The following is a 144,179-nucleotide window of genomic DNA, read 5'->3' on the forward strand; positions in this document are numbered from 1 at the left end:
AGCGAGCTGGGAAAAAAAAATAATTATGTGATAGATTTTTCCATTATATTCAGCAAATAACACACTTAATTGTTTCCCTTCGTTTCATTAATTTGTCTCCTATATTTCTTTTATTTCCCTTGGGTGTGGAACCAAGACCCCACGCCTGTACGCCAGTGATTGAACGAAAAGCTTAATGTAGGAAGGGTCCCTACAAGGGGGGGGGGGACGTTATAGAGCCATTTGAATGTTAGGCCTTTAGATGAGGAGCCCCTACTGCGTGGGGTCTGGGGCAAAGCTTTTTTGAATAAAATTTAGCAAGCTTATAGCAGAATGTTATATGCATGCAGTCCGTCTTTCTTCCCGCTCTTTATATTCAATCCTCGGCAGCCCGGTCGTGTTATAAAGTATTTTTTTTCTTGTTCTTTGTTTTCCAATTTAGCTTTTGACGAAATCTATCTTCATTTCCCGCTATTATTTGCCTCTTTGTCATCTTTAAATTTATTCCCATCATGCTATTGCTTTACTTAGGCCTATTTTGAAATGATTTGTTCTTTCTCGAATGTTCTTCTTTCGTTCCTTTTCCCGCTTTCCTTCCTTTTTCATAAAAAAATAATAAGTTCTTCGTTTTCTTTTGATTTTCCCTTTCCTCCTTTCCTTTTCCCTTTTCCTCCCCCTTCCCTTTCTTCCCCCTCCCTTTTTTATTTTTCCCGTTTTTTTTTTCCCGGTGAAATCCCCCTGCCCCCCGCCTGTTACGCCACTGCCACTGCCCCTGATACTTATTATCATAGGTTTTTCCGTTCAAATCATTTAGGAGTCACTTAAATTTATTAAAGTGCATTTAAATTCACGCGTTGTCGGTCATTGATAGTTTTTAATCAGACAATGGGATTAATTTGAAGACACTAGAATTCATCTATAATCATTTCAATTAATATTTGTTCAAGACTATATCAAATTTGACTGTTGAACAGTGTTTGTCACGTGCTTTTGTTTTCGCTCTAAGACAAAGAGGTTCGTCAATGGTATTACAAGTTTGCTCTGTATTAATACTCACGTGTTTTATGGAATATTGATGGTACCGTCGGGCATGGTGTCGATCGGTATTCTTGATTGGGGGGGATGATTGACACAAATATTCTTGTGGATGGGGATCTTATAATATTACCCCCACTAAAATCACAAGTTAGGACATTTAGGAGTGGTTGATATGCATGGTGTTCTTGGAAATCCCTTCATTGTTGCAGTGTATTGTATTTAAATAATTTTTTTTTAATTCAATTTGTGTTATACAAGTAAGCCCAGTGGCGTACCGTGGGTCATGGCATCGGGGGGCACCAGCAAAAAATTTGAGTCTGTGAGCACGCGAAGCGCGCTCAGTTGCCAGGTATACTGACCTAATAGACACATTTTAAGGACAGTGCCATATATTAAACAGATATGTATCTCACTGATGAAATAATGCGAGCGCGAAGCGCGAGCTTAAAATTTTTGATATTCGGACGTAAAAAGGGACATTATAATCAACTTTTTGTAATCATGATACGTACCTATCTCGCTAAACAGTGTGAGCGCGAAGCGCGAGCTGAAATTTTTGTATATATTGACCCCAAACAGGGAGATTTAAGGACTATATTTAAGGAATCCACTACATATCTCACCACAGTCATCTAATGCGAGTGCTAAGCGCTTGCTGATTTTGTTGAAATTACACATGAAGCACTTGAAGTCATTGTAATCATGATTATTAACATACGCATCGCAATAATCAAGTATTGCGAGCGCGAAGCGCGAGTTGAAAATTTAGGAAATTCAGACCTGAAAAGGGGCATTCTAAAGTTTGTTTGTAGGAATTCATTAAGACCATACGTATTTCATTAACCAAATGATGCGAGCGCGAAGCGCGACCTGAAAAGTTTTGATATTGAGATCAGAAAAAGGGGCATTTTAAGGACTGATTATAGGAATTCATGGAGAGCAGACATATCTCACTAATGCGAACATAAGCACGGACAAGAAATGTTTTATATTAAGACCTTAAAATGTGGCAATCACTTTAAGTAGTCATGAAAAGAAGCATACTATTGCACATAAAATAATAATTCGAAGTGCGAGGAAGTATATTGAAAACAGGAGGTTTTAGTACCACAGGATTATATATCTCGTCAAAATTAAACAGACAATGTGAGCACCAGGAACAATGAAGACATGGACCCTAATCAAATTATGTTTCATAAAGTTATGGAAAAAAATGCGTCTTATGTAATATAACAGAATTATAGTATAATATAACATCATAATGAACAATAATTTCTTCTTTCCCATTACATTTCCCTTCCTCTCTCCCTCTTTTTCTCCTTTTCCTCGTTTTTTTTTTGTCAGCCGATTGGGTGCATGGGCATGTGCCCCCCATGCCCCCCCCCCGTAGTTACCCCACTGAGTGAGCCTATTCTAAACTCATACGAAAGAAAAAATGACAAAAATTGTCTGGACCATGTACAAAGTGATCTGTTTATTGAGCATGATGTATACAACTTCTCTCTTAAATCTAACCCGACTGGCAATATCTTTTTTCTTCTTAATGCATGATGATAAAATGCAGATTCGGACAAATTAAGACTAACACAAATTACAAACTGTGTGGCTTCTCGTGCGCCATCGGGCTTACCGTCATTCCTTAGACAATTTTAACCCTGGATTTTAACACGTTTTAAATGTTTTATAAGTGCATGAAACAAAAACAAACATAAAAACAATCAAAACTCAACTGTCATCTTATGATATTTCTCCAACATCTTCTTGACTCATCAGTGTGTAATATCAGTTAATATATGTGTTAAAATGAAATTAACATACCGCATGAGTGTGCTCATATAGAATGCAAAACTGTCATCCCTTTCCAAACTCAAAAAAAGATTTCTTTTTGCCAAAATAAGAAAAAATCAACCAAGTTTGGTTATTCAAGTCCATGACAATAACAAGAATAACATGGCAAAAAACCCCTCCGATGTTCATATTCGAAGATACGCTTTAGAGAGAAATGAATGATTATTCTTTCTGAGACCATAAATTGATTTCACTTATTAAAAAATTGTAAAAATATGATCATATTATATTGAGCTCACTGAACCTCAATATTTTCATGAGAGGTATCTGATGGGGTCACATGATAAAATGTTTAATATTCAAAAGGGTTGTAGATTAAATGGGACAAACATCATGCACTTGGATGTGGGGAGGGGTAAATCTGAGAAAAGTTGTTTGTATTTTTTCAAGATCTACCCCTCTAGGATTTACGTCCATGGAGGTTTCCCTGTTTATCTTGCCACCCTTTTCCACCCGTTTATTTTTCCACCCTTTTGAATTAATTGATTTGTTTAAATCAATTTATTCACCACTGGTGGGATGGAACACCCTATCAACAAAAGTTTTTTTTCGTCGGGGTCCTTTTATGTCATGTGTTTAAAAAATATCATATACCGGTACATAAACATTTCATTCATTTTCATCTTGAACCTGCACCCATCTGTTTAAAAGTCCTGGAAAAGAATGTTTTTATTTAATAACAATATACACAAATTGCGAGGGAAACAAACTGATTGATGGCATACTATAATCATCACTATAATCATCATTATCAAACTTTTCATTTTTTCATCATCATTATTACAATTTTTCTACCCTGAATTATTTGGGGGGGGGGGGATGATAATACAGGCCATCCCCCCCCCACTTGAAATATTGGGGGGTATATCCCCCACCCCCCCCACCCCCCCCCCACCCCCCCCCCCCCCCCGTGATCGACACCCATGCCGTCGGGGTACTGTGTACTACTGAATTGAAGTGATTTTCTCGCACAAACTCCCCATTCAGTGGGCGCGCGTACATTATAATTGCAATGGAACACTTTATCGCGAACTTACCCGGCGAGTTACACGTTAAGCTCGGGTCGCCTTTAAGACCTTAACATACGTCGCTGAAACTAAGAAAAGTCTCGTAGTGTCTATAGGGAGACTTTGCAGCAACATCCACGTAACTGTCTTAAAGTGCAACTGCATTTTTCTCAAACTGTTGGAAAACGCTTTAAAAAAACGCTTAATAACAACACATATTTTTCCGTTTATATATATTTTTTGTATCATTTTTTTTATTTTTCTTTATTTTCTTGGTCGTGGAATTTTCTTTATTATTTTTTTTCAGGGGAGGGGCCCAGTGCCCCTAAGCCTACATCTCAGTACACCAGTGACTTTCCCTGTCCCTTGTATACAGACATACCAGAAGCAGGTTGATGAGAATTAACAATTCTGACAAACAGATCTTTTTAAATTTATTAATGAAACTGCTTATTTACTACTATTGCACTGAGATTCCAATATGTGAATTAATATACCATTGTCGATTCTACTAATGTCATATTCATTAATAATCCTCTTCCTCTCATCCCCGCCTAATTCACTCTCTCTCTCTCTCTCTCCCTCCCCTTTTATTTTTCTTCATCTTCTCTCTTTCTACCCCCAAACTAAAGTAACAATTTTCGCGAATGTAAATACTGCATATTACACGGTCTATGATTCTCGGTGTTAACCTGCCATCCACCCTTTAAAATAAATCATAGCTCACATCAACTTCTAAATCATACCTTGGACTTTGGACCATCAGATAATAAATCGTCGACATTTATTGTTGTGTGGGCTTAATAGTGTATTTATCGTCTCGTCGCACTTAAAACGGGTTTGCTGTATGTTTTGTATTTTGTGGGAATAAACTGACATGGTCTCTGAAGCAATGACCTTCGATTTGAACGTCATGTTGGTAAATGCGCCATCTATTAACATATCTGATTTTATAATACATATATATTTACTGATGTGTCCAGTGGCGTAACTACGGGGGGGGCATGGGGGGGCACGTGCCCCCCCCCCCCCCCCCAATCGGCTGGCCAAAAAAAAAAAAAAAAAAAAAAAACGGAGAAAAGGAGGGAGAAAGGGAAAGAAACGTAGTGGGGAAAGAAGAAATTATTGTTAATTATAATGTTATATTATATTATAATTATGTTATGTTATATTACATTAAAAAATCATAACTTTATGAAACATAATTTGCGCAGGGCCTATGTTTTCATTGTTCCTGGTGCTCGCATTGTCTGTTTAACAAGATTATGTAATCCTCTGTACTAAAATCTCCCGTTTTCAAGTCAATATACACCAAATATATTTCCTCGCACTTCGAATAATTATTGTTTAATGTAGTGCAATATGCTTCTTTTTCATGACTACTTAAAGCGATTGCCCCTTTTTAAGGTCTTAATATAAACCATTTCCTGTCCGTGCTTACGTTCGCTTTCGTGGATTGGTGAGATATGTCTGTTCTTCATGAATTCCTAAAATCAGTCCTTAAAATGTCCCTTTTTCTGATCTGAATATCAAAAATTTTCAGCTTGCGCTTTGCGCTCGCATCATTTGGTTAGTGAAATACGCATGGTCATCGTGAATTCCTACAAGCAGGCCTTAGAATGCCCCTCTTTAAGTCTGAATTTCCTAAATTTTCAGCTCGCGCTTCGCGCTCGCAACATTTGATTAGTGAGATGCGTATGATAATCATGATTACAATGACTACCAGTGCTTCATGTGTTTAGATTTATATTATTCTTACAAAATCAGCAAGCTCTTGGCACTCGCATTAGATGACTATGGTGAGATATGTATACTGGATTCCTAAAATATAGTCCTTAAGATGTCCCTGTTTGGGGTCAATATATACAAAAATTTCAGCTCGCGCTTCGCGCTCGCATTGTTTGTTTATCGAGACAGGTATGTATTATGATTGCAAAAATTTGCTTATAATGTCCTTTTTTAGGTCTGAATATCAAAAAAAATTTGCTCGCGCTTCGCGCTCGCATTATGTGATCAGTGAGATACATAACCGTTTAATGGCACTGTCCTTAAAATGTATCTATTATGTCAGTATACCTGGCAACTGAGCGCGCTTCGCACGCTCTCTAAGTGACTCTAAATTTTTGCTGGTGCCCCCCCAATGCTGTGACCCACGGTACGCCACTGGATGTGTCTACATAGGTCACATGTTAGCCTCATATTATTACGCAATAAACGTAGTCCTGATTAATTATATTTCAGGAAGTACGAAGAACCATACATTTTTCACGTTCCCATGCCTACTCATATTTTTGCTTATTACACCTTAGGGCTCCTATAGTCACTGATCTTGGCCCCGTAACTAAAGCTATTCATTGCATTGTTGAATTGAACTTTAGCTTGATTGCATTCATCATTATGAGCAATCAAGCGAACACGTCAACAATGCGATCACTCCCGGCGCTTTGTGTTAACGGACGATTTGATGACGTCACATGTTTCTTTGAATAAATGAATCTTTATTTCGTTTCAATTCCGATATCAAACAACAATAATAACAACAGTAAATTATTGGGATACAAGTAAATAGCAAAGAACAAAAGTAAATAATCACAGGATAATATACATAATACATGCACTACTTTTTATGGAACATAAACACCCATGAGAAGAGATGGAAATGAAACGTGGTGACCTACTAAGAAGCTTAGCTTGTGGGCCATAGGCCACCAGCATGTTAAAAACTTACATTAGCAATCATTTTAAAACATCATAGAACAAGTAAACAAAAAATTGGAGTAAATAACCAAAGTACAGATATACATATTTACAAAAGATACACTAAAAAGTAACAAAAAGGTGAAATGCAGAATGCAAGCATTCTATTACACCTAAAGTATAAGAATCTGAAATTCGAAAAGAAGAAAGAAAAGAGGAAAAATAAAGAAAATAGGCAGAGCTCTATTTTTGCATAGATAATTGTGGGAAGAATACAATTTATAAAGTTAGACGAGATATAACAAGCAGGCATTTGTTTACTGATTTAAGTATTTCTTCAGTAAATCGGTCTTTAACTTGTTTCTAAAAACACTAAGGCTAACTGATTGCTTCAATGAAGAAGGAAGGGAGTTCCATAATTTTGGCCCTGTATAAACAAATGTATTTAGCCGAAAACTAGTTTTGACCAATGGCAAGTGGAGAAAAGAAACTTGTCTTGTATAGTAAGAATGGATTTGGTCATTTCTAACACATAGTGAATCAAGGGCAAGTGGAAGTTCTCTTTTATTTAATTGATACATAATGCAACCAAGGTTGAGATCAAATATATCATGTAAATTAAGGAACTTGTTTTCATAAAACAAAATATTAGTGTGAGATCGTGAATTTACTCCACATACTAGTCTAAGTACCCTTTTCTGGACTTTAAATAACCCATCTAAATGAACTTTAGCAGCGTTACCCCAGGCAAGGAATATACTCTTCAATGAATTAATGACTCCTGAATTTCTGGAAAGAAGTTTACATAAATAGGATATGTGAACTTTCCAGTTCAGCTTACTATCAATGTGTACCCCAAGGAATTTTGTACTCAAGACTTCAGTAATCTGAACATCACTGATTGTAATATTATCTGGCAATGTTGCTAGGGTGTTGCTGAATAACATGTAGTTTGTTTTAACAAGATTTAAGGAAAGCCTGTTAGCAATGATCCATTCGTTAACAGAAATCAATTCTGAATTGATAGTTTGCAATAAATTGCAGGGGTTCTTTTCAGAAAAAAAATATGCTTGAGTCATCTGCAAACAGGATAAATGAAAGGATTTTTGATGACTGAGGGAAATCATTAATATATATGAGAAATAAGATAGGTCCAAGGAGTGAACCTTGTGGCACTCCACATGTAATTGACTGCATGGGAGACTTAACACCATTTAAAAATACAAACTGTTTTCTATCAGAGAGGTAGCTCTTGAACCACTCCAAAGCCTTACCCCGGAATCCATAGAGAGATAGTTTTATTATAAAAAAGGATGTCATGGTCAATCGTGTCGAAGGCTTTGGAGTAGTCTAGAAATATACCGACAGTATGTGGCCCATTATCTCTTGCGGAAGAAATTTTGTCGATAAAATGTAACAGAGCATGAGAGGTTGTATGTTTTTTCACGAAAACCAAATTGTTCAGGATATATTATATTATTAATTTTCAAAAATTTCATAACACGAACAGAAATTATCTTTTCAAGAATTTTAGATTAACATGTAAGAAGAGAGATGGGCCGGTAATTTCCAACTTCCTGAGGGTTTCCCTTTTTGTAAATCGGCACAACTTTGGCTATTTTCATACTCAAAGGAACGATTCCATGTACAATAGATAAATTGAATATATGAGTAATAGGAGAAACAATAACATCAATAACTTCTTTAATAAGCTTATTAGATAGGCCATCATACCCAGCAGCCTTATTTGTTTTCAAATTATGAACAATGTCAATCACTTCTTTTTCAACGTGGTGATCCTCGAATGCGTTCTCAATAAGACAACGGTGATGATCAGGATCACCAAAGAAACAAAGTGAAAAACACCAATGACCATGAAGACCTTAGTGAAGGACTGAGTTAGGTCGAACAGATATCCTGATAGAGGAAGAGAAAAAGATTTAAAAAAAAAAACAATGAAATTCGATAAATACCATCGGTACAAGTTGAATCAATCATCTTCTACCACCAATCGATCACGTGTTTGACATCACATACCATAAAACACTGCTGAAGAAACGTAGTACGTTATTGATCGAAATCATTTAATAGAATTAAATGCATAATTTTGTATAGATTTGCAAATCGTATCATGAGTTGAGACCCCTAGTCTACCGAGGGTTGATACGAAGGTTCATGGATTCGAATCCCAGCCACAGCATTATTTCCTTCAGCAAGCAATCGATCCACATTGTGCTTAACCCAACAGCACAAAATGGATACCTGGCAGGAATTCATTCCTTGAAATGGATGTGCGCTGTAGAAGACTTTCCAGGCTAACTCCAGGGTAACATAAAGTCCTTTGTAAGCGCATAGAGACGTTAGATGAAAACGGGAGATGCTTTTCTACAAGAATGAACATTATCATTACAATAACTGTACTAGAATATTGATGGAAATTATCATCGTCACTCAAATGTCATTGAGATGACATTTAGTCAATCCCGGGAGTCCTTTGTGAATGTATAACGTTAAAATCGAAATTAAGTATATAAATACAAGTACCTGTCATGTAACCTGCTGAGGTTGCTCCTAATCCAGTAAAGAAAAATAGCATTGCAGAAGCTCGCCTGAATTTGACTGGGTCTAATGAAGTCTTCTTTACCATGGCAAAGGGCATAGTGTCTTCAGTAAAGAAACAGATGCCTTGGACGAACGCCAAACCAGCCCGTACAGGATACCCTGATCCGACGAAGTCGAGGAGAAAAGTCAGGGTGCAGACAATACTGACGGGAATGTATATCAGGAAAGGATCGACGTTTTTAAAAATGAGAATAATGAATACTGTTCTTCCTAAGATACCACCAATACCTGCCAAAGAAGATAAAAATACCGCATGTGAGCTGATAATTCCAAGGGATTCGGCATGGGGTACCAAGAACAGCATCCAACTGTACAATGCATATGAGAATAGGTAAAACGACGGCATGTTCAACAAGACCAGCCAGTCATGAAACGTAAGACCTCTGCAACAGAACGTATACCAAGGTTCGGTATTGCCCTTCGATGTCCCTGCAGACGTCCCTGCCAGCTTGTCGTCGTCGTCTTCTTCGGTGATCAGTGGTAAGTGTTCAGTGGTCACAGCAGCATCAACGTCATCAAGCCAAATCTCTGAATGATCAGATCCTGCACTGCTTGACTGATGTTCCTGAGAAGGAATATCTTCACCCCTTGATCCCAGAGCGCTGTTATTTTTCGGTCGTATAAGCTTACTTGTCATCTCGCTATCTGTTCGGACCAGTCCCATTGTATTAGCTTCAGGACAATGACTTTTAATTTTCGTCATGATTGGTTTACGGATTATTGCAGCACACACCATGACGTGAAAACCAATACCGGCTAAGATCAGAAAACTTCCGTGGTACCCGTAAGCCTCTTCCGATCTTTCTACGATGAACGGTATGAAGGTTGCACCTGCAGTCAGACCATACAAGGAAAGCGTGTTCATCATAACAAAGTTATCAGGGAAATAGTCATTTATGATGAGCGCTGCGGGCAGGTAAATACAGGCAAAACCGGTCCCTAAAAATAAAATGGTGATAGAGAGAGGGGGATAGTAAACGACAGGTAAACTAAATAATAATAATAACATGTAATATTTGTGTACCACTAAATAGAATGATTTTAATTCCTGCATTACTCCTACTTTTACCTCGGCTTCAGCACGGCTACCCTGATCGCGCGCTCGAGCATTCAAGATTATTTTTCCTACGCGGTCACAACACTTGGGTGGAAAGTGGCAAAGTGTAGATAAATGACTTGCCAGAAAACTGCCGGGGGTTACATTTCTGAGAATTATCTAATGAGCAACACCTTTACATGTAGGCCTATAGCATCAGGTTTTATAAAAGAATGAAGAACAAACAGCTTGAATGAATTATTCAAATAAAGTGAAATTGATACACTAGAAATGAACTAGCCCTTACATCTTAACCAGGTACTATTCCACTATTGATCGAATGGCATATCTTAGACGATAGACACACAGATATTTCGAACTATCTTGATCTTGAAAGTGTGAACAATGATTCAAACTCTACATCAGTTCATATCTCGTCGTCCTATTGTCTCCTATACTCTCGCCAATCTATCGACATGGACTTCAAAAAAATCCTTGATATCTAGTATTTCACCAAGAACTCGGAGATCGCCATGGAATAATTTCCTCACTACTTGTTTATTTGCCGGCCAGATGGAACCGGACAGGATGATTCTTCCTGCAAGGGTCAAAACTGTGGTGTCCATCAGGGACCAAAATAGGCCCTCTTCATTTTCGCCCTCTTAACGATTTACGAGGATCAAGTGAGCTTTACTTTGAAATAGAGACGGGTCTGCATAAGGCAACCTTCTCCCTCAATCAATCGAAACAAACAAACCAGTTCGAACTCGTTTATAATAACATCTTTAACGCGCTTCCTATTTTTATGTCGTCCCGATGTAATAAGCGCTACATAAAAGCGGAATATCATTATCATAAGGAATTGTCACTTTAATTTTGTAATATCATGTTATCTGTACACTAGAACAATAAGTTCAGTGGTCACGTTTTGATATGTTGCTTTTTTAATGATGATAGTAAAATATTGTTAAAAATATATTCATCGCTCGTGATCTCCCTTACCTGTTAATGCAAGACCCACGCCCACAACTACAGTATTAGTTGAAAAGGCACATATGAGTAGGCAAGTCACGCTGAGTATTGCTCCTCCCCCGGCGACTAGTCGATCGTTCATCCTTTCCAGTATTAGAGATACTATTGGACCTGTCAAACAAAGGGAAATCGTTACACCATGATTTCGATCAGAATTTCATAACAGTTATAATCAACACTTCAATTTGAAATCTCCTGAACGTGCATGACATTATTGCAATCAATCATTCGATGATGAATATTATATATATTAGCCAGAAACAGTTATGATATTAAGGCTATGAAATACATAATGTGTGTTTTGGACACGTAATTTTTTCGTCTGCTTATATTTTATTTATTCGTTAATCGTTATATAAATCCTCTTCCCAAACATGGAATGGGCTGAACACTTCGGGATATAATATTTGTCAGTTTAAATTGCCCATTTCAAAGATTTATTTTCTTTTTAATTTTTTTAAAACCAGTATAAAAGAATCGACGCTTGAGAAAAAAAATGACGCCCACTTCAATTTTGAACATTGAAATTTTGATGTCATAATTATACTAAAGTAAGATTTACATTAATACCGAAGCTGGCTTGTGATTGTGTAACGTCATTTCGTCATCTCTGTCACGTCCGTGCTCAATGACCAGCCCTGAATCCAAACCTAGCACCTTTCCACTCAAAATTTGAACGCAACTCGATTGTCATGATGTATGATTTTGTTGTGGCAGGGATCAAGGGGGAATGGGGTCAAGCAGTGGCGTACCGTGGGTCACGGCATTGGGGGGCACCAGCAAAAATTTCGAGGCACTTAGGGAGCGCGCGAAGCGCGCTCAGTTGCCAGGTATACTGACCTAATAAAGATATTTTAAGGACATGCAGTGCCATTAATCGGATATGTATCTCACTGGTTAAATAATGCGAGCGCAAAGCGCGAGCTGAAAATTTTTGATATTCAGATCTAAAAAGGGACATTATAAGCAAATTTGTTTGTAATCATGATACGTAACTGTCTCGCTAAACAAACAATGCGAGCGCAAAGCGCGAGCTGAAATTTTTGTATATATTGACCCTAAAAAAAATTTAAGGACTATATTTTAGGAATCCATTAAAAGTATAAATATCTCACCATAGTCATCTAACACATAAGCACTTTTGTAGTCATTGTAATCATAATTATCATACGAACCTCACTAATCAAATACTGCGAGCGCGAAGCGCGAGCTGAAAATTTAGGAAATTCAGACCCGAAGAGGGGCATTCTAAGGCTTGTTTGTAGGAATTCACTAAGACCCTACGTCTTTCACTAAGCAAATGATGCGAGCGCGAGCGAGAGCTGAACATTTTTTATAAGATCAGAAAAATTGACAATTTAACGACTGATTTTAAGAATTCATGAAGAGCAGACATCTCACCAATCCACTAATGCGAACGTTAGCACGGACAGGAAATGTTTTATATTAAGACCTTAAAATAGGGCAATCACTTTTAGTAGTCATGAAAAAGAAGCATATGTCACTACATAAAACAATTATAACTCGAATTGCGAGGAAATATATTTGGTGTATATTGATTTGAACACGGGAGGTTTTAGTACAACAGGATTATATATCTCGTTAAACAGTCTATGCGAGCATTAGGAACAATGAAGACACAATGAAGCAAATAATGTTTCATAAAGTTATGAAAGAAATGCTTCTTATGTAATATAACATAACATAATATAATATAACGTTAGAATGAACGATAATTTCTTCTTTCCCCACTACTTTTCTCTTCCTTTCTTCCATTTTTTCTCTTTTTCCCCGATTTTTTTTTTTTGGCCAGCCGATTGGGGGGCACGTGCCCCCCCCCCCATGCCCCCCATGTCCCACCCCCCCCCCCCGTAGTTACGCCACTGGGGTCAAGGGACCTTGCTCTCTGTTGTGGTGGTCCTTGACTTCTTTATTGTTTTGGCAGAAAAAAATCAAAGCTGTGCATGCTCTCCCTCCCCCCCCCCCTCGACATGCTCGATAAATCCTGGATCCTCACTTGCCACTATGTTTTTGTGTTTGTGTGTGTGTGTGTGATTTTAGATCGGGGAGTGGTAGGGGGGTACCCGCGTTAACCCACCTTCTAAAAATATCCTAAACAGGTACGCTTTGCATTTAAATATTTTAGAACATTAACAGCGATTTGGCACCTTTGATCAAATTTCTCACCAAAAATTGGCAAATTATCGACAGTCGGCGAAAATGTCTCTACTTTATAGATTTTTTTAAATCCATGATATTATATTGAAACCCGTTGATTACATGAATATCAGAGCTACAACAGAAAATAATTTCCAATTAACGGGTTAGGTTGGGGTGCACACTTTATGTTGCACACGGGAGGAAAGGGTAATACATGTATTCAAATTGCACATGGGCGAAATCAACGTCAATATTATCATTCTGGTAAAAAAAATGTGAATACCTGAACAAATACAGGAACTTGCATATTGGTATTTTAGTGTGGGGCTCATCGTCATTCAAACATGAAAACCTACTTACTTGCGAGGTATGTGAGGGTGGATGGTAGGCTGCAGATGAACCCAACAATGGTGAAGCTTGAGTTTAATTTCACCACCATCTCATTGAGAAGAACACCAAACGATTTCGCGATGCCTCCAACAATGATCAGAATAACAAATTTACAAAATACGAGAACGTACCCCCGCCGCCAATTCAAAATAATTCCTTCCGATGGCGGCTTCATAGCTAAATTATTATTAAAAATATATATAAAGGAATTCAAAGTCAGCGGAGTTGGTGTAACACAGTTTGATCCGTCAGGCTTGGTGATTATTTTGCTTTACTAGGCCTATACCTCTTCAAAATCGAGATAGAGAGAGAAAAAAAAATATGGCTTCATAGCTAAATTATTATTGAAAATATATATAAAGGAATTCAAAGTCAGCGGAGTTGGTGTAACACAGTTTGATCCGTCAGGCTTGGTGATTGTTTTGCTTTACTAGGCCTATACCTCTTCAAAATCGAGAGAGAGAGAGAAAAAAAATATGGCATCGATTGATATTATCCAAAGGACATTTCAATAGACTATTCAATGGACCATTTAATAGACTTCAATTGACTTTAAACAGGTAGCATGGCCGTGGTCAGCTGGGGTGCTGGGGTACTGAAGCATCCCCGAGATTTGCCAGAGAGTGCTATTCACCATAAACAGCACCCCCTGGAAATCAAGTAGGCATGCTAAAACGTAGAACTTTACCCCCAAGCCCCCCCCCCCTCCCCCCCCCCCCCCCATACATAACAGGTACTTAAAAAACGCTTTACCAAAAATATGATCATAGCGCTTTACAATGAACAATTAATAATAATGATGAAATTACATCAAACATCACTTAAACATGTAGCTACCGCCCGTAGTCATGTGCTTTTTCACAGCTTTGAAGAGATATTGCTCCATATGGCGCATCTGCCCATTTTGTACGGCTCATTAGGCCAATGCTGAGACGTTTCCGCCAGCTGCAGTAGGTCCATGGTTGCAGAAACGTCATGGAGACTGCATGTTGAGAGAGTCCTGCGATGTCTCTGCAAAGTCTGTGCGAAGTCGCAGAGGCCTCTCAATGCAGAGGAGTCGCATTGATCTGCAGAAGACCAGAAAGACTGATAAGACTTACTTTAACGCCATATCAGACCAAACCAGAAGTTCCTTTGCCGATGCCTCAGATTCTACAGTCGCGGAGACATCTCCAACGTTTTGGTTGCTTCAGTCAACAAATGAAACGCCTCTACGAAATCTCAGAGATGGCTCTGTTATGTCTGCGATGTCTCCAGACAAGGGTCAAAGCAGTTTTCCGGACAGCCACGGGGATGGTGATACAATGTTTCCAAGTAGCCGTTGCGACGCCTGGAAAACATCCTTGAGACCTCGCCGCAACTAAGAAAAGTCTCACAGTGACTACTTGGAGACTTTACTTTACTATTTACCCCGTTTACATGGTTTATAGAGGTGCTGTGGCTCAAATTCCACCGCAGCACTCGCGTCCTTTGGCAAGGCGTTTACCTACATTGGCCACTCTCCACCCAGGTCAGGGGCGGATCCAGCTTTTTATAAAGGGGGGGGTTGGGGTGGTATGCGAGGGAGCGTAGCGACCGAGTCCAAGCGAGCGGAGCGAGCGAGGGGGGAGGGTGTGGGAGGGGGGTGTCCCCCCTCCCACAGTAGGGAAAATTTTTGAAAATCTGTGTGTGAAAAAGCTGATGGGGGGGGGGGGGGCAAGGGACTCTGTGACATTTGTTCGCCCAACCCCCCCCCCTCCCCCAAAAAGAAATAATAATAATAATAATAAATGAAATAAATACATAGAAATAGAATAAAATAAAATTACAAGTTAAAAAAAAAAGATAAGATTTAAAAAAATGGTCCCCGGATTTTTTTTTTTGGGGGGGGTTGCAACCCCCCCAACCCCCCCTCTAGATCCGCTTCTGCAGGTGTAATACATGGGTATCCTGTATTTCTTGAATGCTCGAGCGTCCGATCAGGATAGCCTTGCTAAAGCCTGGGTAATAGTATGCAGCGCTTACCAACATTGTATTAAGCGCTATTTATAATTATGTTGCCTATATCATTATTACTTACATCACATCAAAATCACCGAGGTAATTTAGAGTTTTTTGTTCTCTCTCTCTCTATCTCTCTTCCTCTCTCAATCAATATTTGTATGATATACCATGATGCTGAAGAACCTATAAGACCAATAATAATGACTGCAATCGCCTTTATTATCTGAGAGTATTTTCTCTCTCCTGGAGTGTATGAATGTGTAATGCCATTTTAAATTTCTTTAAATCCCATGCATGATGTAATGACTATTGAAATACTATTGCAAAAATTTGAGATCACTTGCAAATCCAGCTCAAGTTCCGAAATCGTGCGTAATTAATGGTAATGAGCTATCTCAAAGAAGTGAGTAACAATTTGCGTGAATCAACTACAAATTTGTGACTTTAATCAAAGGATTTACTCTTGATCGATTTGGGGGACTCCGCTTGATTTTGGTATTGAACGCAATTTTCTTGCAATGCTACTTATTTATGTTTATGTGTCGTAGCTTTTATGGGAGTTATCATAACCTTTTGGATGGATGGTTTGGTTTCAAACTTTTGCAAAATAAACATTTGTATAATAGATGATCAAAATGAAACATTGTAAAAGTAAATAAAAGTTCTATATTTCGCACAATCCTTACTTTCTGTCAGTGTTTTATTTCAATTATCTCTTGTTATCTGCTGTTTCAAAACACGAGTGCCACTTAAATTCTTTAAATACCAATCTATAGTTCTTTTAGTCCTTTTACGCTTTGCTTTTGGGAACTTTAGAGTATGAAATGGAAGACTAAACCAAGGTTTCAAAAAGAGGAATTACGAACAATTTAAGACGTGTAAGAAATGTTCATACTTCTAGGAACCAGGATCGTGCAGATCTTTCATTGAGACAGGGAGTGGTAACAGAACAGACATGACAGAGATGCAAAAAAAAACTTACAGCCGATTCTGTTTTATTGCGATGGAAATAATAAATTATCTGAAGTCCTAACAGATTGGTTTACAGCATTATTTCATGCGAGACTATTGAATGACGGAGCTTTGATGTGCATTAAACCAATTGTATTGATTATCCAGGCCTTGACCATTACCCTTTAGCAACTGAATTTATTAAACCAGGGTATCGATTTAGTGACGATTTTCTAATTAATCTACCCTCACATGCATGGAAATCCTTGACAAATAACCCCCCCCAAAAAAAAAAAAAAATAATAATAATAATAATCTCAGTAGATGGCGCTCAGTGGGTAAATTGTTCGTGAAACTATTATAACTATCGGATCAGGATTGACTGCACAGAAGAAAAGGAAGGAGACCCTTTTGTTATTGAGAGGTCAGTATTCTAAACTTCTTTGCTTGAGAAAAGTTGAGAGACCAAAGCTCTTTGTAGATTTATGTAAATCAAACCAGTGAGTTGATCAAACAGTGTCAATAGGGCTAGACACTAGAAGAGCAGTATCATTCGTGTTGGCGCTATGCTCTGTTGATTTCATTCTGTTTACATCGACAAAAAAGTTGTAGCCTTCTCATTGACAACTCCATGCACTTACATCGGGCTATATTAAATTATATTGCACTGGAAGCGATAGAGACTTGGTCTATATTACATGCTTATATCATGTAGAACGATGGATCTGTTCGTCGTAATTCTGACCACCTTGGTCGTAGCTACGGCTGCCAACAACGCCACACTGTACACGGTGGAGGAAGCATTGGAAGACCAGTATATTGTCGTGCTGAAGGTAAGATGCTATACGTTTGATATCACGAGAAAACATGGTCTGACTGTGATACTTGTTCGACTCAAAAGTACAAAACTAAAATCTGTAATGCACGCAGGTAATTGACCTGCTGCCCTTTAAAATAGTCTTAGTATATCAGACCTGGGAGTTGGGAGAGAAGCTGCTTGTTCCAACTACTAAATGCTGAATATATATCTAGGATATATATCTAGGATCTGTATTCTCCAAGTTGCATGGTTGTCGATAATGTCACATCCCCACTTGTTCTTTTGTATTTTATTATATGAAATTAGGTTTATTCAAATGTTTTCCTCCAAGAACTAGAAAAATTGGATTGACAACTGATTTAGTACATTAGATATTTATTGCTACAACTTATTTCATTATAAGGGAGACATATTATTCACACAAGTATGAAATAATGACAAAATTATGATTTTATGTAATAACATAAGAAAACGAAAAGTGGGGATGTGACACCATCAGCCCACCTAATGAATATTCATGACGACTGTTTTCACAAAATATTGCTACATTTTAAACTTCAATAACTTTATCATTTGTTATCCGATTTTGATGAAATTTTCGGCATTTTGCTCAGTGAATTCTACTCTATGAATTAAGATATAAATATTTTCAGCTTGGACCATCCCTTTAATCATGGAGTACAATCGTGCGTAGGGATCGTATTCAGAACGTATAAGAGTAGGCATAAAGTATGTAGAGTATAGGCATAAAGAGGAGGCATAAAGAGTAGGCATAAAGGGGAGGGTGCTCTTTACCTGGGGACTGAGGGTTGGGAGGTAGAACATCACCTTTTTTATCATTGTTTTTTTCTCTTGTCATTTAATACATCTTGTTAATATTCCATTTTATAATTGTTGCAACGCATCAGTATTAATTTCAGGTATCTTTGAAGTTTGATGTATAATTTGTATAAGTATATGGGATATGGATTTATTGTATAACTTATAATCGTGTTTCAAATCATTTCTAAAACTTGTTTAGGAATGTGAATATGTATTTTGATTTGAGAGAATACAATAAAAACATCCTTTAAAAAATAATATCGTATCAGATCGATCGAGGCGATCGTTCCGATTGTAGAAATGTTCGAATGGTTCAAAAAAATTAGCGATCAGTGACGGAAGCCAAGGCCAATCGTGGCGTTCGTAACAGATCGCACAGAGGTGGGAACGGGGTATAAGCCAATTGTTATATGCTTCATCTGCCAAAGCTTTAATTATATTGTGATGTTTATAAAGACTTGGGCATCTGTAATATCCAGTTTTATGCAGGTCTTTCTCTTGGCCCTCCTTTGTTCGATTATCTAATCTATCTCGAATCATACCTAATCATGTCGACATTTTTCTTTATGAATATAGTTTTGAATCTAAGCATATCTACTTTCGAGATTTGTTTAAGTAATAAGATTTACATAAGGAAGGATTATTGTCTTCATGGTATTGATACTTTTCATCCTGATTTGGTGGCACATATACTGTACACATCACAGTAAATCTGAAATCGTGAAATAAGTGTCTTATGAAGAAAACGTTGATGCAGATAGAGGTTGGTGAATGTAAAAAACTGTCAAATTACAAATATGAAATAATCATATCAATTAAAAAAAAACTATTTACAATCGCTGTAACGGTAGTATTTAAAACACCAGTGTATTCATGATTCACGTCAATCTTTATCAAAACTTGTATATAATTATGAATGGGTACCTACTCCAGGCTGAAAATAATATGTGTTTAGGTGATGGAGAAAAATCAGACAAACAAAACACTGAAAATTTCATCAAAAAACGGACATAGCTTTGCATTATTTCGGTGAAACATGAATATGCAATGGGCTAGCTGATGATGCACATAATATATCCACACTTTTCATGCTTATTCTTTTGTAATTTATTACATGAAAATGATGAAATCATATATCTTTATTCAAATCTTGTCCCCCAAGATTGAAAATATCGGATTGACAAATGATTAAATGCATATAACATATTCATCGCTGCAACTTATTTTGTTTAAAAGTGAGACATGTCATACACACATGCATGGTAGCATCCAGGATTTTCCTTTAAAAAAAGGGGAGCACATTTCTTCAGAATTTTTTTTTTGACAAGCAAAAAAAGGGGGGCTTTCGCCGGCGTATGCACATCTTAATATATACAAATATTATTCTGAATCCACATAAATAAAAAAATATTTGAATATATTTTCACTCTCAGCCAATATATACTGATGAAAATGTTGAAGCAATCAAGCGAATGATCCTAGATGACGTTTCTGGAGTCTATTTTGGTTCTTCCATCAGGCATACCTACACCAACGCCATCAAGGGTTTCTCGGCTACGCTAACCCAAAGGGCTCTCGAAAAGGTAGGCCTTGATTATGGGGCAAAAATGATTGTAGACACTGTTGAGAACTTAAACAGGGAAAATCGTTAGAAATCATGATTTGAAAGTTGAAAAGGGGTAAACTGAGGAAAAGATGTTATCGAGAGAAAATGCATTAATGTTGACAATGATGACGTATGAACGGTATTGATAGTAATAATCACAATGAATGTCTGACGACGGCTATCATGACGATGATGTTGATGATGATGATGGTGATGATGATGATTATGATGCATGATGATGATGAGGAGAAGGATGATGATGATGATGATGATCGTGACGGTGGTGGTGGTGATGATGATGATGATGATGATGGTGGTATACTGGGGACACTTATTCAGATATGAAATTGGAAGTTATCAAGTTTGATACTATCTTTTTTCTATCTTTGCATTTCAAGTACTATACAGTACACAATCATTGCGAATTATGATCCCCTCGAATTAAAATATCATCATTGATTAACATAATTTCTTTAAACATATTTATATCTCTCTGCAAATATACTTCTCGTTGGTATATCTTGTCATAGCTACTATCGAGAGAAGAGATAGAATACATAACCCAAGATGGCGTCGTCCGTACCTCATCCGTTAAATCATGGGGCTTGGATCGTATTGATCAGCGATATCTACCTCTAGACGGGACAGCAGATTTTACAGGTATTAACATATTCACACTGCAAAAACACCGGTGTTGATTTAACACCAACTTGGTATCTATATCGGTCCACATCAGAGAGGTGTTGAAAAAACACCGGTTTGGTGTTAGGCTAACACGAATTCAGCATTTATGCAACACCAATTATTGTTAAACTAATATCGGTTTGATTCTTAGATACTTGGCTCGTGTTAAATCAACACCGGCGTTTTTGCAGTGCATCTATGATATCTGCAGAGGGTGTTGTATGATATTATTTAATATTTATGAGATTTGACCAATGAGATTTGATCAAACAAGAATATATACATATATGTTCAAAATAAATTATAAAAGCTGAATAGCGAGACGTATTATTCAGATCATGAAAGTTATATCCATGTCTTATGAAAAAGGTGCGCAATGTACGAAAGGCATTCTACGGGGTCGCATTAATATAACTTACGGGATGTGCCCTCATCTTTTTCTTTTTTTAATTCAGAGCCTTTAAATAAATTATGAATTAAGACTAATCATCTGGCACATGGGCCTATGGACATCCTGGGAGGGGTAATCAAGTAACTCTTTCTTTCTTATCCATCTTAACAGGTGACGGTACAGGTATCCATGCGTATATCATCGACACAGGGATCTATCCTGAAAGCGTATACTTTAATGGCAGAGCCAGTGTTGCCTTTGATGCGTACCGTGAAGAGGGGGCTGAAGATTACGTGAGTATTTATATGAGGGATTATTTTGAAACTAGTTAGTCCGACGATTGGTGTGACCAATGGACGTAGAGGGCGTCAATGGCACTTTATGCTCGTTAGGTGTGACGACGAAGTATACTTCGGATACAATTCAACCGACGACAATTAAGAGGGAGAAATTACCACATCAGATTGGGATGCAAAATGAACACCTTTATTCAACAAGGCCTAGGCTGAACATGCCGGCTAATATTTATACAATCATATGGTAGCTTCAAACAAACCAAACACAAACATTGGCGTAATACATTCTTCTTTCTTCCATCTTCATCTATGGAAAGCGAATTACCCAAACACTGTGCTGCACCGAATTACAAGCACTACATTCTAGACTAAACAACCCTACAAATCGCATGATTCGAGTATCTAAAATAGTTCAAGTATTTCACTAGAAATCTGCATAAAAAGCACAAACTAGTATGTAACAACACTGCATGTATGGCCATGAACATGTTAAACAACAAACCTACACAATCAAGTAAAAAAAATACAATACACGTATCTGCATAACTCTAGTTAGACTAGTATACTACAAAAGGCAATAGCTAATATAAATATGCAAGTTTAAAGGCATGTAAACTGTTCATTAACGTTAAATGAACAAACAATACCTACAACAACCAATATACAAATGCTTCTTCGTCCATCAACTTCTTACCGTGCATGACCACAAAAAAAATTACACAAAGGCCAAACATATGCTTAAAAAAAATACATCTATAAGGTATTTCTAAATTGACCAATATCTACTCACATTTCCATAACAGCGTGCCATTACAGGTAAACACAATAGTCAACCAATAAATCCGAATCAAAAGTTATTCCTTCCAATAGTTAAAAAAATGATGATCCATATTACTATCCCTCTTAATAAAAACAAATTATACACAGTAACCATAAACCAAAATTCAAAACCGTAAAATTCAGGCATGTCGTGAAAAACAGTTCTCTCTTCCACTTGACCTACACTGATAAACCGTGTAAACAAGCTGAAACACATCTTAACTATGATATGCACTGTTGTGCCACCTGTATATCATAATTGTAAGGAACAATACAAAACAGGTACCTGTAACAGGGCGTATACAAGCTAAAAAACAAGTAAAACCAAATCTAAAAGGCATAAACACAAATTATGCACATGAAAACAGCTACACCATGGAGCGAAAAGGTGCGATCAAATATACTGGAAATATCACAAATGAGGCCTTCATGTACATAAACCTGTCAACAATAAAAATCAAGAGTTCAAATCTAAACTATCAGTATTAAACAAAACAATAGCATAAAATTCCATTATGTAATAAGCTTACGGCTTACATCAGTATCCCAAAATAACAATAGCACAATCATAACAAACAAAAATATCTCACTCAAGGAATATTTACAATTTTTTTTACACAACTTCACTGGTCAGTGTTAAGTCCAATAAAAACTTACATGAGTACCCTTGGCTATTGTTAAAAAAAAATAACAAAATGTATGACAAAAATAACCAACATAAATAACTGTACAGAAATTAAACTATATGTGTACAACTGGAGGCCCACTGCACCACCAACTGGTAAAAATAAAAAAACGATATCAAACTGGACAAGATTAAAACATGTCTAAAATACTAACAGATCATGTGGTTATGGCATTAACATTAAAATGATAAAGAAACCAACAAAAACACTGTCATAAATATACAAAGACAAAGATTACAAATCGACAAGGAATAAATCACCATCAATATAGTCAATAACTGCGAATGTTCGAAAAAAGAGTAACAGCGGTCAAGTGAAAACAGTAAAAATAGTCCAACAATTCTTGCGGCGTAGAATGCGACGTGACCGGCTGCTGCTAACTAAAAACACTGATGCAGGGGACAGGCTGGGGGTGTGGAGGGGCCGGGGGAGGTGGGGTAATATCCGGCGCATAGCTAGCAAAGCGACCTATGTCTGGGCCTATGTCTGGACCTATGGACAACAGGTGTTGTTCCGAAGCAGACCAAGTAGCGATGAGGGGTTACCTCGAGGATCATATAGAGCAGCGGCCATGGGGACCCAAGGTCGCGAAAGTCCATAGGCAAGTCGTAGTGAGGCCATCAAAATTCCTGTAGTAGGGCCCATCTTGAGGGTGGTGTGATGACAATCTCGGGCAGTTCCACTGGTACATGAAGTGGAGACATCGCGAACACGTTGGACGTCGGGGGGTCGACCCATGGGAACCGAGATGTTGGTACTCATAAGAACTGTACCCAGGCTGGGGATCACATCAGAGGCGGTATCCCTCACAGGCTGGTAGGTGGAGTCATCATGGTATCGGTCTAGAGGACATTGGAATTCCTCATCCTGGACAGTGGTGGCTATGGCATCAACCACAAAAGAGCTGGAGTGAACAACACCATGCTGGTAAATATGGACATCTGGGGGGTGTCCTTGGGGGACCAGGGCATCCTCAAGCTGAAGAGAATGTGGTGGATCCTGACGTAGATCAGGGATGGTACTTTGCTCAAAGCAGTCCATGGTGAACTTCCGATCAGCACCTGGATCAATGGCTCTAGTTGGGTTAACTGGAGATAACTGAATGTGAGACGATGGCTCGAGCATATACAGGCGCAGTTGATGTGTTGTCATGTCAACGGAGGTACTGCTCGCTTGGCTGATAGCGAGACCGGCTATTCTATCATTCGTACATGCGAACTGAACGGAGGTATTGTTAGTTTGGCCGATAGCGAGATCGAGAACGGCTATTCTATCATTAGAACATGCGAACCGAACAGAGGTATTGTTAGTTTGGCCGATAGCGAGATCGAGAACGGCTAGCCTATCGTTCGAATGTGTGAATCGAAAACGAGTGCCTGTATGTGAATGGTGCATGCACTGTTCGGGCGTGTGATGAGTGAACAGTGTATCAGAGCGCAAGAGCCTATCAGCCCCGTCAATGCAGGTAGAAGTTGGCACAATCTGGAAACCAGGAGTACTGCCAGGGATAACTGACAAGTCTTTGCACGTTTCATCTCTCTCTGATGAACCAACTTAGCGAACATTGCTATCAACAACATCACAGAAATTCAACTGATCTTTACTCGCACCAAGTGTGCAAGTGCCTGATAACATGTCAAGTGAAGGGGGATCACATCCCAGTCCAACAGTGAGTTCATGACCTTGGAAACGATCAGGCTCCGATAAACAATCATCATCGGTAGGAATACCCGGATTACATACCACATCATTGTGAGAACCATGATCATCATTAGCTACATGCATTGCCGACAACTCAGCAGCGCAACCATCAAGATTAACAGAATGTGTTACAAGGTCGGTTAAATCTAAATCTCCGGACGATATAGCTCTAGACCCATCTAACTCAACGCTAAACCTCGAAGAATCGCTAGTGTGAACAGGCCTACTCCAATCACCTGTCACTCCAATGTTACGACCATAATGAAACACGTCATGACTACTTCTTCCATCTTCTCGCAAAGCAACGTCATCAACATCACGACTGGGGATACCACCTTCGTCTGCATGTACAAAGCTAAACTCCTTGGCATTGTCTTTACGTTTATTTTCATCACTTCCTTCATCAGATCTCAACTCATCATTAACATTGTCTTCATGTTTATTTTCATCACTTCCTACATCACATCTCAACTCATTATCATTGACATTGTCTTCATGTTTATTTACATCACTTCCTTCATCACATCTCAACTCAATATCATTGTCTTCGTGTTTATTTTCATCACATCTTTCAACGAATCTCAACTCATTATCATTGACATTGTCTTCAAGTTTATTTTCAACACTTCTTTCATCACATCTGAACACATTGACTTCATATTTATTCTGATCACTTCTAATTCGATCATTACATCTGAACTCATTATCATTGACGTTGTCTTCGTGTTTATTTTCATCACTTCCTTCATCACATCTCAACTCACTGACATTATTTTTCTCACGTCCTGCATGTCTCAATTCATTGTCATTCAACTCATCTTCACAACAATCAAGACTTTGAGTGTGACTGACATGATATTGGTAATTGTCATTAGCTAGCATTTGTCTGTCAAAACCAAAATGTATGCAAACAAGATCCCATATGTCTGCAAGGGAAGTGGACTTATTTACAATAGAACCTCTGGCGATAATCGGGCAAGAAGCTGAAATTTGCCCCAGCATGAGTTCCAAAACCACAACTTTCTGAGCGGCTGTCTTACCGCCAGCAACGTCAAAGGAATCGTCAACAAAACCCCGTACGGTATTTGCCTTCGACTTCCTTTGCCATGAAATACTCTCCGATAGAAAAGGCAAAAAATCAGTGTATGAACACAAATTCATCATTAAACTACGCTTCCACTCTAGGAAGGATTCGGGAGTCTCGTACCGACTCAACCTGCGCAACTGTGCGGGCGCTTCCGCTGACTGCGTCATCGTATCGTACTATACGTGAGGCTATCAAAGCGTTACCTGTGTGTCGCTAACGCTGATGGAGCGATGAATCAGCCAGTTCAAATTGCAAAAATCACTACAGCTATAGTCCTAAACTGTCGATGCGTGACCCAGTTTTGGCCTAAAAATTCCTATGTGGCAGGGAACGAACCTAGCGCTGACACCACGACAATTAAGAGGGAGAAATTACCACATCAGATTGGGATGCAAAATGAACACCTTTATTCAACAAGGCCTAGGCTGAACATGCCGGCTAATATTTATACAATCATATGGTAGCTTCAAACAAACCAAACACAAACATTGGCGCGAAAGTTATGTCTGGTATAGACCTAGTTTCGGTACGTGTGGCTGCTGGTCACTGATTTCCCTATTTCAGATTTGCATGACATTACTGAGACAAATTACTAGTATACGAACAAGAGAAGGTTATTCCATAAATTATGTGTAAGATTATTCATAATGTGTGCACGGTATTTGTGGGGTCAGGGAATTAATATTGTTCTAAGATTGGTAGCTTGTTTCGGTTTTGCTTTGGTTGGTCGGGGTTTTTATGGGTGCCAAAACATCTAAGAAATATCAGTTATAATCACATTATTTATTTCATTATTTGAGGCAACATATAACTGATTTGATCCTTACAGGGCATTGATTGCAACGGCCATGGAACGCACTGTGCGGGAATCATAGGCGGCGATGAATACGGAGTGGCCAGGGGTGCCAAGCTCTTTGGAGTGAGGGTGCTGAACTGCAAGGGGTCCGGTCCAACTAGTGACGTCATAGCAGGTATTAATATCCCGTCACATATAATATAAAAAGCACTAACACATGATGGTGTAATGGTTCCTCAGGACTAGACCATTGTGATTATTAATGGTCACCCGGTGCAGTCCTGTGGTGTTAGTGTTTGTGCTGAGGGTTGGAATAAGGTAACATAACCTATAGCTCGAACACCGAGTGTTGGTGTATATAGGCCTACAAAAACGATAAGCCTCTTTCATTGATGCCTCAAAGCTTCGACTGGCATCCATTGCAGCAAGGCCTTATGCAGATTTGTTTTAGGGGGGGCAGGACACGTAGCATTTTTTGAAGAAACTCAAAAGCAAGGAAGAGAAGCGACCGAGCTTGTGATAGGGGCGTTTCTGCATATGGAGGATTCCCTTCTTTTGATTAATTTTGTGAAAATTTTTTTTAAACAAATGTAGGTTGTCTAAATTTGTTGCTTTCGACGCTGAAATTGAATTTAACAATAATGTATTCTCGATGTTTTAATCATTTTGCCAGGTATTGATTATGTGACTGAGAACGGAAAGAAACCCGCCGTAGCATCCATGTCACTCGGCGGATTTTCCAATAAGGCTATGGACAATGCCGTGGAAGGTTTGATTGCAGCCGGTGTCACCGTGGTCGTGGCGGCTGGAAATTTTGATATGAAAGCATGTTCATTCTCACCTGCTCGAGTCAACGAGGTATAGGTACCAATTATGCGGTGTCCTTAAAAAGCCCACCTTAATGCAATATATCCATTATTATAGTAGAGCATATTCTTTAACAACCTGAAAAAAGGGATCTGAGATAGAAATGTTTAACCCTAATAGGCCCGGGGCGGATTCCACCCCCAGGTACGCAATCAAGAAAATACATAACATTGTGTATCATTTACTAACTGCACGTCAGACCAAAAATTGCACAACTTGAATTCATGTACAAATCCAATGCAAATTGTACTTTTAGCCAAAATTCATAAAACAAACACAAACAACCGTATCTTTTTTCCCCCTATGACCTTACAAGCTCAGAAAGGATAAAGGCTTGTCTACAAAAATCTCTGTAGTTGGCACGAAAGTCGTTTTGCTATGGAAAGAGAAAAACACTAGAGAATGGAAAAGCTTCACTGAGTGAGTTTTTGTCTAGCTACATCATCTACTTACTATTTCAATCTCTTGTCTTCTTGAAGCAACTTGCAACTTCCATTGAAAACCACGTATAATTAATAACTGTTGCCTGATGTTAATTAACAATACTCTTGTTTTTCTATATACATCCAACCAGAAGCTACTTATAACTCACCTTGAATTATTGATATACTTTGTTCATTTAAAACATGAACGCTGTTCATGTTTGTCACTATGTCAATGATCGTTAATCTGTTTAAATACTACAGTGTAATAATTTTGAGTGCCTATAATGCATTTTGTTTGTGTACAATATAGACATATAGACGTTTTGATAGCAGAGATAAATTTTTTTCTATCTGATGCTATCAACATAAAAATTCTGATCTATCTTTGGCCAGAAAATAACTCATATATCTCTATCAATGGCTTTGCAATTACAATCTATATGCTTTTGGAACATTTGTTCTGGAGTGAAAGGTTCAATCCTATTATTAATATTTTAGCTATTCAACTCCTATGGTTATATCTGCCATTCTCCCGATACATTTTCGGGCAAATCCTTAAATACCGATCATTCGGCTTGTTGTTTTTGGGCTTGTCATCTTTTCTAGCTGAGGCTATTTATCACATGTAACATTTATTCACAAAATTATGTAACTTATATACATGTTATTTGAGTATCTTAATTGCATTTTCTATATACAATATTGCTTGATTTGTTTCTAGCAAGAGATAGGTCTTCTTGCCGAAATTGTTCGGCTCTTCAAGTTGTCTTGCTTACAGATAGGCCTTGCTTGCCGAAATTCTTCGGCTCGCCAAGTTATCTTGTTTGGCCGTCTTAGCCTGTCATATGCTCATTGTTTACGCATCCCTCTTTTTTTCTTGTCTTATACGAAATATAGCTATATCTCATAAAGATGTTCATACGAAAATAAAATACTATTTTATCTTAATTGAGAAGCTTTTAGGATTTTGTACTTGCATGATTTTCCTAATACTTAGTTTATATTATTACCTGTATAATAGCTTCCTTCAGAATGATTCAATACTTCTAGTAAATTACAACAGTTTGACCATTTTGTTGCCTACAATGACTTGTAACCCTTACTTTGGCAATTATTGGTGAGTGATTGTTACACAGCGAATTTGGCATATTTCTTTTTAACATCAAGTTTTGCCTGTAAAATGGAACTTCAATTAATGCTCTTGAAGTGTTTAGACTAGGTATACATAACTACATAACGATTTTCTCACAATTAACAGTACTTATCCCTTCTTCATAGCTTGTTATAAGAAGCAATCATGAAAATTGTTATAGAATTTGGCTTCTAAACAAGAACTTCAATTTTATGTTGTGAGGTATATCTTCAGCTTTTGTATTTTCTGATTATCTGGTAATCATGAATCAAATGTTTTCATATAGTGTGATTATCACTTTAACGCGACAGCTGCATTTTTGTTGAAGTTTCATTTTTCCAAAATCACTTGTTTTATCCCATTCTTTTCCTCTCCCAAGTTTATTTGCAGAATTATCTCTTCTCCTAGATCTTATGACAATGACACCTTATAATTATGTCTTATGATCGAGGCGGTTTGAAACTTTTTGGGGAAAAAAAATCTCAACTAGCTATGACTTTGTTTCTTAGATTTCTGTGTTTTCAATTTTCTTTTTGACCGTACTCATACAATAATTTGGCTGCAAATCTGCTGATTTATTTGCAATACAATGCTCAGGACAACATTTTCTGTGCATGAATTGTTAATGTTGAATTTATCTAAATATATTTGTATTACTTTGGATGTTTCATCCAACATGATTGCCGTTTTTTCACGGCTTTACATGTATTTGGTATTATTGTTCAGTCAGTGCGTCTTACATTGTATTTTCTCTCTACATGTATTTTGTGTCTTAATGAAATTGCCATTCTTATTACATCTTGCTTTGAAATCAATTCAATTCTACAGCATTTATATGTTAATCACTTTTTATCGCATTTCGTTGTATTATTACTGCCTTACACAGTCTTTTCTTCTTGATGGTTGCTCAACAGTATTAAAGAGTTCGTCTTTTGATAGCCAATTTCAATCACCTCCACACATTCCTTTCTACATTTATTTAGTTGTATATGGGTAATGAGTATATTGATGTAAATAACCGTGGTGATCTCCCACGGTATTTAAACCTCCAAACACCTGATCTTTTATTTGACTTAGATTCCAACGATGTACGCTTGCACAAATTATCGTCCAGATACTTTTCAGTTGACAACGTCATCAGTAACTCATTGAAATCAAAGGACGAACTCTTTCTCATGCACCATAATGTGAGAAGTCTCAATAAGAATGTGGATCACTTTCATTCTCTTATTCATCAACTCAATTATGGTTACTGTGTTATTGGTTTATCTGAGACCTGGTTGAATGATTTTCAATACTCTCTTGTTTCTATTGATGGGTTTACCTTTTATTCTAATAACAGAGAACATAAAAGAGGGGGAGGGGTTGGGTTTTACGTGTCTAATAATTTAAATGTCAGAGAACTAAAGGAGCTAAATAAAATGTCTGATTTTATTGAATGTATTTTTATTCAAATTGAAATGCCTGACAAGAAGCAAATGGTTGTTGGTGAAATATACAGGCCTCCTAAAGGTAACACTCAAGACTTTTTGGATTGTCTCCAAAACTTACTGTCATCTCCTGTTCTTTACAACAAGAATGTCCTTCTTATGGGAGACTTCAATTTAGATTTATTGCATTGTAACACTGTTTCTTCTTGCCAGGAATTTCTTAATGTCATGTTATCTTGCTCTTTTATACCCTCTATTACCAAACCAACTAGAATTACAGACTCGTCGTCAACTTTGATAGATAATATTTTTGTAAATAGTTTATCTAGTACGTCATCTGGCATTTTGGTGTCTGATTTGTCAGACCATTTTCCTATTTTTGTTGAGGTGTTTTTCGGCAGAAATAACAATAAATCTGCATCAATTAGTGTTCGAGACATATCAGAAGAAAATTTAAATAGATTTAGGGAGAGATTAAATGAGATCGACTGGGATATCATTTATAACATTCAAGACCCGGACATTTGTTTTGACAAATTCTTGGATCTTTTTATGTCTACTTATAATGCTACAATCCCCCTTAAGAAGTTTTCCCGCTCCACATATAAAAAGACACCTAGACTCCCCTGGATCTCTCAATCTCTCCTTAAGTCTATCAACCGTAAAAATAAATTATTTTGCAAATATAAAAAACAACCTAGTAAAGATAAACTTAAAAGGAAATATATTCGATATCGTAATATACTGACAACTTCCCTACGTCTTGCCAAAAAAATGTATTTTTCTGATCAATTTAACAAGTACAAGAGCGATAGTTCGAGTACGTGGAAGGTGATAAACAAGGTTCTACGATCGAACAAAAAGTCCGAACCAACAAAAGAAATCTCACACAACGGGAGAATTATCGAAGATCCTACTGAAATAGCCGAGTTGTTCAACGATTACTTTGTTCAAATTGGTACTAACCTCTCAAGGAATATCCCTGAATCTGATAGAGAATTTACATCGTTTTTAAAGAATCCTAATCCGCAATCTATTTTCCTTACCCCTATAGTCGAATACGAAGTTAAAGATATTGTAAATAATTTAAAATGCAATAAGAGTCCTGGCAGTGATGGAATAACAAATTTTCTTCTAAAAAAGGTAATTAATGAAATACTCTCACCTTTGACATATATTTTTAATCTATCATTAGTAAATGGAGTTGTTCCTTGTAATATGAAAGTAGCAAAGGTTATACCCGTTTTTAAAAAAGATGATAAACGAGAAGTTTGCAACTATCGTCCAATTTCACTACTCACTTCCCTTTCAAAGCTACTAGAAAAGATAATATACTCACGCTTAATCAAATTTTTAACCGACTCTCAAATATTAAGTGACTCTCAGTTTGGTTTCAGGAAAAAACATTCAACTATTCATGCCTTACTTTCTTTTATTGACAAGGTGGCTTGTGCCGTCGATAAGTCATTACATACTGTTGGTATATTCCTGGACCTTTCCAAGGCCTTCGACACGATCAATCATGATATATTGTTATATAAATTATCACATTATGGTATTCGTGGGAAGGCCTTGGATTGGTTCAGGAGCTACCTCAGTTCTCGTAAACAATTTGTTTCTTATACAGGTATAAATTCTAGTTTGAAATCAATATCTTGCGGAGTACCCCAAGGATCACTCCTTGGTCCCTTACTTTTTATTCTTTACATTAATGATTTTAATAATTCTTCCAATATTTTGTCATTTATTTTGTTTGCTGATGATTCTAATCTTTTTCTGTCTCACCGTGACCCACATACGCTACTTAATACTTTGAATACAGAACTTCTATCAGTTCAGTCTTGGATTAGAGCTAACAAGTTGTCACTTAATGTTAAGAAAACTAATTTTATGATTTTCAGTAATTCTCTCAAAAGTTTACCTGGTCAAGTAGTCATGGATAATGTAAATTTATTACAGGTTGAATCCACCAAATTTCTTGGGCTTTATATTGATCAAGATTTGTCTTGGAAGTGTCACATTAATTACTTGAGTAAATTGACTTCTAGAAGTATTGGTATTCTAAGCAAGCTAAAATTCTTTTTCCCTGATTATATACTATTGAACTTATATATGACTCTCATTTCATCACGATTAAATTATGGTATATTGGCTTGGGGTAATACAAACAAGACTGTATTAGAAATGTTATTTAAATTACAAAAGCGGGCAATTAGGGTAATTAACCAATCTGACTTTTATGCACACACAAATCCATTATTAAAAAAAAATAAAATCCTGAAAATTCATGATCTTTACGAATTTCATTTGGGTACATTCATGTTTCAACTCTCAAAAGATGATCTACCGGAAATTTTCTCTTCCTTGTTTCAAAGAAACAACCTCATCCATTCTTATCCTACCCGCCAAAGTGACTCATTTCACCTTCCACGTACTCGTACGTTATTTGCTCAAAGAACAATTGTTTTCGAAGGACCAAGGCTTTGGAATAATCTTCCAAACGAAATAACTAGCTGTTTATCCCTAAGTATGTTTAAATGTAAACTGAAATCATTTCTTTTGTCCAGTTATGGACACCGTTAAGACGCACTGGCTGAATATATATAATGTATTTGATTTGTCCCTTTTTAAAGGTATACTGTGGTATAGTTTTTTATTTTTTTAATTTTCATTCTTCGCTCATCCCCCTCCTATATTTCACATTGTCCACTTTTCCTCAAATTCTTTACCCCGTGATTTTGCGCTAATCTTTGGCTTTTCCTTTGTAGTCTGATTTTTATTTAGTGTCCGATCTCCTTACGAACTTCATAATTACTTTAAGGAACCTGCAGACATTACAAGCTCTGCTTTTTATGCAGGTTCCTTCATATTTCACTTTATTTGCTGCCATTATCTTTGTATTTTCTATGTAATCAAATGTATTTCTTGTATTATGTTATTTTGTTATCTTGTGAAGTATGAGAATAAATTCAATTCAATTCAATGTTATAAGTAGCCTTTCTATTTTAAAACTTAAAAGTTTTAAAATAGAATACTGTGGTTACGGTTTTGTTCATTTGCTTTACAATATTGCAATTTATTGATCAATGTTTGCAAATTGACCCTTTTAGCATGTACTGCTGGTCAAAATTATGTATATAAAAACCAATAAATAAATAATAAATAAATAAATAGATGATAACATGACAAATACGATGTCAAGTTGTCACCTTGCAGAATAAATGTAGTGATTCTCCACAAGCTTTCTGTCAAGCTTTGTTGTTTAATCTTTCATTTTCAGTCGAGTTCAGTCAGGTAATAGGCCAATTATACCCTCTTTTCTTGCAGGCAATAACGGTTGGTGCTACGGACATCGATGACGTTAGGGCTGATTTTTCTAATTACGGAAAGTGTGTTGATATCTTTGCTCCTGGCGTTAATATCCCTAGTGCATGGATCGATGGGACGACTGAAACGCGCACTCTCAGTGGTACATCCATGGCTTGTCCATTCGTGGCCGGTAAATATGATGCATTATTGACTGCTTTGAGTCGCATTTAAATCTACAGTAAAGGATGATATAGATACTATTACATGCCCCGAGACGAAACGTCATCCTACGTACGTGGTTGACTCATGGAAGAGTTGTACATATATATGTATGTGCTTTTGCCCATGAAATAAACATTATAAAATGAAAAGGGGGCCTAACTGCACCACTGTTAAGGGATGCGCCGCATGCGCGTACCTACTTTGTGTCTTCATACATCATTGTTCATGTTGTTAGGCCCTGGTTATTCCTGATGTTTTGTGGCTCTAAATGTCGACTTACGTAAAACCAAAACATTAGTCCCCTGATTCTCTCTGTCAGTTACTCATTAACTATATCAACTAGCATCAGTGGCGTACCTAGGATTTTCCACAGGGGGGGCAAAATCGGCCGCCAAAAAAATTGACAAGCAAAAAAAAAAAAAAAAAAAAAAAAAAAAAAGGTCTTCAAGCTCGTCAGGGGGGCAATAAAGGTCTTCAAGCTCGTCAGGGGGGGCATAACAGGTCTTTCAAGTTCGTCAGGGGGGGCAGTGATATGTATTTTGTATGGGTTGTGGCTCGTCAGGGGGGGCCTTTTTGCCCAACCTTTTTAGGAGTGTAAGAAATTATTTATAAGCAAATGTAGAAAAGAAAACGACATGGGGAAGTGATTAAATAAAGATTTGACTCTGTCATCATTCGCATATAATTTATTTTTTCAAATACTTCAGGTGCTGTTGCTGTCGCCCTGGGAAACGCACGTGGGCAAACACCGGCTGAACTCAAACAGGAGATTATTGAAGACGCCACTGAAAATGTTATTAAGAGCGTCAAGGAGCGATCGCCGAATAAATTGCTTTATGTCCCATAGACTTTATTTATCATGAGATGGTTTCGTGTTAAGGACTGTAACTTCGAGAAAGAAAGCCCAGAGTAAGATGAGAATCCACACGAACCGTCCCTCTATTTGCATGAGTGAATTTAAACGCACTCCACCATCATTGTTTCCATGACATTATGCATCTACAGCGGTCTTTCATGACGGAACGGAATTGTTTGTCGCGATGCATTTGTATCGTAACATAATAAATTCAAATGTCAAATTAATATAACTATAATAACAATGATAAATTTAAAAAAAGGATACAACCATTCCCGCATACATTCGTAATTCCGAAGGTTCGTTATTCCGAAGGTTCGGATATTCCGAAGGTTCGTTATTCCGAAGGTTCGTAATTCCGAAGGTTCGTTAGTCCGAAAAAGAAATGAGGTTCGTAATTCCGAAGGTTCGTTAGTCCGAAAACGAAGTGAGGTTCGTAATTCCGAAGGTTCGTTAATCCGAAAACGAAATGAGGTTCGTAATTCCGAAGGTTCGTTGATCCTAAAACTAATGATTAACGAACCTTATTTCGTTTTCGGACTTACGAACCTTCGGAACAACGAACCTTATTTCGTTTTCGGATCAACGAACCTTCGGAACAACGAACCTTATTTCGTTTTCGGATTGACGAACCTTCGGAACATCGAACCTTATTTCGTTTTCGGATTATCGAACCTTCGGAATAACGCCACAAATGTTCGGATTAACGAACCCTTTTACGTTTTCGGATTAACGAACATCGAGGTATGGGCAATTTACGTGTTTCGGAATTACGAACCTTCGGAATTACGAAGTGTAAAAGGTATAAACAGTTAGTCCATAGAAAGGATCCAAATCAGAGTCCTACGTACTAATCCAAAATGGCGATGGTAAAGACTCCGTCAATTGTAGTCCACAATGCTGGCGATGATGAAAGTGATGTTGAATTGCGATGGGTGATCACAGTCACTGTACTGAGCTAAACTGTTACAGTACTAAAATGTATGCCTGAGGATTAAGTTGATGATAAACAGTTGATTTCAGCAACTCATTGGTTGATAAAAACGTTCTAAAGAGGTTGATGGTCATGTACTGTTAATTCCGGCCTCTCTTAAAAAATAGTTGCTAACAGTTAGGTTAAGAAATGAGAATAATTCCTCAGAAACTAAATAATACTTGATTCCACATGCATAAACATGATAACGGTAAACTATGCACGGAGATAAATTCTTGGCTCCTAAATTCTGAAATTCCAGAAGGATGTCTTAGCCTTTTTATATCAATTTCAAATTTTCTAGAAGCTTCTTCCAAATTCATCTAAAATAAGAGGAGGATTTGACAAAGGCCACTGCTAAAACAATCTCTCGAGTTATGAACAACCAAATGAATAAAATAATTCTCTTAAAATCCTTCTTTTGTGTCACACGAATTTTATAGAAGCTTTTAAATTTATCTAAAAGAACAACATTTTCTATTCTTCTTGACAAATCCACTGTTAAAACAATTTCTGGAGTTATGGACAACCAAAACTTTCTTACGACAGTTTGACACCTTGTGTCTAGATATACCTCAGTCACATTTCCCCTACGGCGGCCGTACGGCGAGTCGAAAACATTATTTTTTCAAACCACCTGTAAAATGTTAAAACGGCTGTTTTCGACTCGCCAAACGGCCGCCATGAGGAAATTGTGACTGCGCTATATAATTGTTAGCCAATATTCGGGGTGACGGTCCTTAATTGTGTGACTAGGCGCGTCTATAGGTCTAGTGGTTCTGACATTCGAATCCTAGCCATGGCGTGTTTTCCTTCAGCAAGAAATTTATCCACACTGCAGCTGCACTCGACCCAGATGAGGTGAATGGGTACCCGGCAGGATTAATTCCTTGCATGCACTGAGCACCGGTGATGGTAGCTCGAGCTAAAGCCGGGGTGCGGAATAAAGCACTTTGTATCCTCAGGCACAAAGCGCTATATAAATCCAGCTATTGTTATTATTATTATTTCTATCTCAATAGTATAGTATAATTTTCTAAATTATTCATTTCATATCTATGTCTTTTAAACTATTTCCTAAAAAATAAATGTCAATGTAAACCCCAATTGATTTGACATTGTAATCATTTGGCTTTATGTGTTGATATATTTACTCATTTATAAATATGAAGAATTGATATGAATGAAAGTATGTACGATGACAATGATTTTGGTGAAGAGTTTGCCTATTAGTTGAATGTTATTTGAATGTTAAACTCGCGTGTGGGGCATGTATCGAGATTTCCAGAAAAATAGGGGTCATACCCTAATGCGCCTAATTTATTGGGTTTTTTTTTTAAATCTATTTATTTCATTTTTTTTGGGAGGGACGAGTATGTGTGTCTCATCTGTGTTAATTGACACCAGTGGTCCAAAGGGCACGTACGTTTTATTGAATAAAACTCAATATTATATGTACATATATATGTAAATATATATATATATATATATATATATATATATATATATATATATATATATCAGAAATATATATACATCAGAAATGCGAAACAAATTCACGAGTAATGCAGTTTTTGAAGTGCCAACAATTAAGTTCTTTTATTCACTCTCCAAATTTTCGGTAGACATCTACCTTCTTCAGGGAAGATTCGTGAATTCTTCCCTGAAGAAGGTAGATGTCTACCGAAAATTTGGAGAGTGAATAAAAGAACTTAATTGTTGGCACTTCAAAAACTGCATTACTCGTGAATTTGTTTCGCATTTCTGATGTCTTATTATTATTATTGCCAATACGTGGAAAACCAAGATGCTTATATATATATATATAATTATATATACATACATATGTATACATTATATATATATATACGCCTGTAATCACCCCCATCAGTATAGGCATGGACCTGTAGTAGGTCCATGGTACAGGCGACTGAAGAACATGATCTCTAACTAATGAAGAAAAACCAAATCACAGTCTTCAAGGAATATGCAAACATAATTAGCCTAAAAAGATCTCAACAGATCTGCAGTTATATATTTTGATTACGAAATCAAAGTTTAGCAATTAAGGACGTTCCACAGTTATGTTTGTGCGCATTATGATCTGCGCATAGTTTACACTCTGCGCGCTGACGTCACAATGGATGAACAGGTGATTGATTAGCTGCGGGTATGAGCTGATTTTTCTCATATTCTGCACTTTAACTGCAGATCCGATGCGTTATTTCATGAAGCTAAAAATGGAATTATTCCATGGACCATTAAAAAAAAATTTCTACAATTTCAAAATACTTTACTCTGCATTGCTGCCAAGAATCAGGAATATTACCCCGAGTTTGAATAAATGGTAGAGTGGTTTTGATTTTTTCTTCACATAGATACAAAGCATTCGGCGCATTTTTGGTGTTTTAAAAAGCACATTTGCTCTAATAAAAATGCTAATAGTTTAAAAACAAGCACATGGACCCCTATTTTTTAAAGTTTGTACCTGTTAGGTATACCTTCCTCTACAACTCTGCAAATTTTGGTGAAAATGACATGGATTTTGAATAAAGTGCAGCATTTATTGTACGTTTGTAGTTTGTTACTAAAATTTTACATTTTTTAGATTGGGGTTTTGTTATAGTTTCCGCCTTTTTTTAAGAACTGCCAGCGCTGTTAAACTTAAAATTGAAAACAAATAGCACTTTAACTAGATTCTCCTTTCGAACGATACAATTATTAACTCTTTTGCGAAATTTGATGACTTTTTCATGTATTTTGACTGAGTAATAGAGGTTTAAACTCATTGTAGTAATCTTGGGCGGTCTAAAAATGCCAAATTCTTTTGAATGCGCAATTCTTAAGAACATCAATTTGGGTGAACTTTGAAGCTCTATAGCAAAAAATCAAGCACATGGACCTATGTTAATTTTTGCATATTTCGAATATTAAGGTTCTAAAGTATCTATGTGCAAAGTTTGGTGAAAATGACATGGATTTCACTTTAACTGTGGAACGTCCTTAAGCGAACTTTTGATAACACCCCCACCCGCAAAATATCAACAACAACAACAAAAGAGAACTGTAAAGATATCTGACGCCCATGTATTATCTCCTTTACTTTAGAGGGGGGAACTAGAGGTAGGATAGTCATGCACTGCGCCCTGGGCACAGATTTTTGTTTCAAGTTTTTTTTTTCTTTTTTTGTTAACATGACAAACGGGTTTCCCTATGTGAGCACGCGTAAAGCGTACTATATTATCCCGGGCACTTTCACAGGATAGGCCTACAAAAGGTTTCATAGGCGATTCAGACTGAATAAGGTCCCCCGGCCCCCCCCCCCCCCCCCCCCCACCCGTCAAGTTTCAAGCACACGTACTTTAAGCGTATTTCCCCGGGTATAGGCCCTACCTTAATCTGAGGATTCAAACGAGCCATTTATAGGGGGAGGGGGACATTGCTCCAGGAACAAGTTTCAGGGGGATAAAAAAAGTTTAGGCTGACAGACTACTATGTATAAGACACCGGCATATGGAAACCCCCATGCACCCTCCTCCCCCCCCCCCCCACCCCCATCTACAGCTAGTGACCACCTTCAAGGGCAACCTGAAAACATACCATGTATAAGAGTGTTTTTTGATAGATATTGACTTATTGTTCAGACATGTATTATATGTAAATAATTTTGTTGTTCTGCTCTGAAGCGCCTTGAGCATCTAATCAAGATGGAAAGTGCGCTATATAAATCTCATGTATTATTTATTATTATTACAATGCTGGATTCACCCCTATGCGTATAAGCCCACTCTGTATGCTGACAGTGATATACATGTAGATCGAGTGATTTCATCAACATGATGAAATATTTCCCAAAATCGGATAAATATCATATTGATATTTTACTTTATCAATAAATTTATGCAATGAGTATATGACGAGCTTTCTTCTTCTAGATCCGGCCTCTTAATCCTCCTTTTTTTTTTCTTTTTTTCCTCTTCATCTTCTCCTTCGTCTCTTTTCTTCGTCTCGATCCTTCGCTCTTCCTCTTTCTTCTTCTTCTTCTGAATTCTTCTTCTTCTCCTCCTCCTCCTCCTCCTCCTCCTCTTCCTCGATCATCCTCCTCCGTCTTCTTCTTCTTCTTAATTCTTCTTCTTCTTCTTAATTCTTCTTCTAATTCTTCTTCTTCTTCGATCTTCTTCTTCTTCTTCGATCTTCTTCGTCTTCTCCGATCATCTTCTTCTCCTTCTCTTCTTCCTCTTTTTGCAGACTATACAACTATTACTAAAAACCGTTTAAAAAAAATTAGTATCAATGCAAAAATAATCGTACGTGCAAAATTTAGCTACTTTTATGACGTCACTGGTTCCATGCAAGATTCGTCGCGTCGTCGCTCCCATCCCATTTTGTCTATTTAATGGAACAAAGTTGCCTTTTAGAAATGAGAAGTAAGTTTGCCGTAAGTTTCATTATTATATTTGAATAATCAAGTAGTCTGTTATTTGATGAAATATTTTCTATTCTGCTTTCCCTACATGATGATGATATTTTGGCACGTGAAGAGTGCAGTAATTGTTGTGTAGTCCCAGATGCTGAAATGTGAGTATGGTACTACCGGTACTTGTCTGTCGATGCTTCCTAATAATCCTATCCTCGCATGTTGTGTGAGTGGGCCTAGCCTAACGTCGTTAAGGCTAAGTAAAGGACTCCGTGATACATGTATTTCATCATATTTATATGTTATATAATTTATATATTGGCCATATAACCTTGTTCGTAGGATGAGTGGGTATAACATAATTTGTGCATGTGCATTGTCATTGATTGATTTTTAAAATGATCACAAAAGTAGAAAAGACCAATCTAACTCAATCAACAATTTCTCAGTTTTTTTTATGTGTGTGTGCATTGAAATTTGGGTCATGCGGGAACTGCTAAGGTATTCCACAATAATAATATAATCAAAATGTATGTAATTTTCACCAAGTTTTGCACAGAGTTACCATTGCATTGATTGGTTTTATAAAATAGGTGTATTACTATTATTTCAAATTCAAGCATCGCGATTGGCTAATACGCGTCACATAACATCCAACTTTTTGTGTGCAATGCACGGCAGTGCAAAAGGTGCGCAACGAAAATTGACATTGCACGCTCAAGCAGACCACTGCAGTACTGTACTGTGACTTTTTAAGGATTTGTTTCTGTGTTGCTATTTTATAAAACAAATAATGCACTTGCTCTGTCGTGCGTAATAAGTAAATGCAGAGAAAGCTCGGTTTCTTCAGATGGTGCACACTGGGCACTCGCCGCCAGCTGCTCGTGCACAGTGCGGCACCTATCTAAAGAAACCTTGCGTGCTCTGCATTTCCACTAACGCCCTCGGCTGCATGCATTATTTGTAAATTGTATAACGTTAGCATGCGCACCAGTCTTACTCTTAGGATACATGTATTTGCAAAAAATTGAAATGGGTTCATCTTGAGCTTGATTTTTTTGCTATCGAGCTTTTAACTCTACCCAATTGAAACGTCTCTATATTTTTATTGCGCATTCAAAAGAATTCGGCATTTTATCTATGTGAGGAAATGTTCTAAACCACTCCACCATTTATTCGAGGTCATATTCATCATACTTTGCAGCACTTGATATAAGAGTAAAGTGTTCAAAAATTATATTAAAAAACATTGTTCTGTAGATTATTTTCAGCTAATAATTAGCTACAAATCGGATCTGCAGTTAGATTGCAAAACATACAGTGAAAAATCAGCTGATACCTACATGTATAGCTGATTAGTCGTAATTGCATGTTCCTTTATTATGATGTCAAGTGTGCATAGCGAAGCATCTACATGTACTAGCGTACAATATGCGCACAAACACTATACAAGTTAATGCCAACTGCTTCTCGGGAATTGTGCGAAAAAGAGTTAATGTCAATTATGTTTCTGATGGATATCTTGATAGATATTTGAATTCATGAAACGAAAGGAAACTTTTAAAAGGTGATATGTAAAAACAAAAAAACAGGGGACAACATTTTTTAGTCAAAGCACTATGCTTCTCAGGCGACGATATATCAGAGTGTGACTTTAAAATTTCTTTGTTTTAAAGATAAAGGGGATGCAAATTACCATAAATGTTCTGTTTGCATGAAATTTGGCCCATTTTACTGTATAAAATCATGATAATTTGGTCAATTTGTAGTCCAAAACGATACTTGACATGTGTGTCACATTTTCAAATGGCAATCAACTCAAAACAAGTCAGGCATCAATTAATTTTTAACATGAGAATTTCCAGATGTTTCAAAATACTCTTCAGAAACTTTTATCAAAATCTGCCGAGTATCCTCTAAGGAAATTACAGACAAATATACAGTAATGTCAGGAATCTACAATAGTGTCGCGTCACGCGAATCACAACAAACAAATTGAAATATCTCCTACAAAAACACTGTAAATTCAAAATTTTTGTTGGACAATGTGTATTAATACTTTAATTGAAATGAATAGAAACAAGTTGATCTTGAGAAGTTGAAATTTTGTGTGAATGTCACGCGATTCACACTGGAATGGCTGTGTGACTCTTAGTTACTCCACATCCATTATGACTCTTATTCATCAGGGCTGTTAACATTAGAGGTTAGCGAAATGTAGAAGTAGATCACCACTTTTTGTTTGATACACTACTTTTCAATTGGTCACATGACACGTATGTCCCCCCTCAGACAGCAACATTCCATGTTCATGGAATATAAGGCAAAATCCCAGGGGGGGGGGCCACTTCCATTGACGGGTGTATACCACCTGTGACCAAAGAAACACCTAAAAAGGATCCCTTTTTCAAGATAAGGCATGTTACGTACATAACGTAATACATGTAAGGGTGTCAAAAATGCTTAAATATTAATGAAAAGTATATATTTCGCAAGGAAAGCTACGTGTTTACAGTCCAATTTGCGAGGGTATAAAAAGACTAAAATGCTTTTATAAAAGATGTACTTTTTGCACCAACACTACGTGTTAAGGGTCCTATTGGAGATGGGGTGTTCCCGGGGAAACTTGCACATAAGCTGTTTGTTTGTTTGCTTTTCTGATGTAATTGTAACTCAAATGTGCATGTACTAGAAAAAGGATTGCTGCTAATGCTGGGGCTGTTAAACTATAGCTGTACTTGTTTAGGGGGTCAAAGTAAGGGAATACTTGTCAAGGGTACCGTTTTGTTTCCAAAACCTGTTAAGGGTAGGGTTTCACATGCCAATACTTGTTAACCCTTTCCACGCGTACTTCGCACCAATGCACACTCGGTGCCGTGCGAACTTCACATTTCACACTCAACAAACAAAGCATTATTTCCCTCCCTGAAAATAATTCAGTACAGATGGGTTCATGGTCCAGCGCACAAAGAGTTAAGGGGTGCATTTTCAGAACATGGAAAATACGTGTTTAGGGTGCATTTTGAAACACCATGGTCATGTGTGGTATCCACTCGTCAGTGGAAATGTCCCCCTCCCCCCCCCCCCCCCCCCCCGGGGGATATACTGAGATGTAGTACATTGCTTTTTCATGATTCTTCTGATTCATCTATAGAATTGTGATGAAAAAAAAGTCCTCAAGGCTGAAGGGAATTCTGACGCATATGCTGTGGAGTGTGGACGCAACCAGCCTCTCCTCTGAACAACTTGTATTTTCAAGAAAGCCTGTGATCCTCCTTCACTCGGGTCCAGAGAAATGAAGCACTTCACTGCTGCTACTACCTTCAAACACTCATGGGACCAAGTCTCCTCAGCTTTCTGGCAAAAATACCCTGGACCATACAGGTAAATACATTGGCCTGTATTCTAAAATCAGGTCCAACTTAGGCCATGGTCTTAGTCTGGGCTAAACTTATGGAAAGCCACAAGTGCCAAGAATTTGTTTACACTGTAATGCTTCTTGTGTTTACTGGGGTCCTTATTGGTTTAATGGGGAAGGAAACTATTTCATTTATCATTTCAAGAATTTGTCAATGATTTGAATGCGTAATAATGTGATGATCACCTAATTCTAGAGATTGATACCACTTTGGGCTTTTCATAGTAAACCGCAACCAACTGGTTGAAGTTAAAGCAGAGTTCAGAATACGGGTCATTGATGATTACCACTAAGAGCAACCCTAACCTTTCAAAATTCAAAACATGGATAAACTTGAATAATTACCCATGCTGGCACCATGTGCTGATTGGTTTGCTCACCGATTGTTTTCAGATACAAAACAAATACATGAAGAAAATTAAATTCACAATTTATCTGGGGTCTTGGAGACATAACACTTGTATTGGTAAAGTAATAATTGGACAAATAGGTGGTACTGGTCAGCTGCTTATTCTGCAGCTAGATATAAAATTATATAACTGATGTTGATTTTTTTTCCTGTATATGTAGCATTGGTTAATAAATTAGGGTCATTCTCAGAAAGGGTCTTGTTTCATGGAAAATATGTCTAAACTAGAGGAGGGTAATTGTGTTTTTTTTTCTCTTTCTTTTTTTTTGAGTTGTGACCAGCCATGATTTTTTCTGTAGAGACCAGTCGACCACTAAAATACATAAAGATAGTTGTTGATCAAAAAAACAAAACTATGAATATCAACCACTTCAAGGCTTTTATTTCTGTAAAAAGAAATATAACTTCCATTAAAGGTAGTGATATTTTCCGTGATGTTCGTGACTTTTTTTCTCATATAGTTTCAATGTTGTCTGTAATAATGCTTTACTTTCCAGTCCTTTGTTATTGTTTTCAGTAAACATGTGCTGTCTGAAGACGTTGTATCCCGCTACCTCAGCCCAGACTCCAAGCTTCACAGCATACGCCTCCTGACCAAGACCAATAGAATGCCCAAGTGGGGCGGCTTTCTCTTCGGAAACAACGCAAGATTTGTTTCTATCGTTGAAGAGAGCATTGTGGATCCCAAGAAGAAGACGATGACCACCTACACAAGGAATCTAGGCTACCAGAATTTCATGGTAAGAATGTCTAGGAGTTGATTGTAAAGTGGTGTGATTTGATTGGAATCAATTTTAAGTCCATCTTAAATGTTAAAAGCTGTCAGTGTCATTATTGTCATAATACTTCATGTATAGTACGTACTCTATATGCAGGGACTGCATATGTGTAAACTGTAAACAAATGCATGCTGATTAGTGTTGTTTATCTTAAAACTGATATTGATCTGAGAATTAGTCTTAATCTTGAGTATTAGTCTTGAAGGGATGCTCCGGGTGGAAAGTATTTATATCTAAATAAATATAGTAAAATTCACAGAGCAAAATGCTGAAAACTTGATCAAAATCGGGTAACAAATAACAAAGTTATTGAATTTTCAAGTATTGCATTATTCCAGTGAAACAGTTCTAGGCATGTGTTCATGAATGTTCATTAGGTGGGCTGACAATGTCGCTTCCCCACTTTCCTTTTTCTTATGTTATTACATGAAATCATAATAGTTTCATTTATTCATACATGTGTAAATGGTGTGTCGCCATTATTATGAAATAATTTGCAGCACGAAACAACTAATGCACTTAACCAGTTATCAATCCAATTGTTTAAGTTCTTGGTAGAAAAATTTTGAATAAACCTAATTTCATATAATAAAATACAAAAGAACAAGTGGGGATATGACATCAGCCCACCTGATGAATATTCATGAAAACATACCTAGAACTGTTTCAACGGAATAATGCAAATCTTTAAATTTCAATAAATTTGTTATTTTTTATCCGATTTTGATCAAATTTTCAGCATTTTCCTCTGTGAATTTTACTCTATTTATTGAGGTATGAATATCGTCAGCCCGGAGCATCCCTTTACTCTTGAATTGGCTCTTAACATGAAGGGGTGTGATTGATTGAAATCAATCTTAAATCCATCTTAAATATGAAAAGCCATCAATGTCATAGCTACTGTACCTGTAGACAATCTCCTTTGTTAACAACTGCATGCTGATAAGTGTTGTGCATCTTAAATCTGGTCTTGATCTGATGATTATTGGTCTTAATCAATCTTGATCCTGACCTCAGAACTTCTATTCTTTAATTTATTGCTTGAGATCAGATCAAGTCAATTTTTTTTCCAAACAGTTCTGAACCTAAAAAAAAAAACATTCTCCAATGAAGAGCTTAATATGTACATGTACATGCATCTTCAGCAAACTCATTGTTTGAGAGAAGATTGAGTGGTTAAAGGTTGTGACTGTTTTCTTTTATAGCAAGGTGACTATCCAGAAATTGATCATGATTTTGTTCTTGAACTGTATATCCAGCATACAGTTACTGTATGTGGTCTTGACCTTTGAAAATTATGTTCTTCATTTCAATCTTAGGCTGTGTGGTCTTGATTATAATCTCCCACCCTTTAGTTGATTTTGATTGGTATATGAAGTAATTCACAGGCACTTTACAGGCACCTACATGTAACCAAGAGTCAGTACCATGTCTTCTAGCAGAAATCCAACAATACAGACTCTACATTATCCGCCTCTTCATAGCGGCTAACTTGATTCCTCACTATTTATTCTGTGATTATGTGAAGATTACTAATGAAAGCTGCTTGCTGAGTACCTGCATTCCTCTGAATCTGAATTTCTGTATTGGGTTCCTGAGATGCTATTCTTGGACCCAAAAAAGTACAAATGACAAATTATGGAAAAGTTGGCTTTCCATTTAGCCATTTATAGATCAAATTGTTTCATTGATTTCTTTAAAAAGGAAATGTGTAGGAGTAAACTTTCATTACGTATGATGATATCTGTCTTATATTTCCTCCAGGTTCTGGAGGAAAAGTGTGTCTTCACAGAATCGGAAGAGAACAAGGATTGGACGCAACTGACGAGACAGGTCTGGGTCAGCTCCAACCTGTACGGTTTCTCCAGAGCCCTGATGGCCTTCGGTGTGGAACGCTACAAAGCCAACCTCACCAAGTCTAACAAAGGCATCCAGTACATCATAGACAAACTCTTTGTGCCAGAGAGGGTTCCCGATACGCTACCTCACGAAGTTTCCAAGCTCAGAGACAATGCCAAAGCCAAGGCCCAGAACATGGCTGCCAGGGCCGGCGGAATAGTCCAGTAATGCGCCGCTTGCATGTGGTAGGAGAGCGATTGGCTGCTGGTTAGCCCCACTATCGTGAACTGGAACTTGGAGAAAAAGGAAGGATCGGTTGCCAGATCCAATAAAATGGTCCAGGATTCGTGACATGACTAAGAATGAGCTGTATAATGAACAGTGAATTTCAAAAGTTGTACCCCTCACTGCATAGGTTAATGTCGATGAAATTTCCTGTTTCACTATAGATCTCGCTTCATATGAAGTTCCTATGATCTTGAGATGAATTAGTGGGGTTATTCCCCAAATATTGATAACGGGTTAGAGATATATGACTGATTGAATGACATGCAATTTGGGGAAGTTGAAAATGCATGATTAGTTACAGATCTACATGTATGATGATCAAATGTAACAAAAGTTTCTGTAATATTGAATTTTTGTAAAGAAGTTTTGTACCATACCATTCCCATGCTGAAAAACAAGCGGCAGAACAAATAGATTATCAAGATTTATTGTTCCACCTAAAGTAGGATAAAAAAAACAAATATACCAGGCCTTTATTTCAAACGTGTAGAGGGAATTATTCATCCGTGGTTGTACTTATCCCTCTGGCTATAGTTTTAATTAACTATCTTTGGGATTCACTGATATTGGTTGTGCCTGTCAGTAACTTTACTATGTTCACAAATAACTAGTTTGTAAAATAAAAAGTACAGCCATTGATGGCAACTATTTGTTATTTTATGTACATATGCACTACTCAATGCAATCAGATGATCATCATTAGAAGTATGTAGCTGCGGACTGATTTCTGTCAAAGCTTTTCACTTATTGGACAACCCAACTGCAGTTCGCTGTGCATTTCGGGTGCAATTACAATTTTTTGAGAAATTCTTTAATATTGGAAAGCTGTTAGTAAGAAGTGTTTAGTTTATTAATTTAAACTCTTGAATTAAATGATATGTTTTTATTGACTAGTCCTACTGTATCACCTCAAGAATAGAAGGAGGAATATTCACTTCATGTGCACTTGTTCAAAATTCTCAGGCTTTGCATTGCCATGGTCAGTGTATTGGGTTAAGTAAATGGATTTTTAAATGCAGAAGTGGTAATTGAAATCACCAGCTTTGTGCCAAATGTCCATGAAAGCTTAGTAACAATGTACACTATGAAATATATTAATTTGTACAACTGTATGTTTACATTTAGAAATGAGATCTACTTTTGCGATGTGATACACATTCGGTGTTCAGCTGCACAGCTGGCCTTATAAGCCTGTTCACGATTGTAAACTGCGCACGAGCAGAAAAAGGTCATTGGAGACAACCATGAAGGTGGCTTTCAAATTCACTGACATAGGCATTTGTGATTTGATGATTATTCATGTATTCCTTTCAAAATATTTATCACATCCAAGCTGAAGAGTAATAAATAGAGCCTTCATAATCACTGGTATTTGACAGTAGCCTAAACAATAGTCAAATGTGCCAAAGGCAGACATTAAAACAGATTTCCAAACTTTATCCCTGATATACTATTCTAGTCACCTGGTCTATACAATGCCTTTTGTTCTTAGAATTTGAATACTCTACCGGTAAAGCTTACGCAACATCTACATTTGAAAATGAAAGTGCTTATCCTAATGAAAAATCACAAAGGTCATTTGAGAAAAGTTGATCATGAGCTAACCGTGAACTGGCTTATTGTCTCCTTGTTTTATATGAGCTTATGTTTGCCTGGCCCGGCTAAAATTACTGTCCATGTAAGTTGTTGTTTGAGGAATATATAAAAAGAGAGAAATTAATCCTTGGGAGATATTATTCAAGAGATGATTGTTTGTTCCAACATGTAAAGTGGATTGATTGGTGGGGATTTTTTACCTGATTTCTAAGAAAGCATGAATGCTTGTAAGCAAGCAACCAGAGGACCGACGGCTTAAGGTCCTCTCCAAAGGGCCTGGTAATGAGGATTAATGCCTTACCAAAGGGCAATAGCGCACCAAGTGTGAATCGAATCCGGGTCACCGGAATACGAATCCCCCCCTCTACCGACTGAGCTATCACGCCTCCTTGGATTATTCAACTACCTGTAACCCCGACAGATCTCCCAGTCTCGTATACATGTCACTGGTTGGATATCGTGCATAATGCGATTGTATTTGGGGGCTTGTAGTCCTTTCATGGCAATCTGATGTCATCTCTGATTTGTAACCTGCCAACAGATCAACATGTGTAGCTGCATCCAGGTGCTGATGAGACTGACCTTGTTAAATGGCTCTTGTACCACGTGAGAAAAGTTTGGTTGGTCATGAGTGAACTGAGACAGGATGTCTGCAGTTCCAAAGGTGGATATCTACATGTGCAAGAGTGCAGAAATTGGTAAAAGGCCATCCCGCAATCTCGCACCTACACGTTAAGTAAAATACCATCTACCTATAATCGAGTGTACTCTAGGATTCAACTATGAGCAGTGAAGTAGGGGAGAATTCCTACCGTGCCAGCTAACATTGACATTATTCAAAAAACAACATTTACGCTTTGTGTGTAAACCCTGCAGACATAGCCAGTCTTATGTGAAAGGGCAAGACACTTCCAAAATCATGCCTCATGCTCATCCCCCCATAACACTTGACCTTGTTGCCTAAGGGCATATTAACACCAAGTCTGTTGTATCTGACCAGGTAGGATGGAACTAGAGGCAATAACATATAGACCAAGTGGTGAATTACCTATCATAGCAAAAAGAATATTGTCCTTACATCGACATTCCAGTGGAAAATATGATATACATGTATACTCAGGTATATTCATCATTTCTCTTGAAGTGTAGGTTTCCTTCAATCCAAATATACTGTAGTAGATTTCAACAGTTTATTCTTGTTGATATTCATTGCTTTATGCATTTATGTACTCTATCCAGCATAATTGAAAATGTTATGTAAGTTGTATCATTATTTATATTGTGTTGTATAGGTGAACATAACAAAGGTTCTTCTTTTAATGAACTTTAAAGAAGAAGAAAAAGAAGAAGTCTGCCTTGAAAATAACTTTGTGCTTGAACAATTAGCAGGAAAATGCAGACACAAGTCACGGGAATATAGTTTAGTGAAAATTAAAAGTTCTGAATTCCTTAACTTTTTTTCCCTAATTGAACACAGATTTAGCTTTCATATGCCATATATTTTTGCTCAGTGTAAATGTAATTGATACATATTTTTTTCATTTCATCCCACTACATGTAGAACGTTGTGGCCCAGTGGATTAGTCTTCTGACTGACTTTGAAACTGTGGTCGTGGGTGTGAATCCCAGCCATGACGTAATTTCTTCAGCAAGAAATTTATCCACATTGTGCTGTACTCAACCCAGGTGAGGTGAATGGGTACCCGGCAGGATTAATTCCTTGAATGCACTGAGCGCTGACAGGCAGCTCGAGGTAAAGCCGGGGTAATAATAATGATAAACAATGCGACTCGGAATAGATTATTTCTAGATAGTTGGCGCTGTATAAATGCCTATTATTATTATTATTATTGTGTATGTCACACTATTTCATCACTGAATCTCTTCAGTGATAAAAAACTCTAATTCGGATGTTTACGTTTGTTTTTAAGTGTTGAAGTATCGGACACATTTGAGGGCGAATCTTGCCCTTATGATTTCTTTGGAATATTAATGCTGCAAGTGTTGAGCTAGAATATATTTTGATGTATTTGTCTTTATAATAGAAGAGTGTATATTGTCTGTCCCTATTTAGATGCAGTGTTCTGAAATCTGATTATGGGAGAGAATCCATGAAAATCGATTCATTATTAGTAAAAAATTACTTCTTTTTTTTCACCATCACCACAGTCCTCGCGTCGACCACTTTAAAGGAGGATGAAACATTCGGAACAAGATAGCTTGTGTGAAAACAGAAAAATCAAAGAAACAGATCAACGAAAGTTTGAAAAAATTCGTACAAATAATGAGAAAGTTATGAGCATTTGAATATTGTGATCACTAATGCTATGGAGATCCTCAAATTGGCAATGCAACAAAGATGTGTGATGTCACTTGTGAACAACTCTCCCCATTACTTTAGCATATATTTCACTTAAATTGCCTCTTTTATCACATCTATCAGTAGATCATGTGTTCTTTCTATAGGAGGGCATGTAAATACAATTTTTTAAAGAATACATCATGGATAAAGAGTGTGTATCACCATAAGAAAAAGCAAAAAGAGTACATTTGGAGGGTATTTTATAGTCCATCAAAGGGTAAGTTGTTCACATGTGACATCATACATCCTTGTCGCATTGCCAAGGGAGGATCTCCATAGCATTAGTGATTGCAATATTCAAATGCTCATAACTTTCTCATTATTTGTCCAATTTTTTTCACACTTTCTTTGTTCTTATTTTCTGATTTTCCTGTTTCGACACAAGCCTACTTGTTCCAAAGCTTTCATTCCCCTTTAATCGTATTGTGTGTAATTGAAGTAGATCTCCCAAACCTCTTAGCAAATGTTCTACCTGAAATGTGATTATTGAAGTTGGCAGTTCTCAATTGAATACGATGGCTCTGCTGCAAATGGCAAATGCATGTACCCCTCCTGGGTTGGGAGTGGCATACATTGTATGTCTTGCCAAATGTTAGTTGCTTCCAGGGGTACTATCTATTACCTTGGAAACCAGGGCTCTAATGATAAGATTAGCGATCAATCGTGAAATAGACTGACCAATCAAGAGTAATTATACATGCGCATTTGACTCAAAATATTGGCCAGGAACCAATCAGAAGTGACCTTTCATGTTTGCGATGCATTGGTGGTCATTAACATTTGTTGTCTGACAGGTTTTCCGATCTGACAGCTTTCCCCGATTTAGATTGGTTGAGGAGCACAGGTGTCTGAGTGTTACTATGGTAACTTTGGGATTAAACAGACTTTCTTGTACACGTATAGGCATCTGAAAAGTACTGTCATGAAAAGCCCCACAGGGTACTATTTCACGTTGGTTGGAGAACAGATGGCATTTCATTACCTGCCTTAGTAATAGCCGGTGATTCTCACTGCTTCGCATACAATAAAAAAACCAAGAATTTCACTTAAATTATCTGGGGGCTGTTTCACAAAGATTTAAGTATGACTTAAGAGTCGCACTTAAGTTGCGTACAATATAAAAGGCATGACTGCATTGGTAAGATCATCCCAAGAGGACGCGCACTACTGCATATTGATCAATGAGACTGCGCATTGCATGTCATATGTGTGTCGGCATTCAAGTGCGAAACTTCAGTCATACTTAAACCTTTGTGAAACACCCCCAGGTTGGACAACTTTGGTGAAATTTCCCCTTTTTCCAACATAGAGCTAGGGAACTTTCTATGATTTAAATCGTAACAAATATTATACTTTGCATAAAATAGTGGAAATTCAAATAATTTCATCTCTGTTTTAATAAAAGAAAGGGTCCCTATATAATGTGCAAAGAGTTCTATGACACACCTCCCTGTCCCATGGATCCAGATTTTAGCCTCATGAAATCAAGAATTTTAGTTGTATTTTCTTCATTATTACATGATCAAATGCCGTTTGGATTGTCTTAAATTAATTTTCCCCCTTTCATTGAATTTATTTGTTGAAATCAATTTGTTGGTTTTGAGGTACTTGTTATTCCCTCAAAGTTCTCTTTTCTTTAAGTGTTTTTGTCTGTTTTTTATTTAAATGTCCAATTTGGGTTACTCTGATCCGCCGATGATGGTGATGTGAAATGTTTGTATATATAATATCCTATAAAGATTTATTGAGAACAAAGTTTGCCATTCAAAAGACTAGCTTCATATAGATGAATAAAAATATTAAAAACTAGTAATTTGAGAATGGTCTTAGTGTTGAATTCTTTGTGTCTTTGTTGAGAACGTTGCATTTTCAGAAAAAATATCTGCATTTTTATTTTTTTTGTACTTTAAGGTGTATTGCCAAAGAAAGGGCCAGGTAGTTTGAGGGTGTTATATGCCCCTGCTCCCCTTTCCCTCTCTATCTACATGTATTCCTGTATCTGTCACCCCCTTCTTCCTCCCCCCCCCCCCCCCTCTCTCTCTCTCTCTCTCTCTCTGTCCTTTTCACACACAGCCACTCGTCTTTTTTTTCCTTTTACCCATCAACCTTTGGATAAGGCGGCAGAATTTGTATCCATTTTCCTGACTAAAGTTTGCAAAATGAGCCATTATTCAAACCATTTTATGTCAAACAGGGTTTGTGTGGTCCAAAGAGTAACCTCTAGAAATAATGCTACAGTACAATATATCCCCAATCTAACTTGTCCGTTTCCAGCTGGAAAGAAAACAGTGTGAACTTATCTTCACAGTGACTATGTGAACACACTATGGAGGTGTCCACAGTGGATTTATGCCGTACTTATGTTTGAACATTTCAACAGTGTGAATCACATTTTCACACAGCCCATTATCATGACTATGTAAACAGACTGTGAACACACTGGAAAAATCCACAGTACTATTTTATCCTCTCACTCTTCCTTGAGCATTTTAGCAGCATGAATCACATTTTCACTGTAGACCACTGTGTGAATGCACAAGGTGTCCACTGTGTGTGAAATAATCTTCACACAGTCAACTATCATGACTATGTGAACACACTGTCAAGATGACCACACTGTGAAATTATCTTCTCTGTAAAATTTTAAGTGTGAACCGCATCTTCACATACTATCTTGTCTATGTAAACAGACTGGAAACGCTGTTGAGGTGTCCACAGTGTGAAATTATATCTTTTCTCTGTTAAACTTGAGCATTTTCACAGTGTGAATTACATCTCCACACAGTCCACTATGTGTACACACACTTTGATTAATACATACACACACGCACACATTTTAAAATGAAACCAAGATGAATATGACAAAAGAAATGAAGAGACAACCGACAATAGCGTATCTGATATAGAATGCTGTCATATTTATATATTCTATTTATGAGGATTATACTGTGAATTATATGAATAATTCATTACATAAAACGGTTTCTACATTCACAAAACGCACTCAATTCGAGAATTTTCTCGATATTTGACAGAGATATAGTATTGTCCATGACGAAAAGGAAATAGTTTTCTCTCGATGGTTTGGCCAAATTTAATATCTTGACATTTACCATGTTAGCCATGTTAAGAAAATTTTCTTGTTTTAATATTTCTTTCAAATTCACTTTAAAACATTTATTATTCATTGGCCAACACGCTTACCATATAGGTACGTAAAATTGTCAACACTGGTATATTCGTGTATTCCCCTCAAAAGAAACGAACGTCAAAAAGAAATTAATCATTGAAAAATTCAATATTTTTAGTCCTATTTCTCAAGCATTAATTTTGTAATTCTTGCATAGCATAAACATAATACTGTAAGAACTTACACTGAAATAAACATTATGACATCCAAATCATTCAATTGCAATCTAAAACCCGGTAAAATATATACGTGATTCAGAAAAAAGGGGGAAAATGGAAGACCAAACAAAAAATACCTTGAAAATCATTATGAAGACTTTGTGTCATTTTTTAACAGTCTATCATGCATTAGGTTTTGTATCAATGTATGTTTTATAGGCAGTGACGTCAACCTCGTAACACTTTAACTTGGAAAAATCACTGAGGTCTTGCAGAGAAATAAGAAAAAAAGTGCATTTGTCGTCATGAGGGAGCATTTGAAATGAGAACAGCCAATAAGATGACGGTAGAGAAATGACGTCACAGTGACACCGCGCCCATCGCTATCTACCACCCCTTACGCAGTCGTCATTTCCTAAACTCAAATTTTATCAAAAAATTCAAAGATTTGCACAAAAATATTTAATGTCAAAATCAAACAGTGATAGTAGTGAATGCATTCGTTTGGCAAGCACAATATTCATATGAAAGGGAAAGTCCGCCAAGACATCAAGTGGTGCGAATAATAAAAAAGAATAGGGAAACGACGAAATTACGGAGCCTTTGAAGTGCCATCGACTTGACGACTTGGCGAGATACTTTATCTTGCCATGTCGACATAATAACCTTATTATGTCGACATGGCGAGATACGGTATCTTGCCAAGTTGACTTATAAAACATATGTCAACATAGCGAGATATTTTATCTTGCCAAGTCGACTTATAAAACATATGTCGACATGGCAAGATATGAAGTGTCCAAGGCCCGGCGAGAGTCCAAATATCTCGCCAAGTTTACATATAACTTTTTTATAAATCGACTTGGCAAGATAAAATATCTCGCCATGTTGACATATAACTTTTTATAAGTCAACTTGGCAAGATAACGTATTTCGCCATGTCGACATATAACTTTTTATAAGTCGACTTGGCGAGATACCGTATCTCGCCAAGTCGATGGCACTTTAAAGGCTCCATACGAAATTCATCAAAAAATTAGAGTTTTTAATTTTTTAAGAAAAAAAATTGAAGTCACATGCGAGCATGCAGGTGCCCTCATATGGTATGCAATGCAAGTTACATGAATTATTACCGTTCCATGGTGACTGAAAGATACTCTCCTAAAGAAACGTGCCTGAAATAATGTGTCTGATGATATTCAAATATGTATTTAAAATCATTTTCAATTTTCTGAGGAAAATGCATCTTATGGAATTCATCGGCCTATCACTTGGGATATTATGCTACGTCACAAAACTATAACTTCCAATAACTTGTAACTCTGTCAGTGGCTCAGTGCTTCATTGATGGATTGCATCAGAACGCCATTAATATGTTTCTCATTTTTCATGCTTTAATTCAAAATAATTTGATGTCAGGATGAACTTTCCCTTTCGTTGAAGTTCATTATTTTGTCAATATCCTAGTAATAAAAATACTGATGAGAATAACCATAATAAACACCTATTTAAATATCAATATCACCCTCTACGTCGAAAGTCCGTGACTAGTGTACTCGTGTTTGCGATTTGAGCTATTCGAAAATAAAATGATTATAAAAGAAAAGTAAAAGTGATAGCTAGCAGACCGTTATCGTAATATAGTCATTATTGTACATCACAAAAAGATAGCACTGTACGGAATATAGTATTTTGTTTCAGACAATGAGAATTATCATTTCTAATAACGAACTACTTCATTCTATATGGTTTTGAATAGTCAGGAAAATATACCTTATGAAAATGTCCAAGCATCGATATTTGATGACCCGATTTCGTTTTGATCGTATACATACATCATAATATTCATTCACTCACTTTACAAGTTTTTAAGGTAACTTTGTTACTTTTTTAAAGAGTACAACACAGTTATATAAATATCGCAATATCGGATAGCTATTTGTAATGTATATACAGAATACCTACATCTTATAAATATTTATTTCCATATATCGTACTTTCATGGACTTTTCTCTTCAGCCTCACTTCCTAATTTCACAAAACATATACAAGAATTAAAATGAAGTGATTATTTCATATTGAAAGTCCATGAAACCAACGAATGTGGCGTACGGAACCATTTAGATTCATTTTCTGTCTACGCCTTTTAAAGTTCATAATGACTTTGGTTTATATAATAAATACATCAAAAGCATATGTACATGCCGCGCTTATTTAGAATAGAAAGTATTTTCTCTTCGTGCCCTTGAAGTTTCTTTGAGGATACTACAAGCAAGCACTGCTATACTGACATATAGTAGGGGATAAAGTTTACCCAAACATGCCGAGCAAATACAGCGTCGTTATTACGTGTTTGGTCGAGTTGATGGGATGAAAACGATGGTTATGGTGGTGGTGTTAGTGGTGGTGGTGTTAGTGGTGGTGGTCGTGGTGGTGGTGGTGAAGTTGTTCGTGGTGGTGAGGGTTGCAGTGTTCATGGTGGTGACATAGAAGAATTGAAGTTGACGGTGTTTATGATAGGTAATAGAATTAATTGGAAGAGGTGGTGATGAGGTTGAGGACTTGGTAGTGGTGGTGGTGGTGGTGGTGAAGGTGGTGGTGGTGGTGTTGGTGAAGGTGGTGGTGGTGTTGGTGGTGAAGGTGGTGGTGCTGGTGGTGGTGTTGGTGGTGCTAGTTGCTCAGTTTGTAGTGGGGATGCATTCTCATAGGAACTGAAGTGGATATCGTGATTATTGTTGTCTAATTGAAGGCTTTCGAATTTGTGGTTGTAGTGAGGAGGAGGAGGTGGTGGTGATGTTGGTCACCGTGTTAGTACTGGTCGTATATCCGTAGTTGTGGTGACATAATAAGAGGAATTTGTGGTAAAATTACTTAGTAAATATAGTTGAGTTGGCGGTTGTGACAGTGAGGAGGAAGTAGTGGTGGTGGTGGTGGTGGTGGTGATAATGGTGGTGGTGATGTTGGTGGTGGTGGTGCTGGTGGTGGTAGTGGTGGTGGTAGTGGTGGTGGCGGTGGCGAAAGGGCTAAAATTAGTACTTGTCAATGAGCTGAAAAAAAATTTGGTGGTATTGGTGGTTATGGAGGTGATGATGGAAGCGGTGGTTGTGGTGGTGATAATAATGATAGTGGCGGCTAGATGATGATGATCATCATCATCATGATCATCATCATGATGATGATGATGATGATCATCATCATCATCATCATGATCATGATGATGAAATGATGATGTGTAAATGCAAATTATAAACACAATAATAAAATCGCAATTAATTGTAATGTAAAGATAATATCCAACCTTGTAATTCCGTTCTTTCGTTACAATATTACCAACGCTATCAACGGACTTACGGCAATTATCATTATCGTCATTGTGAATTGAGAAATAAATGCGTAATACATTCACAAAAGAAGTACATCAATGGTGGACACAGTTAACCGGATTTGGAATACACTCCTCCGACGTTTGAAATATGAAAGAAAAAAACTAATTTGGCCAATTTAGACATAATGCATAGTACTATAATATAATATGTAGTAATACTTTCCATAATGCTGACATAAACGAGTGTACAATAGAATAGAAATAATCAGTTTCCCCTTTGATGTAGAGACGACATTACCATTACTGGCGATAATGATTCAATAGTTTACAATACAATACAATATTAACGCCTATTCATTTGATTGTGTGTTCTATAAAGTCAATGAAATTTAAAACAAATACTTGCTCTAATCTTTTATATAATAATTAGAAACTTTTCTAAATCTCTCATGCCATTAAAGATTGTGTTAAGCAACCCTAACCAAATCTGTTACAAATCATCATTTGTATGTATTTACTTTTACTAGGGTTTTTCTTTAAAGGGATAAGTCATATTTGTGATTGCTTGGTTTGAAAGAAATATATTTTATTGGATCATCAAAGTAATATACCGTTTACATCCGTTTTGTGATGCAGCAAGCCAAGTTAAAAAGATAGGAATGGAACTTTAATTAAAAAAAGAGATGTTTTCAGTGTAAAGATTGGTCTTCATTCGTAAAGACAAATTCAGGTAACGCATTTCATTTTCATAAATTACTGTCAACAAAAATATTTTGTAATTGTTTTGTTCGATTTGTGTTGAATAAAATTGAATCATTGGTGGATCCAGGTGGGGGTCACATCCGACCCGTCCCCCCCCCCCCATTAGAGGCACCCCCCCCCCCCCCAAAAAAAAGGGGGGGAATATGTGATACATACACAAGTGAGGTTTTTTATTCTTGTCAAATTTTGCCTGGAACAAAATGACCTCATTTGGTAGTGAAGACTGCCTCTTTTGTCAAAATTATTATGTACAGAATGTCACCCATTTGGAAAATCCTTGATCCGCCCCTGATTGAAATATTTGAATAAAAGTACTGCATATTAAACAAACCTGAAAGAGGAAAACAATACAATTCGAATTTTAACGGAGAAACGTAGGCCTACGTCACTTCCAGGACTCCTGATGAGATGCGACAAGCTTTTAACAAGTTGGGCAGCTTTCACAATAAAAGTCTCATATTGTATTATTTAAGCAGTTTCTGACACCATTTACGCGTCATGTGCGTATCACTTCTTAACTCGGAAACAACCCGTTTTACGTCTTGGGGTCGCGCCCGTTAACTGAATTATGTGACGCCACCCCCCCCCCCCTCCCAGCCAACCACCCACCCCACCCTCAACCCCACGTCCAATGGGGTAAGAATTTGTCATATTAGACAGTTTTAGAACACTTTCCAGGAAGGGGGGGTTACATTATTAAAGAACTTTGAATTCAGATTTGGCAGAGTTTTGAGGGGAGGGAGGCTAATGGATATCTTCCAGCAGCTTATTAATTGGATGAACGTGATTGGTTTGGTCAAAATGGTGAATGGAATTCGGGGTCTTTTATTTTTGGTCATTGTATTTAGTCACATGGATCACTGCAGTTTTATCCACGTGGAAACCAATATATCATTGGTCACTCGACTTACAATAATGTATATACCCGTTTGATATAGACTCTTTTTGTAACATTGATAAACATGTCATATATCCACAAAATGGCACCGATGTTTTCACATTTGATGTGCACGAGAGAGCCAGCAGATTCGGCACCAAGTCTAGAGACCATGATCCGTCTAAACATAGATAGTACCATTGGTACACCGTCTCAGTTAGATGCAACATTTGTGACACCAACTTCTAGCTAGGAGATTTCCTAATCTGTGCACTACAATACCAATTAGACCATTACACTAATACACTAATATTTCACCGGTATGTCTCGATCCTGTACTGTCTACGTCAGCTAACCACGTTAAATCGGTGGGTAATTTTAAAACACTTCTTTCGAAAACCCGTTCATTGTACAGTGATACCATCTTTCGGTACAAGTCTTGGTTCTGCAGTTCTGCACTTTGAAAAAAGTCCACTGATCGCTTCATAGCCCTCGTATAATCATCCGCTTGTCTCACACTTCCGCCTCCAGGTAGCACTGGGAGAAGCAGATGAACTACTACCGGTGGAGCTTTTAGGGTAGTTTCAAGGGCGGCAGAAAAGGAAGGGCAGGGGCGACAGGCCCTCTGCTTTTTCAAGTAGTGAAGGGAAAAGGGAGAAAGGCGGAAGAAAAGGGAATATAGAAGAGTATCAAAAGGAAAGGTCTGGCTCGTGTTCCCCAAGTCATTTTAAAGAGACAAACATGGCACCACCTCTTACAGGTCGGCTTACCTGCCCCCACCCACTGCCCTCTCAAAATACCCTGGCGCCGCCCCTGGTTGGCAGGCATCACCCACCACCATCAGTGACATCCGCAGCTTGTGGCGACCATCTGCTCGAAATCCTTGATGACCACGTTCTTCTCGTTGTTCAAGTAGAGCACTGAGAGACCGGTGAAACTGTTCGGTACGCAACACGGGCTTGGGATCCGCCTACCATCTCTTCGTTTCATCTTTCGTGTGTGGAGTATGGCTTGCACGGCGGCGTGGTTGGTCCCGTTGAAGTGAGAGTCGAGAGGGAACGGACAGTACCCTTCGCAGAAATTACTGTGGTAAGCTGTAGACCGAGAGAAAAGAAAACAAAATATGGGTCATTATTTTTTGTTTTGTTTCATGTGACACCTACGTACAACATCAGAATCCACAACCATCCCACACCTGACCCACAACACCAAGACCCAATATCAGCCCTGGGTACCAGCCAGCGCCCACAATCTTGCAACACCTAACCCACACTACCAAGACCCAAATACCAGCCAGCACCCACAAGCGTCCCACACCTGACCTACACCACAAAGACCCAATACCAGCCAGCGCCCTCAACCGTTCCACACTTGACCCACACCACCAATATCCAATACCAGCCAGCGCCCACAACCGTTCCACACCTGACCCACACCACTAAGATCTAATACCAGCCAGCGCCCACAACCGTTCCACACCTGACGTGACCCACACCACCAAGACCCATTACCAGACCCGGGTACCAGCCAGCGCCCACAACCGTCCCACAACCCAAGACCCAATACCAGCCACCACCAACAACCGTCCCACACCCCAAGACCCAATACCAGCCACCGCCCACAACTGTCCCACACCTGACCCACACCACAAAGACCCAATACCAAACCCGGATTTCAGCCAACGCCCACAACCGTACCACACCTGACCCACATCACCAAGACCCAATACCAGACCCGGGTACCAGCCAGCGCCCACAACCGTTCCACACCTGACCTACACCACCAAGACCCAAATGGTAGCCACCGCCCACAACCGTTCCACACCTAACCCACACCCCCAAGATCCAATACCAGCCAGCGCCCACAACCTTCCACACCTGACCCACACCACCAAGACCCAATACCATACCCGGGTACCAGCCATCGCCCACAGCCGTCCCACACCTAAGCCACACCCAAAGACCTAATATCAGCCAGCGCCAACAAGTGTCCCACACCTGACCCACACCACCAAGATTCAATACCAGCCAGCGCCCACAACCGTTCCACACCTGACCCACACCACTAAGATCCAATACCAGCCAGTGCTCACAACCGTCCCACACCTGACCCACACCAACAAGACCCAATACCAAACCCGGGTACCAGCCACCTCCCACAACCGTCCCACACCTGACCCACACCACCAATACCCAATACCACCCAGTACCCTAAACCGTCCCAAAGCTACCTAACCTACACCACCAATACCATTTCATACCCAACTGCCCTAACACCCACCACAACAAAGTCACACACAAGCTCATACACGTAACCCACCCCATTAATCTACAACAATCTCCCACCTTAACCCACTCCACTTGCACTCATAATTACCAAAATGAAATATATAACGCTGCGCCTCAGAAAAGTCATATAAATCATATTATTTTGGGGAGTAACCGTGTCTGAAACAAATCAACGAACGTGAATGAAAAAAATGCAACACCTTACATCCAAACCACACCCGTGCCATCAATTCTCTTCTCCTAACAAACAGGTGAACTCAAGGTACCGATTGACCTAAATGTCGTAAACTTATACTTGATGTCTTCATGTTACTTGAACCATTACAGATTCTACATAAAGAATACCTGGGGCCCGTAACACAAAGCTTAGTAACCATCGTACAACATTTATTTTACGATTGATTGCATTGATTACAAAATAATCAATCGTGAAAATCAAGCGTACGATCAATCGCAAACCTATGTGTTACGGGCCCCAGGAAAAAGAAAATCTCAAATGATTGACGCAAAGCATACCATTGAGAGAATCATTTGAAGACATACGTCATATCATTGATTTGGCAACTTATTCCAATGGCAGTCATTAGACATTTCTATTTTGGGGAGATGGTAATGACATAAAAACAGGTTTGTATCATTGAACTGTGTTTGAATTGCTATTCCCTTCTTATCCGTTTTAGCACCCCGATTTAAAATGTGATGTTCTGACGACAATTCTCATATTGATATCTATCCCAACATATTCATATCTTCTTCTGATCAAATCTTTCTACTGCCAATACTAACTCTTTGGGTGGGTTGGAGTGTGTGTGTGTGTTGATGTGCGTGCGTGTGTGCAGCGCTTTGTAGCCGAATGGAAAAGGCGCTATATCAAATGTTTATTGGATTGGATTGATACAATACTCACTAATCTCATTCGTGAATCTAATATTCTTATTTTTAATGCTTAAGACATAAAATGCAACATAGTTACCTTTCCCACCTGAGAGCAAACATTCATCTAGCACCAACACAAGAATCACAAATATAGAACCATAGTGATGAGCGAATTCAACATGTTCAAAGGGATATAAAGTTAATGATCCGACTTCCGTCAAGCTGACACAAGAAAGATCAAGTCTTTTAGGTGTGTGGTGTTTACGCACGGTAAAATGACAAGTGCTGGAAAGATACACTCGTGTTAATGGGAACAGTCACACCAACCAATCCGACCGATGTTACGTCATGGAATACACCGTATTGGTTTCGATCGGTGATGAATCGGTACCCTTTTGTGTGACCGCGACACTATTCTGGGCAGTGAGAGTGCTCTCGGGGGAGCATCTGTACAGTGGATGTATTTCATTATTTATTCATATCCAGATATGAGATGCGATTCTATCACTCTTAGGTCATTACGTAAACACATCCTGACGATATACTTTGAAGAATGACGGAGGAAAGTGATCAAATGTGTTCCAGATTTGCCCCCCCCCTTACTTTCCAAAGGTTAACAGGAATTAACACCACAAAGAATATAAAAATATATAAAACAAACGAGGAATGATCGAGTAAACGGAAGAAGTAGAAGCAGCAGAGATAGAAGTAGTACCAGTAGTAGTAGTAGTACTAGTAGAAGTAGTAGTAGTAGTAGTGGTAGTGGTATAAGTAGTAGTAGAAGTAGTAGGAGTATGAATAAATTAAAATAAAAATGACTAGGCCTATAGGATAACGACAAAAATACTAATATCGAAAAAATCAGGTGTTAAGAAAATAATAGTAATAATATGAATAAAATGAAAAATACCAACAAATAGAATAATAAGAATGAAAAAAAACAATCATGATGATGATAATGACAATAACAATAATGATTGCAAAATATACTGACATCAACAAAGGCAGAATCAATATTAATGAATTATTTTCGGAACCTATGTTTAATACTTTAGCATGTCAAGTAAAACATGTTAGGGAAAGTTAATACAAGGAGAAATTGGAAAATATAATTTGCAAAACATCCAGCTGGAAATGAGGGCCTCGGAGTGTAATTATATTTGGCATAAGGGGTTTGCGAGGGGGCGTTGTATAATGATCAGTATTAAAGTTTTATCGAACATTAAAATGAAGCGTAGGCGTTGCAGGCGACTGATACGTAGCCTAAGGATATATAACTGACTCGAATGAAGGACTATTTCATTTTCCACATTTCCAGTCAACAGTCTATATGTCAACAGTTTTCAATAGTTTCTACCTTTTCAGTCGCAATAGAGCTTAAATTCGTGTTTTATTTAGAGGCAGAAATGGTAAACAAGGCATAAACATGTTCATACTGAGTTGCATCATGGACTTACAACGTTTAAGTCCATGGTTGTATGAACTTTCCACTAAGAAGGGGCAAGGATATGTATATTTATATATATGCATTATACACGACATTTGAGAATAGGAGACACATTCTGTCGGTTAGTAACCTCTTGTTATTAACAACAAACATGACAAACATCAACGTTACACAAACATGATTTCGTGAAAGATCGTTCAGGCATCCCTTCGAGATATAATTTTGAATTTCAGAGTAAGATATCATGAAATAAGACCACTGCGCCGGAAAAATAACAAACATCGGGAAACAGTGTCTCAAAATCCAATCGATAAAGTCCTGTATAATCACTAAGATAAATAGTTTAGAAATTTATTTTTTACTAAAGACAATTAGAATTTCGATGGAAACTCACTTATGATATTTCCTAACATTTCAAAATAGACGCCAGGTCGACCCCCCTTCTCATATACACACAAAAAAGAGAGGGGTTAAAAAATGTTTTTTTTTTATTATAAATGATGCCCTGCTTGAACATGCTTACTCGGGATTTCAGATAAAAAAATGACCTAAACAAACCAATTGGCATTAAGATGACTGTATATTAATATCCTGGAACATCATTGATAAAGGTTAATGATGACCATCATTGAACCTTATTCCTCTCCCTCCCTCTCATGATCTCTCACTGTGTCTCTCTTTCTCTCTCTCTCTTTCTTTTCCACTCCTTATCTATCTATTTTCCTTTCTTTTCCTCTCCTCACTTCATTTACAAATTGTTTCAGACGAGATGGATTGAGAAATGTTCAAAGTGATTTGATACATTTTCGTTAATTTCACTTTGTGTACCCATCTTCTTCGACGAATATATCCGTCTTCTATACTCCCGAGAATGTAATAATAAATACCTGTATCTGTTTAAACCGGTTCAATAGTGGACCTCTCAATTGGACCTCCTCTTCGGTGGCCCTCTCCATTTCCAAAATATGATTTTAGCTACAAAGTAGTTTTTCATGATCCGTCCAGGTTTTTCATACCCATACATGTACATTAGATGTTCACTCTTGAAATGTTGGGCAACATACTGTCCCCACAACAATTAGTTTAAAAATGTATCCAACTATGGGTAGTTTTTAACCAATACTGTGCAGTTTTCACCCAAAGCCCACATTACTGGTTTAAAACCACCCAGAATTGGATATAGTCCTAACCGATAATTGTTGTGTGGACAGTATGTTGCCCAACAGTTTTAAGAGTGCAGATTCCGCCATAGATAGGTGGCCACTAACTGTTTCACGACATTGGTTACTTTGCCATTAATGTTAACTACCTTGGAAACCTTGATTGGGATTGGCTATTGAGACAAGGTGCCATGGACGTTTCCACAAGGGCAAGTCACTACAGTTGTGACTGTTTATAAAACCGGGCCCTGGTCCGAAGCTATCCCGATCAATGAGATTTAAACTTTATAGTATCGATTAACATTTGATGTTTTTAATTGTCTACGGCTTCGGGGATGTCCCTCTATCAGTATTATTAATATAAAGACATGGTATGATAACTCTTTATACTGATGAAGGGTAGAACAAAGTGACCTTCGGAAGGCATTTCATTTTTCCCTTCCGATAGGCCTACTTTGTTCAAAGAAAGGGAACCATAAGTCAGTCTATTACAATCAAGATATCATAAGATGATCACGACTAGCTCGAATTGATGCAAGGATTAAATCATATTGACGTTCTAAATCCTATCGACCCTGTTTTATGCGACCTTGTAAGTTGTGAAGTTCGCTCAGTGAAGGTTAAGATGGCTTGGAAACGAGGAGCCTGTTACATGAACCCTAAAAATGATTTTATAATTGGTTTTATCAAGTCCTGGGACGAATTCAACCACTGCATAAGCGACGCTTAATGGCTCTCTTTTTCCCATAGGTGCTTCCAGGAGCAGATGCATCTAGGAAAGTGATGTAGTGTACCTGGTTAAGTACTTTTGGCGCCCTTCACGTGGAGACTGCATGAGTGGAATACTCCCCAAGCAGTGGAGAATGTGTATACTTTGTGCACGTACGGGAAACCTGATTCAATCCGATGTCCATGTAGACTTAGAGCAAGGACCGGAAAATGGTTGAGGAGGAACAAAAACGATCCTCGACTAAAGGAGAAAAGCCATTGTCTGAACCTTTACTAACCTCCCATGTCCTACTTCTTTTCTAGGCACGGTTAGACGAAACTTGCGATGACTCAATAGGCTACGTAATTCTCTTAATCGAGCTGGCTTAAGCGCCGTCTGACAGAAGTCAGTTTCAGTGCCTTGATTCGTCTGGAGAAGATAATTCATTGGTTAGTCCTGTCGCAAAAGATTCACGGCCGGAGTTTATTGGCCAAATATGAACCGCATCCCTTGATCCTTAACCAAATCTTGTAATCAGAACAAATCCAGTGATATGGTCTGGATTAATCGAGGAGAAAGGAGAGGGTTAAGACGAGACTGCCATTCATCAACTGATGGTGATTGGTCTTTAATTTGAATCGGGTCGCTGATGAAGGGTTCAAAGAGTCGCATACATCAAACCAGCTATTGCTGATATTAAAGTCAAGGGCCACATCCCAATCATTTGTTTTCATAGTTCTAATCATCCAAAAGAGATTCTTGTCATCATTTGAAGAAACAAATGCATTGGTTAGGTGGCACTTGTTTTCCAGGTCGGGGTGACCCTGAGGTCAAAAAGCCCCAACCCCGACATACATTCTAAAAACACGGCGGGTGGATAAATCTTCACCGATTTTCTTATAATTAAAGCACAGTGAAATTCATTAATTAAAAAGATATTAGAGAAATTACAAAGGTCACGATTGATCTACTGAAATTATTAAAACTAAGTGATCTGAAAAATTATAAGGATTGAACAGTTCTTGGTGACGAAGGTAGTCCGAAGAATATGAAGGTCACGACTTTTCTGCTCATATTTTGTTCATTTCTGAAAGCTATCAACTCCAATAAGATTATCTAATAAAACTGTTTTAATAGTTTTTGATCACGAAAGTCATTATCCATGTTAGTTATTGTTAAGATCTACAAACTCCATCTTCTTCTTCTTTGATACGGAAATATCTATCCATATCATGCCATTTGGAAGATAAGTTTCTCGGCATCATGTGAATCTTAAGATTCATGGGAATAAGACATCAGGAGCGGTATCCGATAGCCATGGTTTACTTACACCTGGGTTAACTTAGACCACACTTTTATGGAATGCCAGCTGTAAACTCATCACCACTTAAAACATATTCTTATATGCTGCAAAAGAACAAAACTTTGAGTCTTAGAATGGAAAATAATGCGATACATCAGGAATTTTAATGAATTAATTGATACATTACAATAACCACAAATATGGAAGATTCCCCATGCAGCCCAGCACTCCATAGAAGCATGGTTTAAAATTCTAGTTAAGAATAGGATTAAATCTTGGTTTAATTATCAGAAAATCACCCTTCAAGTTTTTTTTATACTCTTTGAAATCAAAGGAACCAAATGCGCAGAGTACCCGTCCCGTATAGGTTGTATTCTTTGACCTCATCCAGAAAGCCGAACCCTCTTGCACCACTTCCAAAGACCACATCGTTTACTGAACCCTTGAGACTGAACAATACGGCCCCATAATAAGATCACAGTCATGCTCGTCTTATCTTCCTCCCAATGCTCTTTGCCCTCCTTCACGAGACCCTTCCCAAAGGCACAACCTCTACATGACGAACGCACCATTTGTCTCACCTCTTCAAACTTTGACTTACATGTATTAGTTGATCTACTGTATGTATTTAAAAGACAGTATGCTCACTCTACCTCCCAGGACCCTAGGTCTACAACATCTTCTCGGCATCATAACACTACCGCCCTCCATCTTCGCTACCTTGAGCAAGATCGAAGGTCGCTTTATAACCACTTGTCCAAGTCATGCCTCAACCTTATTTTCTACAAATCTGTATCATCCATTGTACTTTTCCCTCCTCTACACACCCTCCGTCTGACCTTTGACCTTTTCCCCAAAACCTGCATCTTCTTTGACCTCTCTGTAAAACTGTGCTCTGTCTTTACCGTGTTTGCAAGACATTGTCTCTATCCGACCTCTCTGTCAAGGTCACACCATTCATCCACCTCTTTACAAGACCTAATTTTTTTTTCTTGGAGATATTACTCACCAATGGCCATACCCTTTTGTCGAGATCACATCCGCATCGGAGCCTCTTCTCATACCCCCAATCGCTCTCCTCGCCCCCTACACCAACGTGTCCAAATTTAGCAAATGACCACGTTTCTTTGACCCCCTCGCAAAGACAGCACGTTACTCTTGACCTTCTTTCACGAAGATAAAAAACGATTTCCAACTTTTCGCCCACTCCAAAAATAACCCTATATCGTTTCTTAAAATATATGTTACTTCCATCTAAGGACAAGGGATGAAATAAAACTCTAAGTATCCGACATCTTGAGCCGATTGATGCGATCCCGCCTTAATCTTTGGTATTAGGATCCAGCTAATAATAGATACTATTTATAACGATTTGTGTCAGTGTTTCTATTCGTGAGGAACTAAAATTACTAAATGGTTTCTTTTCAAACAAAGGTCAACATTGAGTCACACAACTCTTTGGGGAAAGTGAAAATGATGTTAATCTTGCTTTAACAAATGTAAAGAAGTGGAATATGAGTACATGTATTTTTATTTTGTGTAAGTTTGACTATCAGCATGACCAATACGTTATTCTCTGTTTGCTATAAAGCGATGTTGAATACTTTGTACTGGTTGGGATTTACGAAGGGCGTTGTTTGTTGGGAGAAGTTTAATGTTGAAGTTTTACTTATGTGTAAGTCAATTCACATTTTTACTATTTAAATTCATTTCCGGGCAGTTCCATCACAATGGAACACCAAAGAAAGGTTTCAAACTTTATTTCTTGCACTCACTGGTACTAGTATACATCATATCCCTGATTAGTTTTTTTTAATCCAAGCTTTGAATTGAAACTGACTTTAAGATAAGACGCAGTCACCCTGCCATCCAACATCTTTATTATTGGTAGGACTTTCTTCACTCTTTACTTCATTTCCTTTTTGTAATCTGCTATTTTTCTAACGTATTTGCTTAATTCTTTTTTTAGGGGGATGGGGATTGCGCTTCTTTGTATTTGAGTAACTACGAAAGTCATTAATAGAAAAAGATGAATACAATAAAATAAAGAAGATGATATTACAGTATGCCAAAATAGTATTTAATCTACTATTTCTTCATATTCTTTCTGCTAAATGTCGTTTCGACAGAAAGAATAACAATGTGATAATAATGTAATGATATTAAGAAACGCATATACAATGTATGCGTATATATACGCATATATTGCTTATACCAGTTTGTGGTTTGTATTTATGCACATGGTTTCATTTTCGATAAATTACCATTTCCCATAAAAATGTAATGGATCAAAAAAATGATATTGGTCATTAAAATAAGGAGCTACAAAGCAAACATCATGGTCGAATGATAATCTTACTAACCTTTTGAGATGATTTCGATGTGAACGGAATATATCGAGTATGAAAATAATATATTTTAGAAATAAAAGCTTACACGATCCTCATTATATGAAGAAAGTGTACAAAATGTAAATATTAACGAGCTTCATAAGAAAGTAATGCGTTCTGACATGTAGGTGGGTGGGCACGTGTGTGTGTGTGGGCGGTGGTACGTTCGCGCGAGTGTGCGTATGTGTGTGAATCAAATCACCCAACTTTCGATATGCACGTGAATATATAGGGAATCCCATTGACTTATACAGGATCTATATCTGAAGGGTATTTCAAACTGACGATGTATCTGCATCTATATCAGTCTATATGGAAATTAAATGTCACGTTCTTTTCAACGTAAACAAAAAAAATCCTAAAGAGAAACAACATGATGAAATACTTGACACATAATTTAGAAACGAATACTGGCCGAATCGGTGACCCCATCGTACACTATTATAATACTCCTTAACTGTTATCGCCTATGCATGGTGGCGTGAACGTGAGATCGAGCTAATCCACCTGCTTAAAAAAAATACCTCACTAGAGTTTCCTGCAACACACGATTAGCTTTTTGACTTTAGTAAGTATAACCAAACATATCCCCAAAATGACTGTTAAGTGCAAAGACGAAAGTCGAGACGATTGAGGTAGAACGGAGAAAGGAGGGATAAAGGTCTATTCTGTAAAACGCACACGACACAAAATGTCGAAATATGACGCGGGGCTTGAACTTTTCGCGGTGTAGAAATCGTCAGTTGGCTTGTTCCAGTTGCTCTGAATTTATTTACAGAGAGGAATAGGGAGAATTTAGTCCATCATTAACGAATGACCATGATGTTGGCATGATACTTTTAAGCTGTAACTATTTGCTTCATAAAACATCTCATGAAATAACGGCAAATGTTCTTCAAAAGCCTCAAACTAAAAAATAATGCACCGATTACATATTTCTTATTAAATGTATTTAAGCAACGATAAAAGCGTTAAAATATGGTTGTTTCCTGTTTAATTCCACCGTTACTAAAATATAACAAAACAATGAAATAGTCGTTACATAGGATGAATTTAAATAAATCAAATATCATTGTTATACAACAAATGATCAGTGTCATTGCTGGAAATATATTCGTAACATACATGTGTGAAACCAGTTATCACTAAGAAGACGTGTTCTTAATATTGGGTCAATCCTTATCTCTCTCTCTCTCTCTTTCTCTCCCTCTCTGCTCGAATCTCCACTTTTGCCTGCAAGCAAAAGTTTGCTACTAGCGTATACATTTCTTTTATTATATTTCCTATTTCCATTCATACCCTTCTGAGACCCTGCTATTTTCCCGTTCCCCCTGGAAGTGTCCCTGGGTTTCGTGGAGTCTACAAGGCTGTACGGATTGGATCCGATTAGCTGAGAACAGTCACCAAACTTGACTGAGAAGGAGGAATGTGAGTCCTCACCAAGCAGACGACTTCTTGCCCATTAAAATTCCTCGCCTCGGATCGATAACTGATCGTATCAACGATATCACCAAAAAGGCGGGAAATGCTCACAGAAAACGCAGAGGGTGGTGATATCCGATGTCGGGATATTATGAAGCAATATTGACAAATCATTCTTGTAAAAGTAGACTGTACTGACATCCCTGATACCATAGACATGATGGATACTGGAAGTTGTGCATGATTATAAAATGACTGAAAATCATCTGAACATGCTAAAGGGGTCAATTGTCAGCTGAACTCCACAAAGTCATACACTGGTTGTTTAAAGAATACATTTCCACAATGATCATGATGATCAGCCTATTAGCCAGAGATTTTGAAGGTCAATGACTACTTACAATTGGTGGTGTGGTCTTTTAAAAGAATAGTCATGACAGTAATCATAATGAAATTTATCATGGTCACAAAAATAGAAGTACGCTAATACTCTCCATCACAAAGTAATTGATTCATTTTTCACTGGACAAACCAGGCAATTCATCAAAATCAAAAAAGTTACACATGGAGAATATTTATCTCAACAAAGTGAGTTACAAACTTTCGGGTAGAAAAGCGGAAAACAACACATGCTTAGCCTTCGTAAATTTAGAGATCTGAAGTGTAAATGACCTAAGAAAATGTAGGTCAAGAGCGATAAAGGTAATGCCAGGATACTTGCAACACCTCCCAGAATTTCAGAAAGCTCCACACGTACATTTTTTTTTTAACAATTCAATATGATTATAATTTACATGCAGTTATATTATCGTCTTGAACAGAAGATACGTTCCACTGTCATCATAGCCATATCACTGCATCTATGGCACTTTAACGGACGTACATAAATGTCTGAACATGGCCAAAACGCTAAAAAGAAACATACAGCGCTAATGCAGTAAGACATTGACAACCAGTCTTGATCACTCCTTCACGACAAACCTACAAGCTTATACACCCTCTTCGTAAATATATAAACGCTCTGCGCGCTTTTCGAGAAATGAGGTTATTACCGCTGATTGAATGACAAGATACAAGTTCATCGTTTATCAACAGATGAGTTTCTCTGAATTATGTGAAATGCAGATGATGAGAGGAATAGTGAGAGTGAGAATAACAGGTAAAACAAAGGGCCCTGCTCCGGTCTGCTTGCCTGATGCGCTAACCATCCACTTCTTCACATTTCTTCACATCTTACCACCTGTAACGCTGATAGTACTTGGAAATGGTTTCAAATGTTGCTCTGGTGCTTACTCTACCGACACAAGACATGACATTTGCAAGAACAAGAAAGGAAAAGTCAAGTTTACTTTATTTCAAGCTATGTTTAATAATTTTATAAGTTTTAGACAAAATTTGTGTTTTAGGAGGAAGTTCAAACAGGTGGTCATGTCAACATGAACATTTGATAATATAAAGTGTAACGTGGTCTACTTGGAAAGCACTTAATTTTTTTTATTTGTCAGATTAATGTAGAATTATTCTGCCAGACAAAACAAGGCCCTTCTCCTTCAATTCAAATTATTTTCTAAAACCAAAAATCCGAGGGAAAATACCGAGGTATTTTCACATGAAGACGTGATAATATATGTAATAACAATAATAATTATACTTGTATATAAGGCTTGATACCTCTCTATCGGAAGTCCTCTATCAGAAGCACTCTACGATAAAATGCAGCATAATTACCCTGGCTTTAGCCGAGCTACTGTTACGCGCTCAAACGTACCCATTTACCTCACCTGGGTTGAGCGCAGCACAATTTTTTATCTATTTCCCACTGAAGGAAACAACGCCATGACTAGGGAATCGAACACAAGGTCCTATGTTTCAAAATTAGTCCCATCAAAAAGGTGTCTGCATCTACCCGACTACCTGAACCGAATTATTCATGGTTGCACCTCGCCTTTAAGAACCTGATTCGACATTAAGTAGTATTGTAAACTAATTTTGATTGAGCTTAGCGTCCATGAGACCGTGACCCTTTGTTTAAGGAACGGAAGCGAACTATCAAAGGTCGTTGTTGAACCAGCTGCCACCAGTGTCAAATGTTCAAGAATCGTAACGTTTGTTTTCAAACAAGATTTAAATACCGATACCTTCAGAAATACCTGTATCGAACGCTCTAGAATCTTGAATGCTTTGAAGAAAATTGCATTTTCTGCACTTCTGGCCATGGTGGCCACCGTACAGGTACCAGTTACGTATTACTTGCCTATAATGGCAGCACCACCCGTCAGATGCTCTAAATATCATTCAAATGTATAATCCCCAATGAAAGGTCCATGTGGTCTAGTCGTTAGAGCACTGGGTTCACGATTGTGGTGTTGTGAGTTCGAATCACCGCTCGGCCTTTACCCATGCTTTCACCAAAAAGGCATGGGAGTAATTTATGTCGTCTATACGGTCAGTCATTATGACTGATTGTCTTAGGTCGTAAAATTATACAAGGGTGGCGTTAATTGGCGGTGAGCTGTGGTTCCAAGTTCCTACGGAAGTGAATTCCACAAAACCATGACCAGAAGAAATTATACGAACGAAGATGGTGCTAAATTTGGACATCATCACTATCCCATGCACATGATGCACGACTCTGTGTCACCGTGGTCCTTATTTGATTGTGAGGAAGTGCTTCATCTACAAGGCCTGTTGTTTGAGAAACCAACTAAAAGTTATGCTTCCAATCACATACTTGTATACAAAATAACATATTATACACGACCCACTATCAGACCAGCAGAAGAAATATGAATTTGTAACAAGTCAAAATGACTCTCCCGATTTTTAATTTGTTTACTTTTGTTTTGCTTCTCATTCCTGATTTTAATCTAGAATAGAGACCAATATAGCTGTGGGACTTGTACATTTCGGTTAATATCAGGCAAGCATCCTCCATGAGATTTGGTGCACTATCTTCCATAATGATGCTCCAAAAGTTTCAGATTTCATATAAGGAGTGTACAACTCATAGTAAATTCATTGCATTTTTTTCGAATGGGTGCGTAAAATTAAAATAATTTGTCAAAAATCCACTTCAGCAGGTTATCAGACGATTCCCTGCTTTTTATTCCCCCCACGGTTAAGCGAGAGCATTATTACTTGTCTATTCACGGCAGTTCCTGCTCTGAATATAACTTCATTATTAACTCAATTCAAGGTCGTAGATGTCAGAATAATTGATTGCAATATTTATTTTACGATCTTATTCCTTGTTCTTGGTATGGCGTGGAGTATACATTCGTCCCCAGTGAAGTGGGCTTGGGAATCTAGAGCAAAGTGACACGCTACTGCGAGAAAAAGATCTATCACATGTATCCGATTTGTTCCAGCTTTTCTATGACATGTTTACCGAAGGACAGATATTCATTTACAATCCAGACAAGTTTGGAGACTTGATTGATCTTTTTTAATTAATCCATATTACGGTGGACAAGAAAATTCTACTTTATTTATCTTGTGTCTCTTTGGAAGTCGAACCGAGCCCTCCGCGGATGACGGCTGCCAATTCTTCAGAGAAAAATGGGGCAACCTTTCATGAAAAAGGGCTGTCAGATATAAATAAATGAATAATACAGACGGCAGAAATTTGACGGATTGATCAACGCTTGTCAGAATAAATACCGAAAAAGAGAGAAACTGATGTTTGTTTGATATAGATATAGCTGCCATTCCCACATGGTAGTCTATTCTTTCGTATAGAAACTTTGGAGAAATCAATCTAAAACTTTTGAATCATTCGATCGGTGTACACGCATTATAACGAATTAGGAACGCTATTCCCAAGGTTCACCGTTCCAAAATGTCCTTACTCAAAAAAATTACGTACTCCAGGATGTTATTTAATCTAAAATAGGGTTGGTGATTCCGAACATTTGTGTCATTATCTAAAGGTTAGCAATTTCTAAGGTTTGTTAATCCTAAAAGAAAATTTGTTTGTTATTTCACAGGTTCGAAAATGAAATATACTCTCTAAATGCAAAGGAGCTAATCTGGTTCCTAATCACACACCTATCAGAGTGAGACGAGGAACCATTCCTGATGGAATGAGATTTCAGTCTTTCAAGAGTGATTTTTTACCTTTTTGGAGTGAAAGTGTGCATACTTTTTATATTTTCACTCCAAAAAAGGTAAAAATTCACTCTTGAAAGATTACATTCTCATTCCATTAAGACTGGTCCCTCATCTCACTCTGAAAGGAATGTGATTAGGGACCAGATTAGCACCTTAGCATTTAGAGAGTAGGTTCGTTTTTCATGTTGGTATGAAAGTAACTGATGAAAAGTTATAAAAACCTTTTCGTCATTTTCGGTCTATCGGTCCTTCGAAAAAAATACACCTTATTTCGTTTTGTTTTCGTATCAACGAACTTTCGTAATTATTTACTTTATTTCGTTTTCGGATATCTGTCCTTCTGATTCACAAACCTTCTTTCGAATGAGCTATCGGGGTATCATTGTTACGGAAATAACGAGCTGTATAACCGTTCGATCAACCGGACCAATGAACGTTTGGTGTTAATCAAGGGATCGTTCTCACTACAAACGGTAAAATTAATGTAACATGTGCTCGTTTCGTAGAGTTATTCTTAAGAGTTACTCTTGTGGTTATTCTGCCATCCAATGGTAACTTTCACGAAATCCTCGATTCTTATTGGCTTCTGAGACATCTTACATTCTATGTTTATTAGATTATCAATGGTTGTCTTAAAATATTTATTCAAACGTTTATTACTGTCTTAAAAATGTTAAATAAAAGGCATCCCTGTGGGAATCCCTATGGGATTTTTGTTCATAATGTGAGGCATAACAATGACTTTAACCTTATGAGAATGGTATTTGTATATTGATAATTATGTAAGGGCGCCTGTTGACATTGCATCAGCGTGGCTTATTATGACTTGTGTGTGGCTTGTTCGCGTACGATAAAGCGCAAGTTTGGCTTGTTTCTGTATGATATAGCGTCAGTTTGGCTTGTTTCTGTATGATATAGCATTAGTTTGGCTTGTTTCTGTATGATATAGCTTCAGTTTGGCTTATTTCTGTATGATATAGCTTCAGTTTGGCTTGTTTCTGTATGATATAGCATTAGTTTGGCTTGTTTCTCTATGATATAGCTTCAGTTTGGCTTGTTTCTGTATGATATAGCATTAGTTTGGCTTGTTTCTGTATGATATAGCTTCAGTTTGGCTTGTTTCTGTATGATATAGCTTCAGTTTGGCTTGTTTCTGTATGATATAGCATTAGTTTGGCTTGTTTCTGTATGATATAGCTTCAGTTTGGCTTGTTTCTGTATGATATAGCGTCAGTTTGGCTTGTTTCTGTATGATATAGCATTAGTTTGGATTGTTTGCGTATCATATGGCGCCATTTTTGGATTGAATCTGTACGATATAGAACTAGTCTTGCTTGCTTGTATTCATACCCCGACGTTGAACTTGCAAACGCAATATAGGTGTATTAATTCCTGACGTATTTTTCACCCTTGATTACGTCCAGATAGCTAGGGACTAGCTCGTTGAACGCAAGTGGGAAGAAGCAGAATGGACAATGAGAAAATCTCAAAACATTCCAGTGGACAAAAAGAAAACCGATGAAGGAAGATTAATTGATACATTTAGCTAAGGTCAATGTTGTGAAAAATGCTAACTATTGATCAACTGCATATCAATTGAGATATTAGAAGTTAAATAACCCTGGTTTATTTTCAGTTGATTTCCAAATTTTGATAGCACCCCATCCCCCCCTCCCCACCCCCTTAAATGAGCTGGTCACAAATAGGGAACTGGGATTCGTGGAACGGGGTTGAAAGTGTGAGGGAGACAATGTTACGGCACAGGTGAGAGGTGAAAAAAGGTCTCAAATACATGCAGGACAAAGCTGACACGATGTGGGTAGCCTTCAATATGCTCGTACGTGTGTACATATTTTAGGGTGTGAGGGTGGGTGGGTGGATGCATTCATGGAGGTAAAACACAGATGTGTGTATTGAAATGTGTGGTAAAGAGTGCCACGGAGAGGTTGTTGGGTGTGAGTGGGACTGTAGCCAGTGCGGGTGTTGGATGTGTGTAGGTGTTTCTCCGAGTGTGAGTTCGGGTGCTGTGTGAGAGGATATGTGTACGTGGGTGATTGTGTGTTTGTTTCGGTCTTCTGTGTATAGCTGCGAGTGTCTGGGTGTTTGTGAATGTGTATGAGGGTGGTATGGGTGTGTGTTTATACGTCAGCATATGTATGAAGGTTTTGCTGGTGTTTTGAAGGTGCGTGCGGGCAGATGCGTGCATGTGAGTGGGTGCGTTGTAGGATGAGTGGGTGTGGGTGGGACAGTGGGTGAAGACAGTCGGATGAGAATGAGAGAGACGTAAGGAGAGTGAACGGGTAGGCATTTCCACCTTGCGATTTTAAGAGAAGTGGCATAATTGGTATTGATACTTTCATGGTATTTTAAAACTTTAGGTCTGTACTAACCTCTGCATAGAGTAACCGGCGCTTTGCCGCATTTCATTCATTATACAATCAATCAAATCTGTATCGCATTTGGAATCTCAACCCTTATGAGCTATACATGGATAAGGTATTTCAACAAAGATTTTTCATCAATGAATGAAGCCTTCTTTTTTGTGCTAATGGTCTTTTTGCTCCGTGTGTGGCAATCGGAGAGCGTTCCTTCATTTCATATGTTATTGTTGCAATGAAAGACCAATGCACTATACCGGCCGAACAATATTAATTTAAACACCCGTCTATCAATTAGATAGATAAGAATAAAGTCTTTGGCACTTCAAAATTGAAATATATCACATTCCATAAATTTATGTTTTAGTAAGGAAAAGGGATTTCTTTCTATGTAGGCGTATATAGGTATTTAGATGACCAGGTGCTGACGTCAAAGAAGGTCTATACAATATATTCACGCTTGAAAGGACTTTCTTCCATATGAATGTTCAGACGGAAAACATCATCCAGGTTATAGAGTTATCAAACAAATAAAACCCACTTTACACAAAAGAAGTATTTTGAATACATACTGTACCGACCAACCCATAGGTTGACATCATATAACATTAAGAATCAAAAGGTGACAATTTTAATACACATGAATAAAAAACTATCTACGTTTTCAAACTCAGGCTTGAATTAAAAAGAAAAAATATCACAAAAGTTTTAAATGGACGTACTTGGCCTAGAATTATTTATTTATTTATTAGAACATCTTTATTCAGGTACAAAAGATCAGCATAAAACTGTTTTTCATCAATGACCTGATAAATTAGGAGTACAGAATTGATAGTCGGGAATGGGTATTCGTTGAGACACTTAGAAGGTCATCGTCGAGTACAGTCCCTGCCCCCTAACTGGCCGGGACAAACTCTGATGATCGTCACCACGTAAGAACGTGCCTCGTTTTCTGGTTGATTTGTCATACGAACACCACGCAATTGGTTTTGAAGTTGATGATCATTCCAGAGTAAACTGTGCCCTGGTATCAGCTGGAATCTACCTGGTCGCATCAATGACAAAGGGGGGAAAAGTTGAGTCACCCCCAACACCACCACCACCCGTCTCGAACCATTCTTTATTCTCTGCGAACGTAATGTAACTAATTATATTGAATATTATGCATGCTACGGCAACAGCGATGTTTATATGAACACCTTCATAAACATCCTATAGAGACGACCTACACCTGTACACAAACTAGAGAAACCAACGGGCGGGTGTTTCATAAAGCTGTTCGTAAGTTAAGAGCAACTTTAAGAAGACTGGTGATCCTTTCTTGCGGTAAATGGTATTGAATTGGCGATTGTTTAGCGCGTATAAGAAGGGTTCATCAGTCGTTCTTAAAGTCGCTATTAACTTAAGAACAGCTTTATGAAACGCCCCCAGGAACAATTTGGACTTAGAACAGTCTAAGAAACGGGCATAGAATGGAATCAACGATTTAGACAAAACGATTTATATAATTAGTTATCACAAAACAGAATGAATAAAATATATCTAGGGTATATACACGATTTCAAGATGCATGCCATGCATGATGAGTTTAAAGACCTATGGACTTATAAACTAGCTTTTGAGAGAGAGTGATGAGTTTAAAGAACTATGGACTTGTAAACTAGATTTTGAGTTAGAGAGTGTCGTTAAAAACCGGGTTGAATTCTAGTTCAAATCATGAAATAACGAATAGCGATATTCAGACAACTGGCTGTGGCAGCAAATAGTTCATAATGATATTAGTATATTTGTCCGTTTGTCCATGGTTTTTACAACACAGTTTGACTTATAATTTTATTTAAACTAAGACAGAATTGTAGACTTTAAGACAGTGTTTCAAGGTAATAATTTACATCAGTATCTACACTGTATGCGTTGAAATTCAAATTGATTTGAAGAAAAGGGATTGAGAAACCCATCTTTTCCTTCCACATTCCATTCATTCAAGTCAGTCGCAACTTTATGACATTTGCTCCTGCGACATTTGCTCCTGCCTTCATATCCCTAAGGGAAGAGGGTCAGAGTTAGGATTGTAATAGAGTTTTTGGTTGAGAATTGGTGTTTATGTAGTTTTGGAGCTAAGGCCTTAAGTTCGGCTTGACGTGCAAATTTTCCATCCGAGCAATTGTCGCCGGAGAAAATGTCATGGAACCGGTTTTTGTCGGATTCTTGCAAAAAGGGGTTTTGGTGGCAGTACGTAGGATCTTCTTGTATTGTTCGAACCGACTATGGCGGCGATCCTGATCATATGATGTTCTTCCAAGAAGGAATCTTTAGCGCCCTTGCAGAACTGATCAACTTGTTCAGACTTTGTTCGGCTCAAATTTAACACCCTTCATCCCGATCAATGTAATACACGATTTTGGCAGATGACGTAAATCCATGGAGGATATATATATATATATAAAATTTCCCTTCGTTTGGGATCCATTCAAAGTAAGATCATCTTGCATTGCACGTTTAATGGTGTGTCGCCGAATTTTCTTTGAACGCAAAGTTAGTCACCTTTGCATCTTGTGATTAACACCCTAAGTTTACGTCATCGGTCATGACGCTCTCATTCTGTGATGTGAAGAACAAGGTGTTTACCCCTCTCAATTTAGCTTTCTACCTTAAATTCATTAGCCTGTTTTTTATTCCCATGCCTAGCCTAATTACACTGAGACGGTGATCACTTTGAACCTGTTATTCTTGAAATATAATTATGCTTTGGTAATTGGAAAAACTTGAACGAAACGGGTCAATATCCCGTTCACCTGGGCGCCGCGCAGACAATGTTGGGGCTTGCAATTGATGATGGATGGGTATGGCACTTCGATGGGAATGCCTCGGTAACAGTCGTGATCGCGATCATGTATGGTGACGACTAGAAAAGTGATGCTACTGATGATTATGATGATGAAAATGACGACAAATGATGATGGTGGTGGTGGATGGTGGTGATGGTGATGATGGTGATGGTGACGATGGTGACGATGATAATGATGATGGTGGTGATGGTGATGATGATGATGATGATGGTGATGATGATGATGATTATGATGATGGTGATGGTGGGTGGAGGTTATGGTGATGATGATGGTGGTGGTGATGATGATGACAATGGTGATGTAGATGTAAAGGATAAAGATGAATGATATGCATGATATGCGGATAATAATGTTGTAACTTCTTATGATAAAGCATCGATGGTGATGTGACGGTAGACATAGTAGCAGAACCTCCCCAAATAATTTTCACACAGGGGATTACAAAAGACGACAAAATTGGGAAGAAAGAAGAAAATATTAAGACAATCTAACTGAGAGGTCTCGGGGGTTAGAATATTGTGACGTCGTCTTTAGGTCGTCTTGGAACCACACCCCCCCCCCCCCCTCCCCATCAAAAAAACTCAGCGATAGCCCGTAAACGGTAGACCTGTGTTTTATGACCTTCAACTTTTGATAGGGGTTTACTGTTTTTCTACAGGTGAAAGTCTTTTCTTTTCGTTATCAATTATTCATGATTTTGACCACTTATCAACCATTGCTCTGCAATGACATATGGTATACGTGCAAAAGAATAAGCAAATTGATAAAGCTCAACCTTGAAGTCGTTAAGTAATTTCTTTGAAATCAGAAATAAAAAAATGCGTATAAATTATTCTAAAAATGATAATAATGTATTAGACCACACGTAGGTTGTATTTGGGGCAAATGTCCTCCTTGCTCCCTTCCTCTTGATATAAGCCATGGTGCTGAATAACATTTTTATTCGATAAATGAAATGTAATGGTTTGGGTTGAGACACTAGTCTACTATACACCACTTCTACACTAGGGTGATATACCTGATTTTTCCAAGGCAGTGGACAGAAACGACATACTTCCCCGCCATGTCTTATTCATAATTTTCTCCATCATAATGAAAGAGAGCATGGATGTAATAGAAATAATTATCCTACATCTGTCTTAGCGTGTAATTGAGTTGACTTGATCGCTCCTTCGCAAATAAGATTACAAACTCGCCAGTTAAAAAGAAGAAATCTGGGTCGTAGGATAGCTGTATGGCCCATTTCAAAAATTGACTTCAGTGAGGAGAATTCCATTGAAACAATCTGCAGCATGGATTACACCTTTTTTGAGGCTATCCTAATCGGGGTAGGTGCTAATTATTTTACCCAATGACATGCGCACGTGGGCGAGGAAAATTACACCGATGGCATAAACACACATGAGCGGCCCTGGGATGACGTCACAATCTTGTCGCGTTGAATTGGAGAGTGAATGGAGGGAGATATCTTATTAAGATTGTAATACAGTGGGTGTGCAGTTATCAATGAATTCATCTCTTTCTCTCTAACTCTCTCTCTCTCCGTCTCTCTCACTCATTCATACCTCACACACTAGATAATAAACCAAATCCTCTTTTTAGGAGTATTCTGTCATTTCATCATTAGTATGCTTGAAACATTTATCCCTCATCAGTTCTTTTACGTCCGAAAGCGACTTCTACACATATCAAAACGGAGAATATCTTCAAAAGTTACTAAATCCAAAACTTACATTTATTTTAAAAATAGAGTCATATTAATACAAATTCTCATAATCACGTGGATTGGATGTTTAGTCATTAGTTAAAAGGATTATGTGAAACTTCTCTATAACTGGTAAAGACAGTATTCGACCTAATCATAGTAAAATAATGTTCCCTGTTACAATGTATGCATTTATCCGGTTGTGAAGAATTATTATCCTCGGACTCTGATGATATGATCAAGCGGATTGCCAATTTTAAGATTTAGAGCGATATATATACTCAACACAAATGCTCTTAAATATTGTTCAAACGTATACATTGTTATGATCGTAGTATCATTAATGGTAATAACAGAATACATATGACGGATGCATGACATGTTGGTTGATACGGCTAGTCCTAGATGCAAAATGGCTGCCTTTTGGGGGCTACAAAATTGCTTTACCCTGGAGCTGTTGTTATGGACTTTGCACTGGTGCATTTTGCATTTCTACGCGAAGTTATTCGACTCACCTCAAAATAACCCACATTGTAAGGGACCACAAACAGTAAGCAACTCCGAAACAAATTACGACTCCAAAAGGTGCCTTAGTTCTGGTGACACAATCTTATCGGATATAAATCAAATTTTGTGAAAAGTCGTACACATTTAAATCTGACTTGCAGGCATGTTCGATGTATGTACTTACTTCAATTACCCTAAGCCCGCCCTTTTACACACAGAAAGTTCCCCTAAAATATGGTGTTACACGCACTTACACCATATAGTCACAACGTATGGCGCCCTGTATACATGGTATAGATGGCGAGTACGTGTAGTACAAGAGTTATCTATATGAGATATGAGATGTGTTTCGATTAATGATAGATATAGCATGTACTCAAGCATCACCCTTTTCGTTATAAAATAGGAAGTACAGTCAGTAATCACAAGAAGAAAATAAATGACTAATATCTTAGCTTCCATGAAGGAAGAATCTTGCATCCGGGTATGCAAGAGAGGAGTGACGCAATCTTGCGTGGTTATTGGATCGTGAAATAATAGTAGTAATGACTGCAGTCTTGGCATGTCAAAGACTTTTTAAGGGTGGGGTGGGGGAGAGTGCGCATCTGTCGATGTGTGGGTGTAACTTTTAAACAACGTGTTCGTCGCATGTTTCAACAGCATTCGAGAAGCGATCGTACTTGACATGGCATTGTGACGTGTTTCCGTTCTAAATCCTCCGAAATTCACGCCTAATAGATAGCCACTGGGACACATCTTAAGACATCGTCCATAAATCATCCCAATCTACGTATCGAAATGAGTATAGGGTTACGTTGGTCCGCTCTGTAGGGGTATACCATAAACTAGTTTCCTTTGACAAGATGATGGGGAATTGTTACGTCATCTGCGGGGTCAGGAAAGCCTAAATTTATCAACTGTTTTGATGAATGGTCGGTTAGGGTGCCGACCAGTGGAGGGATGGAATTATAAAAATGGATTCCACGTCCGGATATTTGCCACTTCCCAAAGAAACCGAATGGTTGTTCAAGAGCTCATCATCAAACTGTATAGGAAGATATCTTTTGTACAACATATCCTAATATCCAACATATTCATTACACTGAAAATTTTATCAAGAATAATTTATTAGCCATTTTATATAGGTCCCAAAGCAAAGCCAAATCCCATTTGATCCAAGATGATCATGTTGCAAAAAGAGTAGCCACCCAGGGTATAACTTTGCCGACGGTGCCAACACAATTCACGATCACCCTCCCTTTTATTCATGTTTTCCACGAAAGTATACCATTGGCATTGAGAGCCATCTTCACTTTTGCAACTGAATCAGTAAGACCTGCTACTATGGACAGTTCCATATTATATGAAAGCTGTCTCTTATAAGTTTCTAGCCTTGCATAAACCTGCCATACTTTGTGTGTTCCCGGATTTCTATAGGATGATATATTATGCTAGCTAAAATATCCTGCACTTGTACAGCTTCCTATAGCTGTGGCGTTTTTATATGCCAAGGGGTGACATGATCGGACCATCAATCGTGCGTATAAACCCCGTGACGGCAAAACAATAGAATATAACTCTGTCCTAATACACATCAATACTCAATTTGTAGCCTACAGATCATGGGGTGACAGGTTTTCTATTGTAATGATCCTAAATGTGTTTCTAATGTGTCATTTGGTCCAAGGACACAACATCTTGCGGCGATTCTTCTGGTTCCCTAACCGGAGGTCCCACGGGAAGGTCGTGTTAATGTACCCACCCGTTTATTACAGTAATTGTATGCTTGATATTATGATTGTTATTCACCCACCCTGTCCAACAATCATCACTATCCCCTAAAGCCTAAGATTTTCAACAACAAAAAAGAGAGATTCGATACGAGAAAATTTGAATAAGTAATTTACCCCGAGAGCGTGTAAACAGCCCTTTCGTAGCTGGGGGTAGAATGGTTATAATGATATAAAAAGCGGCCCTCAATTACGCCTCGAAAATGACTGGTATTCATCCGTGGGGTTTGGACATTTTGCTTTCTTTGCAGAAATAAAATAAATCACGCAATTAGTGTTTTTGAAAAGGGAAGGAACACCTTGGGTGTCATTGAGTCTAGGATCAACAGAAATTCGTCAGGATACAACCATGGACCTAGGTCCATGATACGACCAACTCCGGCTTCAGACTGAGGCAATGATAACAGGATAAAACGGGGAAAAGAGTTCAAGTGGTTCTCTCTGAATCATTAAGATTTTATCGTACTTTCATTAACGGAAATTATAAATGTATGAAATCTTTAAAAAGTCATCACTGACATTGTAGTTTTAAAACGTCGATCATGACGATCAGTAATCTGAAACGTTTTTTTTTCAAGTTCACGGAAGAGGACAACGACCACATTTTCTTTATCTTGACGGGGGGTGGCAAAATGGACAAGGAAAAGTTCAGTTTGTACTACGGTCAAAGTTTTTAATTACCTAAGTTAATTCTACGACCCAAATCATTCCGAACTTTATTTTGTGATAAAGTGAGTTAAAGATCGTTGTTCCCTGTCTTCTTTTATTATGATTAAATTTTTATTCAAAAAAACGATTATGGATATGGTGACCACGTAGGCCTATATGAATACTCTTTCCTTCTCACAAAGGCACCAGTCTTCTTCCAAATTAGTCTCAACGCTGTCATGTTCAAGCTTTTTTTCATTCTGACACACCTGAGCATCAACAGTATAAGCATCAATCCTCGCAGTCTATACCCCGCCTGACTATCACATGAAAATTGATTTCGAAAAAAGAAAAATGGAACACAATTGTCAATCAAAATCATTGGCAAGGTAGATGGAACCCACTAACAATCCCCAAATCCCATTGAGCCCCTGTTTTCAACGCTTGAATCGCCACAAAAGACCCTAAAATTCTTCCTTTTCATTCGCCTTTCAGTCATTATCAAAAGTTTGGGAGCCCCCTTATAATAATTCGTGGCAAATAAAGTAGCAGACCTTTTTATTTGTGTATTGAAACTCTTACAATTGAGATAATACGCTGAAGAATGTCCCAAAGCTCGGGATAATATTTAGAGGTAATGCATATTTCTCTTTAATCAGCGCAGGTGGCCGATCTTCCTCAAAGATCATTGATAAGAGGCGAAGTGTACACGCGAAGCGAGAGGCATTAGTATCCAAGAAACATTTATCAATAAATAAATAAACAAATAAATAGAAACAAAATTAAATGATGAAGAACTTATTAACTACACGGTAACGTAGGCTACATGAACAAAGTATGAATGGATATATAGATTGATACACTATAAAAAAATAAGTGCTAAATTAGCACTTACAGTACTTGTATAGTGACTGCACTACGAGTGCTGATTTTTTAGTTCAAATTTAAACTAGAAAATCAGCACTCGTAGTGCAGTCCCTATACAAGCACTTTAAGTGCTAAAATAGCACTTCATTTTTTACAGTGTAGATACACAGAACGGGCCTTGTTTCAAGATATTTTGCCACATGCTGATGCATTCAAACGCATTTTCGAATCAATTGAATTAAATACCATACTATCATTAACATGAAATATTGTAACTTTATCTGGAGAATACGTTTAGATTTTTCTTTTTTTAGAAAAGTAATGTACATACATGCATTTGTACGAGTACGAGTTTAAATCGCTAATAGTCATTAAATGACAAGATCATAAAAAATGGAAAATTGCTTCTTTAATACAATATTGTCGTACTTAAATCGATTTAGGAATGTTTTGGGGGTTGTAGTACAAGTCGTAATAGAAATATATATGCATACATATACATATATAAAAAAAATATATATATATATATATATATTTGTAAAGATAGATCGCGCAAAACAAATATGCCTATTATTATTAGTCCTATCATCTGAAGTTTAGTCTTGGTTTAAAAAAATTTGCTGCGACTATATCGGCAACGTAATTCATGTAGCATTTTTTATTATGTAGAATTGGAATCATTATTATCGGGGGGGGGTTTCATGTTCATTTTTTGTTTTCCTCATGATTTGGAAGTATCATTTTATTCTGAAAACGAAGTATGTAAGCCTCAGTCTGACTTTCATGGATAAGGAAAGCTCAGAGCATTGAACGTGTGGCTATCGCCAACCATCTCCTTTCCTTGGAAGTTCAACGTAGGATGAATGGCCAATTTAAGGATTAATAGCGATGTTTACGCTTTACTAATGACGTTATAAAATCAAGTAAATTACCCGAGTGGTTAAGGTAGCTGCGCAACTACCATGCATTGCTGTGAATGTGTGATTTAATCTTCTTGCGCTTTTTGTTCCCGATGTATAGAATAAAAACCCTCAGGTTATGTGGGCTGGGTCATGTTCTTGACTAGAAGCCATCACCCATGGCGAATGACTGGTTTTAGGCATCACCAAAGTGATACACTCCTCTGAGTCCTCTCTATACACAGCGCCAAATTCTTTATCGTTAAACAATGCCCTATCCAATTTGCGGATCAGATTCCTTTGTTAGTGATCTCCGCGGTTTTACGCGCATAGGCCGATTGTAAAGGTGCGTGCCTCGTGGCAATAAAAATATGGTCTCGAAATTTCACCAAAGATAATTGGTTTTTAGATACAAGATTAGCAAGGACGGGACTCCTGATCAATCGGATGAGCTCTGCAGTCAAATGGGTTCGTATTTAACTGTTCGTAATGAGATCATGGTTTTTAACCGCTATGAACCCAGATATCGGCGTGATAAGGGTAACATCACACGTTATCAGATGCATACTTGTACAAGTACACACTTACATTCCGCGGAACTTTATTTTGGGTTGCGGACATTCATCAATAGGTATAAACATAACATTTCATTCGCACAATTATCTTCAGGACAGTTTGGAGATCTATTTTCAAACATGAAAAGGGAAAGAATCTTGTTTATTGATGCCGTTTTGTAGTAATTGATTCTCTGGTTATTTCAAGCATTATCCGCCCATGAAGATACAGCCAGGACCTTATCACTTTCCTTCAGCAACTGTAAAATCATTCGATATAAATGCAATCAATGAACTGCCAGTATAGTTCAACAGAACTACTGTCAGTCACTGTTTTGACCCGGTTTATCCGGACTCTTCCTTGCTCCTGCGAATCTTAAGACTTTAAAATTGCTCGAAGGGTTTATTTGGTAAACACCTTTGCGCCAGTGAAAACGGTAAGGCTTAAAACAATCAGCGCAAACGCCGAGTGTTCTTATCCTTATCCATGTTTTGATTAGAGGGCCGTTAAATGGCCATTTTGAGCCTAACTCAATCATGCTAAATATTATGAGAAGATTTGGAAAAGGCCTTGGTATTTGGTGCTTCCACCAAATGACTACGCAGAACTAACAAAGGCCCAAAGGCGACAACCTTCCACCCCCTCGAAGCACTTTTCTGGAATCCTGAAAACAGGAGTGAACGTTTATTTTAAATAAAGGGATATTATCTCATTCTATGTATTGGCATCGTTTGTTTATGTTACACGATTTTAGTTCATCTTGTGTTTTCATCAGTTACGCGCGGACAGTTGTTGCATATCCCTGGTTATAACAAATTGGAAGCACAAAAAGTTTCCCTGTTTAAAGGCAAACGAACTTGTTAATGGTCAGTGATTTTACGATCTTATTTCACGAGCCACCTGAAACGCGTGAAAAGATAAACACTGTCATTTGACATTCAAAGTTTTCAAGAATTCACACTACAACAGTTATATATACTGGTATACTGTATATGTGGAATTAACCTTGATGATCGTTAGACTATACATTAAAAATTACCACTTTGCCCCTTTATCATAAAAGCAAATATTTTACTCTGCTCTTCACATACACATACATGACACAAAATAGAACTGGTATTTTATTTCCTGATGCATTCATAACATTCTCGAGGTTTTCTGTATACGAGTAAGCACTAGTATACAGATGGGGCTTTAGAGTTTGAGGCTGCTGACCTCAAAGAAAATTAGGTCCTTTTTTGTTCAAAAGTTATATCTACACGTTCCCCTTTGGCCGTTTGCATCTAATTTATTGAATGTCTTACCATCTGGACCTATAACTAGTCATGTCATAATTATATTCCATTTAAAGTTTGGGTTTCGGCTTGTTCGCCCCTGTTTGGGGGGGTATGTACAATTCATATTCATTTATAGAGGGAACAAGTATTAACGGCATAGATCAATAAGTGATCTAATCTATCTCGCTCTTTTACCTATTTACATATTTTCGAATCTACTGCATCCTTTTTATGTTCCAAAGCATAATAAATAGTAAGAAGAATTATGAAAATAAAATGGTAATAATAATATTCATAATCACAATAGTAATAATAATCATAATAGCAGTGACAATAATAATGATGATAATAGGGCCAAATACTTAAAATGATAATGAAAAAAATGTCACAAAGTTGTCATCGCATTTCTCCGAGTTAAAATGTTCAACAAAGTAAATAACTCGCAAACTTAAAACGTAACGTTATATGTTATTTTTATGGTTTGCTTTTATAAAATCACTATGATGTGGTCGTTATGATTACCAAGACTACCCCCTCCCTCACCAAATCATAGAAAATTGGGATGTTTGTATGAATCATCTCTTTACGTTGTACAAGTAGGAAACAAAAGATATCTGACCAAATGAATTCATAAAGGTGACCAAAACCAGGTTAACCAAATCGTTTCACTCTGCTCACTCTCTATTTTCATTAACTTTAAGATGACCTCGAAATATTTGAAGTGAACTTTTGTACTAGTATCATATTTTTGCATCGCCTGTCCTTAAACAATTACGGAAGGTCATGGCTAACAATACTGTTATTTTTCCTGCCTATTATCCTTATTTTAGTCTGCCTTTTTTAAAAAGCTTCTCATGCACCACCAGTTATGCCGGAAAAAAGCAATTAAGAAGGCAACTATTCCTTTACAATTATGGAAATACAAGTCTCGGATCATGTTATTTTGGGTGCGTTCCTGCCATAACGAATGAATGAATTATCTGAAAAATATATATCACAGTAAAAAAAAATAATAAAGAAATTAATAAATTGATTTATTAATTTTCAAACAAATCAGAATTTTTCAAAAATAATCATTAAAACTGTCGTTTAACAACTGAAATGAAATCTTTAAAACATTATACGGAAAAATATGAACAGAGAAACTATTAAATCAATCACCCGAAAATGTATAAATAATAAAGACACACCAGGAAATATTCATAAAAGATTACTTACTTCGAGGAGCTACGATCCACGTTGTCCACCCGATATCTTCAAAATTGACTTCATACTGTTCCAGCTGACATTTGGTCCTCCCGGGTCTCCCCGAAGCTCGATTCTCGGCCCTCCGTTTCCTCCTTAAAGCCTTATGCTCCCTACCCACTCCGCTGTTATCAGTTCTTGAGTTTTCCTCTACCGCGGCGGCTACTTCCAACCGCCTCTCTAATTCTATGCTGTTTTGTAACCGCGTCTCTAATCTGTTTGACGCGGTAAAATCTGAATGTGTTGCGAGTCTGTTCATGGATGACCTCCGGGGTGCCACCACACCTTCTGTCCCAAGAGGCATTGCAATGTCCCGCCTCTGTATCATATTGTCATTAAGATACAACACCAAAAGGGGCTGCTTTTCCGGCCTGTTATCGGCGGGAAATTTAATAAACCGCACCATTCTTTTAATGAGTGCGCTTCGCGCTCTGACTTTGACTTCGAATGTTCTCGTCATGACACTCGTGTTGTCACTAGTTAGTCTTACACTTTGTGCTTTGTTTAAGAACGCCGATGTGACGTTAAATTGTAATAATCCTGAATATGACAAATGGATTATTCTCTGATCAACAAGGGTCTTTCGTCTCCTCACGTCACCTTTCCTCTCTAATCTGTACACGTGGTAGACTTCAATAATGGCTCGTTTGTCTTCTGATGGTATAGGTTCCCAAGACGATGTTCTTGATTGGCGTTTGTAAAGAACTATCTCAGCAGACACGATGGTTTCACGATCCAATATCCCTCTGATTTCAAACTCGAACGTCTTGCGACCCGATGAACGAGATCCTGTCAGAAAAAGAAATAGAAATACTGTCAAGAATTTTCGAAGTACCACATGACCAAGTTGTCTAAAGCTGTGAATGGGGGATTCAACCCAGGACTGAAACGAGGTCAAAATACAACCCAAGAATTGTAAAGTGTGAAATCTCTCCAATCTAGGCCTACCTTTAATTTATCATCACTTTGGGTTTCCCAATTATTACATGTTGGGACTAATTATTAAAGCAAGTTGGTAGACTTTAGAGTAGGAAAATAGAGGTCCAAAGAGTTCAAAGAGCAGGACAAAAAATAGAATGCTTAAGTTTTGTAATGTATCTGTCTTTCGAAGTAACTTTCTTAATTGACGGTATTAGTATTAACGCATTGGCTACGAATTGTTTACTTTCAGTCGACTTTTAACAGGAAACACCTGGTTTCGGTAGACAGCGCGGGTTAAGTTAAACCTTAGAACATCATCTCTAAGGTATAACTATGATAATCCCCAGGGTACAAGAGAGGAGTCTACTTTATGTTGTTCGGATGACACTGAATTAGTAGTTAGTGTCCGAAGTATTATCAGGTGCCCATAGTCCCCATACCTTCCCTGACCGAAAGCTCTGTTCAAGGACTCTCTCTCTCTCTCTCCAGATGAAGATTTGGTACTTCGTGTGGTCCACACTTCCACAATGGAGTCCTGAAATCCAGACCAGGACCCGTAACAAAAAAGGTTAGCGATTAATCGGCTAAATGAAATGGCCTGTCAGGGCCATCGTTGCATCCGCATTTTGCTCAGTAGACTGACTAGGAACCAATCAGGATTGTTCTTTCAATAGTCATTAACCATTGTGTTACGGGGTAGAGCAAACACTCCAGCATTGAACGACTCTAACTAGAACAGGACCTCGTTACCCTGGCCTATTACACAAAGGCTTGCGATGGATTCCAAATAATTTTGAAATAAAGATTCTGATTGGTTCGTGACCGGTTGTTGGTGAATATTGGCCATCGTCATGTAGGAATTGATTGATTTCAACCTCTTTGAGCCAAGGTCAAGTTGTCCAAGAAAGGATACTTTACCGAATTTCTTGACCCACTTTGCCGGTGATCTAACCTTCCACCCCGTTCTTGTTTGGATTGTCTCTTATCTGTTATTCTCACCATTGTTATGTCGGTATATTCTGAAGGTATGTCATTATCTTTAGACCTTATGCATTGACGTCTTCACGAAGCCATCTTTAAGGATGAAGCCGTTGCCTTGCATGCCTTTGTGATATGCAGCTGGCGCATCTCTGACAACTCCGTTCACACGTATTACTATATACTCTGCGGGAGGGCGCAATAAGATCGTGACTTCCTATGCATAAGGTCTATTGTTCCTAATTGCGTCTGCAAGGTGCGCTGTCTTCGTGTTTAAGAGTTATGAAAATCCCACTGGAATAATAGCGTTTATTACGGTTCAGCTAAATGTCACCAATTCACAGCTTAGTTCTTTAAGAGAATGACTTAAATCTGCATGCCACATGGCATTGAAGAATTGGTTCAATAAACAAATGCAATCGTTTGACGGTTTGACGCTTAATCGCAGATAGCATGACATAATTAGAACTGCCCATGCGGAATGTACACGGAGATTTCATTGACCACATTGACAATTTTTTTGGGAAACCCGTCACAGAGCCTAAACAAAACTAACCTTCACCTTCTCTTAAAAGTACTAATATGATCTGTATTGCGTAGTATAAACATGAATTCTATGAAACATCGAACAAAAAATCTTAAAATTTCGGTTAAAATTTGAAATTTGAAGAAAAGGTAGAAACACAAACAGTAAGAAAATGATAAACTTTTAAAAAAAGGTCACGAAATTCTTCATTTTAATACTTAAAAGTACAAGTAGATTCCCTCTTCCAAAACGCAAACACGATTAATTCCAGGAACATTGTATCAGATTCTTGAAATTACTTTGGCTTAATAATATCATGTCATTGGCCATTTCGTGTACAGCAGTATAGACCGGCTAGGCCGGATTGTCTCGTATGGGTTCTTACTCCAAAGCGATTCAATCATCTGTGGTCTCGGTTTTTTCCTTTTGGACCCTGGGATTTCATGGTTGGGTTTAGCTGTATTACCTATAGTACAATAGCATGCATGATCTCAGGTCCAAAAGCTGACATTCTGTATGCCATATAGACCCTTGTGGATACCCATATTCCATCGCGCTCTCGAGTTCATACACTGCAAAAACTCTGGTGTTAATTTAACCCCAGCCCGGAATCTATATATGTCCACACCAGAGAAGTGTTAAACAACACCAGATTCATTTTGGTCTAACACTAGATGGGTGTTTATACAACACCAATTAGTATTAAAACAGCATCGGTTTGATTCCAAACTGTTGTTGTTTCAATACTTCTCTGGTGTGGACATATATAGATTCCGGGCTGGTGTTAAATCAACGCCGGAGTTTTTGCAGTGTATCACCTGATGCATTGAACTACTGGTGTGTACTGTGTTATCGATCTTTTTATGGCACTGGGATAATGGTTATAATTAAAGAGAGCTTGACCAAGACCCTACTCATCAAGGGATTTTCCATAGATGTCGTAACTTGATTTGAATATAGCGAGTTTTCGAAATTACAAAGGGGGTGGATTCCACAACATAGTAAATCTACTGAAAATGTCCGTCAAATCGCAATGAACAGTGTAGAGTTCTTTGTCGAATATTGGTGAACTCGGAGAGCTGATCGTCGTAAAATTCGGAGCTGACGAAAAAACAATTACAAACATGACGTTTGTTCAGAGTCCAGGACGACACTGCTGTTTTGAATCACCTAGCTTCGCCAAAGGCTTCTTTGTCATGAAGGGCTTTTGGCAGATTCTCAAAGCTCCAAAAAGCGTCTACGTAGTGGTTGCGGAAACTACCTCTAAAGGCTTCGCGGACAGTGAGCGTTTACGTAATGCAACGCCACGCAACGCATCAGTAACAATATGACCACCGGTCGCGTATGTCAGTAATCATAGTACAGATTGAATAATCTTACCTTACACGTAGACGGATTCACATGGAATTAGACGCTATTATTCCATTATACTGCTATAGTCGAAACTGAGATTTGGGAACTATATTTAGAGCGAGTTAAGCATTCACTTAATATGATAACTTGATGTATAATGGAAGAAAGATACCAAATAAATTAATTCCGAAAGCTTTGGAGGTCATGGTTCGTGAACAGTGTCATTAGAATCAGCTCACTGGCTTGAACTCCATTAAAGTCCTAAGCTGGACCCGCTGGAGCTTGTACTTTTATTTGCATCCGTGTAATAGATGGGTTTTTAGTTCTTCGTACTTCGACCCGATGGTAAAATTTCACTTTCTTAGTGATAAGGAAAGAAGGTCTCTAGATAATAAATCTTGGATGGAGTGACAGATGTTTTGGATAGTTTTTGTTCCAGCACCTTCATGAATTAAAAAGAAATCCCGAGAAACGAGCATGATCTTCAGTAGAAGACGCTATCAACAACACTTATTTACTGAGCAATGCTGTTGTGATTCATTTTTTTTAATCCCATGCGTCTAAATGTATCGGAGGATCGGATCGGATCGGATCGGATCGGATCGGATTTCAGAATACAGAAATAATCCTGCCCGAAAGACACGATTTGTCACTTTTCTTGTACAAGGTGAACCTGAAGGTCTCACAATGGCTTAAGTGAAACTTAAAAGGGAAAGTTGATAAGGTTTAATCTATTATGTTTCAAAGTGTTTTTCAGAGCAGAAGTAATGGGTTCCATGATGGCAGTATCCTTGGTTATGATCAAGTAAATTAGTTGCAAGCTTGTGTTTTATAGGGCTTAATGTGTTGTTTTCGTGTAAAAAAGGTTGTTGATCTTTCAGGGTCCAGTAACTCAAAGAATATCAATTACTCGTAGGCTTGATTTGTACGATCAATTGTACATTGTAGTCAATGCAATCAATCGTAAAAGAATCTTGTACGATGATTGCTAAGCTTTAAGGTTCTGGGCCCTGGTCCTTGAGGGGGATTTTCATCATGTTCCTGGATAGTCTATACATCGGGGAGACTTGTTTTCTACCAATCTTAACAATATATATAGCTTTTTGATAAGCGCAACGGGATAATTAAGAGCGCGAATTGGGCTACTTAGCAAACTGGTTTATTGTTATTTACGAAAGCTGGATATAACCTAAGCGTTTCATCCGCTTCCATTTACTTTCAAGCATGAAAAAGTCGAGGAAACCCAGTATATGTACCGACTTTCGAATTTAATACCCGACCTTGTCCATACAATTTTATAATCTCAACCGATATTTGTTAGATGACGATTTTTCGACACAGCTACCAAATCTTGCTATACCAAGAACGAAATGGATTCCAATTAAATTATGAAATCTAAAAGAGATTGGATTTCGGTGAACTTTCAACAAAATTCCAAACATGAGCGCTTAATCAACGAATGAAGGAATAATGATAGGAGAAATCAATTTTCAAGTGGAATTAATTTCTGTTGACTGAAGGAAGCATAATCAGTGTCCACTTTCTCGCCAATTACCATCTCGGTCGAAAGTGTGACAGTTATGGCTAAACATAATTGTGTCATAGAAACCATGGTTTCTAACCAGGATAATATATTTTGTATAAACAAAATTCGACGCCTTGCTCCTCTGTTCAGTCAACGAGACGTCAAGTTCATAAGGAAATGTGAATTCATGTGCCTTTTTAAAGTGATTGATTTAAAAGAAATCACAGCGAAGTCAACTGGGAGCACTGTGAAAAGGCTAAATCCTGGAGTAAAATTCACAGTTTTTTTTGTACAAAAAGCGGTATGGACGCTCTGTCGATGACAAACAAATTTCAGGTTTCCTTTGCGGTACCGAACTGCCTTTATTCTGGAAGATCAGAGTCACTCAAGCCCATTTAGCAAGTAACTGAGAGGGATAATACTTGATTATAGGGTAAATGACATCTTAATGATCTTATTCTTTCTGGTTATGTATCTCTGGGGGGTTACTCACAACAAATTTACAACGAAAAACCCTGTTGACACTTTTTAGCAGAAGTCAATAAACATCTCTTTTTTTTTAGTCTCACACGCGTACGAATCGATGTTTTGACTACAATATTCATTTAATGGTTATCGAATTTCAATTAAACTGCATGTACAATAGTTCAACTATTACAGAATAGTAGAAAAATCATTTCACTTTATAAAATTCATGATAAGGCACTGTTGGGATTCAGTGGTAATTAAAAACGAAATGTTTAGGCTTTTAATATACATGAATATTAATTAGACATATTTTCAACAAGTTCAATTACTCTTTAATATTGTCAGCTTTCGAAAGGAAAGCCAAAAAAAGAAAGAATGCCAAATTAACCCATTAACTACTGAATTATGTTATTCCCATAGGCTTTGTACAGAAACCAAAAGGTTGCAGTAGTCAACGGGTTAAATAGTAAATTCCTTGAAAATGACAACATTCTTATACTTAAATAGATCGAGCTCTTTCTTGGTACTTAAGTTGGTAAGTGTTCTTTACAGTCCTTATCTTCCCTCATGCTTCCATTTCTTCAAAGAAATAAATACCCTCAGAGAGTTCAGGCATTTCCTCCGATTGCTTTATTATGTGCTTACAGCAATAGATACATTGTGACTCTTTCAGTAATTGCAAGGACGGCTTTGTATTTTACAATAAAATATAGATAATTCCATTCATAAGTATGTTAACAGTGAAGTAGGGCAACAACCTTATCATTTGATATGGCATGTCTTTGCAGCAGAATATTCACGCTTTTGTGCCACCATTGAAACTATCAGCAGCCAAAAAAATCGCAACTTTTAAAATGAAATTGCTTTCGATCTGAATTTTAGAGAAAAGCTGGCGAATGACCTTTAAATTTTGCAATTGTTGCGATACAAAAGCTGAAATATTAATATCAAACTTTGATAGAGTGCTCTTGAAATTATCCATGATTGGTATGGTTTTGATGATGTTGTGTGGTATAAGCATATCGTGTGAGTAATTAACCGTGAACTATACCATTATCTCACATCAGATAAAACTAATTGATACAAAACGATTAATGGTCTTGCTCTTTCAGAACCAGGATCGTAACGTGTCAGGAACCATCACAGCTATCATCCACAACCTCAAGGTTGACCCCAAGAGTTCATAAACAACCTCTTTTTCAATCGTTCTAACCAGCGCGATCAAATGAATCAATTATTATCCCAAAAAGCATATCAATTGGTGTAAGATTTTATCTGGGGTTGGCGCTCAATGGGTAGAGTCCTAATTTGATTTTATCGTATGTTCCTTTTCTGTCGCAGCAATTTTCAATCTTGGTATATCTTGCTAATGGCTATCATTAGCGAAATTGACCCTAACAAGAGATCTACTAAAAACTTTAGGTGGGGATTTTCACGTTTCACCATTTCATGAATAACGTGCAAATATTTCACACACCTACAATGTGTTCTCGACTGGAATTTAGTGGAATTTAGTATTTCCTTAATATCAAAAATATTTTGTTGCTACCGTTTCTATTTTAGGGATAGAATATGCATTGTAGTTTCAAGGAGTTTGACTATGCCAAAACAACTAGGAATTCACTTACGAAAACTTTACAAAGACGTATTGCACTGTATACAACTGTTTAAATGAAATGTAAATTCAACTCATTGGTTAGATAAGTGGTTAGCCAGTGGTTGATTAGTTGATTCGTTTGGAATATGTCACCTGTACTAAAGTAGTTTGGTGGATTGCCATGTTGTTTCATTGATTAGTTGGCTGGTTCCATCTTTCGATCTTGATAATGAGGGTCGGATATCTTAAATAATAGTCACATGATCTGTTAGGTGATTGGTTGGAAGGTTGGTTTGGGAGATCATATAAATGGTCAGATGGTATGCTGACCGCTTTATTAATTAATTTGTTGGTAGGATAGTTGGCTGGGTGACATGTTAGATGATTGGTTGGATTGTCCGATGGGTGGACGGATGGTCAGTTGGTTTCGTGATTGGGTTGCTGGTTGGTTATGGTTAGATGAATAGTTAAGATAGATGTTTGGATGGTAGATAAACGGATAGTCAGTTGGTTTCGTGGTTGGGTTGCTGGTTGGTTATGGTTCAATGAATAGTCATGTTTGGATGGTAGATAGACAGATGGTCAGTTGGTTTCGTGGTTGGGTTGCTGGTTGGTTATGGTTAGATGAATGGTTAAGATGGATGTTTGGATGGTAGATAAACGGATAGTCAGTTGGTTTCGTGGTTGGGTTGCTGATTGGTTATGGTTATATGAATAGTCATGTTTGGATGGTAGATAGACAGATGGTCAGTTGGTTTCGTGGCTGGGTTGCTGGTTGGTTATGGTTGTATGAATAATTAAGATAGATGTTTGGATGGTAGATAGACGGATAGTCAGTTGGTTTCGTGGTTGGGTTGCTGGTTGGTTATGGTTGTATGAATAATTAAGATAGATGTTTGGATGGTAGATAGACGGATTGTCAGTTGGTTTAGTGGTTGCTGATTGGTTTTGTGGTTAGGTGAATATTTAAGTTAGATGGCTGGATGACAGAGATGACAGAGTTTTTTTAATGGTCGGTTGGTTTCATGAATTTGTTGGTGAATAGTTACATGGTTGATTGGTAGGGTTGCTGGTTGAACGGTAGGGCTATTGGTACGTTCGCATATTCGTTGGATGATTCGATATGTAGAGTCGGTTGGTTGGTTGGTTCCATCCTTCGTTGGTTGGTTTGGTTGATTGGGTTAGGGGTTGGATCGGTGGTTTCGTGACAGGTTGGTTGCATGATTGTTTTGACAAATAGTTACATGTTTGATCAGTAGGATTGTTGGTTGGATTACTAGTTCGTAGTGTTATCCGTTCGTTTAATGGATGGTTGATTGTTTTGGAAGGTTGGTTGGTTGGTTCGTTGGTCGGTCGGTCGGTCGGTGGTTCGTTGGTTGGTTGGTCGGTTGGTTGACTAAATCAGTGACTGGGTGAATGCAGGGTTGAATTATTACTTCGTTTGTTACTTGGATAGGTTGGATGCTGATAAGTTTGTTGGTTCGATTGTCGGACGCTTCGTTATATGGTTGGTTGATTGGATGGTTTGGGGATGTTTGGATGAATATTGTATGATTTGCTGGCTGGTTTGTCAGTAAGTTTTATTGACAGGATACATTTGACTTGTTAGATGATTGGTTGATTTATATGAAGGATAAATTTTTCTGTAGTATAAATTTGAGGGTATTTTGGCAATGCCAATTACGAATTATTCAAAAAAGCCTTTCTGCAACCTTGAAATGTCTTTGGAAATATCAATAAAAAGATACTCTCTTTTTATCCTTCGTTGGCAATCTTGAATGACCAGAACGTCGAAAAAACATGGATCCAAATTATTGCAACTTAACAAATCAAATGCAGATTAACTTTGACCTGATAGAGAAGCAATGAAATTAATAAGCGATGCAACAGACCCACATTCTATTAATCTGGAGTAACAAGTTTTAATCAATTAGAATTTCATTTCTGAACATCGCCCATGTTAGCCAAACGTCACTCAAATGCAAACAGCATACCATCCAGGCTTAGCTTTATCGAACCAAGAACATAAAAAGAAAAAGTCTTCCAAGTTTTCGAATAAAGTAAGAAAACCCGTTTGTTTTAATAATTCTCTTAGACCGTTTTGAGAGGGAAGGAATGGGATTTTGAAGCAGAGAGCAAACATAGCGGAGACGTGCCGTATGACAGCTCAGTACAAGCTCGGCGCCAGGTTTGACATAGGCAACATTTATCTCAGACTCTGGTCTTATGTCTCTCGTTTAAGAAATGCCATCATCATATTGGGAATAACAGACCAAGGTAAAACCGGAACAAAGTAGGGGGCTAAAAACGGCATGAAAATTTTACGAAAGTAGATTGATTCTAAGACGATGCTATTTAGAAACCCTATTCAGAACGGGCTTCTATTGTATTTTATTAGTCATTTTACTCGTCTTCAGTAGATAGAGATGTATTGATAATATTACCATTTACAACTTTAAGTTCATGTATTTGCTTATTGTATTTGCTTAGGGAGGCAGCGTAGCTCAGTCGGTTAGAGCGCATGTTTCGGATAAGATCGTAGATCTCAACGTGAGGGGTTCGAATCCCGCAAAACGCGTCTAACAAAAAATCTGATGCTATAGCGTTGTGTGTAAGCGTGCCTCACCACTGTATTCAGTGCAGGTGTGAATGCAGTTGGAAAAGACTCCGTTTATCGGAAAGGACGCAAATGTTGGTCCCGTGTATAGGAGAGTCACACCCTATGCACGTTAAAACCAATACACTATTCGTCAGAGAGTAGGGTGTTCACCCGGTGTATTGCACCTGCCGGTCCCCGGTACTACAATACTGCAAGAAATTTCAGGATTGAAGGAGGCAGTCAGTGTAGCTTGAAACCTTATTGATTTCTATTTCCGATTTGCATTTTGAAAATCTAAAGAAATCAAATCAAATTGATTTCACATTTACTATGAAACAAGTTGATATCAAACACATCATCGGTGAAACTGTTAGAATTACACGCGTTCCTGTTAGAACTGTTAGAATTACAAATGTTATCATGAGATGCGCGATTGTTGAGGCTATCATTTAATCGCATAAGCTGCTCTGCTTCTGCAACACGACAATGCATCCCCTAAAACATGAAAAATATCATCAAGAAATTCTAAGCTGGGAGCATCTACGTATACATTACGTAAAGTCCAAAGAAAAGAGTATTACTGTTTCTTGATGATACATAACTATGCGAATCCATTTAAAGCATATGATAAATCTAAAGTAGAAAATTACTTTGAATTATATTTCCTTAAAAGTTCGTAAATTACCCTAAATGTTATCAATCATCTAAACCTCCTATTCCTACATTTTTCAATTTCTTTTCGTCAAGTGAAATCACATCCCTCCCTTTTTCAAATTCTTAAACAAAGAGAGATACATGAGTTACATCTTAAAAAGATAAGTGATACATTTTTTTCAATTTACTTCATTTAGTTTGGAATGTTAATATAAAGCTACCTTTATATCACAGAAGAAAAATATCAATCATGAAAAACTGGCCCAACCATCGATCTTCCCAAACGACATTTTTGGGATACTCTACCTTTCCAAAATCTATTATCTGGATAAACCTAGTCGATAGAGTGATATATTCTTACCGAAATCACATGAATATAAGGTCTCCTTTTCATTACAGATTCGAGGTAAGCGTAAAAACGGAGAGACCCAAAAAGATCACCCTTTTGAAATGAAAAAGGGACAAGAAAAGAGAAGACGCACATTAACGACGGTATGAATGGGGTCACTTTCTCCGATAAATCCTTTTTTCATAAATGATAGGGAAAATACTGAGGGAAGGGTTGTATTTCAATAACCGAATCAATCTGTCAGAATATTCTTCTTTAATCTCTTCTATATACACACACTATCGAATATATCAGACTTACATTACCTTGGTAATTACAGTTATGAGAGTTGGTCTGAATAGATCCTCTTCACTGGGGTATTATGTTATAATCATGAACCATATTCTGTAGTTTATAGCCCTTTCCTTGTATTCATTTAATGTCGCTCTCTCTTTCTCAAACGCAAATACACACACCCACACACCATTTTAGCACATACGAACTTGATTTCTTTCTCCAGTATAGCAAGGGGTACTTCCGGCGCAACGAATAAAACCATTCAAGAGATTCAATTATTGTCCTACCACTTTGTATTTTCGATGATACATCAACTTTCTTTTATCTTATAGGTTGGTGTTTTAATAAGCACTTTTAACGCTTAATTCCATCGCGTTGCATGGATGTAGTTTACAAACTCAGACGAATGTGTTCGAATGAGTGCGCGAGCAGCAGAAAGTAACGTCGGCATGTATAGGTTGACTTTGATACCAGTTTTGACCTACAATTCGCATCCCAACAACATACACACACACACTTTTTAACCGCTTTCTCCCATATCCTTTGCCCATTGTGTGCACACGGTGGTGACAGCATCCTCGTGCTTTAAGGCGCCTTGTTGAATGACGTCTAAAGGAAGACTTTGCTCGCTTTTAACATATCCAGAACAGCTTTAAATACACTTGTTGACAGGGAACGGAGACACGGCTCTTCCTTCAGATGTAAAAGCGGTGTAAAGCAAGAGGAGGAGAGAGGGAGGTGGCAATAGGAATATAAACAAAATGAAAGAAAGTGAGATGGGTACGAGAGTATGGAAGATAGATTTAAAATATGAAAGGAGAAGAAGGTTAATGAAGAGAAAACTGCTGTTCACAAGGAGAGGCATGCAGGAAGAGAATGGGAAGGAAACGTATTTTACGTGTAGATGATGAAGAAAGCTAAGATCGAGATAGAGTAAAAGGGAAGAGAAGAGAAGTTTGTTTTGAGAAGGGGTTAGGGCACGATTTGGGTCAATTACAAAGAGTAAAATATTTTCAGAGAATCCAGGGTTGGGTTTCCTGGTTTAGACCCGCGGGATCCACGGTCTGCTACCTCCACAGGAATAATGGGAATGCAAGAATTTCCTTTCTTTTTACTTAACTTTAATTCAGTCCCACCCCTCCCCTCCACAACTCCCTGCTTCCTTAACCGCCCAATAAACCCTCTCCCTCCCATATACACACACACACACACACACTCATTCCTCATCACTCTTTTAACTATTATGTAAGCATGTTGTGTACAACCTTATCAACTTGTATCAACAACTCTCTCTTTTTATTTCGTTTTAAATCATCTTGTAAGAATAAACACACGCACACGCACACCTTTTTTGATCTCCCTCTACGCACACTCACAAACACAGCACACACCCACGCACAAAGTTAAAATGACATTTTGACATGCTGCCCCTCTCCTTCCCTTTCTCTCTTTTCTTCTCTCACTATTTCTCCATCTCTCCTTCCAACTCTTCCATTCATTTCCATTTTCTCGCTTTCACTCTCCGCCTTCTCTGTCTCGTGACCTACATGGAAACCCAAAGAAGAAAGAGACTGAGAAAAAGAAAGTTTCAGGTCTTCGGAAGACACGTTGTAGCACTTAACAATACCATCGGGATTACTTGCCTTTACTTGTCAGTGATATGACAGGATTCGTTCTACACAATCCTGTTTTCATTACTAGTCTTTGTTTATCGATATGGTTGTCTGTGTCCTCCTATAGAAACAATATACTGGTTGTTATGACGTTTTCCCCGTCATACCACATCATACGGTATTCTCCATCACAACAATCCTCCTTAGCCATCGTTTTCAATTCAACGGCTATAATTCCCCTTTTCGGTCATGATAATTCTGATAGCCTTTTTCTCAATTCCCGTTAAAAGGGGATTCAAATCTGACGTTAAGATGGTTTTTAATACAAGTGCAAAATTACACATACCTAACAATTCAAAGTTTTGACAATCAAGCAAATGATAATTAAGTTATTATTGTACTCAAATTTTCGATCTTGCGAGTTAGCATCTGATGGAGTGTGATTTTCGATGTCGTACGCTTCATCAGCACTTTATTGATATATATATATATATATATATATATATATATATATATATATATATATACATACATACATAATTTAAAGAGTTCTGCGTCGGCGTCAAATGTAGAAACAAATATTAAGAAATGTAGAAATTTAGAATATGTAGAAAAAAATTATTTCGCGGCGTAACGTCACGTGAGAGCTTTACCCCAAGCTGTGTATCAAAAATTCTATAAATTGCAATCGTTGTGGTTCGTGGTGAATGAATATGTTTTTAATAGAAAGGTCTACGAGATAATCTCTCTGATTTAATGAAGGTGAAATCATCTCACTTTTCAAGTTCATTTTGTGGATATGTGTAATATACAGTGATTGATAGAATGCATAAATTAAACACGTTCCATGGCCACTATGCATTTGATATTAAATTTGAATGATGAAGAAAATATAAAAAAATTGATAAAATTTAGATTACAAGATTGTCGACTTCACTAAGTCTCTTTTCTCTTCTCCTCATCATTCGTTTGATCATAAAACACTTTTAAAGTCAGATTGCTCATTCAATTCTGAAAGAAATCATTAAGATATAACAATTTTTATATGTTTACAAGTTAAACAAAGGAATCTTTTATGTATACTCGCGTTTTCTAAACTGTTTACGTCATAATAATACACGACAATTTACAGTATATATATTTTAATCATCTATTCTCAATTATCATTCTAATTGAAAATGTATGATTTTACAGAAGAGCTGAAATGAAGATTTCACTTCATGAGTAAAAGAATTAAAGAAATACTGATATTTTAATACGATTATATGCATACCTAAGCATTGTTCTCTACATTTGTACAAATAACAACAAATGACCAAACCCGATCCCTATCACGTGGCCTGTAGATTTTAATTAATTTCGTATGCAGGCAGATTGTAAATGCACTATATAGCTTATTGGCTAATCGTCATGCACGTGCTTTTAATATGGGACTTATAATGAATAAATGATAAGGTAATAATCTATTTGGGTTCAACAGAAGTTCAAAGCAATATAGTCAACATTAATATTTCAACTCTCGTTGAAATCTGAAATTTTCTCCAAAGTTACCGGGTTAACGGTAAGCCTCCTCACAAACAATTAAGAATTATGATCTTAAATGTGGAATTGGATTCATGGTGATAAGTAAACCTACCGTGGAATTTAGAGAATTTAGACGAAATAGTGTAAAAAGATATTATTTGCGGTGTATCTATTCAAAATGAGCGTATCATCTTTAGTGATCAAATTGCAGATAGTTAAGTATGTCGATACGAAATAAAAAGTAGACGAACTCTTGACGCAAAGAATGCACCTTACTCATAATCTGAATTTCACGGATTGTTGTTTCTCCGTAGCATGTTACAAGCATACCACGCAAATATTTATCCACACTCTGTGTGAAAGGATCAATAGCAGATTAATACATTTTTTCTAAATTTTCCCCCCTTTTCTATACCCGTCTCTCCCAGTCATATCATTGATACAATTTCAATATACGAAATGCCTTCGTTTGTGTCCCTCGTATCGTGTGATAAACTTGCCCAGAGCAAGTTTCCACAAAAGATCGAGGGATTTATTCCCTATTTTTCTCTTACGTCTCAATCTTCCATAACTGTTCAAAATCAATGACCTTTGAATGATCACGACAGAGCAAAACGTCCACGACTGAGCCTGGGCAAGATATTTTACCCCCCCCCCTCCCCATCCCACTCACCGCCATGTTAATCAACTCTTCAATTGATCCCAAATAGCATCCTAATTATTGTTTCACTTGCTTGTCTGTTATCAAAGCGCTTAAAGGGCCCATGCCATACGACCAAATGTAACTATGAAAAGGGGAATGTATTCGTATTCATAGCAAAGTAACACTAGATAAAATTTCAAAGCTACGTGATAATAAAAAAGAGTAGTCTGTTAATTAGACAAGCTTGCGAATACTCAATTAAGACATTAAAATTTTCACAAGAGGGCATTAACTCGAAAAGAAAATGCTCACACGTGCCTGTTATCACATTCATAACTATCAGCTTCAATTGGATTTATCCACACTGTAAAAAATATTTGGTGAAATTTTAACCAGCACGAGGGTAATATGTGTCCAAACAATTCGGGGAAGTATTTTACCCAATGCGGGAAGCATATTGTCCTGTGCGGTTAAAAAATAAGCAGTAATTACTTTAAAATGGGCAAAATTTTCATCACACTGGATAAATAAAAATGCCCGAAAGAAATGCCCAATGTTGATGAGACACGTAATTACCCTCATGGAGCATTTTTACCCAATATTTTTTCGAGTGCACTGTCCAGAGCGATTCATTTCCCTTTTTTCGCCTACTATAACTCAAGCACTTTTAGCTTATTTTCAGTCGGCATCTGTATTATTTATCATTATATCTTACATAATGTATTTATGTAAAAATTGTGTTATCCCTCATCTTTCATAAAATTGTTACATATTACTTTATTATGTCCTATTTTGATTAAGTTCATGTATTGTAAATTCATCTTCACTATACAATAAATGCAGAAACTCTTTCAGAAAAAGGGATATCCCCTCCTCTCAACCAATGTTACTTCTAAGTATTAGGATAAATGTTGTCAAATTCAATGTATCGAGATCCCCTTAAATCAACACATCATTTCGACTCTTTTTTGTTCAAGAAAATATAAGTTTGCAACAAGGCTTCATTGAATAATACCTTTTAATAGAAAATGCAATAAAGGATTATCAAAAGCTTTAATCGAGTCTTCATTAAAGCAACATGACCTGATACTGTTATGGTAGCCTGTAATAGGAGTGACATTTAGACGAATATGTCATGAAGTTTCATTAGATGAGAAACCTTACACAATAACCTGCATGACCAGCCAGGGATGTCCTATTTATGCATAAAGCGCTAATTTCAATTTGGTTGAAACATGGACCTATAATATAGGTCCATGGTTGAAATAAGAACCAACGTGTGTTACTCCCCCCCCCCCCCCCCCCCGCCGCCCTTATGTGTTTTGTTTGGGGAAAATAACCGTTTGTGAAAAAATCGTTTTCGGCCGTAAGGGCTTATACAATATTTGAAATAGGTATTCTGATTGACCCCCGGTTAGTCTTGTAAACAAAATGTGCATGTTACAAAAACCTCGATCGTTCATTGCCATTTTGCGACTGATCGTAAACCTGTGTTGCACACAGTTCCCCAGTTATTGTCCGAAACTGTGAAATCGAGGGAAACACCATGTTGAACCGGGGACTATTTTGGTCTGACACCGCACTTGCTGGTTGAATGTTAGATGCAAATGCTCTTTTGTATATCTCTCCAGAATAAAGTAACTAATTCCCTCGGTGGTTACGTGTGTGAGGTCTACCTTGTCTGGTGACTGTAATTGTAGTAATTTGTACGTAATTGGGCCAATTTTCTTTTGTTTGGTAATGCTGTACACCAGCAAGCTTGGCCTGTCGACACGGTCTTACACACAAATAGTGTCAGCCTTTCAGGGTCTTGGATGAACTTATATTCTATAAATCATACCTGATATCACTTTTGTTGTAGTCCTCAAATAATATTTGTTTTCAGCGATGATCTGTGACAGATTGGACCTCAAAAGAAAGAGGAAAACAGATGCATGCTTAGTGATTTGTACACAAATCAAGTGGAAATAGAGTTCAGTCTTACTCCATGAGCCAGCCTACTTTTGCAGTTGGTCCCCTTCGACGTATTAATTAATATGCACTGCATGGCAATGGTGGAGAGGGAAGCTATTTATAAGCATTGGCTTAAAACGACCATTGACGCCTAACTAGCAATGATAACCATGCTGCTGATTTTTATTATCAACAAATCTTTCCCATTATCCGTTTGAAATAGATCGTAATCCAGCTATAGTAGTGTCAGTAGAATGAATATGACGGGTAAATGAATATCATTGGTTATGGACGTCAGATATATAGGGTGCTCTGCTATTTCAGACATGTCAGCGATAGAAGCATGACTGATGTAACGCAATCTAAATCTATAGTTTAGAAAGACAGGAGGACAAATATGGTGTATAGTGAGAATAGAAAATTGGGAGTATTTGATTTCTTTTTTTTTTCAATTTACAAGATCAAGATTAAAATGCATGAGTAGGGGAGTAAGAATGAATAACCTTCATAAACAAAGTATATTAAGAGCATCACATAATATCAACAATGGTTTCAAAAATAAACACAAAAATCTTTGAAGTCTTTCTAAAAGTAAGAAGAGAGCAAAGTGAGGTATGAATTAAATTGTAACATCCGATCCGTAACATATGGACGAACACAAAAATACATACATAATCATTATTTAAAAATGAGAAACTTTGAGAGAACGTGTTGTTTAACTGAGATAAACTTGTATTGATGAGATAATTAAATTGAGTGTAAGAATGAAAATTAATAATCAAAAGTAGCTTTCGCACCATTTAATTCATGAATCTTCCGTAGGTTTTTTTTTTGGGGGGGTACTTTCTGATCAATTATGGATTGCCAATTCTAATAACAGATACCTAATAGCAGCTGATGTAAAAGATAATTTCTCAATTTTTTTTTCATAGGCCTTAGCAGAGTATTGTATCTTGCAGGTTACCGACGTCTGTTCTGCAAGGTTATATTAAGGTTATGGAGTCCCCCAAGGCTCCCTACTTGGTCCTATATTATTTAAAATTTAGTTTAAATTGTCTATTTCTATTTAAATGTAATGACTGCCTCTGAAAAGGAAGTATTTTTAACGGTTTCGCCAGACAATTTGAAAATACCACAGGAAGAACAGTTTTGTTTGCTGAGTGACTTTATATCCAGCCACTTAACTATAAGTAAATTGAGCTTAAAATGTGATACATTTATACTATGCTGGAAAATACCACTATAAATAATCCACTTAAGAAATTTACTACTGATAAAAATTTCAGGTTTGAATAATAGGTGTCAAATAGTACGATTGAAAATAACCCTCACATTCCATCGGGTTTCAAGAATAGTATCCAACCTGAATATTGGATAAATCACACTGGATAACGACGATTAAGCAATAATGAATCATTGCGTCTAAACCCCTCTCGTATAATCAGCTCCCCACCAATGAATCGAAAATATGTTCATGTCGCTCGAACAAAAAGTGCCGAATTTTTGGGTGAAGTTTTGATTAATTGGCCACCATGATTGTTGTATATACTATACACATTTCTACTCCATTTTGAATTATTGTACTACGGGATGTTATAAAAGCCTGAGGTCACACATAATATCACCTGCGTATCCACTGGCGGATCCACGGGGGCGCAACCGGCTCGTGCCCCCACCCCCCCCCCCCTTGAGAGGCCTAATTAAAATTTGTAATGTAAAAATGCCGTTAAAACTCATCTGTGCCCCCCCCCCCCCCTTGAAAGTAAGGATCGTTTTTTGTTATGTTTTTTGCTTGTCAAATTTTCATCGGGAAAATGTGCCCCCCCCCCCACACACACACACTTTTGGAAAATCCTGGATCCGCCACTGTGCGTATCGTTATCTTCCACCGAATAAGTGTATTCTATCTATGAATCTTTTGGTGTCATGAATGCGCAAGAGAAAATATTCTAATTTTTTCAAGAAGGATTTCGAATTGGACAATTTATACCATGCGTTACCGTTTATGTGAAAATGGATTGCATTATATCAATCAACATTTTTTTTCATTTGCATCCATCATTAGATATATTTGCTTATTCATCCATTTAGCCATTTATACATTCATCGATTCCTATCAAATACTTATACATTCTATATTTGTTCTTCTTAAAAACTTAAATGACGCAACAGCAGACACACAACATGGATAGAAAGTACATTTTCAAATCTCCAAAGTTGGGTCAAGTTTGTACAATAAAAAAAAAATCCATAAATTTATGTAAATCAAGACTGGCTTACGCATAGCAGTCATGCGGTGGTTAAAATCTGCTCGGAAACGAATTATGATTTGTTAGAGTTTTTCAGATACTTGACCAGTTCATTTGCCAGTTAGTATACTGAGTGTCGTGCTGCTGCAGGTGAACGAAATTAACACTTTGGTCCCATTTCAAAACTATTCAGACGATATTTCTTGTAAATAAATGCATGATTACCGTGGCGATATGAAAAGAATTTTAAACAATTTCTACCCGATGACATATATACATTATATGTTGTTGTTGTTGTTATAGATTTGTTGTTGCATTTTTAAATGTTACACGTTTTTTATCAACAAATAAGTCAGTGAAGTGATTCGAGCGTCGAGATTGCAATCACTAGAATATATGTGTCCAACAATTCATTTTTCAAATAGAATACATATAAATGTATATTCACCAGTAATTTGCATTTCGATTCTTTCGTAATTCAAATGCAACTTTACTGATCGTTTCTCATGGATGAATGAATGAATGAATGAATGAATGCATGAATGAAAAACGTGATTATGAAGCAAACAACATCAAAGTCACATGGCCATTGTTGAAACAATAATTGATGTGAAATTGCATGTGTTGATGACTTCTGGGTACCCCTATGATTGCTTCCAAGAAAAAAGTAATTCACCGTACATTTGGGGTGATAACCTTTTCTCTTTTTTGGGGCTTGTCACATTTTCCTGCCCCTGTTTCCCCTACCTTTAGGGAGAGATTCCCCTCCCCCCCCCCCCCCCTTTGGCTGGGTGCAACTAATATGTCTAGATAGTCTAGTCACATTTCTGACGTATATTCTAGTCAGGAATAACTCTGTTTACTAAAATACGACTAGAAATAGTCAAATATGACTAGAATAACAGATGTTTTGAGAGTGTAAGGGCTTCATATTTTGTCAAACAAAATAAGGAACTTTTCCAAGCATAATACATTCAATACATAAAGCACGTAAAGCATGTTGAGTGATCTAAACAAAGTTTTTATCATTGGTTTTGTGAAATAGTTGTAATGAGAAGGAGGAGTTCCATGTGAGGCTATATGCTACGGTTATGAAAATGATGAGATGCGTGATGTGATGATGTTTGCCTCATCTTTCGAGTTCGATGCGATTGCATGAGGACGAGTCATGAATGGGATGCATTCCCATGGGGTCTGTGATGACTGCGTGAAATAATGAAGTCCCTCCCCACTCCATTACCCATACACAGTTAATCATTCCTTTTCAAAGCTTCCTTGACTTCACAGAGATGTAACCTTGGTGTCCCTTTTCTCTCCATCTCACCTCCCCCTCACATTCGTTCGAATTTCTATTTTTTTCGATCATCTGATGAAGGCGTTTGTATTTAAGAATCCCCAGATCACATGATGGTGCCTTTTCCACTAAAATCTGACTATTTCGGGACTCAATAAATTGCGCTAACACCCACCGATAAGAACATAGATCATGTTAGATAATGCAATTAGAAAACACTGGTGCATGATATTGTTGACACGTGTTATTCTAGCATTTATTTATGTTAATGTGGTGATATGGCTCGTGATTGGCTGAAATATATCACGTGACTAGTAATTTATGTTAGCTAACCAGTACTAATGACTAGTTATATTGACCAGTCATGATTTTGAAATGAGAAATGGTTTATCGATAATTAAGGATCCATATCACTATCTTCACTATCGTATAAAACATATAATGCACAGGATTTTTCCTAAGCGTTGTAATAATTACCCATATACATGCAACGTTTGAAAAGCTGGTTTAAAAAGGCACTTACAGCAAATACACAAACATAACTATCCTTAAAACTTTAAAGTTTTTTTTGTTAACGGAGTGACATGAAAAGTGACAATTCATTAAATTTATAACTACTTATTCAGGATATAATCTGGTGACCCCTGATTTTCAAAAACGTTGCAATATTGCAATATATACACCGGAATACGCTTTTAAAAAAATGGGCAAATATTTATCTTTACTTTTGATAAGCGTTCTTGAGTGTTTTTATTTTTTCTCCCTTTAACTTATTGCTGCATAACATCCAGAGTAGGTTGATAACCATGTCATAATATGATAATCATAAGAAGTAGAACATTTTGTGGTTCATTTTATCTCAACTCTTCACAAATTTCACATTCGAAATTTCGTACTACGTGAAATCACATCCAATACCGAGTTTGATATTAAACTCTATTCACCAAGGGATATACACCGTTGCTTTAAAATCACCCTAACATCGTGTTATTAGACTGGCAAGCGTAATACTTATTCATTTCATCTGTCCGATGCAATGTTAGTTTAATTACAGCTTCGCCATGTGACTGGACATTGATATAAATGTAAGGTCTCCTAGTGAGGAATGTATGGTGTCCGAGATCTATGCAACACCATGTTGGCTTAATTTTGCCAGTGGCGACACGGGTCGGGTGGCGCCGTATAAGTTAGGGCTGGTTCCGAGCCCTTTTCAGGCTTTCGGAGCGAGCTTTACTTGCCTTGGAACTCTTATCAATGCATTGCTAGATTGATGAAAAACAAACATGTAGAAAATGAATGGAGACAACACTTTAGTATGTGTATACACTGAAACATCATGTTCGACAGTATTTTAAATGTTAATAACACGATCATTAAAGATGATTAAGATTATAAACCCAAAAATGACAGCATTCTCCTCTATTTTTGGTTCTTTTCCCCCATGTCTTTATTTAAACGAATAGTACAATGATTCAATCTTACCTCTCTCAGAATAACTTCTGACTGTGTTCGCTGCTGGTGTTGCATCGTCAGCATCGTTAAAATCCTCCGAGGTTTTATCATTTTGTGAACCTTGTAACTTTTCATACAGATCCAACATGAAGGAAGGGGCCTGTTTCACCGCTTTCTTATCAAGCTTCGGTAATTTAGAGAGGCCAAATGAAGTCAGTAACCTCCTTTCGGCATCCCCTTCTACTTTAGGTTCTGAATAATCCGAATAGTCGTCCTCTTCTTCCGTTTGTTCGTCGTCATCGACGTCGTTCGACTCCTGGTCGTTTTTCCCGTACGGTGAATCGTTTTCACGCCATGGAGGGGCCTCCTGTTCGGACCGTAAGCCGCCCGGCGGGCGTCGCGATGCCGACCCACCTCGCCGCCTCTTCCCATACTGGTCCGTCGGGTCGAGGGGCGAACTTGTAACCCGTGATAAAATGACAAGAATAAAAGAGATCCGGATCGTGGCCAGGGCAAAGTTGGGCATCATCATGTCGGATTCGTTCGTAAATAACCACCAAACGACAGCATGAATGGATAGATATCCCTGCTCGACGATGTCAGCGAGCTAAAATGACCACCAGTCTACACCTGCGACGTCGTTTTGATTATTCTTCATTGAGAAGCCCAGAGCTTGGTGATGCTATTGGAGAAAAGTGTTTCAGGGAGAATCTTGGATACGAGTCATCCTGCCGGGGTATGATGGAAGAGAGACAGGGCTGGGAAAATGGAGCCAAAGTTTATAAAAAGGAAGCCAAGAAATTTTGTAAACGAGTCCCCGGTACTGGTCTATATCGGTGCGTAAACTCGGCTTAAAATGAGCTTTAGAATCTCGTACGAAACGCAATCGGGCGCAGAGGTTTTAGCGCTCCTCCTTTTCTTTCTCTCTGTCTCTTTTTCTCAGTCTGTCGCTCTCTCGCTATACTTTTTCCCCCTCTCTATCCCCCGTCGTGCATCAACGATCCTTCTATTACTTTTCTTGCTTTATTCGCTTTCTCTGTGCCCCTCTATCGAATCATCTGTTACTGTATCTGAACAGATAATGGTATCATGAGTGAAGCTCTGCCGGTCCATGCCTGAGCGAGACTGAGGTGCCTTGTGTCGATTGGGCAAGCTTGACGTATCTATTTAACGCACGGGTGTTCTTGGGGGTTGGTTGGCCGCATCAAACACAGCCATCAATCAGTCCTAAATAGGCATACTAGCCGCGATATAACCCCTAAATTGAAGAGCCAGATAATAATTATGACAAAGAGAGCGCGAGGGGAGGGGGTATAATAATGTGTAGCCGAGTATGTGCGCGCGTGCGTGCGTGAGGGTGGATGTGCGTATGCGAGTGAGGGAGAGGAATTGATGAGGATAAATAACAATTTCGAAGACGTTGTAGTACAGATATTGCAGTTATTCAATGCGCGTGAGTGTTTCGATTGACTTCATCACAATTATCATGAAAAGAACAACTTTTTGTAGCGAAATCACTGTGAAGAAATGAGTTTAAGCCAAAGGGTTGTTCGATTGAACATGATTTAAATTATATTGATTTAAATTGGATTTTTTTTTTAAGTGAAGCAGATATATGTCTCAAAAATCAAAGCAAAAATGACCAACTATTCCAAGTGACTAAACTCATCAGCTAAAATGCGACGGTTGAAAGAAATCTAATCAATGTAGGCCTTGTGTATGATTGATTTTTTCCAAGAACATTTAGGGCAATACTTTCTCAAAGAAATTCTGAATTCAATAATTCAATGGAAGTAAGGAAGTAATTTTTTGAATCCCCAACCTCGAACATAAGGTATAATGTCGAGCAAGGAATTTTAAGTTATTATTAATTAGTTCACCGTTTGAACATCACGTCCTTTTTATGCGTGACACCATTTTGAGCTGTTTCTTCATATTTCCGTAAATTTTCCGTTTTGATGGTTAATAATAAATGAACAATTACCTCTTTTTCTTGATAAACATATGTGAATAATAATGTGTCTGAAAGTAACGGAAGCTTTAAAATGCCATCCCGGGGCGTAATGAGCAAGACAATTAGGGGCCTGGCGGAGCGATCGAGCAAAAACGGCATTTTTAATACCAAAAATCGAATTTCATGACCGATTTTTGCATAATATTTAGAAAATATAGTGAAATAATTTACACGTTGTCCTTCCATTTTATGGGGGTTTATGGCCCCCAAGCCACCCCCCCCCCCCCCCATCTGTACACCAGTCTGCCAGTGGTGCCTTCTACTTGAGCTGGTGTGCCTCTTGCCAAGTTGACTTAAAAAAACTGATTTGCCGTCATGTTGGTATATGATATCTTGTGCAGTCGACTTCTAAAAAAGGTGCATGTCGTCATTGAGACATATTAAGGTATCACGACAAGTCGACTTCGAAGTATTTAAATGTCGTCATGAAGACAGTTTAAGGTATCACCATGACAAGTCGACTTCTAAAATGTTACATGGCGTCATGAAGGCATTAAATACCATGGAAAGTCGACTTCTAAAATGTTACATGGTGCCATGAAGACATATATGGCAAGTCGACTTCTAAAGACTGATTTGTCGTCATGGTGACATATGATATATTGCCAAGTCGACATCTAAATTGTAACATGTCGTCATCAAGACTTAAGGTATCTTGTGCAGTCGACTTCTAAAAAAGGTGCATGTCGTCATTGAGACATATTAAGGTATCACGACAAGTCGACTTCGAAGTATTTAAATGTCGTCATGAAGACAGTTTAAGGTATCACCATGACAAGTCGACTTCTAAAATGTTACATGGCGTCATGAAGGCATTAAATACCATGGAAAGTCGACTTCTAAAATGTTACATGGTGCCATGAAGACATATATGGCAAGTCGACTTCTAAAGACTGACTTGTCGTCATGATGACATATGATGTATTGCCAAGTCGACTTCTAAATTGTAACATGTCGTCATGAAGACATAGTAAGGTATCACGCCAAGGCGACTTCTAAGAATGTTGACCATGTTGACAGGACCGCTTAATTTATCTTATCAAGCCAAATTGATAATAAATTATATCTGCATGACGACACGAAACCTGTATCGATATGTCGCCTTGTTAATTTGTACAGCAAAGTGATCCTCATATCATCACTTCAAGTATATGATACTTTTAAGCTTCCGTTGAAAGTGTATTCGAGGCAAAAGTCAAGAAATCTGTGGAGTGTTTACAAGGTATGAGGAGAGAGCACATAGCAATGAATTCATAGACAAAAAATGGGAATTAAAGTTCTGATTTAAGTTTAAAATTTCCGAACATATTTCTCTCTTTTTCTTTATTTGTTTTTAATTAAAAAGCATATACAGGTCATATTCACTGTGAATGTACATTCCTTCGGAACTTGTTGATCACGTCTGCAGAATGTGTTAGCATTTTTACGTTAAGTTGATGAACTTGTTGTGTTTTGAAATCAGTGTTACAAACATGACAAAAGGGAGCAAAATTACCTTTCTCACTATTTCTTTCCAGTCTTGCTGCGTAAAATTAAACAATTACTAACAATGAACCAGTATCAAACTTCAAAAGAAACGATACCTAAACAGATTAGAATTCGGAAATGGCAGTTTGGAGAAAGTCTTAAATCTTTAACGTCAAAGTCTTTCAAGAGTCAAAATCTTTTAAGACTTTGACTCTTTTAGTTTAAATGAGTTGAAGCGTGTCGTTTGATTTTTATACCTGTCCACTAAAACTGTTTTTGACCGTGCTTATCAAGGACACAAAAGGAAGCGATTGCTTCTGATTTTCTGAATCCACGAGTATTTGATTTCTGTTAGTCATGGGTTAGGTATCAGATATGAAGGATAGGCCCTATTAAATTGAGGATATACATTATTTTAAGTGGTCCGTTCGATGTGGTCCCACTTCATTATCTTGACTTCATAAAGAGGTCATTCTCCGCCTGTGTCATGATCTTGCTGAAGACCCCCAACAATCTCAAGGGAAAAGACCATAGCGTTTTTAAATCAAAAGAGCCTAGTAGAAGTAGGGGTCTATTAGAATACTTGTGTCAAACAACGGGTATTGTGTTAAGATGTAAGTGAGACACAATACGGCGCTCGAAGACCTCTTGAGCAAAAGGCGCCCGGTCGAGTTGAAACGATCTCGGACAATACACGGTGTTTTCATCAAGTGTGTGCCGCTATGTCTCTCCTCTCTATGCACGCAATGACGGTACAATCGATAGAAATTTCAGTTTGATAGGTTTCATCCGAACTGTCTTGGTCTTAAATTGGGAGATCAGTCTCTTTTCATGAGGTCATTTAGCTCACAAAATGCCGCTAAAACGGGGCTTTTGCGATTCTACCGCTATGGACCCCTAATCTGTTAATTTGGATTAATGGCTTTATCCGAATAGGTATTGGTAGCGCCCCACAAAAGGGGGGAGTATTGATCCCCGAATAGGGGTATTAAGAGAGAATAGGGGTAAAGAAATGACTTTTTCCTCTCCCCTTCTCTCTCGCTCTTAAGAACATGTAGATATGTCACTATCTGAGCTTCGTTTGAAATTGAATAAAATGGGATTGCAGCGGATCTTATAATCGCAAAAATATGTGACACATAAATCACAGAAAGGCTATTCAAGGTATTTGGTTGGACATATGTCTCAATAATGGGACGAATACATTTCAATCTTAGACCGCATTGTTAGACCGAAGACCATTCTTTAAAATTGGAAAATTGGCCATCTGCATCTTGTCATGTTAAGCTTGAGGTGAATAACTTTCTTTTCGGGATATAAATGTTCTCACTTAATTCCTAAGCAGTCTTAATGTTATTCCCAGACATAATTGCACAATTCCGTCATTGTATTTGCTTGATTTATGACTCGTCTTTACTGTTGCTGTTGTTGTTGTTGTTGTAGCTGATTTTGGGTTTGTATGTCTAGGTAACATGAAATATGTCACAGGTTAACTATATGGGCTCCTATTGTAGTATCGTTTCGGTTTTATCTGGGTATTAAAGTAAGAATTTAGACTTATACTTAACCAATTACAAAACAACTCCTCTAAACATGACAATGCGATCATGGAACAGGATTTATAGAGGGTACGGATGCAAGTTAAAAAAACTATCTAGCAAGAATGGGGACTTCATTTTTTCAGCCCAGAATTTGCAGACACTATAAAAAAAAAAGGAGTAAGCACAGGCGGTGTATATTTGTACGTATTTGTAGTGTGCTGATATGTATACTGTATACACTGTCAATACGTAAATAAACACACATGATATAAAAAGGGTGCAAATTTGCACCCTTCCATTGCAAGACGAGGAGATCTTTTGGGGATGCAAGATTGCGGCACCTTAAGAAGCCTAAGTTTCACCCTTAAAAGGATGGTCCGGGTTGAAAATATTTATATCTAAATAAATAGAGTAAAATTCACAGAGCAAAATGCTGAAAATTTCATCAAGATCGGATAAGAAATAACGAAGTTGTTGAATTTTGAATCAATATTTTGTGAAAATAGTTATGTATGCACATCGTCATGAATATTCATTAGGTGGGCTGATGATGTCACATCCCCATTTTCCTTTTTCTTAAGTTATTACATAAAATCATAAATGTTCAATTTTTTCATTCATGTGTAAATGATGTGTCTCCATTATGATGAAATAAGTTGTGACAATAAATAACTAGTGCACTTAATCAGTTGTCAATCTAATTGTTTTAGTTCTTGGTAGAAAAATTTTGAATAAACCTAATTTCATATAATAAAATACAAAATAACAAGTGGGGCTGTGACATCATCAGCCCACCTAATAAATATTCATAAAGACATGCCTAGAACTGTTTCACCGAATAATGCAAATCTTTAAAATTCAATAACTATTTTACTTGTTATCCGATTTTGATCAAATTTTCAGCATTTTGCTTTGTGAATTTTACTCTATTTATTGAGATATAAATATTTCCAGCCTGGACCATCCCTCTAAGGGTGCGATTAGCAACATTTTAAATCAATTTAGGGTGAAGAGCTGTACTCTTAGGAGAAGGTGCAATTATTGACCTACTGAACGTCAGAATAAAACTAAAGCACCCTAAAAGATGAAAAGTGACACCTGGTTGCAAACAGGAACAAAAAGGTGATTTTCCCACTTTTTTCAGTTAGGGTGCATGGGCTACCGGTGCTGTATTGGGGTGCAATTTTTGACATTTTTACCTAAGTGTGTAAAAGATTGCAATGCCATAAAAATAGAGGATTATCTTATCAGGACATTGCAAAACTATACCAAAGAGTACCAACCGCTCAAAAATAAATCAATATTAAGTAATCATAAATGTAAGCACCTATGGTGTGCTATGGTACATTCCAAAGGTTACATGGTTGTGTTTCATAATAATATTAGTGTGTTACGTGTGATTGATGACTCTCATAATGTCTTGGGTGCTGAATTTGAAGTCAAGCCTCCATATTTTCTCCGTTCATTTTATTTCTTAAAAAAAAATCCTCGATAAAGGGCCCGCCCCCTCCTGCCACCCCGACCCCTTTCTGATACGCCACCACTTCGTGTTTTACATTCTGGAAGGCAGCAGCTGGAAAGAGAAAGGGGAGTCTGACAAAGTTAGGTTGGTTGTAAGTGTAAGTGAAGTAGCAAGGAATTTATAGCCATTTCAGCTTAGAATAATGGGATCTTTTCTTTCCTGTAAAAAAAAAGAAATATCATAAGCGTATTAATCAGTTGGATCAACATATTGAGGGGTGATCGACATGGCTCTATTAACTATGTATAAACAACAATCATGACAAGAGGCAAATGCATTTCTTATTCTTCCGCGTCACAGCGCATGGTTTAGGGGCAACTTAAGATATCATGAAAAATATAGGTTTCAATTTCCTTTTAAAGTAGGACGAGATTGTGAGAGGTTCTCAGAAATTTATCAAAGGCAATTCCATATAGTGGTTCAAACTCAGTTGATTCAATGTTCTTGCTAATTTCATATTGTTTTGTATTTAGTTTGTTACCAGATCAAGTGTTTCGAAAATTGTATACGAAGTGATTATTACCGCATGTGGTTTGAAAATAGAAGATAAAAATAAAATACTAATTTGTTATAGATGAAACAATTGGGTATGATATAGGAGTGATATTTGTGACGATGTTTATACATGTATATGTGCAACATATTATTTGGTTGTTAAATGTTTAACCACTTGCTTGTTTGCTTAATTATCTGCACCTCCACCCCACCCCCCCCCCCCCCCCCCGTTTCTGTCACGCTGGCGCTCCCCCTCTCTCCCCCTCCCTCTTTCTCTCTATCTCATTTTATTTATGTTTCTTTCTCTTTATCCTTTTTTTATTGTTCTGTAAATGTCATTCATCTACTTATCATAATATTTTTTTCTTCTTTAACCTCCCAGATAAATATTGTGAAGGTTTTTTTTTTTAGAAAGAAAATCGTCCTAATGAAAATCACGCTTGATCTGCATTACTCGCCTCATCGGACCCGTCTAATTATTAGTCATGGCTCATTACCAGATAGCTTATGTCATTGATAAGTTCATTTTCAAACAATTTTATTCGATACATTTATTTCGTCTGGCTTTGACAATGGCCCTTTACCCAAGGTGTAACGTCTGACTGAGTTGTTTTGTGGCGAGGGCAAAATGGGTACTATCTCGTTGTGATCAGGATCGGTATTTTTCAACACTTTACAGACAGGTGTGCGTTCTTTCTTTCTTTCATTTATTCTCTATATTTTTGCCGTAATCGTTATTTTTGTATTTAATTTTGTCTGTATCTTTTTGTAATCTTTAAAATTTTTGAATCTCCAAAATTTTTACGACAAAAAGGGGGGAAACAACAGGAATGGAAAGGGAAATAAATATTATCTTATTCTCTGAATCCTATGTCAACAACTTTTTTTTTTTTTTTTATTAGTAAAAATTTCAAAAGTTTTGCGCTCTCGCTCGCGCCTTTTACAAATTTCGCCCCATACGCCATGCCTGCCCCCTTCAATTTTTTTTAGGTCATTACGCCACAAGTTTTATCAAGAATTGTCTACAATGGCGCTCCAGCTAGGTTGATGACTTTATGAATTCACAAATCCACCTACGAATAAACACAGAAAAACACAACGCCCTCAAAAGATGGCAACTTTTGTTTCTTGTGGTGTGTCCCTATTCTTGAAATCAAATGGACGGCTGAACCCCAATCAACTGAAACTAAGTAAGTAGAGGGATGAGCAACCACTGTCACTGAATGTCAACAGAGTTGTGACGTCAGCAACCATTTAAGGGTGGTTCAAACACATTTGTTTTACATCAGGGTCAAAACTCCTCGAAAAATTCTCACGATTATAGAAACTTACTCGTAGATTGAAATAGTTTAAGTGTGTTTTAGAGCTTGTAACAAAGGACCCCCCCCCCCCCTTCGCCCCTGGTCTACATCTATACGATTACACTCTAAAAAATGAAGTGCTAATTTAGCACTTAATGTCCTTGTATAGTGACTGCACTTTGAGTGCTGACTTAGTCATTCAAATTTGAACTAGAAAATCAGCACTCAAAGTGCAGTCACTATACAAGGACATTAAGTGCTAAATTAGCACTTCATCTTCTAGAGTATATGCGGGGTATTTTTCGTTATTCAATGTGCAATATACCGTGACCAAAATATGGTCTAAGAGTGGGTGATTCATAACTTAAAATAACCATACTGTTACAAATATAATATCGCAAAGGTCAAAGCTCTATTTGGAAAATATTTTAGTAATTACCTATTTTTCCTATCATCATGGCATTGTATCAAAATTAAATTAGTACACTGTAAAAAGTGAAGTGCTAATTTAGCGCTTACAGTGCTTGTATAGTGACTGCACTACGAGTGCTGATTGTCTAGTTTAAATTTGAACTTAAAAATCAGCACTCGTAGTGCAGTCACTATACAAGCACTGTAAGTGCTAAATTAGCACTTCAGTTTTTACAGTGTATTTGGAAGAAAAAAATGTTCGTTCTCCTCGCTGTCTCGGTTACATATATGATTTCGAACTTATTCCAAAAATTATGGATTAAAGGGACTGCTGACCTGTTTTATGTTGTTCTTTAAGAGTTTTGAAATAGACTCATCATATAGCTTCAATTTTACATCCCTCGTCCTCATGCTTCTCATGAACATTCAGATTAGTTTAGAAAATATCTCCTTTTCAGTAGAAATTCGTAATAGGTCAAGGTGACCGATTTTTCAGGGATCGAGTCGGTATATACAGTATATATAGCCTGTATGATGCATAGACCTCGAAATAGATGGCGCAACATCAGGGCTTAAATGACGAATGAATCATCAGCTTTAATTAAGAAAGGGTTTTGTCTCTCAGCCTTTCTTTGGATCATTAAGCCTATCAATATTTCATCATCCTCAAAACGAACCAAAGACTTGGAATTCTTTTTCCGACCGGCTCGACCTTCACACAAAGTTATAAATTATATGATAATCATTATACGCTGATTATTTGGAGAAATGAAACAGAATGCTCGCTCTTTCACCTTTCCCTCTTTTCGACCTTCTTATTTTAAGAGGTCGTACAAAATTAAAAGAATTATTTAGGCCCCGATTTAGGCATTAATATTTTTCTGTGACATGGGAAAAAGCACTTCTTTCAAGATATAATTTTGACTTTATAAACATGCCACAAAAATTTACCCAAAAAATGATTAATTTGAAAAGGGTCAATGTAACCAAAGAGATTAGGCACGTGCATGGCAATATGAGGCCGAAAGGGTGAATGAGTAGGATATTTTCCGTCCTAAAACCTCTTCAGAACTCGTTTGACATAATTTGATAAGCGGTTCTACTTGAAGGCCAAAAATTTAATTCTAAAATCAAATTTTACAGACTGTCCTTTGGTTGAATTACTTTTGTGTTGTTCTATGTCGTATTGTTTTTTTTTTCCTTAACGTAATATATTTTATCAGATTCTGTTCAAATCATGTCCAAATACTTCCTAAGAGCACATTCATACGATTTTACATAATTATATTTATTTAGGTTTTTTTTAAATGATAATGATAAATAATTGCCCTAGAATTCAAATGATCATACGAGCATTAATAGCATCGACGGAACCATAGCAACCATTTTGGTGACATTTGCTCCGGTGTTAATATCTTAGAGGGCATAGGGTTAGAGTTGGAAATTTAATTGAGTTCTGGGTTTGAATAAGGATTAGAGTTTATTCAATATTGGAGGTTAGGTTTTATGTTTGGCTTAACGTGCAAATTTTCCATCTGAGCAATTGTCGCCGGAGCAAATGTCATGGAACCTCTATTTCATTAATTTTGGTTCACTTCTCCCTTGTTTTTACCCATGTCTTCCTACATGACCGAAAGAGGCCAAATTGTCTCTAGACATGTTGGGGTCGCCATTTCTTATGAATAAATCTGCCCCATGCATTCCCCCCATCCCGCGCACCTTGAATGTAATTATAACCATATCATACTTAAAAACAAACAAAAAATTATACAAATATGAATTTTGCACAAGCACAAGGCAGTGCTACATACCATTTTAATTGATGAATGCAATAGCCTAATATTTTTTTTAGAAAAACTGGTTTCAATTCTCCCTTTGAAAATGTATATCAAATTACATTTTTTAAATCATTTGTAAGATTAACGAGTGTTGCCAAACTCATATCGTACATTGCGTGTCAGCATCATTCAGATCCTCTTTTATAATAGTTTTAAGTGAATATTCACCAAAGAGGGGATTTCTTTTTATACGGAATTGATTGTTTCCAAACTATTTATACACCTTTACTGAGAAATTCAAAGATATGACATATAAAGAGTGATAAATGGATTTTGTTTTGTGTGAATGTTGTGTGTACACACAAAGTCAACGTTCTTTATGGAATTTGGTTCACATAAAGGACATTATTGTTATACCCATATCCAAGTTGGTTTGAATAATACGAGCAAACTAAAAAAAGGGTTAATATATCGGGGCTAGCTTATTAAAATTTTAACGTTTTAATAAAACCTTTTGACATCCAATTTGGGTGAATATTTTACTGTTGTGCGTGTTGTTAATTTTGCTCTTTTGATTCAAATCAAGATAATGTTGGGGTGGACAAGGCCTTTGAAAATAATCATCTGCGTTTCTAGATGAATGCCTAAGTGAAACACTAGCTAAGCAATGGCAATGATGTTCTACTGCGTATTCGCATTGAAAGCTTCAATTACTAATCACTACTCTATCGTTGATGGCGCTAAGTATAAAAGTAGAGAAAGTTATATTCATCTCGAACTGTTCTTTTTATTTTTGTTCAGTTTTGGAATAGTTTGACCTGGAAATCGAATTTACACGTTCAATATGAGTTCAAGTTTATGAGCCCTCAAATACATACATACTTGCTAACACTTGAACATTTATATAGCGCTTCTTCACGTATAAACATGCTCAAAGCGCTTTACAATATAGCACAGTTAATAATTTTATTCGTTAATTCAGATGCTTACAACATATAAAGTGTTTGTCACATAGAAAATAAATGTGTTTTTAGCTTGTTTCTTATCTTAATTATACAGAAGGATACAAACGGATATTTTCAGGGAGACTATCCCAAAAGCTGGGACCAGTGAAACTTATAAATTGTTGACTTTTCTTGGAGTTCATTCTGGGAGCATGTAAAAAAATGTGAGTCTGTTCTAGAAGGCAATGAGTAGTGACTTTGTTGAACTGAATAAAGCAAGGTTAGCATGAAATGTATAATTCATGAATTCAATAGTATTTTTAGAATAAACATTTATAGTCAAGTACCCTAGGGTGTCGGATGGTCTTTGGAAATCGTGGCCCTAATAAAAAATGGCACTTCTTGGAGTAAAAGTAGGGCGCCTATAGATGCAAACAATGCGGAAATACCAATTTGATAATTTTCGACACTTATTTGTCCTGGTTCCAGATAAATAATGTAAAATGATGCCTTCCAATTAATGTGATATACAAACGCCCATTCCACGTTGCCGTAGCTAGTTTGATGATTGGGGAACAAGAAGAAAACCAAAGTCTCGATCCCGTGGCCTTACGCAGCGGGCAGCAGGGGACAGTTACCCCCCCCCCCCCCAGTAATTTGGAAAATTTCTTTCTTGAAAATTCTTCACAAAACTCACTAAAAGTATGCACAAAATCTTTCAATTTCACTTAAATTACAAAGTGCAAAAAGCCCTAATATACAAGCTCGGTGGCTTCGCTCCCTCGTTTTTATTAGTTGTTTTTAAAGTTTTTTTTTTTTTTTTTACGCAGCCTGCCCCCCCCCCCCCCCGGTTAAAAATAAACTTATAAGTACGGCGTTGTTCAATCCATTCCCTTTAGACCTTTTCTTTAAAAAGTCAAAAAGGGGCCTAAGCTTTCGATCCTAGCAGAATCTTCGTCGGAGGCAAAATGACAAACATATAAAGTGGAACAACCATAATATAGACCACAAACAAGCTACAGCAACACTAGAAACAAGGAGACAAAAGGGGCATTAGTGAGTAGAGAAGACCAATCAGGTTAGTGAAGGGGATGAAAGAAAAGGAGTATAGAGGCAGACACAAAGGGGAGTTAGTGTAAGTAAGGCCAAGAGGGATTAAGATAATGAGGCAGGCAACATCAAACAGGATCTGGAACAAAACAGTGATAGAGGGATGAATAACTAGAGAATTAGTGAGAGGTGGGTCAAACAGGTTACAAAGAAAGGCATAATAAACTGGTGCATAAGAGTGGGGGGAAAAGGGAAAAGAATGGGGAACAACTGATAATGTGCAAAAGACAAATAAGTATATATGATAAAGCATTAAACAAACTAAGAGAAGAAGGTAAGTGTAAATATGTATCTATAAGTGATATGTATATAAATATATCCAAAAAAGAAATGTATATGAAAAAATATAAATGCACATATGGTGTAACTGATATTGTAATCCGCTAGGTGTGACGGGAAAAAAACATAGGACTATACAGTAGGAAAAAAAACACCTGTATATGTGAAAAAGAGGAAGCAAATTGCCTAAAAGGTAAAAGCAAATATAGAAAATAGGGGGTGTATTATGAAGAATCCATAGTATACATGTAAATAAGCAAATGTGGTAAATCTAAAAGAGGTGAGTGGAGAAAAAAATATATATATATAATAATTATTATATCGCCTGAATAAGAAAGGAAAAATTGGAGCTGAGCTTGTATGAGATATGGGAGGAAAGTAGAGGAAGAAACTATAATGTAACTATTCAAAAGAGCTGAGGGGAAAGTGAACTTTCTGACGTAAAATTCAATGTTTATGTGGGGGCGTCGTGGTCTTGTGGTTATGACTCTCGTCTTTTAATCTGAGGGACGTGGGTTCGAATCCTAGCCATGGCGTGATTTCCTTCAGGGCATTGTATTGGACTCGATCAACCCAGGTCCGGGTGACGGAATGGTTACCAGGTAGGAAGGAATTCCTTGAACGCTTGAGCGCCTAGCTAGCCTAGAAAGTGGCTACCCTGGGTAGATAATCAGTTATTATTAATATCAATGTTCATTATAATGCTTTATATTCCCCTTCATAATAATTACATTTCAACCGGTCAAGGAATTTGGGGTGAAAGTACTTCCTCGTAAGGCCATATCACTGTCCCCCACACCCTCCGTGGCCTGCTTCCATTGTCAGTATTTTTTTCTCTCGACCAAGAAAATAAAGAACAGAATAAAATGAAATGGAAAAGGATAAAATACGATTTTCTGAGTAATTAAAATCTATCACAAAAATTATATTCATTGTATTATAAGGGTCGAAATTGTGGATCGCTGGCTTTGCTCACTCGCAGATTTTTAGAAAAATTTGTTCCATACAACGTCTGGTGCTTTAGAATTTCTGATTCATTACGCCAGTGACGTACAGATGGGGGCTTGGGGTGCTTGTCCCCCCCAAAAAAAAATGACGATTGAGAAAAAAAATGAAAAGGAAAGAGAGAAGGATAAAATATGATATTATTTTCTGAATATTTTTATTATGTCACAATCACAAAATTTGATTTTTGTAATAACAATGTCAAAAATTTTGCTCGCTCGCTTCACATTCTTGCAACTTTTGATAAATATTGCCCGATACGCAATATCTAGCCCCCTCAAAAATTTGGCTCATTGCGCCACTGCATTACGCTTCTGGCTGCAACTGTTAAGGAGTCATATCACATACACATGTATGAAAATATGAAATCATTATGATTTCATGTAATAACATAAGAAGAAAGAAAGTGGGGACATGACATCATCAGACCACCTAATGAATATTCGTGACAGTGTGGATATAACTGTTTTGACAAAATATAAGTAGACTTAAGAATTTAATAGATTTTGATGAGGTTTTCAGCATGTTGTGGTCTTTTTTTTTCTTTATTTAGATTTGATTATATCAGCCCAGCTAGAATACCCCTTTTTGTAAAGAGAAAAATTAATATACATAATGGCTTTTACGAACTACCGTTACTGATACTTACGAATCTAGCTTCTTCTTGTTGTTATTCTTTTATTGGTTTGGTTGCATTCAACTATTATCGCCATTGCGAGCGGCAACCTTGCTGAAAATCTCCGTGTGTTTTTCCATTTTTATTTGCATGCTGCACAACACCGTGAACATTATTTATAGTGGACTTCCCCCGATGGGAGCAGTCGAATTTTAGATAATGAATGGTTTATAATATTGTAAGTTTTAAGCATTTGTTTGTGAATATTTAATATCTATAATATTTGGCATTCAGCGATGCTGAAGTATAATCATAAATTCGAATAGTTTAGTCGAATTATTGAAGTGAGAATGTTTCTGTGAGTGTGACTGTGATCAGTGCAGTGCCACTGCCAGCAGTGTGCTGTACCGGTACGTACCGAGCAGGTGCCAGGCAGTAGCTGCACCATCCGCTGTTGGGGCGGGGCTCCGTTCCCCCTAACCCAGAGAGCTCCCGCCCGCGCAGCGGGCGGGAGCCCAGAAGCTTACCGTGTATTTTACCATTGTCACCGGACTAGGGTGATTTATGGTCTAAATATTTCTCCAAATGAATTGTGAAAACAGAAAGTATACAATTACCACGATTATATGGATGAAGGTCTAACGAGTGGCAGATTCCTGACATCTGGGCACAGTCTGGAACCTCAAAAAAACGAAAAGTTCTCTCCTTCTACCCCGTCTCGATCGGCCATTTTTGTTAAAAATCGTAACAAAATGGCCGATCGAGACTGGGTAGAAGGAGAGAACTTTTCGTTTTTTTGAGGTTCCAGACTGTGCCCAGATGTCAGGAATCTGCCACTCGTTAGACCTTCATCCATATAATCGTGGTAATTGTATACTTTCCGTTTTCACAATTCATTTGGAGAAATATTTAGACCATAAATCACCCTAGTCCGGTGACAATGGTAAAATACACGGTAAGCTTCTGGGCTCCCGCCCCTGCGCGGGCGGGAGCTCTCTGGGTTACGTTCCCCCGTGATGTTCGTGCAGGCTCCACGGGCCCGTTTCTCAACACCGTCATAAGTCTAACTTCTTGACTAAATCGGAGATAGTGAGCTACTTGTCCGCTTACCGTTTCACGAAGCCCTCTTTGCCAATATCGGGGACAACAACCTGACCAAATATTTGACACCTCCGAACCTGTCATAACTTCTTTCTTGATGACGTAGTCGTAGGTCGTAGTGATATCACGTGGGTAGACTATGACATGCAATAGTGCCTGGAAATTTGAAAATTATAATCTTACGTAATCAATCATAGAGGTTGAAATTTACATCACAAAACAAGTGGGATAATGCATTCAATGATAATTGTAATACAAAGAAACTATAAAAGCTGTTGGTAAAATGCCATGTTGTTGTTGTTGTTCGTTGTGGGTCGTTTCCACACCCAAATGATCTCCTAGTCGGTATACTCTCAGTGTGCCACAAAGGTCAAAGCCATTCACTTTGAAATAGATAAAGATTCTACCACGAGTCACGTCAGGCCATCCATAACTTGACTCGTATTTGTCGTTTTCAGACCCCTATTAACATCTGGATAAATTCTATCTCTAATTTATGCATATAATATGTCAAATCGTATGATTCTGTATCAAAGATTTAAAAAGATATTGTTAAACTATATTTTGATGATGTTTGGAATCGTAAAAGACCGTATAATTATCATCATTTTACAAAGAAAACCGTTATGGTTTACTTTCGTAAACTATTAAAATTGGATATCCCGGGGGTACCCATCTCAACGTCCACATGTGATTTTTAGTCATGAAATGAATTGTTCATAATTTAATTTTCTCGGCAATTGAATGCTCCAGTCTTCATGGTTTAAGTATGTATGATGCATAATTTACCTGCGCTATTATTTTGAAAAGATGTATTTCCAAATTTATCACAATATTTGCAATTTTTCATAATTTTTCTTTTTGAAAATTATGCTATTTTGTGACTAAGGCTACGTCTCGTCTGCTCTTTTTACCAATTGTATCGATATCAAGGTATTCTAGTTAGGAAGCCTTTCGTGAAACGGGTTTAGTTAGATTGGAACTAACTCCGTGGTTAGTGGATAAAGATACGACTAACTTGTCCAGGTGTTGAGAAACAGGCCCCACTTCACTACCGCTACACTACGCTCCACCTACCCCGAACCTCAAGTCGGTGAACTCGTTCGGATACTCTGAGTGGCAAAGGTGGGAAAAAAAGCATATTTATTGTAAAAATTATCCCCAAAAAGACATCAACAATAAATAAAAGCTTAATTTCTTACTCTACACCCTTATTTCACTGCATATCCATCCTCCGGTTATCCTCAAAACTGGTGATTTAGAGCCAGTATCTAATTCCTCACACGTATTATTCACGGCCGAATTCAAAACATCACATGCGAGGGTCGGAGGTCAAACAGCATGAATATTTATATTATATTGGATGGCTCAGAATGGAATACCAGAAATATTCCAAGAGTTTGGGAAAATATTCCACGAATCAGTGGAATATTTGGGGGTTAGGAGAATTTTGGTTTAGAACTAAGGTCATCAGAAAAAAATTGACTTCAAAATCTAACTTCTACTTGCATAATCTGACTTTAGTCTTTCAAACAGAAGGTTGTAGGGTCAGATCCTAGCCATGGGGCACGTTTTTCATCCAGCAAGAAATCTATACACATTGTGCTGCACCTGACCCAGGTGAGATGAATAAATACCTGACAGGATTATGTCCTTAACCCTATAGCACCTGAACCGCCCGAGACCGCCCTTCCTATTACACACTGAACCGCCCGTACGTTTTCTTTGCGCCATAGTATCTCTTGTCTATGATTTACCGTGGTAATATTGCGTGTGCATACCGTATAGGTTGGCTGCTATATAGATCTGCATAGAAAAGTGTATGCTCCTATTGAGTATAATAGAGAAAAACCGATTGACATGCATCGGTGTATAGCAAGTTCCAGACTGTTGCGCAGTCGATCTCAGCAAAGATGGCTGCGTCCATGTCTCGGAAAACCACTTACTTCGCCGAAGAAGCTCTGGCGTTGCTATATGTTCATCAAAACGTTGAATATCACACAGAGTGACATCTAGATGTGAGTTGGAATTAATTTTTGACATATTTGATCCAAGATTTGGCGAAAACTTTAGTATTCTGTCAGTGATACTTTACATTTTTTTGAAGGCGTGGGACTGGGGCGGCTGAAACCCGAACTTTTGGTTTTTTTTCTTCTCGCTCTGCAAACGATTGTCAAAGGTCAATATTCGTACATCTGATTGAACTTTGCCATGTACCATTCTATTCAACAGGTCCTATGCTACAAAATAAATATAACTTGTAATGAACAAAAGTAAATTTATAAAAAACTATTTCAATTTGTTTGGAACAATGCCTACTTATTACCAGTTTTATTGTTTCCTCCAGTGAGTAATTGCCATTATGCATAGGAATCTGTAGGTGCTATAGGGTTAAATGCACCAAGTGCTGCTGGAAAAGCCATAGCTAAAGCCGGGGTACAGGTGTAATTATATTTTCGCTCTGGCAAAAGGCGCTATATATTTTTTTTATTATTTTTACTATTATTAGTAGTATAATCTGTAATTGTGATTATCATTTTCATGATTTCATCAAGGTACACAATGAGTGAGGGATCGTCAGAGGGCGGGGCGGCAAAGTCTCGGAAGAAACACGGCATGCTGAAGATGTACTACGGTCTCGACGACCAACAGGAGAAGCCGTCCAACATGAACCCTACGGACATCAACGGCGCTTACTTTAATCCAGAGGTATATCTTACAATGATCATGAAGGAAAAGAGACTCAACGATCTCATCGATAAAGAAGCCGAGATGGTCAAACGTGAGTCTGTCTATTGAACATCATTCAATGAATTTTAACCTTTTTTTTTTTTTTTTTGGATGATCTGCCATGTCAAAGTCATTGAAGAATTTGTTGTAACAATAACAAATTGAAAATGTATACATAGCTAGAAGTTCCTTACACATAATCCCACCAGAGGATCCAGGTCTTTATGAAGCAAATTTGTAATGGTAGTTGGGGTAATTCTCACTGACATTACTCAACAGTATTTTATGTTTCTTATCTTGCCTTCAAACTGTTTAGGGCTTTGAAAGAATATCAGTTCTAACTTGGTATTTCTGTTGTTAATTCCCTGCAATTATTTTTCCAAAGTTTTGTGAAAAGTTACTGTGTGTAAAAGATCTTTTGAAATCTGAGCTTACATTATTTTCTTAAATAGAATTGAAACGCCAGAATTTTGTGTCATTTATCGATACACCTACATTTACCTTTTTCTCCCCCCCCCCCAAAAAAAAAAGAATGTCAACCAACATGTTTTCTACTCACATGTATTATCTACATTACATGTAGATGATTCACAGGAAATATGCAGTACTTTTGAATTTAGTTTTTGGGGTACAAATTAAGCATGCATTACATTTCATCCTCTTTCCAGAAATCCGCTCATTAGACAGCGACATGCAGACCTTAGTCTATGAGAACTACAATAAATTCATCAGCGCTACAGACACTATACGAAAGGTAACACCAAAATTATCACAGTAAAGCCCATGGCACAATACGCAATGCGATCGCACTGAGACCCAATTACAAGTTGAAAATCGCATCTCAATGCAGTCTTGTTGCAGGCCAGCGCAATGTCTGAGATTCAATCTCCGATCCTACTGCAAAAAAAAGCAGGTTGCATTTGCAGCACGCTGTAGTTTGGTGCACACTCTGTGATTTTGTAGCTATCGGATCTTGGTGCAACCATGTCGCATAGCATGCGCTGGGCTTAAATGTCTCTTTGGTGAGCAATATGAATATTGATCTCTTAGAGGTGTTTGTGAAAAACAACAATATGGAGGAACCTGTAATGCTAAACTCTATACACATGGGCCCCATCTTACAAAGAGTTACGTTTGATCGAATCAATCGTAACTCTGGAAATCCATCAGTGTCATAATTTTTTCTACCGGAAATTTGCACAATGTCCTTTGTTAACAAAGAGAAGCACAGTTAATTTTCAAGAAAACAATGAATGTATGAATATACTTCATAGTTAGAAAATATTTTGAACAAACATGCATAAAAGATGTTGACCTTGCTGGCCGTCCATAGTTGTGATTGATTGGATCAATCACAACTCTTTGTAAGACTGGGCCCTGGTCAGCATTTCATGAAACGAACAGTCAATGATATTCACTGACAACTGTTGTAAGTTACTGAAATCCATGCATCTGATTGGCTCAGAACAAATAATAGCTTCATTGGTATCAAATTGTATGGTTTTCATATTATTAGTCTTGAAATTTATTGATTGTATTTAAGTCAATAAACTGAATGGCGACTGACTGGAATATTCCCCAGGGAGTGGAGGGTGTGCACATATTGTGTGCGGGAATGACTGATGGAATTCGATGACCCGGGGTAATAATATATCTTTAAAGCGCTTAGACACCTCGTTCCGATGTAGTAAGCGCTATATAAAAGCGGATTATTATTATTATCATAATTAAGTAAAATTTGATGTTTGGGGTGTTGGATTTCATTGTGGTTCTGGTTCTGATCTTAGATGAAAACTGATTTTAAGAAAATGGAAGAAGAGATGGATCGCTTAGCAACCAACATGGATACCATTGCCGACTTCAGTGAGAAGATCAGCTCGACGTTGCAGGAAAGAAGAGCTCAGATCACCAAGTTGAGCGGTGTTCATTCACTCCTCAAAAAGGTAGGTAACCATTTCTTGTTAAAGAGGTAAAAGAAAATAATTGCTGCAAACTATGTTTTCATGAGGTAGCTTTTAATATCAAGGTTAATTACCACCATATTTTTATAGATCTAGATCTGGTACATTGAAATCAACTTATTTTTTTAAACTCATGAAATCTTAGCTGAAAACCGATAATTCTGATGATAACTAACACAAAAAGAAATATGTGGGACAGTGCATTGATATTGCTTGGAAAAATATCTGACATTTTATGGAATTTCATGCTTATTTTGCTCATTTCTCAGCAATTATACATATTTTCCAATTGGCACATATTTTTTTATTTATACATACAAACACTTGGGTGGTCATTTTATTAGGTTTTGTTCGAACTCCTTTTGAGATCGTTACCACAACTGGTATTTATCTTTAATTGCTCATTGAATACATGTACGTTATTCTTAAAGGAAGATGTGTTCACCTCAAAACATTGTGTGCATTCCATTCACAACAGATTATAAATTTAGTTTCTAAATGTTTTTTTAAAGCTCTTTGTTAAACATGTTTTCATTTTCAAACAGCTAAGTTTATAGTTACTGGACAAATGCAATGTTTACGAAGTGCATCGTTACTATGCAGTATATAAGCTCTGAAGAAGTGATATGATGTAATATATTTCATCCTTTGGTAACAGTGTTTTATTGTTATTTAAAATAGCCCTTTGAGTGCTTACTAATAACATATTTGTAATTAGATATTAGAAAACTACCTACAAAGATTATATCCTGAAATTTGTCATCTCATTATATGCCTGATATTGCAGATATTGAGCACCCAATTGAAATCAACTTAGAATGAAAATCTATAAATTACTTCAATAAAACACACTTTTAAATTACATCCTTTCACTTTTAAACCATACTGTTCTAGGGCACATGCATTCGCATTATCTTCTTATGAAGTGGAATATATACCTGCACTTGGATTTACCAATAACGATAAGCTTTAAACCAGTGGCCATAATATTTGATATACATTGTCAGTATGTGATACTATTACATCACTGTAAGCTTCAATGGGATTTCCAACAATTTGCAATTTATATCAAAATTTTAATTCACTCCACAGTTGCAGTTCTTATTTGAGCTTCCTGCCAGACTCAATAAATGCATCTCAATGAAAGCTTACAGTCAAGCTGTCAGGTGAGTTTATAACTCAATGGCATTTTAACATTACCCATTGACCGGCTAAATGTGATGGTCCTTTTATTAGGCCAAAACCATACTGAATATTGTACCAAAGTGTGATATATATTTATTTTTTTTAAGAAACAGGTTGGCATTTCATTTTTTTATATCATACAACTAGTATCTTTGGGATGAAAAACGTCCTCGACCCAAATTAGGTTAGAAAAAAAATTAGAACCAGGTCAATAATATGTGACCTGCCACCCCAAAACCAGCAATAAGTCGACCCAAATGAATATTGAGATTTTTATTGGGCTTGAAAATTCATTTTCTAAGCTTTGAAATGATATATGATATGTTAAAATTGACCAACAATAAGGCGGGACGTCAATATCCGGGAGGGGTGTGCAAACGCGTTTGCACGCCCTCATTACTTTTCATGCACGGGCTTGCACGCCACGAAGTTAATGAGGTTGAATTTGCATATCAATAGAGCACCCTTGCGATCATCGCGGAGTGACATAACGAGCCCGTGCAGTCGCGTTCTGGCACTTCTATTGTTCCCGGGCATTGGGCTGGCAAGCCTAGAGGAATTTATTGGCGCGTGTAGAGAAGTTCCATACCTCAATTGTTTGCCGTGAAATGTTGTGAGGGTGCAACTACTATAGTATAATGAATGACGATGTGTGCCGTAATTAATTGGTTGGAAGGCGTGACAAGTATTCAAAGGGACAAGAACCTGGACGCAAAAATTTTGCTCCGGCGAATCGCTTATTCATGCTTACACCTTCGTCACATTTGCTATACGGCGGCCGTACGGCGAGTCAATAACAGCCGTTTTAACATTTTATGTACGAGCTACATAATGTGGTTTGTATAAAAATGAATAAAACGGCTGCATTCGACTCGCCGTACGGCCGCCCTAGAGCAAATGTGACCAAGGTATTAGTACCTGATGATGTGAGCTTCCAAAAATATGTATATAATTCCCGTAAATTCCTGACAAAGATGGAAAGGGAAATAAATTTTGTTTGGGCTACCAGCGGAAGTAAAATGCGATCCGTCAAAGCGTTCGATCAACCGCGGCGACCGCGCACAACGTCTACAGGCGCTGGACCCACTGAATCAGCTTGCAGAGCTCTGTTCGCTCCTGAAGATGTGACTACAACCGTGCCTATAATAATTCAAAAAGCGCTGACAAATACGGCCGCATTGTCACTTGTACGTGATTCCTCCGAATTAGTCCTCAGAAAAGTTTAGTCACGACTCAGTATCGTTCTTGCGGTATACCCGCACGCTTAATATCAGTTTAATAGATACCATGTGCGCGCAAGCATACACAATACAAGGTACTTGAGGCAGAGCTTTGCCGCTATGAAACAAAATTCTCTTTACGCTACGTATAGCTCCAATAGCTCTAGCTTTTGCAGTAGCGTACGCAGAATTTTTGAAAGGTAGAGTTCGAGTTCAATGAAAATTTGACAGAGGTTTTCACTCCCCCCCCCCATTAGGTCTTTACATAACAAAAAAATTACAAGCAATTTTTCTTTAATCTAAGTGGAGGGGGGGGGGTGAACTCCTGCAACATTCCCTGACCTTACCTCGGTCATTAGTGGGTTTTCGCCCAGCGTCGTACGACGCTATCTACGACGTAGAACGATCTCTTTGTTCGTGCGTCCGTCGCGCTCAACTCTCGCTTGTAAGCAGTTTCGCAAATCGCTGAACGCGGCCGGATCGACCGGCTGGCATGGTTGGCATGTAATGTTGACACGCCAACATGTGCATTGTATATGTTCCTACTATGTGCACACAACTGGCAGTGCCATGTGTCTTGCAGTCGCGTCGTCGACCGAGCCATGCAACGGCTTTTCAATCATATTTCAATAATCATACTCGTTTAAACTTCTACTGTAACATTTTGAAATTATACTTAGCTTGATTTTAGTATAATTGAAATGGTACTCACCGAAAAACTCGCATTCGAGTCCATGTTTTGAAGCTTTCAGCTATCAGTGTAGTCAGAGTAGAGTACAACATGTGCATGCACGCGATGGGCGAATGTGTTTACATCGATCGGCTCAGCTTGCTCGCTCTACAAGCGATCTGATTGGCTGTTGACGGCTGTTGACAAATCCTACGTTCTAATGCGGACGCCCGCTAATTTGCGGAAGAACCGTCCGTGATTTGAGCTCAAGAACGCTCGGGCCTCTGTTTCCATGAAAGTTGGCGATTTTTGCACACGTACGTTCTACGTCGTACGACGCTGGGCGAAAACCCACTATTTTTGCTCTATGACGGCCGTGCGGCGAGTCAAAAACAACCGTTTTAACATTTTTTTTTGTAATAGCTACAAACACGTGGTCTGAATAAAAATGGATAAAACAGGTGTTTCCGACTCACCGTACGGCCGCCGTAGAGCAAATATGACCGAGGCATTAGGAACGCAAAATCATGAGGATGGAAACTTGGATAAAGCAATGTTCATTATTCAATATTTGTTATGACTTCTCTTAATATCATGAAATGGCTGAGCAAATTACTTGTATATTTCTTAAAATAACTCAAAATGATGAAGAAACGAGTATTGATTTGAAATTATGAAATGATGAAGATTGACTTGCATTTTTACATTACAAATTTTTATTTTGCTTCTCAAATGGGGGCATGGACCGACTGTGCCCCCCCCCCGCCTGCATCCTCCAATGCTCATGGGTACTAGCATTCGTATTTATGCATACAACTTATTGAAATCCTCATCCATTCCCATTTCCCAGTCATGTTCAGTTCTTAATCTCCTTTGTTATTCGTTCTTTGAGTAGTTCGTAGTGGTCAAGAATTTGTTTAAATTATTCTCAAGACCCCAATGCACTTGAGTTACTTCGTTTTAGGAAAGATAACTCTTAAAGTCCCTTTGAAGCTTTGAAGTGAATGCCCCGGAGCGACTTGAATGGGTTCGATTAACTACACCGTCTCGCACGTGTTGCGAACAAAGAAGGTGTGAAAATTACAATTAACAACTAACAATAGGAAGAATCCGTTTCAACTGAAGTTACGCAACGATCTCTGATAATCTCTAATTGTGCTTTCTTGACCCCAATGAATCCTCCCAAACCACATTGTCCAATGACGGAACTACTACAAGTAGTCAGCGTTTGTGAAAACGGAATGATGATCGAGGATGATATAATGGTGATGGTAATAATGATGTTGGTGTTAATGAAGAAGGATAAGGAGGATGAGGATGAAAGCGGTGGTAATGATGATGACGATAATAACATTTTTTTGTTTTTTAATCTATAAACATAATGATGTGTGAATAAAAAAAGACATTATGATCGTGATGATGACATCGAAAAGAAAGGTAATGATGGCTGATTATGATAATGGTGATGATTATGATTGTAATCCCAACGATGATGGCAATGACAAGAATGGTGATAATAATAATTATAATGTTGTTATAATGGTGATGGTAATAATGATCGTAATTGATAACGAGAATATTTATTACGACAAGATTGATGATTATGGTAGCAATATAGTGATGATCAGAGGATAATATTTTGCTGTGGGGGACAATAATGATGCACCCTATGAACAAAGGATATATCCTCTGCTCCGCCGCCCGCGGTGATGATTTATTAATGTTTTATGATGAATTTATTAATGTTTTATGATGATGACGGTGATAATGACAGTGATGAAGGTGCTGAGATTAATTATGATAATAATCCTAGTTTTGATGATTACAATGATTATGATTATGGCGATTGTGATGGCATGACAGTGGGGGAAGGGGCATGCTTGTCGAGATTGAATTTCATTTGAAAATTAAAAGTGTTTCTCACCAAGGCGAACTTCTACTTCAAGCTAATTACGGAGCTGCAACTCTCTTTAGTTGGTTCGAGATTCGACCCACGAACCTCATATACAGAGAACGAATGATCAATAACCAGGTAACATAATGGTATACGATGTCAATTATGGACGAATTTTTCTCTTTTATTATGTCTATTTATCGTATGGTTGACATCACAATGAGGCAAAATTTGATTGCATGGTGACTTCTTAAAAAAAATCCTAAGTTTGGGATTTTTAAGGGGAAGGTAACACTTATGCTGGATTTTCCCCAACAAATATGATTTTTGAATCTTGTAAGAATGATGGTTGAGTGAACAGGAATTGTAAATTTAGTGTAGCCTATTCATCTTGTAGACCTAAGCAGTGTGTTTTGTGAGTCGGAGTAATGTGATGGTACCTTTTACAAGCGAGAGGGCGAGATATGGTAAGACTTGGTTGAAAGGGCATTCATCATCTTTTTGTCATTTTACAAATAAAATTCTTATGTATCTCCACCCCCCCCTCAATTTCCCAGACCCCTCTCACTTCCTGGATGGTAGCCTATTCAAAACTTATTTGCCACTGAAGTGACCAGTGGCTGATAGTCATATTTTTCTTCTTTTTATTGAATGATTACCAAGAAATTGACTTGATTATAATTTATGAAATACTTTATTGAAAAACTGAATATTTGATTGATTACATTGCCCATTGAAATAGTTGATTTATTGATAAATTGTTGATTGATAGGAAAAGTTGATGCCCCAATTATCATTATAATTAAATTAACATTCTGCTCTGGACTTCACGCGTACATGACAATAAAAATCTCACCCCCTATTTTCCTGACTCCAATGAACACATTGCTGAGAGCCACATGATAATGTTGAAATGTTGCCCAAGATGTGTAATTTTGTGTAATTTTTGTTCAATTTAATAATTCATGAAACTTGCTTAAACATTCATAACTGGTTGATCAATAATTTATCACAACGCCCTTAACATTGCAAGTTCCAAAGCCAAATTATTTGCCCCTCAAAAACTGACAAAAAATGGAAGGCTAATTCCAGCCCAGCATAATTATCATACCATTTGTTTCAGTAAGCAGTGTTCGCTCAATCGTGATAGTATTTCAACTTTTTGGTGTCATATGAAAGTTGATTTTAATGGCTTCCATAACATGTAAGTCTTTCCCCCCAAAGTGATATCTTTTTTATTTGGCAGCCATTTCAAAAGTGTATAGTTTTTTGTGGGGGCGCACTGTGGTAGTAGAAGGGAATAGTTATAATGCCCGTAAAAGAAAAAAATTATAAAATAACCAGAGAACCAAATAAACGAAAAATCCATACTCCACAACCCGAGCCTCAAAATAGAGGCTCTTCAAAAGTCCGGCAAATGCAGAACTTGCTCTTGTACAAGTGACTCGACCCTGGCCTGGTACTTCTCCAATACCCAGTAGAGTCGAGACGACGCGTCGCGACGGTTGGCCGTGGATCTACCGGTGGTCAACAGGATATAGTGAGATCCAATGCCATCAAGAGGTCAAAAGGCCAATGATACGAATCCATAGGGTTCTATAACGATGACCCAAAGGACAATCGCCCCCTGACATCTACTTCAAGGAAAATATTATCCCCATATTTTTGTCGTCAGGGACTGTTACCCCCTCCCCCCTTACTCTCTTTTTTTCTTCTCTTTTCCTCTCTTCCTCTCTCTCTCTCTTTCTTTTCTTATCTTTCTTCCCATCTTCCTCTCTCTTTAAATATTATTCTCTTCCTTCCTCTTTTTTTCTTCTTCTTTTCCCCCTTTTCCTTATTCTGTTCTTTTCTTTCTTTTCCCTCTTCCACTTTTTTCTCTTTCCCCCTTTACTTCTCCCTTTTTATTTTTCTTTCCTTTCCCTCTTTTTTCTCTTTTAATTGTTTTTTCTTCTCTCCCTCCCCTTCCTCCCTCTCTCTCTCTCTTTCTTCTCTTCTTTCCCCTCTTCCTCTCTCTCTCTTTTTTCTTATCTTTCTTCCCATCTTCCTCTCTATTTAAATATTCTTCTCTTCCTTCCTCTTCTTTTTCCTCCTTTTCCTTTCTCCTTTCTTTTCTTCTTTTCCTTTTCCCTCCTCTTTTTTTACTCTTCTTTCCCCTTTTCTTCTCCATTTTTTTTTTTGTCTTTCCTTTCCCCTTTTTCTTCTCTTTTTTTCTTCTCTTCCTTTCTCCTTCTTACTCTCTTTTCTATTCTCTTCTTTTCCCATCTTCCTCTTTTTTTATTCTCTCCCTTTTCCCCTCTTCCCCCCCTCTTTTTTGAGCTGGGGGTGGGGGGGGTGAGGCAGTTCCCCCTCGGCCCCCCCATGGATCCGCACCTGATAGAACCCCATGGCCTCGTATCATTTGACCTTTGGACCTCTCGATGACATTTGATATATCTGATCATAATTTTACACACACTGCGGACTATCGGACCCGCGGTCTATCGGACCCGCGGTCTATCGGACCCGCGGTCTATCGGACCCGCGGTCTATCGGACCCGCGGTCTATCGGACCCGCGGTCTATCGGACCCGCGGTCTAACGGACCCGCGGTCTATCGGAGCCGCGGTCTATCGGGATGTCCCCGACATTTCAGAAACTTTTTAACATTTGCTAAGATTTGAAGTACACGAGACGACACTCAAAACTTCTTTTCTAAAATCTTGTACCATTATTTGAGAACTCGGTGTAAATACCAATAAATCATGTAATGGACCTCAGCACTCTTCATGTAGTCAGCATGTTCGATTGATACACGTTTGTAAAAAGTAAAACACACACATTAATTATACAATTGATTTATTTGTTTTCTCATGTCTTAAAGATAAAATAGACCTATGTTTTTATCATAAAGACCAGCCGCCATTAACAAATTTAATAAATATCATCCCGTGTCTTTTATTTGATCATGTAATGTTTAGAAACATAGCTGCTGCATAATTAGTGTGATTCATTTTTGTTTTGTCAAAATTATCTCATCGGCGATTCCGTTAAAAATGCCCTATAATGGGACCTATAGAGTTACATGTATATTTGTATTTTACGTGCATTAAAGCCACCGACAAGCTATGAATCGGCTTGGAGAAGACATGCACGCAACTATAATAGAGTCTATAACCATGGACCTACTAGTACACAGTAGTAACATACAGACAATGAGGCATTCAGCATGTTCAGGGTTTCACATTCAAACCGCTATACGCAATCTATAGCGTAACTTCAATTGAAACGGATTTTTCCTATTGTTAGCTGCTTTGTGATTTTCACACCTTCATCCATTGTTCTCAAAACGTGCTAGACGGCGTAATTGACCCAATTCAGGTTCAAGGGGTCGTTATATAGGATCGTTGACTTCAACCAAGGACCTATAGATGTACAGTGCAGGCACATTATGGCCCACTCTAGACCGTTGCATGAAATCACCCGAAATATGTTAAATATTCATGAATGCATAATGAGGGCGCGAAATCTGATGATATTATGGCCTGAAATCTGGACATTTCAAGCACCTTTGTAACTATAAATATGATGCATCAAGTTAATATATTTAATCATTAATGCGAACGCAAACCGTGAGCCAATTTTTTTGATAAACTGTCATGAAAAGGGGATTTCAAGTAGTTTGTTGTATAATCAATATTGAGACATACATAACTCGCCAATCAAAATGCAAGCGTGCAGCGCTAGCTGAGGCGCGATAGCTCAGTCGGTAGAGCGGGGGTTTCGGATTCCGGTGAACCGGGTTCGATTCCCAAGTGGTGCGCTAGTGCCCTTTGGTAAGGCATTTATCCTCATTACCAGGTCCCTCGGAGAGGACCTTAAGCCGTTCGTCCCCTGGTTGCTTGCTCACAGGCATTCGTGCTTTCTTAGCAGTCAGGTAAAACAACCTCGGTATAACCTTGATACGATTTGTCACCTTCAAACAATCTTAAAAGATGTCCTGATAGATCGCAAATAATTATGAAAGGCTACCAACTGACTTCTATTTTGTCTTATTTACGTTTCCAACTTGTCGAGAAAATGCATCTTTAATATTTCTTAACGGATAACAGGGGATCATAACGAAAGGTATATCAAATCTATTTTAACTTGTTGACCCCTAAAAACAGCTTTAAAACATGTTGTGATAGATCGCACACCCATTTGAGACGTTTGTGACTTCTATTGTTTTATTTACGTTTCCAACATCGTCAAGAAAAGACGTATTTAATATTTCTTAACGGAGAACAAGGGATCATAACGAAAGGTATATCAAATCTATTTTAACTTGTTGACCCCTAAAAACAGCTTTAAAACATGTTGTGATAGATCACACACCCATTTGAGACGTTTGTGACTTCTATTGTTTTATTTACGTTTCCAACATCGTCAAGAAAAGACGTATTTAATATTTCTTAACGGAGAACAAGGGATCATAACGAAAGGTATATCAAATCTATTTTAACTTGTTGACACCTAAAAACAATTTTAAAACATGTCCTGATATAGATCGCACACCCATCTGAGATGTGTTTGACTTCTATTCTGTTTTATTTACGTTTCCAACATCGTCAAGAAAAGACGTATTTAATATTTCTTAACGGAGAACAAGGGATCATAACGAAAGGTATATCAAATCTATTTTAACTTGTTGACCCCTGGAAAATTTTTCAATCATGCCCTGATAGATCGCACACCCATCTGAGATGTTTGTGACTTTTATTTTGTTTTATTTACGTTTCCAACATCGTCGAGAAAAGACGTATTTAATATTTCTTAACGGAGAACAAGGGATCATAACGAAAGGTATATCAAATCTATTTTAACTTGTTGACACCTAAAAACAATTTTAAAACATGTCCTGATAGATCGCACACCCATCTGAGATGTTTGTGACTTCTATTTTGTTTTATCTACGTTTCCAACATCGTCGAGAAAAGACGCATTTAATATCTCTTAACGGAGAACAAGGGATCATAACGAAAGGTATATCAAATCTATTTTAACTTGTTGACACCTAAAAACAATTTTAAAACATGTCCTGATAGATCGCACACCCATCTGAGATGTTTGTGACTTCTATTTTGTTTTATCTACGTTTCCAACATCGTCGAGAAAAGACGCATTTAATATCTCTTAACGGAGAACAAGGGATCACAACGAAAGGTATATCAAATATAATTTAACTTGTTGACACCTAAAAACAATTTTAAAACGTGTCCTGATAGATCGCACACCAATTTGAGATGTTTTATTTACGTTTCCAACATCGTCGAGAAAAGACGTATTTAATATTTCTTAACGGAGAACAAGGGATCATAACGAAAGGTATATCAAATCTATTTTAACTTGTTGACACCTAAAAACAATTTTAAAACATGTCCTGATAGATCGCACACCCATCTGAGATGTTTGTGACTTCTATTTTGTTTTATCTACGTTTCCAACATCGTCGAGAAAGACCTATTTAATATTTCTTAACGGAGAACAAGGGATCACAACGAAAGGTATATCAAATATAATTTAACTTGTTGACACCTAAAAACAATTTAAAAACATGTCCTGATAGATCGCACACCCATCTGAGATGTTTGTGACTTCTATTCTGTTTTATTTACGTTTCCAACATCGTCAAGAAAAGACGTATTTAATATTTCTTAACGGAGAACAAGGGATCATAACGAAAGGTATATCAAATCTATTTTAACTTGTTGACACCTAAAAACAATTTTAAAACATGTCCTGATAGATCGCACACCCATCTGAGATGTGTTTGACTTCTATTCTGTTTTATTTACGTTTCCAACATCGTCGAGAAAAGACCTATTTAATATTTCTTTACGGAGAACAGGGGATCATAACGGAAGGTATATCAAATCTATTTTAACTTGTTGACCCCTAAAAACAGCTTTAAAACATGTTGTGATAGATCGCACACCCATTTGAGACGTTTGTGACTTCTATTGTTTTATTTACGTTTCCAACATCGTCAAGAAAAGACGTATTTAATATTTCTTAACGGAGAACAAGGGATCATAACGAAAGGTATATCAAATCTATTTCAACTTGTTGACACCTAAAAACAATTTTAAAACATGTCCTGATAGATCGCACACCCATCTGAGATGTGTTTGACTTCTATTCTGTTTTATTTACGTTTCCAACATCGTCAAGAAAAGACGTATTTAATATTTTTAACGGACAACAAGGGATCAAAACGAAAGGTATATCAAATATATTTTAACTTGTTGACCCCTCGAAAAATATGTATCACCAATAAATATGAGATGCTACCAACTTCTATTTTGTTTTATCGACGTTTCCAACTTTTTCGAGAAAATGCATCTTTAATATTTCTTAACGGAGAATAGGGGATCATAACGGAAGGTATATCAAATCTATTTTAACTTGTTGACCCCTAAAAACAGCTTTAAAACATGTTGTGATAGATCGCACACCCATCTGAGATGTTTGTGACTTCTATTCTGTTTTATTTACGTTTCCAACATCGTCGAGAAAAGACGTATTTAATATTTCTTAACGGAGAACAAGGGATTACAACGAAAGGTATATCAAATATATTTTAACTTGTTGACACCTAAAATCAATTTTAAAACATGTCCTGATAGATCGCAAACTATTCTGAGATGTTTGTTACCTCTATTTTGTTTTACTTTCCTTTCGTCAATTACATTTCGTCATGGAGAACGGGAGTTCATAACGAAAGGCATACAAAATATATTTTCACTCGTTCGCCCCTCAAAACAATTTAAAAGCATGTCCTAATCCGCCACCGTTTTGCTTGCGCGACTCTCGTAAACACGGATTTTTTTTTTTTTTATTGGTACTTTGTACTGGAAGCTAGCCCCAGGCAACCCCTATTCCCCCCTCTCGTAGATCCGCCCGCACCTCACGCGCTGCATTCGCTGCAAAGCTTCGCTGCAAATGTTGATCCGACGTGCACGCCGAACACTGACCTCATTTTATGTGAAGTGTACGCTGGCGCGCTGTGTGTGTGTATGTGTATGTGAACCTGCACTATTCAGTGTATTCTCGTGCGACGCTCCGGCGGATTAGCCAATAGCGATCGAGATAATAATTGCCCCGTTCCCCAGCGTGTACGGATTATGCAAATTAGATTTAATGTAGAATATAACGGTACTTCGTACTAATCTCTTGGAACTCCTTTGCACACTCTCATTATGGAACAATGGCTATGCACGCGTTGGAACGCATTTGGGGTTTTGACGCCTCGCCTAAGCATTACAAGTACTTGATCGAATGCAGAGGAAGTTCAGCAAGAGCTGAAAACAAGGTTTGAAGTTTTGGGTTCACTCAAGCATAAGATGTGCATACTGTGTAATCTCAGTGAAACTTACAAGCAGTCCGAAAAAGTAGTGTCCAAGAAACTCTTGTATCTTTTCTTTTATTCAACTT

At 37.5% G+C, this 144,179-nt stretch overlaps 6 protein-coding genes across 10 annotated transcripts; 3 read left to right on the plus strand and 3 right to left on the minus strand.

Annotated features, from left to right (window-relative positions):
- Positions 1-8,343: 8,343 nt before the first annotated feature.
- Positions 8,344-14,695, minus strand: LOC129272601 (monocarboxylate transporter 5-like). Its single transcript, XM_054909720.2, has 5 exons — positions 14,647-14,695; positions 13,780-13,893; positions 11,230-11,370; positions 9,114-10,130; positions 8,344-8,486 (listed from the first exon to the last, which is right to left on the minus strand). Exons 1-5 carry the CDS (start codon positions 14,693-14,695, stop codon positions 8,344-8,346), a joined length of 1,464 nt encoding a protein of 487 aa, XP_054765695.2.
- A 2,422-nt stretch (positions 14,696-17,117) lies between these two features.
- Positions 17,118-36,771, plus strand: LOC129272298 (aqualysin-1-like). Of its 5 annotated transcripts, none has more exons than XR_010295232.1 (9): positions 17,124-17,576; positions 19,819-19,968; positions 20,522-20,651; positions 21,238-21,359; positions 26,485-26,626; positions 27,125-27,309; positions 33,633-33,804; positions 34,544-34,979; positions 35,487-36,770. XR_010295232.1 is itself a non-coding variant. In XM_054909447.2 (8 exons), exons 1-8 carry the CDS (start codon positions 17,442-17,444, stop codon positions 34,681-34,683), a joined length of 1,176 nt encoding a protein of 391 aa, XP_054765422.2. In that variant the 5' UTR covers positions 17,118-17,441; the 3' UTR covers positions 34,684-36,771. The 5 variants fall into 5 exon arrangements, 1 of the variants encoding a protein (XP_054765422.2); XR_010295234.1 differs by having other exon boundaries at positions 17,128-17,576; positions 34,544-35,040; XR_010295235.1 differs by having other exon boundaries at positions 17,128-17,576; positions 34,544-35,024.
- Positions 36,772-39,991: 3,220 nt separating this feature from the next.
- LOC129272299 (PRELI domain-containing protein 1, mitochondrial-like) lies at positions 39,992-52,586 on the plus strand. Its single transcript, XM_064107503.1, has 4 exons — positions 39,992-40,092; positions 43,237-43,466; positions 44,427-44,649; positions 46,453-52,586. The coding sequence occupies exons 2-4, from the start codon at positions 43,378-43,380 to the stop codon at positions 46,753-46,755; spliced, it is 615 nt and encodes a 204-aa protein (XP_063963573.1). The 5' UTR covers positions 39,992-40,092; positions 43,237-43,377; the 3' UTR covers positions 46,756-52,586.
- Positions 52,587-58,235: 5,649 nt separating this feature from the next.
- Positions 58,236-91,433, minus strand: LOC135156211 (bone morphogenetic protein 6-like). Its single transcript, XM_064107910.1, has 3 exons — positions 91,367-91,433; positions 89,484-90,299; positions 58,236-60,179 (listed from the first exon to the last, which is right to left on the minus strand). The coding sequence occupies exons 1-3, from the start codon at positions 91,431-91,433 to the stop codon at positions 59,926-59,928; spliced, it is 1,137 nt and encodes a 378-aa protein (XP_063963980.1). The 3' UTR covers positions 58,236-59,925.
- Positions 91,434-106,179: 14,746 nt separating this feature from the next.
- On the minus strand, positions 106,180-112,766 carry LOC135156158 (uncharacterized). The gene is made up of 2 exons (XM_064107683.1): positions 111,515-112,766; positions 106,180-106,444 (listed from the first exon to the last, which is right to left on the minus strand). Exons 1-2 carry the CDS (start codon positions 112,014-112,016, stop codon positions 106,401-106,403), a joined length of 546 nt encoding a protein of 181 aa, XP_063963753.1. The 5' UTR covers positions 112,017-112,766; the 3' UTR covers positions 106,180-106,400.
- A 13,365-nt stretch (positions 112,767-126,131) lies between these two features.
- On the plus strand, positions 126,132-132,929 carry LOC135156076 (vacuolar protein sorting-associated protein 51 homolog). The gene is made up of 5 exons (XM_064107194.1): positions 126,132-126,205; positions 129,624-129,850; positions 130,467-130,552; positions 131,586-131,741; positions 132,852-132,929. The coding sequence occupies exons 2-5, from the start codon at positions 129,631-129,633 to the stop codon at positions 132,927-132,929; spliced, it is 540 nt and encodes a 179-aa protein (XP_063963264.1). The 5' UTR covers positions 126,132-126,205; positions 129,624-129,630.
- The last annotated feature ends 11,250 nt before the right edge of the window (positions 132,930-144,179 follow it).

This window comes from Lytechinus pictus, chromosome 12 (assembly GCF_037042905.1).
Source record: "Lytechinus pictus isolate F3 Inbred chromosome 12, Lp3.0, whole genome shotgun sequence".
NCBI classification, from domain to species: domain Eukaryota; kingdom Metazoa; phylum Echinodermata; class Echinoidea; order Temnopleuroida; family Toxopneustidae; genus Lytechinus; species Lytechinus pictus.

Coding starts and splice junctions, on each gene's coding strand:
- LOC129272601 (XM_054909720.2), bottom strand. CDS start 14,695: ATGGAGCAATATCTCTTCAAAGCTGTGAAAAAGCACATGACTACGGGC. Junction 11,371..13,779: donor CACCCTCACATACCTCGCAA/GTAAGTAGGTTT, acceptor TTTGTTTGACAG/GTCCAATAGTATCTCTAATA. Junction 10,131..11,229: donor CGTGGGTCTTGCATTAACAG/GTAAGGGAGATC, acceptor TTTTATTTTTAG/GGACCGGTTTTGCCTGTATT.
- LOC129272299 (XM_064107503.1), top strand. CDS start 43,378: ATGAAGCACTTCACTGCTGCTACTACCTTCAAACACTCATGGGACCAA. Junction 43,467..44,426: donor AAATACCCTGGACCATACAG/GTAAATACATTG, acceptor TATTGTTTTCAG/TAAACATGTGCTGTCTGAAG. Junction 44,650..46,452: donor TAGGCTACCAGAATTTCATG/GTAAGAATGTCT, acceptor TATTTCCTCCAG/GTTCTGGAGGAAAAGTGTGT.
- LOC135156158 (XM_064107683.1), bottom strand. CDS start 112,016: ATGATGATGCCCAACTTTGCCCTGGCCACGATCCGGATCTCTTTTATT. Junction 106,445..111,514: donor CAGAAGTTATTCTGAGAGAG/GTAAGATTGAAT, acceptor CTTTCTTTTGAG/GTCCAATCTGTCACAGATCA.
- LOC135156076 (XM_064107194.1), top strand. CDS start 129,631: ATGAGTGAGGGATCGTCAGAGGGCGGGGCGGCAAAGTCTCGGAAGAAA. Junction 129,851..130,466: donor AGAAGCCGAGATGGTCAAAC/GTGAGTCTGTCT, acceptor TCCTCTTTCCAG/AAATCCGCTCATTAGACAGC. Junction 131,742..132,851: donor TTCATTCACTCCTCAAAAAG/GTAGGTAACCAT, acceptor TTCACTCCACAG/TTGCAGTTCTTATTTGAGCT.
- LOC135156211 (XM_064107910.1), bottom strand. CDS start 91,433: ATGGTGAGAATAACAGATAAGAGACAATCCAAACAAGAACGGGGTGGA. Junction 90,300..91,366: donor AAGGTTAGATCACCGGCAAA/GTGGGTCAAGAA, acceptor TTTTTCTGACAG/GATCTCGTTCATCGGGTCGC. Junction 60,180..89,483: donor GTGGATCGTAGCTCCTCGAA/GTAAGTAATCTT, acceptor CTCGGTCTACAG/CTTACCACAGTAATTTCTGC.
- LOC129272298 (XM_054909447.2), top strand. CDS start 17,442: ATGCTTATATCATGTAGAACGATGGATCTGTTCGTCGTAATTCTGACC. Junction 19,969..20,521: donor CCCAAAGGGCTCTCGAAAAG/GTAGGCCTTGAT, acceptor ATCTTGTCATAG/CTACTATCGAGAGAAGAGAT. Junction 26,627..27,124: donor AACTAGTGACGTCATAGCAG/GTATTAATATCC, acceptor TCATTTTGCCAG/GTATTGATTATGTGACTGAG.